The sequence below is a fragment of the Peromyscus maniculatus genome, chromosome 4 (assembly GCF_049852395.1).
Source record: "Peromyscus maniculatus bairdii isolate BWxNUB_F1_BW_parent chromosome 4, HU_Pman_BW_mat_3.1, whole genome shotgun sequence".
Classification (NCBI taxonomy): Eukaryota; Metazoa; Chordata; class Mammalia; order Rodentia; family Cricetidae; genus Peromyscus; species Peromyscus maniculatus.
The window spans coordinates 143,577,522-143,678,564 of NC_134855.1; the positions used below are offsets into that span (position 1 = coordinate 143,577,522).

Here is a 101,043-nt window from a genome sequence, read left to right on the forward strand (position 1 = left end):
TTATGTAAATTAATATAGATCTTAAAAATGGTATTGATCGAACAAAAAGCAATAGAGCAAAATATATAGTAATAGTGATAGTGTATGTGGCGTTTAAAAAATGCCTTTTTGGGGCCTGCAAGATGGGTTAGTGGTCAAGTGGTTACTCTGTAAGTGTGAGAACCTGAGTTCGGTCCCCTGCACACACACGAGAAAAGCCCTGTGTGATGGCGTGTGCCTGCAATCCTGGCACTGGGGGTGGCAGAGAGAGGCTGATTCTGGAGTTCACTAGCCAGCCATCTCTAGCTGAAACAGGTAGCTCTAAGTGCTGGGAGGCCCGGTCTCAAACGTAGGGTGGAGAGCTGGCAAGATGGGCCAGGGGGTAAAAGCACTTGCTACCAAGCCTGACGATTCAAGTTTGATTCCTGGGACCTGCATGGTGGAAGGAGAGGACTGATCCCCACAACTTGTCCTCTGGTCCCTACATGTGCCACGGCATGATGTGCCTGCACTCTCCCAACTACATCATACACAGTGAATAAACAAATGTAAAATTTTCAAAACTTAAAAAATAAGATGGACAGTGATCAAGGAAGACACTCAATGAGGACCTCTGGCCCCCACATGCACACATCAGCACTTACATGTTCTCTCTCTCTCTCTCTCTCTCTCTCTCTCTCTCTCTCTCTCTCTCTCTCTCACACACACACACACACACACACACACACACTGCACACACTTACGTGCCTTTCAAAGTAATATTATATATTGTTTATGGATACACCCGTGTAAATAAAGGTTTTAGACCAGATTGTCTAAATTCACGAATTTAATAGATCAAGAGTGTGTGGGTGTCTCTCAGTAGTGGGGAATGAAAAGTAGCAAGTCATGGCATTACTGATAGAAAAAAAAATAAGTCACAAAGCAACCTGCTAAATTTTGAGAGCAATCATGAGGAATAATGTCATCCGCTCCCAGAGAGAGGGAAGGTTGGTTCACATTAGCAAAGGAAATGCGTCATTACCTATGAAAACCCTTCAATACAGTCATTGAGTTGGCTCCACAGTTGCTCTGCTGTGGTAAGACTATTTTTTAAAATGTTGTTGGGAGAGCAAAAGACTAGAAATAATCTAAGTATTCAACAGTAGTGGGTAACATGAAATTATTCAATAATTTAAAACAGTGACAGGGAGGTATACTTGCTGTGGAAAAAGGTGGATGGTGGAGGGGGGAAGCAAAACAAAACATGGGTCGTGAGACCCTAGTAGGATGCTGTCATTAAATGTGTCCATGGATGCTTGATGGACAAAAGGAAAAGAAAGGTTAGGTGACGGTGGTGGAGAAAATGTGACATTTCCAGCGATGTTCTCTGGGTCATACGATGAAAATGACTTTCTATTTCCCAACTCAGCCATTCTCTTCATCAGATCCCGGGGCTGAGAAGGTAGCAGGGAGGGTAGCGGTGTTCAAGCCATCGTCCTACGCATTGTACACTCCTCCTCCTTCACTCTGTGTGTCCCAAGCAAGGCTCCTAGTCTCAGTGCGACTTCTCCTCAGTGCTCAGCAGTGAATGTATTAGCCACCGCAGACAACAGGCATGACAAAGGGTAATGGGAATAACAGGCATGGGTTAATTGGGAGGATGTGGTGGTTTGAAAGAAAATGGCCCCCAGAGGGAGTGGCACTATTAGGAGGTGTGGCCTTGTTGGAGGAAGTGTGTCACTGTGGGGGCGGGCTTTGAGGTCTCTTTTACTCAAGCTTTCCTCAGTGTGACTGTCAGTTGACTTCCTGTTGCCTACAAGATGTAGGACTCTCAGCTATTCCTCCAGCACTATGTCTGCCTGCATGCTGCCAGGCTCCCTGGCATAATGACACTGGACTGAACCTCTGAAACTGTAAGCGAGCAACCCCGATCAAATGTTTTCCTTATAAGAGTTGCTGTGGTCATAGTGTCTTCTCAAGCAATAGAAACCCTAACTAAAACAGAGGAGGAGAAAGGGTAATACAGGAGGAAAAAAGAGGAGAAATGAATAACACTAAGGATGTTTGAAAAAGCCACAGGGAGACATTGTTTTATAAACTTACCTAAAATGTATATAATACATGCATTTGTGGGCATATATATGTACACAGACATGCACACACACACAAGCATTATGCCACATGGAGTGATGGTGCTTCTCCCTACAACCACGCACAATCTAACAAAACCCCATGTCAAGCATGGAGACCTCTCCTGGAGTGGTAGGTTAGAGGAATGTAAGAGTCTCCCAAAACATTATGGGTGCTGCCATTGCTCTAGGCTGCCTTCTAGAACTTGAAGGTAAGAGCCCATTGCAGAAGACACCACACACATCGGACACAGAACTGGAGAAATCGAGCTGAAATTGACCTGAAAATCTTTTTCCTGAGGAGTGGTTCTCACGGTTTTGGAAGGTGCTATGCAAACTGCCAAGGAAGGGGAGCAGCTGACAGTCCCACCCGGTGCTGCCTGGGCCACTGTGTAACTTGGGGAAGCAGACACAGACCTGGAAGGAGACCAAATAAGACATAATGATCTGTCAGAGCTGGAAGCCTCCAGCAACCATCTTACTCATTCCCTTCTAATACATTGTGAGGTCAAGGTCTGGAGAGAATGGTATCTTCAGGGTCAACCACAGCCTCACCGGGTATCTCGGTTTTGGGGAGTTCTTAAAGGGCAGGTTCAGAAAGATGCATTATGGAGTGAGGGGTATCAAAAGTTCTGGACCCTGGAAAAAAGGTCTGACCTCCTCCACCCAACTGGGGCCTCTCCTGATGCAGCAGAAGAGCAATGGCTTGGGAAGTAACAGACGGAAGGTCTAGGGTCCTAGTCTACTTTCTCACTCCCAGAAGAGAAGTGACACATGTTCCCATCCGTAGAATAATCCCAGATGTCAGCTCTACATGTGCTCCCAGTGCCATCAACTCCTTGTGACATTGCACTTTCCATTACGTAAGTCACAGATAGCAAGAACCTACCATGTACCTCGGCACTTGTACCTTAGTTATTCAGTCATTTCTGACACTGACATCTAGCTGTATGTGCACATGTGTGGTTGTGAGCTGTCCAAAATCTGTGCTGAGAAACAGACTCTGGTCCTCTCGAAGAGCAGTGCCTGCTCTCCACAGCTGAACCATCTGCCCCACAGAAACATTTGTTATGTACTATCTTTGCACAAATGTGCAAGCATGTCTGTAGAAGGCAGCATAAGTTCCTGGAAGATCGCTGTGTTAAATGGTGAACTGCTCAGGTAAGTGGTGTGTAGATTTACGTATTTTGATAAATATTAATAAGTTAGTCTTCAAAGTTATTGGGTGAGTGTTTTGATTTCACTGCTCTTAGTTATACAGCAATTTCTTCTTTCTCAGAATGAAAGAAAAAAAAAAGGAGCAGAGGATCTCTCAGTGGGGAGGGAGGAGCACAAGAGAGTCCAGACAAGAGCTAGCCATCCACGAGTGCTGCTCTCGGCCTTGGTCAGAGAAGTTTCTGCTTGCAGAGGGCAGCCGTTAACGCTCACAAAATACAGAGATTAAATGACATTGAGTACTGAGCCCTACATGGGACATCTCTTTCAGTCCCTCCAAAGCTCGCGGGAGAGTGTGGAAGAGAGGGCGGAAAGAATGGAGCGACTGAGGACAGGGAGGGGGGATCTGAAATGCTGTCAACTGTACATGGCGTGGCCTTTGCACTCATGGACTCCCAGCGGCAGTGGCCAGCTGCGCAAGGCCTGAGCAAGACTGGGCCCATCAACTGTCCATCATGGAGGGTGGAGGGGCTCGGGAGGCCCAGACCCGCTCCCTGAGAAACTATTGGCAGTGAATGGTTGCTGGAGAAGGGGGAATCATTTTCTTCAGTGATGTAGCCACTGGTAAGTTGTCTATGCTCCATCAACACCCAACCCATGCTCAGGTAAGCAATCTTAACCAAACACAGAGGATCACGAAACAGCAGCAACAAAAGACATGAGAGCTGGGGTTCACTGGGAAGAAGGTTAGTTCAGCAGGGGTGGAGGAGGGTGACAGAGGGCATGGGGATGAAATGACCCGAATACATTTCATACATGCATGGAATTGTCAACCAATAGATGTTTTTAAAAAACGTGCCTCACTTTTTTTTTTAATCAACAGACATTTATTGAGCTCCTAGTGTGTGCTAAGCACCAAGGCAGAACACACAGAGATAGTAGATTGGATTGCAGCCCACAAGGAACTTCTAGATGCCCTCAGAAAAGAAGTGGTAGACAGAGTTATCAATCAATCATAGGCCTTCTCCCCTCTGTGGTTTCAGGAAATGGAAGGGTCCAGAAAGAGACACCTTAGATGATATCTAAGACTTAGATTCACATGTTCCATGTGTATAAGACATATGTATAGAACCCACACAACTATAGATGTGTGTATAAGACAAAACTGCATATGTGTTGCACATGCACAGCCTATCATGTGCAGAGTCAGAGTCCATGTGTTCACAGGACACATGGATATGGCACAAGAACTCCATCTGCCCCAGCCACGGCAAAGGGGCAGGGATGGTCTTGGGACAGCAAGGCCCTGTCAAGGCTTGGGCTGGTACTGGCCCTCTGTGGCTGTGAAGAAGTCATCCAGAACACTTCAAAGGTAGTCAAACGTGGGCCGGTCCTGTGGACGCTCCTTCCAGCACAGCATCATGAGGTGGTACAGCTCTTTTGGACAGTTGTCAGGTCTTACCATTCAGTAGCCTCGCTCCAGATTCTGAATCACTTCAGGGTTGGTCATCCCTGGGTAAGGGATTCGGCCATGGGTGACAATCTCTGTCAGCAGGATCCCGAAAGACCACACATCTGACTTGATGGTGAAGGTCCCATAGTTAATGGCTTCTGGTGCTGTCCATTTAATGGGAAATTTGGCCCCCTCCCTGGCTGTGTATTCATTGTCCTTGATGAGGCGAGCTAGGCCAAAGTCCGAAATCTTGCAACTCAGTGTGTCGGATACCAGGATGTTGGCAGCACGCAGGTCACGATGGATGTAATTCTGCTCTTCAATGAATGCCATGCCCTCCGCAATCTGGGCTGCCATGTCCAAAAGTTTGTTGATGTTCAACTTGATGCCCGAGGGAGTCTTGAGAAAATCTACAAGGCTCCTGTTCTCCATGTATTCAGTGATGATGTAGATGGGCTCCTGGGTGACCACTGCATAAAGCCGGACCAGCCGCTGGTGCTGCAGCTGCTTCATGAGGTTAGCTTCAGCCAGGAAGGCATTGGGCGACATGCTCCCCTGCTTCAGGCTCTTCACGGCCACCTTCGTGTGCCGGTTGTAGTATCCTGGAGGTGGGTTGCGGGTGAAGGAGTTGCAGTAATCCTCAACTAAGTCAGCTGCCCTGAATAGGCGCCAGTGTCTCACACCTTGGAGACATCTCCTCTCTTTCCAATCAGTCCTGAGGGCCACGCTCACCCATCCACACTTCGCCAAACTGGCCAGCTCCCAGCCGCTCAACCAACTTCAGTGTCTCCCTGGGAACCTCCCATTCATCCTCCCACCATGGCTTCTGGGGCTTCACTTTTCTTTCTTTCTTTTTTTTTAAATGAACACAGGCATGTCATTAACTGTAATGATAATCAACCTTTTCTAGACCTTTCTTTTTTTTTAAATTAATTTAATTTTATTTTACAGTACCATTCAGTTCTACATAACAGCCACAGATTCCCTTGTTCTCCCCCTTCCTGCCCCCTTCCCCTTCCCCCCAGCCCACCCACCATTCCCACCTCCTCCAGGGCAAGGCCTCCACTGAGGACTGAGATCGACCTGGTAGACTCAGTCCAGGCAGGTCCAGTCCCCTCCTCCCAGAATGAGCCAAGCATCCCTGCATAAGTCCCAGGTTTCAAACAGCCAACTCATGCAATGAGCCCAGGGTCTGGTACCACAGCCTAGATGACTCCCAAACAGATCAAGCCAATCAACTGTCTCACCTATTCAGAGGGCCTGATCCAGTTGGGGGCCCCTCAGTCTTTGGTTCATAGTTCATGTGTTTCCATTCGTTTGGCTGTTTATCCCTGTGCTTTATCTAACCTTGGTTTCAACAAATCTCGCTCATATAAACCCTCCTCTTTCTCACTAATTAGACACCCGGCACTCCACTAGGGGCCGAGCCATGGATGTCTGCATCCAGATTCCTCTGTGCTTGGATGGGGTTTCTGGCACAACTATTAGGGTGTTTGGCCATCCCATCACCAGAGTAGGTCAGTCCGGACTGTCTCTCGACCATTGCCAGCAGTCTATTGTGGGGGTATCTTTGTGGATTTCTGTGGGCCTCAACAGAGAAAAACAATGACATCATAAGGTTTGCAGGCAAATGGATAGACCTTTCTTAATTTCCCAGAGTAAGCAAGAACATTCAAAATTTCTTTCCTTTTCTTTTTTCGAGACAGGATCTCACTCTGTCGACCGGGCTGGCCAGGCTCTGCCTCCCAAGTGCTGGATTAAAGGCGTGTGCCACCACCCCAGCTTCCATTTTTTTTTCTTTATACTTGAGAATTTTCTTTATACTTGAGAATTTCATTCATGTGTTCAAACTCACAGCAGTGAGGGGTATCTTCCCAGTACCTGTACAAGATCAATCTGGTTGAAATTCTGCACAGATGAGGTAGATGATTCATAGGCCCCATCCCTCACTGAAGAGAGACTTGGGGGGAGGGCGTACCTCAGGCTGGTTTTCAAACTCATGCTTCTACTGCCTCAGCCTCTTGAGTGCTAGGATGACAGGTGTGTACCACCACACCTGGTCGCCAAGGCCTTTTAATATTGTTTTGTAAGAGCTGTTTCTATATTAAGAGAATTCAACTTTTTGAGCCACCTCGTGTGGTGATCAGCTCATTCATTATTCCTCCTTATTTCTCTATCCCCACATTTCCATGTTTCCTTATGACTTTTCCTAGGTTGCAAATTTTCTTTTCCAAATTTTTCCATTATTCTCAAAACTTTTATATTTATGAACTCAGTTATTCTTGACACCACAGAATGAGGTCTATGGACATATTGTTCACACAAGGAGACTAAGATTCAGATGAGATGTGACTGAACATAGCCTAAAGGCACACAGGAGTGCATAAAAGGACAGAATCCTCCCCTCTCTGGGCCTAGGCCTTTCCTGCACTTTGCGAGTCTGTGTGGCATAGTTTTGAGGGTGTATGTATGTGTGCGAATGTATGTTTGAGCACATGTGTGCTTCAGTGTCTCTCTCTCTCTCTCTCTCTCTCTCTCTCTCTCTCTCTCTCTCTCTCTCTCTCTCTCTCTCTCGGTTGAAGATAGCCTGAGCACAGTGGCCATCCTTTTTGGGAGGGTTACCAAGTGGAGCTTTGCTTTGTGCATCAGAACCACCAAGTCTGCAGTAAAGTCCGACTCCGTCAGATACAGTGATGAGTCCAGCATTGGAGACCAGAAGCATCTGTGTCCTTGCCTGTGGCTTCTCAGGATGCTGGAGAACAGAGACTGGAAGTGTTAGGAAGGAGGCAGCTGGAGGCTGTGGATGGAGTCCTGTAGTAGAATGGGCCTGGCTTTGTCCATACTCTGCCTGACTGTCTAAATGATTCTAAATGGTCCTTGCCAGTCTGGAGTGCTGTGAGTCTTTCTTTGTTCCATTAACCAGCTCCCAAACCATGACATGAAGACTTATTATTATGAAACCTTGGCCGATAGCTTAGGCTTGTTTCTAACTAGCTCTTGTAATTTAAATTAACATATTTCTATTAATTTACTTTCTGCCTCATGGCTTTATTACCTCATCTCCGTAGTGCCCATCCTGCTCACTCTGCATCTCATGACGTCTGTGCCTTCTTCTTCCCAGCATCCTCTCTGCCCAGAAATCCTGCCTAGCTATTGGCCATTCCTGTTTTTATTAAACCAATCATAGTGACACATCTTCACAGTGTACAAAAAGATTATTGCACTACACTGAGGCTTTGGAGAATCCTCTAGGCTGCTGTGTGGCTGCGTAGCTCTTGATGCATTTGAAAGTGCAGGTGCATCTGGAATCTCCTCAAAGAGGTAGTTATCCAAGGTCACACTGAGGGTGGTGACCTGACCAACTTCTAGCTCAGAGGTGGCATTTAGTGAACTGCTGAAGATTTGCTAAAATGTCCTAACCACAATGACGTGGTAACAATGGTTAGTATAGGGGCTGGGGAAATAGTTTAGCTGGTAAAGCATAATCATGAGGACCTGAGTTCTGATCCCAAGCACCCACATGAAGGGACAGATACAACAGCCTGGCTGCAACCCCAGTACTGGGTGTAGGGTGGAGACAGGCAGATCCTTGAAACTCATTGTCAGCTATCCTAGTCAAATATTTAAGTCAAATTCAAGGAGAGACTGTCTCAAAAACTAAGATGGAGAGTGATCCAAGAAGATGCTGGACATCAGCCTCTGACCTCCACGTGTGCACATACCAACAGGAACATACACAAACATACCAAAAACGTAAATACAGTGAGCACTTACAGGGAGCATACAGCACACTAAGTGTTTCATATGTATTGTCATGTACCCCAGCCCTATCAAATAGCTCTGCCTTTGTTACCCTCATTTTATGTTATTTTATTTTGTGTGTATGAGTGTTTTTATCGTATGTAGGTCTGTACACTACACATGTGCCTCGTGCCCTTGGAGGTCAGAAGAGGGCATCAAATCCCTTAGAACTGGAGTTAAGGGAGATTGTGAACCACTATGTGGGTGTTGGGAATTGAACTGGGTCCTCTGGAGCAAGTGCTCTTAATTGCTAAGCCATTGAGGCACTGAGTTTAGTAATTTACCTGAGAGATAACTACAAAGTAACTAACTGACAGTGTAGTTGGATGGATGGATGCATGGATGGATGGATGGATGAAAAAATAAATTAGCAGATAAGTAGTTAGAATTTGAGTTTATAAAAGTCCTTAGTATCTGCCTTCTAAACATCTTTAAGTTATATTTTAGACATCTTGAAGGCAGATATTTACCCAAGAAAATACAAGTATTCCCTCTCCAGCTATCAGTCTCCATGGTCAAGGTCACATACAACAGCATTCATACATAGTTTAGGATACACTTACATCAACCAGGATGCAGAGAGACAAGAACAGAAATCTTACACTGTACATAAATATAGCCAACCCAGTCAGTTACACCCACACAGACACTGATACACTTAGAGACAGGCAGACATCGAAAAGGACACGCCATCAGGAGACACTCAAGGAGACACAGAACCACACAAAGACCAGGATTTGTAGATGTGCCCTCAGATCCCCCCTTCTCTCTCTCTCTCTCTCTCTCTCTCTCTCTCTCTCTCTCTCTCAATCACACACACACACACACACACACACACACACACACACACACAAGTACGTACAAGTACCAGGGTGTACATTGCATTTAAAGCCAGACTGGACAGGCTCAGCACAAGGGTACAAACCTTGCAAGGACATAGTCAGAGACAAGGTCATTGCTGCACAGATGAGGACATAGGTTTGCACACATAAGCAGCGATCACACACACACACACACACACACACACACACACACACACACACACACACACACACCTCTACCCCAGCAGGCAGAGCAGAGACAAAGTCTGTCTTGTTCGTGCTGACCTAGCTAGCTGCACACAGACCCACGCTGGGCTTAGCTGCCTTGCAGGCCCCTCTCGTTTTCTCTAGCCATTTACTGGATTTTGTGAATCATGTAGAATATAAGGGCTTCTTCCCTCAGCTTAGGGCAAAGGGGCATGAAGAAGAGGGACACCACCCACATGTCCTTTTTGTCTCTGCCCATTCAGAAATTCGGCCATGTCTTCATCCCTTACCTAATTTAATACACCACCTATTTCTGTCTATACAGTCTCCTGGCCTGGGCCCTTGTTGTCTCCCATACAAGTCTTGACTACATCCTTCCATATGGCCCCCCATGTCACCCGTCAGAGGAACATTCTGTCTCAGCTGTCCGCCTTTGTTGAGAAAGCAGAAAACAGCCAATGGCATTTGAGTTCAAACCAAGACTTAGGAGGCCAGCCTGGTCTACAGAGCGAGCTCCAGGACAGCCAGGAGCTACACAGAGAAACCCTGTCTCAAACAAACAAACAAACAAAACAAAACAAAAACAAAAACAGAAAAAAAACCAAGATTTATCTGCTAAGAAGAGGGGAAGGGGCTCCTTCTGCATTCACTCCGATTCAGAGCAGCCCTAGGATCGTTTTAAAATGGAGCAGGCCTGAAGAGATACTCAGTGGTCAAGAGTACTTGTTGCTCTACCAGAGGACCTGGGTTCAGTTCCCAGCGCCCACATGGCAGCTCACAACTGCCTATAACTCCAGTTGCAGGGTATTAAATGCCCTCTTCTAATCTCTTTGGGCACCATGCATGCACGTGGTTCACAGACACACTTGCAAGTGGAACACCCATGCACACAAAAAACTGTAAAGCTGAGGCCACTGACTCTGTTTTCTTTATTTTTGGGGTCCCAAACAGTGCCAGACTACTAGTAGGTAACACCCCCAGATTGAATATCTCTTCTCCAGGGCAGGCTCTTGAACCCTTGTCAAACTTATAGTCTGCCCAGCCCCTAGTTCCCACAATACTATAAAATAGAGATGTGCTATATACCTTTCATCACAGTTGTGATTAAATGCATCACAATCAAACCATTACATAATGTCAGTAATCATTGGCATACTGTAAACCCCACAAAGGCAGAGGCCAGGCCCGTTTTATCACCACTGTATTATGAGCTCTTCATTCTGACTCATATGAATTAGTAACTCAGAACTTCCATTCAGTGAACACTTAGTAAATGTCATGTCTACTCTATACAACTGATTTCGCTCTGGTGTGTGTGTGTGTGTGTGTGTGTGTGTGTGTCTGTGTGTGTGTGTGTGTGTGTCTGTGTGTACATCTGTGTGCACACCTGTATGTGTGTGCTGGTGCATGTGGATGTGGAGGCCAGAGATAGACCTTGGCTGTCTTCTCCAGTTATTCTCCACCTTAGTTTTTGAGACAGGTTCTGTCGATGAACCTGGAGCTCTCCAATCTGGCTAGCCTGACTGGTCAGTGAGCCCCTGAAATCCTCTTGTCTTCGCCGCTCCAGTACCAAGATTATAGGCACATGTCCAGGGATCTGTACCCAGGTTCTCACGCTTGGACGGCGAGCACTTTACCCACCCAGTGGGGCCGTCCCCAGACTCCTTTCTTTATTTCTTAATGGAGAATTCCCAAAGGACTTACCCGAGACTACATATCCAAAGTAAGGAGGGGCACTCAAGTTCACCAGACAATGCTTCTTCAGCTCCATTCCACCCGCCGGGCCTGTGGCATTCTGCATTTTACTGGTCTCAAAGTGGAAGCTTGCCTGTGGTTTCCCATAGTGCTTTTCTCCTGGATCCACACCCACTAGTCCCCATCCACAATCTCAAGACGCCGCCCCTCACTCTCAGACTTGTTCCTCAAACCTCACTCACACTCAGGTCCAAGAGGCCAGTCAATGAGATTTCCCATGGGGAAATGCCATATTTATAAGGGATCAAAGATTTAGGCTTTTAAGCCCAAACCCTATTCCTGGAATATTAGTCATGAGCTAACCCTGAAAGGAGAAATGACACCAAAGACTGACTAGCTTTCTTTTCTTTCAAAAACAAAAACAAACAAACAAACAACCCCATTGGAGTCACATATAATGGCGCACACCTTTAATCCTGGTATTTGAGAGGCAGAGGCAGGTGGATCTCTATGAGTTCAAGGTCAGCCTGGTCTACAGAGCGAGTCCCAGGACAGCCAGAGCTACACAGCGAGACATTGCCTCAAAACACAAAACAAAGATCAATTTGTGCACACGGTCGGGGGAGGGGTGTGTACATCTTGAACTTGTTCTTAGAAACCAAGGATAGGGGCTCTTTTTTACCAGGTGGGTCTCAGGGGTCAAACCCAGATGGTCAGGAGTGGTGGCAGTCACCTTTGCACTCTGAGCCATCTCCATGCCCCCAGACCAGTCCTTCAGAGCTGCCTTTCTTCCTCCCTACAGTCAGCTTCATCTGCGCACCTCACCAGAAGCCCCCAGACTCTTGCCAGCTGACTGAGTGACCTGGATCATGATGAACCAGCACAGGTCCAAGACAAAAGGTCTGCTTTTCAACAGCTCTGCCCACATGTGCTGTATGACACTTTCTGAGGCTCAGTTTCCCTCTCCCCAGGATGAGCCATTTGGTGGTATTTCAGGTCCCCGTTGCTCAGTGTGGTTGGCTCTGACAGGTGGAGCTGTGTGGACCTTGGAGTATAAGCTCACACTTACAGAGCGCATGCTGTATCTAGTGTTTTCAGAGCTCCAGGCTGAGGAACTCACTTAATGGTGATACCCACTTTGTGAGGCACTGTCCCTGTTACGGTTGGAGAGACCAAAGCCCAGATGGGTTAATTCACTTGCTCAAAATCACTGTTCCACTGTGACATAAATATGATCTCTAGACAGACATTTGCTCAGTGGGGCAGCAAATACTCGGTGTCTCTCACTTGGTTGCCAGCAGGTGTCAGCTGTGGCCCCATCAAGCTCCATCCAGGATGGGCCTCAGGATGGCTTTCTCACACGGCCAGTGGTCCAGGCTGTCTGATAGCTGGCAGCTCCTTGGGGCTTTCTTATGACATCTAGCATGGAGTCCTCACATAGCTAGGCATCTCGGGCAGAGGCTGGCTTCTCCCAAGGTGTGGAGCCTGCACAAGCCAGGAAGAAGCAGCAAGACCTTATTGACCTACCTGCAGAAGTTCTATGTGCTGTACACCCCCTCCTCACCCCCCTGGCCCCCCCCCCCCGTTTTCTACTGGTGACAACATAGTCACCGAGCTTCATCTGGATATAAAGGGAGGGGCTTAGACAAACATTGTATACACGCTTTCAAGAGTGGCACAGAAGTCCTGCTGATTAGTGGCGAGGCTCCAAAGGTTAGCTCAGGGTCTGTCTACATGCTTAATTTTCATGCACAGCCTGCTTTCAATATGTAGGCTTGGACATCACTCTTGAGTCTCTGAGATGTCTTCCCTGGTTCCAGGCCAAGTTCTGTGACCTCCCACAGCCCCCTCACATGGGCTTCCCTGAATTAATTTGCCCTGGTGTTAGGAGGCTGACAGAGCACAGGAAAAGACAGACAGTGGAGTCGGGCTGGCCCAGGCTTCAGTCTCATTCTTTTCCTGTGACCTTGGGGACATCAGGTCCTCTCTATAAGTCTCAGTTCTTTGTAAAAGATGGGGACAGAAGTGCTAAGGACACCCCCCTTCATAAGCTGGTATGAGGGTTCATTCATCCAACCTACAATTAATTAAAGGAGAACCACTTTTTGCCAGGTACCCTACTAGTCTCTGGGGTGGGTAGATAGAAAGAATGAGAAAATAAGAAAAACATCCATCCTCCACAGACATGATGGATCAGATGACTACTAGAGGTACACAGGGGGGAAAAAAGGGTAGAGAGAATTTGTCATCTCAGAGAGGTGGCCATGAGAGGAGCCTTTACTGCAGAAGTGATATTTGAATGAATGTCCATGAGAGCAAGCCTTGTGGCTTCCCAGAGAGTGTTTCTGGCAGAGGGAAGAGAAATTCCACTGGGTTTTGAGCCAAGTGAGCCGCAGGGATGTGTGGGGGATGAGGACAGAGAGGTGGCAGAGCACACAAAGTTAGGACCTTGTAGACTCTGGACCAGATGAGAACCATGGAGAAGTAGTCTAGGTATACTTTAGGTGTAGAGGACCAGAGTCACTGATGAAGACAGGCAGAGAGAGAGAGAGAGAGAGAGAGAGAGAGAGAGAGAGAGAGAGAGAGAGAGAGAGAGAGAGAGAGAGAGAACGCTCTAAGATGTATGGTGTCTGAATGCCTAGAAAGAGTGAAGCTCCCATTTACCAAGGCAGAGTGGCTGTATACCGAACACTCTGACTTTTCTATTGTTCTCAAGGTCAGAGTATGATTCCTGGAAAGGGGACAAGGCTTCAGGAGTGCCTTCTTTGTGCCAAGTACTCAGCAAGGTGACAGAATTGGAAGGCTAGTCCAGGGGTCCCCACCTTTTATAATTCCCTTCTGTTTGACTGTGTGTGGAACTAGGAAAAGGCATCACTGCCATGATCAGGTTGTAAGGCAATATAAAGGATGAAGGAGGACTAACTATCCTTTGGGGATAACCCAGGGGGGAGTTAGAAAGAGCAAAGGATGAGAAGGGGTTGGCGTTCCTGTGGTGGTTTTGAAGATGGAGAGCCCATGGAGAGGCCATTTGTAGATGCTGAGCTGCCAGCCGACATGGCCTTCAGTCCTACAGCACCAAGGAACTGAATCCTGCTGGTACCCTGAATAATCATGGAATGAGATTCTTCTCCAGAGCCTTCAGTAACAGCCGGCCACACCTGGCTGATACTTGGCAAGGCTCTAAATAGAGAACCCAGCTAAGCTGCCCAGACTTCCCATCTAGACAGATTGTACATTGATAAAGAGCTGTTGCTTCCACTTGGTTGACTACGAAGCAACAGAAAACAGATACAACCATACAGAATAGAGGGTTCCTGTCGCCGTCACATGGATGAGGAAATAGGTCAGTGAGATGGAGAGGCTTGCCCCTAGGCCTCTTGGAATGAAGGGACCAAGCTGTCTTTCTGAGGTCACCTCAGATGGTTGCTTCAGGGAGAGGGATGGGAGCAGCTGGAAAGGGGAGCCACTTCTGCTGGTAGAGGGAACTTCTTGTCATTCAGGTAGAGAGAACAGCCGGGGTCGCTGATGAGCTTGTCTGTCTATACCCAGGCTCTGGGTATCTGAGCCTGTGGGTGTGATTCCAAGGACTGTGGTCATCAAGATATGTCTGAGAGTGTATGCCAGTGTGAGCCTGCAGCAAGGTCTCAGGATCTTGAGTCTGAGGGTGTCTGCATCAGAATGAATCCATCCCTGTGGGTGACTCAGTCTGTATGGCTGTGTCTGTAGGTATGAATGTTCGGAGGGTGACTGTCCCAGGTTTTGACATATAGGTCATCTCAGGAGGAGGAGTGCTAAGTGTCTGAGGTGGTCTGGGACGATGTTCTCTGTGTGGGAGACTTCCAGGGTGTCTGCACACTTCAAGTGTGGGTCCATGAGGAGGTGTGTGTCTATCTAAACTTCTGTGAGGTTTGTGGGATCTGAGGGTCTCCGCTGTGTGGGAGGACATGTCCTGCCTGTTGTTCCCTGTAACTCTGCAGGTCTCTGTGTACCCTCTGAACTTGCCAGTTGGTGTATCTGCCACTACGTCTCTAGGAGTCTCTGTGTATCTATAGATTGTCTGTTCAGGTGTCTATGAGGGTATGTCTGTCCGGGTGTCCCTCCACTCCCCCAGAGTGTATGAGGGCCTAAGATCTCTCTTGCTGAGTAAATACATCCTTGTGGGTGCTTGTGTATCTGAGGGTCTCCTTGTGAGCTGGAGTCCTAGGGGGATCGGGCAGGATTTTTGGATTTCTTAGACTGTGTCCCTCTGTTCACATCTGGGTCTCTGGGTGAGGCCTGCTTGAATTGGGGTGACTGGCCACCTGCCTCTGGAGTGAGTCTGAGGACTCACAGTCACCGGTCAGAGAGGCCACTGGGGGTTCAACTGCATCAGCCGGGCGCAGACAGCCTTGCGGCGGGCTCCTGCACCTGCCCGGCTAGCAGCGGCGGCGCAGCCCGCACCCTCGCGGCTCCCACGCCCCGCCCGCGGCGCCCCCTCCCCCGGGCCGCGGCGATTGGCTGCGGCGCCCGGCTCCGGCCCGCCCCTCGCGGCAAGCAGGCTGGGGGCGCCGCGGGCCAGAGCGCGCTGCGCCGCCACCGCCGCCGCCACCACCGCCGCCACCGCCACCGCCACCGCCGCGAGCACCGCGCGTCTCCGGCTCCACGCGCCGCCAGCGTCCGGCCCTCTGCGCCCCGTCGCCAGCCCAGCCGCCAGCCCGCGGAGCCCCGGGCCGCCGCCACCACGCCGCGCGCCGTACTCCGCGTCAAGAATGGGGCGGCCAAGCTGCCCAAGCCGCCCGCCGCCGCCGCGGCCGAGGCTCCTGGCGCGGGCGCGGGCATGGAGCGCTCGCAGAGCCGCCTCAGCCTGTCCGCCTCCTTCGAGGCGCTCGCCATCTACTTCCCGTGCATGAACTCCTTCGACGATGAGGACGCAGGTGAGCGCGCTTCGGGCTGCCCACCCTAGGAGGCTGTCCCGGGATACGCATGCCAGGGACCCTCGGGGACCCGGGGCGCCGGGGAGAAGCGGCCACTGTCTCCACTGCACTCCCGGTCCCGCCGGGATAAACATCCAGGGCCCCCTTCCACTCCCTGGGGACCCCAGGGGCTAGGATAAGCTCTGGTCCTGCCCCTCTGCCCCAGGGACCCCTTGATCATCTGCACTCACCCTTCTCGCGCAGGTGGGCCCTTGGGTGGCCTGGACTCAACTCTCCCTATTTTTGTGTACCTGCCCTACAGGACTCCCCCGCGACCCCCGTCTTGTTTCTGGACACGACTTGCCCCCACCTAAGTCTGGTATATGGCCCCTAGTCAGATCTTAGGGTTTAGGCCGCCTCACCCCTTGGCTTCCGACGTGCCTCCCAGAGGTTGGAGGTTGTGCGCAGTCCTTACCTCTCCGAGGTCTTTGTCTTAGCGGCATCCGGAGGCTCCCTGCCCAAGACCCCTGTTCAGAGGCCAAAGCCCTGAGTGCCCCTATTTTTCCTCGTTCCCTTCCCCCACAGGCTGAGGCTCCCGACTCTAATCAGATTGGGGCGGGCCGTGCAGAACTGGCCGGTGTCTGCTGGCCTTTCCTCTTTCCTCCCCTGGGAGGTGTAAGACAGTGTAAGCGCTAACTACACCAGCGCACCCTCCAGTGTGTGCCCCTGACTCAGGTGCTCTTGTCCCTGGGGTGGCCTTTCTGGATGGGCTGAACCCAGCTGCCAAACCGTAGCTCAGACCTTCTGCTTCTAGGCCTGCAAAAAAACCAAAAACCAAAACCAAAACCAAATCAAACCCAAAATCCCAAATGATAGCCAGAGCCCAGGGGTGGGGAGGAAACCCTGGATCCTGGGACCAGGCAGAGGGTACAGAGAGCTGTGAGTTTGGTTTTGGGGTAAAGAAGGGAATCCAACAACAGGTGCGGTACCTATAAGATTTGGAGGAGAGGTCCTCCAAAGAGTGCAGGATGAGGAGCTGGCTTCAGATCCCAGTCTTTATTCCTTTATTCCATAAGCTGTGACCTTGGGCGAGTCATGCCCTCCGGAGCCTCAGTCTCCTCATCTGTGAAATGCGGATGACGCTGCCTCAGATACAAGGCTCCGTGTGGTGGGAGGCTGGAGTGAAATGGTTTTTGAACTGATAATTTGAGAGTATTTGAAGTCAATGAGGGGCGGGGGAGAGGAGTGTGTATGTGTGTAGGAACAAGTGGGTTCAATACTGATTAAAATACAAATTAGCACTCCGAGGGAAAAAAAAGCATATAAGCATTACCCCCAAATTTTACTGCACAGCTTAAGGAATTCAAGAGCTCAGGTTTCAACTCCCTGCCGGCTGGATCTTTCTGCCTAGGTCCTGTTATCAGGTGGAGTGGTGGGTAATGGGTGCCCAAGTACCAGTGACAGATGAGCAAAGGAAAATTCCCCAGGGTCTGTGGGTGGTGAGTGAATGGTAATAGTTGAGGCCAACACCTGATAGAATGTTCTGTTGCCCTGGGGGCAGGAGCTGGAGGTGAAGATGGTTGTTGTACAGACCATGTACTCACCATCTGACACATCGAATACCCGAGGCCCAGGAGCTCAGCTTCTCTCCTCGGATAGCTGAGGAGTGTGGTATTATTATCCTAGACAAGACCAGGTGAGGTGGAACTGGGGAGAGGTCCCTAATGTAGTGGCCTCTACTGCAGCTAACTGAGAGAAGAAACGAGCTGTAGAGATGAGCAGGGTGGGGGGTGGGGATTCTTGGGGCATCTGTGGAGAGAGCAAGTTTCCAGCCCTGAATTGATGTCAGGTTGCTCTCCTAAAGTTCGACAGACCACTTACTTGTGTCTCATGAGTCAAACTGGGCAGGAGCACAGGTGTGTAGGAACATCAGAGGCAGGCACAGTTTGGCTTTTCTCCAAAGTCATGCTGCATGTTGTGGGTCAGGCACCTTGGCTCTTATTGCAAGGTTCATTCTAGTTTCACTCGAGTCAAAGACAGCTTCGTTGAGAATATTAACAGTATTTCTCACCACCAGTCTAGTTGTCCCCACCTCCTCAGTGAGTTTCTTTAAATTCTTGTATTTTACTTGTAAAAGACCTTCTTTGGCCCTCCTAGGCCCCAAATACATGGGTTGGGGGTTGTGTATCTGTGAGAATGAAGCGCTGGTGTGGTGTGTGTGTGTGTGTGTGTGTGTGTGTGTGTGTGTGTGTGTGTGTGTTTGTGTAACCCAAGGTCATCTGGTGTCTCATGCACAAAGCTGAGAGCAGAACCAGGTTTCCGGCTCTCTTCAGAACACCAGTAGCTTCTTTTTCTGGAGGAGGATTTTTAAAAAGCCGGATCTCACAGTGCAGAAAATGGTTCCCAGGTGAGGAGGCCTTGGGGTGTGGTTGGCAGCCCGGGGCTCTGTTTGGGCATCTCAGGCTCCCCACCTGCTCAGCCCTAAGGCTGTCTCCAGCTTGGGAAGGAGGAGGAGAAAGTCTACTTTCATACCTGGAAGAATAATGATGGGCTGGTGAGAGTTGGAAGTAAGAACCGTTGTCCTGATGCTTAATTTCTCTTGATCGTCTCATTCATTCATTTTCTCCCAAAAGAAGAAAATTGGGTTTATTTCCTTTAAAACAGCACTGAACGGAACTGTTTCTAAAGGCAGTTGGAATAGGTTCTGGGGTCCTGGACAGGGATTGGCTTAACCCGAGGAGGCCAACCCAGACTTGGCTCGTCCTGACTTCCTCTCCTCTCCCGCTGGCCCCCTTTACTGCCTCTCTGTCCTTGGTGGTTTCATTTCTGAAGTGTGTCCCTGACAGGCTTCAGGCTCAGCTGAGAGCCTCCCCTTTGTTACTGTTCCCAACCCATGTCGATACATCATTCTCCATCTATTAGATTAGGCCAGAGGCATCTTCAAGGCTCTCATGCTTCTCCAGCTAGCTTCCTGAGTCATAGGCTGAGGATGAGACTTTTCGTTAGCTTTAAGTGGGGCAGAGCACCTCCCTGCTTTGGACTTAGGAGTGTGGGCAAGTAGGGTAAGGGGAAGCTGCCCTCTCTTCCCATGTCTTTCTAGCACCCTTGAGCCTAAGAAGAGGATCACTGCTGGTTGCTACAATGCCCGTCAAGAGGAATCTGCCCTCATTCGTTCTGGATGCATCTCTGATGATGATGCTGTCTTGCCTTGTTCCCAAGGACGCTGGGGCTTTAGAGAGGCAGGCACTCAGGGACAGTGGGTATTTCTACCCATGACTTACTGGCCATGGGTTTGCAACTAGGTTGGGGAGGACATGTGACCCTGTCTCCTCACCTACACAAGGAAGAAAATAATAGTGCTCCCAGTAGACTCCTTTGGGTCAATGTTTTAAAAATTATTACCATATGCTACATATCTTTCTAGGCATTTAAGATGCATTATTTTAATCTTTCCTCATAACATCCCATAAAATTAATATCCTGTATAACATCCCCATTTTCATATAAGAAAACTGAGGTCTAGGCAGAGTAATTCATTCAAGGTCATTTAGCCAGGAAGTGAGGGAGTTAGGGATTAAATCTGGGAGAACGGATTCAAGCATACTTGCTTTTAATTACGCTGCTTGCGATGCAGCGGTACCTGGCATGGAGTGGGTCTCAATACCTATTAGCTCTGGTCTGCCTCCTTGACAAGTGAGAGTTGTCTCTGAGCATGGCCATAAAGAAGACCTCTGTGCATTTGGGCAAAGAAAATCCTGATTTTCAAAATTTTAGCCGTCATCATGTTAACAGATTAATTTTATTGCATTGTAGTTTACGAAGGTAAAACTACTGGGCCAGCTTTTTTTGAAGTACCTAAAAGGTGGGTATTTCAGGGGGCTTGCAAGCCAAATGAAAGTGAAAAGCATTCCGGCTTATCGTTTCCCTCCTCTTTCTAATGAGTTTATTTGTAGCACATCCACAGGCTGGTCCCTTAGGGTATAGTTGGGGATCTGAGGTATATCCCCCTTTGTAGTAGATACCAAAAGAAGTTGTTACGTCAGGGTCTGGACCTGAGGCTAGTGTTCTTGAGCCTGACCAAATAATTTGGTGTCTAGTTCTCCCCCGCCCGCCCAGGAGAAGGGCGGAGAAGCTGGAGGAGCCAGCTCTGATTTGCCCATAGGATGGATGCTTCGATCCAGCTCAGGGAGGAAGTTACCATGGCAACACCAGCCGGCTACCAGTCCCTCTCCTAGCAGTTAAGGCCACATCTCTGGGCTGGAAAGCCCTCCATGGCACCTCCCTCTTCCGCTCAGACCAAATCTTTTCGAGGGGAGCGTGTGGTGGGTGGGACCCACAAACTATTACCACAGCCCTCATCCCCACCCCCGGTTTTGAACAGAGGGGAAATGGAGGTGGTTGTCTGAGTTACTTGGAGGCTGTGAAGCTACCCATTTCCTGCCAGACAGATCTTGGCAGTGGAATTCAGGGTTCCAGTTCCTGCCAGCACCCCCAGGCACCTGGAATGACCACACTGAAATCTCACCCTCCCTCCCAAATGTACAGGATTTGGCGGAGTTTTCGTTCCCAGGCCAAGAGCTAACTTTTGTCCTTGAAATTTGACCCAAGCTTCATCTGGGAAACAAAATGTCCTGCTGCCCCTGCTCCTTCCCCTAGAAATGGTGGGAACAGAGTGAGTCTTTCAGCTCCAGAAGGGGGGCTGGGCTGTGTGCATGATTCAGGGAGCTCTAGTATATCGTATCTTCAGGAGGGGGGGTGCCTTAAAGCATGCATCTAGGCTCTGGAACCTCCTCTCTCCCTCACCCCACCGGATGCCACATTCTGGGTCCCTTTCCTTTTCTGCCCTCTGTTACCCACACCCCAGTTTACCACCTGGAACTGTAATCTCCTTGTTTGTTTTTGAGGAAGGGTCTAACCATTCACTGTGTAGCCCAGGCTTTCCTCAAACATGTGGTCCTCCTGCCTCAGCTTCCTGAGCGCTTGGGTTACGGGTCTGCATCACCACACCCAGCTTTGTCATGTCCTGTAAAATTGGGAGCTGGGCAGAATTCTCCTAGATTTGGAAAACTCAAGCCAAGTGCCTCTACAGTTGAAGGTGAGCATGCAGATCAAGACACTCAAGTCAGATTATCCTGAAGGAATCATCTCAGGAAAGCCAGGTGCAAGGCCACACACAGACAGACAGACGACAGAGACACGCCCACAGCCCTGTACACGCCCACAGCCGTGTACACGCCTTAGGACTGCTGCTAGGGTTTTCTCTGACCCCCAGAGCTCTTTTCTTCAGTCTCTTCCTTGGGTATATCACCTTTCTCCTCATCCAGCTCCAACTTCCTTGGTTTGCAGCTACACCCCCTTACACACACACACACACACACACACACACACACACACACACACACACACACTACTAGGGGAAGGGGAAGGAAAGATCCATCTGCCTTGGTTCCCTTTGGGGGATGAAGCCCCCCTCTCTCTCCTTGCCACTCTCCAGTGCTCAGGCTGGAGGGCAGTTGGGGTGCAGTTGGACTGTGGAAGAAAGTGGAACTGGAAGGCCGCACCCCCACCCCACCCAGCTGCTCTTCTGTCTCTAGCAGTTCTTCTACCCAACAGCCATCGCCAGTATAGCTTTTAAAAACTATCAGGAAAGAACCCCTTCCAGTCTCAAGGTCTGCGCCATTCACTGTCTTTTTATGAAAAGATCCTAGAGCTTGAATTTGATTCCACGGCCTGGAGCCTCAAGCAATCTTTATCTTCCTAAATTCAGGGTTGGGGGAGGGATAATGATCTTGGTTAGAGCATCTCTCAGGGTGGTAAAAACAAACAAACAAACAAACAAACAAGCAAACAAAATGACTGGAGGGCTTCCTTGGTGGTGTCCGCTGCCTTCCATGATCTCATGGATTTCTGTATCAACGGCGGTGCTGGCTGCTGCTTCAGATATGCCCATTTTACAGATGTGGAATCCTAGTCAGCTGAAGCCATCCATGGGTGGTGATCTCAGCCCAACTGTGCTTGCCTGGAGGCTACCTTCCAGCTCTGAAGATGAGTTCCCTTGTGGGAAGGGGCTGTCACAATAGCGAATGACAAGGCCTGGGGCCTGTTTGGCTTATATAAGCACCCCAGGGACTGGCAGCCAGCTACAGACCACCATTCCTGGGTGGTCCCCTTCAGGTGGCCAGCAGCAGCTCTGACTGCATGACCTCCTTGAAGGATCCAGTTGTCTGCCCTGGCCCTGAGGGCCCAGCCATCACCTGCCTCTGCAGAACGATGTAGGCCAGGACTAGATTATATTTAACGCTGTGCTATTTCTACTTGACAGCCCTGGAGCACCACTCCCCTCCTCCTTCCTCCCCCCTCCCCTTCTGATTCACTTGGAAACTGATGTCAGTGCCTTATTCTTAGCCCCCGTAATTGTAACTGCATTGAGCAGTGCGCACTTCATTAACAGTTTCTGCGGTGGGGAGGGAGAGGCCTGGGTGGCTGGGCAGGGACATGCGTGGAGGTGGGGATGGGGTAGGCACTGCCGGGACCCTGGCTAGCTGCCTGCTTTGGATGGACCAAACTGGGTGGGTTCCAGGTCTGGCTTTCTAAGACAGGCTGTCCTGGAAGGACCGTTGGAAAGTAGTGGATGGTCCGTTCTCCTCATTAGGCAAGGAAGGAAACTGAGGCTCAGACGGGCAGAATGGCTTGCCAAGGTCACATGTTCATGGTCCAGAGTTTTGGCTGCTGAGCTTTTCCAGCATTTATTCGTTGAGTTATTCAGTGCCAAACTACATTCTAGGTGCTAGAGATGTGTTGGGGAGCGAGTCAGACGTGGTTTCTGCTTTCATGGAGCTATGCCCTGGCCTGAAGCATATAGACAATAACTATGTAATCAACTAAGAATACACATTTTCAGATTGTGTGAAGTGATGTGAGATGAGATAACATCAAGTAGTCAGGGAAAGCTGAGGCAGTGGCAGCCGAGTTGAGGCCTAAGTGACAAGGAGCCCGGCTTTTCCAGGTAGGTGTTCCAGGACAAAGGGCCTGGGGTCAGTGTGACTTAGGGAACAGAAAGTAGGCAGAAGTAGGTAGAGTCTGGTTAGGAGTCGGATCATCACAGCCTGCTAGGGAATGATCAGGGGCATCTGGTAGGGGAACTGAGGTCGAGCCGGGAAAGAAAAGGCCCCCATGTGAGTAGAGACAGCACAGGACCAAGAACGCCCCCTCACACCCATCTTTGGGTGCAGGTGGCTATGACTTTGAGTGCACAGCATGGCCTCCTCGGTGCTGAAGTTGGGAGGTACTGTGGAGTCGGGCAGGCCTCCTACTGCTCACCCTGCTCTTCCTCTTCCTCACTGGACCCAGCTCCATCGCTTCTCAGGCTGGCAAAACTGACAGGGACCCTGGGGGCTTCCAGGGTGGGGAAGAGAGAGTGAGGCTTGGGGTCTGCAGACCTTGGTTTTTGTCTTACCTCTTTTGACTCTCGTTGTCCTGGGGGACCCTGGGGCAAGTCTTTTTGCCTCTCTGCACTTCATTTCCTCCTCTGTAAGATGGGTCACACTCATAGACGACACCTCAAAGGTGACTGCGAGGGATGAATTATATAATGTACGTCTCCAGAGCTGGACACATAGGGTTGTGGCCTCTGTGATTGCGTGTCCGATGCCCAGTTCACAGCAGGTTTTAGATAGTGCTGACTGCTGTGGTTGTCCCATCAATTTGAACAATGAGCCTCAGGATTACCTAGGTCTGTTCACAGGCAGACTGTAGACATTGCCCCGATCCAGGGTTTCTTGTTCAGTCTGGGATAGTCCTTGAGAGCCTTGCTTTTCACTATCTCTCTCCCTTTCCCTCTCTGTCTCTCTATCTTGGGTCTCTGCCTCTGTTTGTCTGTCTGTGCCCCCTCTCTGTCTCTCTCCTTCTCTGTGTTTTGTGTGTGTGTGTGTGTATGTGTGTATATGTGTGTGTGTGTGTGTGTGTGTGTCTTTGAGAAGCTGCATGTGTACATGTGTATGAATGTGTAGAGGCCAGAGGTCAGTGTTCCTCAGGCACTGTCTATCTTGTTTTTTGAATCAGGGTCTTTCAGTGGCTTGGAACTTACCAATTATGTAGGTTGGCTGGCCCTTAGACCCCAGGAATCCGCCTGTCTCCACTTTCCCAGCCCTTGGATTACAAACATGTCTGCCATGTGTGGCTTTTTAATGTAGGTTCTAGGGTGCAAACTCAGGTTCTCATGCTTTTGTGCCAAGGACTTTACCCACCGAGCATCTCCCCAGCTCAGATGAAGGGCCTTGCCATGTGCCTCCCCTTGTCTCAGCATTGGCTATTGCCTGCGGGTCCTCTCGTTTCTTCATGGTCTCATCCATGTGAGACTCAACAGTGAGCTCCCTGGGTCCTCTGGGAAGCCACATGAACCATAGATGAATGCAGCAATGTGTCTTCGAAGCCGAGGGCTGGACACAGATAGCCCTGGGATCTCAGAGGGCCTAGGTCTAGCACCGTTTTCCAGATGAAACAGGGCACTGCCCTCTCTTGCTCTGATGAAAAGTAGGCAGGGCCATGTGTGCATACACACGGTTCATTTGAGGACAGCGTTGACTGGGAAGAAGTAAGTCAAACTGATCATGGATGTAGAAGCTTACCGCTGAGAAGTACTGTCAAGGGGCTGGCTGAGTCAGGTTATTGAGATGCCTCTGAGACAAGATGGCCAGTTTCTAGGGAAGGTTTAGCAGGAGGTGGACCTTGTGAAGTAATAAATTTCTTATCTGGCCCAAATAAAGCTCAAAATAGGAAGACGAGGCACCTAGAGCTAGTTTCCTGGTGAAGTGTGACCTAAGCAGATGGAGCGCTCTCTTGGAGGGGTGGCTTGGGGTAGCAGTGACCTGGGTCTCCATCGCTGCAGCATGCTAGCCATGAGTCCACTGTTGGTAACTGGTCTGGGCTTCATCCTTGTGTGTTACAAAATGCTGCACAAAATCGAGATCCTGTGAAGATTTGAGGCTGTCTGAACCACATGTGGAGAAACAGGAGCTACTGACTTTCCTGTCATCGTAGACTTTCTGGGATGAGGCGACATGCTTGCATGGGCTGGTTGAAAGGTGGGAGGGTGGGAGCATGCCATAGGCTTGGGTGACAGTGCCTGGGTCTGTCTGGATGATGGTTCACTGTGCGCCCATGGAGCCTGAGAGGCTGCCTTAGGGGCGTGTGTGTGTGTGTGTGTGTATGTGTGTGTGTGTGTGTGTGTGTGTGTGTGTGTGTGTGTTCATGTGGGTGCATGTATATGCATATGTGTTCTGGAAGCTAGAGGACAACCTCAGGTGCTGTTCTTCAGGAACCTTCCATCTTGCATTTTCTCCTTTTAGGTCAGTATCTCTCATTGGCCTGCAGCTTTCCAGTTAGGCGAGGCTGTCCAGACAGTGAGCCTCAAGGACCCCCCTGTACTGGGAAGTACAAGGGATTTCAAGGATGCACCACCACACCCATGATTTTTATCAGTGCACTGAGCCCTCTCCCCAGGTGCCCCCAGGACTCAGTACCCCATCTTCCAATCGAGAGCCTGTTGGGCTTTATTTCTGCACTAGCAGAACCTCCTATAAAGGACCTCAGGTCCCACTTTTTTCCCAAGTTTCTTCATTCAGAGTTCCTCATTAGCTGATCTTTGGTGGATGGGTCATCGAATAATTTTAAAAATAAGCACTCAGGAGGCAGAGGCAGGCAGATCTCTGAACCTAGTCTACAGAATGAGATCCAGGACAGCCAGGGCTACAAAGAAAGACCCTGTTTCAAAAACCAAAACCAAACAAACAATTTAAAAAAAAAAAAGGGTTTTGGACATTAGGGTATGTAGATTCTGAAATTAAATGAATGAAAGATCCGGTGAGAAGCGTGCTGGGCACCCCATCACTGCATCTTCCTACCCCTTTCCATGTGTGTGCACTGGTGCCAGACTTCACGGCCAGGCCCGTTACTGTTGTGGATGAAAACATCTGTGTTGGAACAAGCGGAACAGCACCAAAGGCCGTCAGAGAAACTGTCCGCCCCCCTCCGGCAGGCCCACTCCCATCACCGCCACGGCAGTTTTTCTTTCCTTTATTCGGAGACAGGGCTTCCCAATATAGCCCTGGTCATTCTGGAACTCACTCTGCAGACCAGGCTGGCCTCGAACTCAGAGATTTACCTGCCTCTGCCTCCCCAAGGTGTGCACCACCACACCCAGCTTCTTTAAGGCTTCAGTATCTCCTTACTTCCCTGTTACCGAATTGAGTCAAGTGCCTACGGTGGGGTCCGTATCGGAGCCAGGCACTGTGAAGGCTGGATAGGAGCCGGATAATCCTGGGTAGCTGGAAGAGCAGAGGCAAGGGCAGAAGGTGTGGTTCTGAGGCCTGGCCCTTCTGTGTGTTGACTGAGTGACCATGGTGGAGTTATGTAACCACTCTGAGCCATCTGTAGAATGGGTTTATCAGAGCCCCTTCTCACCGCAAAGGTGCCACGAGGCTTAAATGAGTCAGTATTTGTCAAGTGCTTTATAGAGAGCCTGGTGCACACTAAAAGTGAGGCGTGCTAGCGCTTAGCATTATAGGGTTTTTAAACCCTGAGATTGACTCAGACTCTCTTGGATGAGGACCAGAGAGGCCTTCATTTGTCCACAGTCCCACAGCAGGTGGCTAGGAAAGCCAGAAACACTGCCAGTGTTCCCATACTCATGACTCAGCCTTCCCTGACCCCAGATGTGCCGTGGGCTATGATGGATGGACCCTACTGCCACCTGAGGCTTCAAGTCTGTACCATACATTTTCAGCACTCAGTGTCCCCGGAAAATGCCACTTGCAGTCACCCTGGGACCGGGTGGGAGGATGTGTCACTGAATGGGACCTGCCGTGGAAATTAATCAGTGCCTCAGAACAGGTCTCGAGAAACATCTTTCATGTGCCTGGGCCCAACACCATGCTGGACTAGGAGTCTCTGGGGCCTCTCCAGCCTAGGCTAGGCCATCCTCCAGCCCTCTGGCTCCAGGACGCTGTAACTTCTGGTGGGTATCAGTGTTGGAGAGGAGGGACCTTCAAACTGGGCAGTGAACTGGGAGTCTCTTGCAAGGGAGGATTTAGCACTAGAGGGCACCTAGGATCCTTTGGTTGTTTCCGGTGGAAAGCAGTATGGAGGCAGTGCCAACTCTCCCTCCTGCTTCACGAGTTAGCCTGAGCTTTGGGCTTGGCTGATGACTAGTAGGAATGACAGAGACGGATATGGGACGGGCAAGGAACACAGGAACCACACGGTATTCAGCTGCTTGTGCCAAGGGTGGTAGCATCCTAAACCAGCTTTCTGATCTCCTATGTCAACAGCCCCCCAGCTGGGGAGCAGACCTACCTTCCAGGGCCAGGCAGCTCCCACCAGCCAAAGGGGAGCTTTAAAGACAGGAGAGCCACTTGGGGGGTGGTGAGGGTGATGCTTGGTAAAAGGTATATCCAGGGCACTGATGGGGCCCAGACGTCAGGGATCCTCTGACTGGGGGAAGCAGGTGAGCCCAGCTCTGTCCTGGCCCATGCCTAGGCAATGCCATGGCACCTGTCCATAGTTCTGTAAGGCGGGCCTGATTATCTCAAGAGGCCTATTTATGAAATGAGTCTCTGGCTTGACCCCTGTCTTGGCCAGGGCACTTCATCTCATGAGAGCTAGAGCCTAAGCCTGAACCCAGCCCAGTGGTCTCCTCTGCATTCTGAGCCGCATTTCTAGTTCTTCTAGAACAGATATGTGCATCTGATGCTTCTCAAGGCTTCTTTCCCAGTGCCACCTTGAAGGGCATCTGCGATGACTTCCACTTTGCATCTTCCAGGCACAGAGTACACCATGTTGGAAAAGGATTTCAATCTACTTGATCTCATAGAATCCCATGGAACTCTGGCCTGAACTGGAGAAGTGGGCAGGCTGCCTGAGGGGATGTGACAGCTCCCAGGAACACGGATTTGTCATAGGGCGACCTGGATTTGAGATCTCATTTCTGCCAGTTTGCTGGTTGGATGACCCTGGGGCATGTCGTTCTCCTCTTGAACCTTGGTTCCCTCATTGGCTGAACAAGTGTGTGGTTATAACACAGCAGCTAACCTGTGAGTTCAAGATGCTGTGTGAACCCAGACCTCGGCAGGGCACTTTCTCGCTGGTGGAGAAGCTGAGAAGCAGCAATGGTCCTCATTCTTGTGGAAGAAGCAATGTATGCGTAGGGAATAGTCTCAGTTTAGGGGTCCTCTGCAGAAGGGGCGCAACAACACTTGCCCTGCTGTCCACTGTCCACGTTCGGGTTTCCTCAGATGTAGACTCTGAGATGAGGATTCAAGTTTAAGCAGCAGAGAAGCCTCATGGAGCTGCTGTTTTTTCTGAGTTGAAACTCAAATAGTGATTGTGTATTGTCCATACAGTTTACAGACGTGGTCTGTGATGCCCAGGAGGGGAGTGAGGAAGTGAGGCAGGGAAGAGGCCAGGACACAGCACATCTTTAGGCTGGTGACCTCTGAGTGAGGGAGACCGGAGGTTAGACTTGCTGGAGACTCTGAGGAGACTCCACAGCACAGGGCTACTCTGTGAGAGGACAGACAGAAGATATTTTGGTCTTTTCAGGTCCTGGATCTCTCCTGCAACTTTTCAACCACACAGACTGTATGTAAATGAACAGAGACTGGGTCCTAATAAAACTTTATTGACAGGTGAACTTAGTCTAAGGGTTATAGCTTGAGAACCCCTAGAGTAGAAGGCTGACTCGAATTGTCTACCCAGAACAAAGGAGCTGGGCTGTTTATGTTTCAGCTCCCTCAGTAATGGGAGCTGGGGTGGGTGCCAAGAGTGGATTGTGGCCATCATTTCCAGCATATTGGGGGGCACCCAGAGTGTATCATAGCCACCATTTCCAGCGGACTGGGGGGCACCGAGAGTGTATCATAGCCATCATTTCCAGCGGACTGGGGGGCACCCAGAGTGTATCATAGCCATCATTTCCAGCAGACTGGGGCGTAGCCCTCAGGCAGAGAAATACAGGTGCTGGTAAGAGAAGCCAGGACAGGGGTGTGAATCAAGGGTCTGGCAACAGCTCACTGTAGCTAGGGCGTGGCTTGCTTGACCACTAGAAGGCAGTGTTGGAGAGAAGGCTGAAGGATGAACAGGACAGCAAGTTCAGGGCAGGGGTTATTACTTCATATTTCTGTCTTCAGCAAGTATCTGATGCTCCTTGGCTCAAAATGGCTTCTCTACACCTGATGCTGTCTTGTTGTGTTTCCGCTCTCTGGACGGAACCCAGGACCTCACACGTGTTAAGTGAGTGAGCTGCTTTTCCAGCCCCAACTGATGATGATCCCATTCTAGCTTTTCACCTCTGTGCTCTGCTGGGCTGTCCTCTCCTGGGGTGCCTCTCCCGCTCTGGGAAGCACTGCTGATCCCTCCACATGCACTGCGAGTTCCCATGGTCCTTTGCTTTTCCCTTCTCCAGGGACTTGTGTGATCCTGTGTCCCACCCAGGGCACTGGTTTAGGACAGGCAGTTCTGGCTCCCAAGCCTCTTCCTCCCTCCCCAGCACCTCATTCCTGACTTTCTGTCTCTAGTGGTTGCTGTTGCCAGGCCCTGTTCTGGGGACCCCAGACAAACTCCTCTCATTGTCTTCATGGAGTTTTTGGTCTGGAGCAGGGGAGGGGGCAGCGGTTGATATTGGACAGCCCCAAGACACAATAGATGGTTCCGTCACTCCTGCGGTATGAGGCAACACACCAAAAAAAAAAAAAGGTCATGGCAAGGGAGCTGACCCTGGGGAAGACAGAGGGGACAGCTAAGCTGAGACCCGGGGGGTGGTGGTGTGAGGACAGTTGACCTCCTACACGCAGCAGAGGGTTAGAGTGGCCAAGAGGCCACTCTACTAACCTCCGATAGGCAGCTGTGGGGACACAGGTGGAGTCCTGGATTCTCACAGTCTGGGTGATTTTCTGCCCATCCCAATCTCTCTGTGTCCCTCTGTCTCTCTCAGGCATACACACACATAGAAATAGTAACCTGGGTCTGTCCATGATAGAAGTATGGGCAGAGTCTGCACTCTAGTCCGTGTCTTCCAGGGATTCTCCAATAAGGTGGGGCAATGCTAAAAACTGAGGGCTTCAGAGTCAGGAGCCCCAGTCAGGCTCCCACTGGTAATCGGCATCCTTAACTATGTTATTTGCAACTCAGAGGAGATCCTCTTTCTTGCGGTAGAAGGGGGAAATGCTAACTAGCCCTACTCACCCGGTGCCCATCACCTCGCTAACTCATTGAAGCCCCGTGGCTGTCCTATGGAGAAATCGTGATGCTCCTTACTTTACAGATGTGAAATCTAAGACACAGAGTGGCAACAGAGGCCACCCAAGACCACGGCAGGGGTCAGAGGCAGGACTCCTGTCCAACTGCCTGGCTGCGGAGTCTGAGCTTAGCTTCTTGGCTTTAATGCCATCTCATAGGTCAGGAGAGAGGAGCCTTCACCCAGTGCCTGAAACACAGTGCTCAGGAAATGTTAACTTGTCATTGTCTGCAGCTGTCAAGGGCCCTGAAGTTGGAAATGGACTTGGTCTTTTGAAAGTCCAGAGAAAGGACTATGTGGCTGATGGGGTAGCACATTGGCTCATACTTCATTGTTATCTCTTACGCCTGAACTTAAGGGCAGTTGGAGCCCTTGCTGACTTTTTAGCGGGCATGGGATGTGACACTTAGACTTGGGTTTTGCAAATCTTCAAAGACTTCTTTGGCGTCATGGGGAGGGATGGAGACAGAGGTCAGGGTTGGTCCCCTTTGCACATAGTGATTCTTCTCACATGTGTGGGCCCTCGGCCAGGCCCGTGATGGGCCGTTGTCCAGGCTGCTGCGTGGGCCAGGCCACCAGAGAGGAGGCAAGAGTGTGTCACCAGGCTGGTCTGGTGATGCTCGGAGGCAGGGATGTACCGGCTGGAAGGCAGAAACAAATTACTCTCCCAGAGCCGAGGCCGGGCCAGTTCCTGCCGTGTCACATTATTAAATTTGTAATCTTCGTGCTAATACTTTCCAGCAGTGAATAAGAACCAAATTTGAAATGCCGGCTTTACATTTCTGGAATGGGGTTCTTTGTCAGGAGCTCTTGAAACCCATAATTTCTCTCCAGAGGTGACTGTCAAAGTCTTTTTTAAAAAATTAAAATAATAATAAAAAAAGGAAAACTGTTCTTTAGTTAAAGGTTGAGGCTAGAGGGGTTGACCCCAGCTGTTTGTCTGCAGTCCCAAGAAGGACTCAGAATCAGGCCAGACCTGTGGATGCTCAAGTCTGCCTTAGAATTTGAACTCCCAAATCTGGGCTTTGTGGGGGAAGAGAGTGAGAAAACCTTCAGGCTTGCCTCCCCAACCCCCCAGGAGTTGTCAAATCTCTAGGTTTGTAAAAGAGCCTGGTAAAAACTGAGTCACGGTCTCAAGAGGATCAGCCACTGTTCCCATGACCTGCAGGTGGCTGCTGGTGGCCGAGGTTTGTCACCTCCTTGGTCCCAGTTTTTCACCTGATGTGGGTGGGGTTGCCAGACTTCCTGGTTGCTCTCTGTCTGACCCTCCTCCAGCCAAGCCCTAGCTCATGGGTATGAGGAGCCTGAAAGGGGTCACCCACCTGGCTGTTTCATGCTAGGCCAAGTTCCAGGTTGGGACCCCAGAATGCCCTGCTCACACAGCCATGAACCAGTGGGGCTATCCAGATCCCTTCCCTGTGTTCATCCCAACTGAGAGGGCACTCCACCACCGATGACCAGACCAGTGACCTTGAAGGTGCTCCTTGTGTGAGTGAAGACAGAACACAGGTGTGCAGTGGGGGCTGGGAGTGGAGAGCAGGGGTGGGCTGTGGCTGAAATACAGCACCCTCCTCACTTCACGATCAGCCTCGGGACTCTGTGGATTCTAAAATTGAACCTGCCCCTGCCTTCAAGGTCATTATGAAGACATATTTCTCAGAATAGAAGGAGGGGACATATTTTATTTAGTAGCCCTGATTTATAACTTTTAAATATTTAGAATAAGTATGAGAGCCTCGTTTGTATCCCTGCCAGAGCCCTACATATTAGGGGCCTTTACATCATCCTTTGAACTACGAGTGAGACAGTGCCCTGGGCTCTTCCACTCTTGTGGTCCACATCATGGGCTCAGGGGCAGGAGCCTGGCTTAGGTGACACTTTTGTGCCCTTCAGGAAAAGGTGTACCTTCTCACACCCTGAGAGTCCTCCTCCAGTATGGTGAGTTGGAGAAAGACCCCCTAGGTCCAGTATCTGCAGGACACACTCAGTGACCAGCAATTCTGCCCCTCTGCCGTCACCACCCTCACCTAGACACCTTACCTGTCTGAGAGTTCACAGCTTCCTCTAGACCAGACCCAGGGAGGAGCCACCATCAGGATCCACAGGGAAGGCGCTGACGTTCTGGACTCCTGAGCTGCTCTCAATGTTGAAGGCATCCTTGTCCAAACAGAAGTGTATGCTTGTGTCTGCCAGATACTCCGAGCACTTTTCCTCCATTATCCTATCGAGGCACCAGACTGCGGGGAGAATACAGTGTCACAGCCATTGTATAGATGGAGAAGCCAAGGCACAAAAAAGACAGCCTTGAATTTGGTTCAGGATCGTTCAGTAGTAATTTCAGATTCCCATCTGCCTGGTCCTTGAATCCGCTAGTCTGACCTCTGTCCTGTCCTGCCCTTCATCGTTTAAAAAAGCTTTTGTCTTCTACACTGATTTGTTGATCTTGTGTATAGGAGAAGGGCACGGCACAGTGTACACATGGCAGTCAGAGGACAGCTTACAGGAGTGGGTTCTCTCCTTCTGCCTCGTGGGTTCCAGGGATCACACTCAGGATGTCATGCCAGGCCACCTTTCATTGATGCAGCCAACAGACACAGTCACTTGTTCCTGTGTGCTGTATCCTGAAGGGGTTGCTATGGAGCCAGGACCTTCTACTGCCCAGGGCAAAGACAACAGGCAAAAGGTAACACGTTGTGGGGGAGGGCAACGTGAGTGTAGGATGCTGAGAACCACTGTGGTTCAGAAAAAGGTGCTTACTAGCTGCAAGGTGCCCAGGCCTGGGCACAGGATGGGCTTTCTGAGAACAAAGCAGATATATTATTTATGTCTCCTGGGAGTAAAGTAGGAACAGTAGAAAGTGGACACAGGGAAAGGGATGGTATGGCTGGGTTGGAAAAGGCCCCAGAGCTTTGCTCAGTAACACCCTTCTTGGAGACCAGAATTACATCGTTATTTTCAGATCTTGTTGGTCTGATGAGATGGGTGGGACTTACCCCCCCCCCCCTTCACCATCCTTGTGAAATTCAGAGAACGGGGATGGAGAGGGGAAGAGCCAGTCATTCATACTCCTCTGACTGGTTGGGTTGGACCTTGACTCTGAGCATCTCCGCCTATGATCTTGTTCCAGTACAGGATACCTTTCATTCCCAAGAAAAGCAGAGTTGCCACTCATCGTTTTAACTTTTGCGTGTGTGTGTGTGTGTGTGTGTGTGTGTGTGTGTGTGTGTGTGTGTGTGTGTGTGTGTAGGGGTGTTGCACCCTGTTTCTGAACATAGAGGTCAGAGTTGATGTCAGATGTCTTCTTCAATTGTTCTCCAAACTTCTTGTTTGAGGAAGGGTCTCTCATTGAATCTAGCACTCACTGATTTGACTTTGATGGGTTTGCCAGGAAGCTCCATGAATCATCCGGGGTCCACTTCCCCAGCACTGAGGTTACAAGGTGCACCGTGACATCTGCTTTCTACATGAGTTACTTTACTGGCCGAGTTATCTCTCCAGCTCCACATTGTCATTATTGTTGTTGTTTTGTTTTGTTTTGTTTTGTTTTGTTTTTTCAAGATGGGGTTTCTCTCTGGAGCCCGTCCTGGAACTCCATCTGTAGACCAGGCTGGCCTCGAACTCACAGAGATCCTCCTGCCTTTGCCTCCTGAGAGCTGGATTAAAGGTGTGCACCACCACCGCCCGGCTCCCAGCTCCACATTTTAACTTTGACACGAGTTATAAACACATGTACCATCTCTACTGGCATTTCCTGTGTACGTGCTGCACTATCAGGTGCTGTGCTGAGGTTTCACGTGTGTTTTCTTGTGTGGTTTCTGGTGTTCCCAGTACCCGGGGCCGCACACACAGCAGATAGACACCGGCACTGAATTCCCCTGGTTATTAAATGCTCAGGCAGTGCAGGGTGTGGTCATAGTGGAAACTTGAGGAAAACACAGAAAAAGCAGATAAAGAGAAAATAAAAACAACTCCAGAGCTGATCAGTTTTAGCTCTAGAACCCATCTTGTGGGGGAAGCCAGGCATGGAGGCACATGTATATTATCCTAGTACAGAGGAAGTAGAAACATGCGACTCCTGGGGCTTCGTGGCCAGCCAGCTCAGCCTGCTTAGTGAGTTCCGTTGAGAGACCCTGTCTGAAAACACAAGGGAGGCAGCTCTTGAGGAATAACTCTTGAGATTGACCTCAAGTCTACGCGCGCGCGCGCGCGCGCGCGCACACACACACACACACACACACACACACACACACTACAAAGCGGGGAAATTCTAATCTTTTAGTCCAAAAGCAGAAGAAAGCAGAATGTGCTGGAGCTGTTTTCAGAATAGAGAGAGACAGAGAGAGGACGTGTCCACGTACTCAGGAAGACTTGTTTAAACCAAAGCAGGGTTATACTATGGCGCTGTTTTGTAAGCCGAAGCCACCACCATTCAAAAATCACCTCAAAAGGACCTTCACAGGCAGGTCTCAGTCGGATTTCTAGGATCAGGTCTAGAACTGAATGCTGCGGGCTGTCGGTCACGGGCTTGTCCAGGCTGCACAGGGACAGCACAGAGCAAGCCGCTCAGCCTGATGGGCCGTGGTGCGTATCTATCCCTGCTTTTCCAGTCTTTTTCTTGTAAAACCAATCAGTAAATAAAATTTAAACTGACAGCCCTCCCCAGGATTTTATTCTGTGCCTGGCCCTGCTTTTCTATGCAGAAGCAGAAGGCTTGGGAGCTATAAATAGCCCCAGCCTCTTCTACACAGTGGCAAGAAGCATTTGTAGGTTGTCTCCTCCCAACCTGGTGACCTGGATTACTTCCTCCCTGCAGTGGCTGCGTTCCTTACTGCCTCCTGTCTGTCCTGCATGGAGCAGAGCAGGCCCTGTTAGTGAGTAGTTCCTGAGCATCTACCCAGGGCCACACCCTCTGGGCTGGGTGCACAGGCTTGTGATAATAGTCCCGTCTTAGCCTTCTGAGGCAGGAGGCGGACAGATGTAGACACAGTGGTCCATGGATGAGATTTTTTTTTTTTTGGAGGGGTGTGGAAGCTCAATGAGAGACTTCCTGGCTCTGGGAAGCAGGGGATGCTTCCTGGAGGAGCCTGGGAGGAAGCAGCCTGGGAGAAGGAGCTGGTAGACCAGTAATCATGCTGGATACAGTCCTGTACAGACTCGCTCTTCTCTGTTGCTAAGCAGACTGCACAGAGTAAAGGTGAGCCCTGTGTTCTGTGGGCCCAGGGCTTCCCAAGGCTTCTAGAGTCCAGTAGTCTTAGGTGAGGAGGATGCTGCACTTTTACTGGTCCTCGATTCCATGTTTTTCTGGATTCCCAGCTCAACCTAGACAATCAAGTATCTCCATGAAGCCTGAGAACTCATCGCCTCGTGCATCCCCTGGGGATGCTTGTGTTCAGCTGCACTGGGGATTCAGTATGCTGTCCTGTCTCTGTCTAGGAACCGCAGCTCAGTTCCTGATTTACCTAGTGAATGGGGGCACAGTCTCTCTTGGGGTGCCTCCAATGATAGGAAAGGGGGTTCATAGCCTCTTAGGGTTCCTGCTCACCAACAGGCAGCTTCTTCTTGTAGCCAAAGTCACCTTCATCATCAGCCCTCCCACAGTGATGATATGGATAATTCAGCATACATAGCGGATACTTTTGTTATCCACAAAATAACTGCTTTGGGAAGCAAAAACAGAAACAAAAACATGGATCTCAAATACACTCAGACCTGAGTTCAAATATCTCCCTTCTTTATTATTGTCCTACCCTAAGGCTGTGTCCTTAACCTCTTTGTGTCTCAGTGTCTACATGAGTAAGCTGGGGGACATAATGCTTCTTACAGTCAGGTCCCTGGAAAGACTAAGTGTGTGTGTGTGTGTGTGTGTGTGTGTGTGTGTGAGAGAGAGAGAGAGAGAGAGAGAGAGAGAGAGAGAGAGAGAGAGAGAGAGAGAGAGAGCAAGGCCCAGCACTATCATTACTATTATGGAGCACATTTGAATGGTGAAATCAATATCCAAAAGGTTTTCACTGAGTGCTTAGTGTGTGACTAGCCCTGCCCTGGGTGATGGACACATTTTGGGCAAGTTAACAAATGGCTGTTGTAAGTATCAGCATTGTTAGCCCCACTTGGTCGTGACGGTGGGGTGGGTAGGACAGTGTTCTTGATGAGAAGACACAGGTCAGGTAGCAGCGCACACTGTGGCCCCTGCACTTGGGAAGTGGAGGCAGGAGGACCAAGAGTTCAAGGCCAACTTGGGATACATGAGACCCTGTCTCAACAAAACAAAATAAAGGAGTAAGATGGAGGAAAGAGGAAGATTAGAAAAGCTGGGGTAAGGGGTGGGTTCTAAAATCCACTCAGCTGGTAAGGTGGGAATCATGTCTTCCACATCTTTCTCTCCTTTTCTTTACCTTCACCAGATTTTTCTGACAGTCCCTATGGGAAGGGAAGAAGGAAGGGGGCTGGCAGATCTTTTTGCACTGGACACAGGGACCTCTTCAGCCTCAGCTCCCATCATTTCTCTGTGCTGGGCTGTTCAGGGACAGTTATAGGAACCTTCTTCTCTCTATAAGCAATACCACTGGAGACCTAGTTATGATGCCTTTGGGTGTCTTGCAGGTGAAATGGGTCCTTGGGGCCACATGTACCTAGTTATTCAGTCAGCTTGGCCTCAGATCTGCTCTCTCAGCTGCAGATGTAGCCAAGACCCTCTTCCCTGTACGGAGCCCTCTCTCCACCCTTAGTCACAGCCTGAGCCCAAGTCTAGGTTCTCTCAGATTTCTGAGGCTCAGGACTGGCACTGGCTGGCTTGAATTGTCCCCTGTTGTCAGTGTCCTGCCCCATCCAAGGAAGTGAGAAGTCTGATACTGTGTTCCCTCTTCTAAGGAGGCTGGGCTTTGGACCTGCTCTTTCTCCACGGGACAGAAGCTCCTGGCCAAGAAATCTCAGACAACTCCAAGGAAATGAGAAAAGTGTTGTAGCTTAAAATGTACCTGTGGTCAGACTGCATGCGTGTCCATTGCTGGTGAGGCAGGTCTCAAGTAATGCCACCCTCGCTCTCGTCCTTCTGTTTTCTTTCTCTGCCGTGATCCTGGCTTGGCTGCTCCTGGTCCACTTCATTTGCCAACCTAAGTCCTGACACCTGGGACCCCCGGTGTTTACACACTACTTATTTTCAGTTCATAACCTTGAACCTCACGGAGTTTTGTACAAGTGGCATCGTGTGTGCTTGCCTCTTTTCCCTTGGGGGAAATCAGAATAATTCTCTGGAGGGAAACAACTCTCAATAGGTTTTTCAAGGGAGGCCATGGGATTAAGAACGCTGAAACTTGCGCTCCCGGTTTATATGGAATGGGACTGGATGTGTTGGGGGAATACGGGGACTCAGGTCCCCACTGCTGGTGTTCCTAACCCAACTCTGCAGAATGCAGGCAATGTAAGCCGTGTTGAGCCTCGGCTACCCGGCTATGAAGTAGGACTCGGAGAATGCAGGGTTGCCTTTCCCGGCATCACAGCCAAGGTCATCATCACTGTGTGTCGGGCCTCCTGACTGGAGGTCCTGTCTTCCAAACTGGGCCTTCTGTCACTTTTCCTTTCCTGCATCTTTACAAGTTTACTTCATTTTTTTAATTGTGTGTATGTGTGCATGTCTGTGTGGGGCTCTGTGCACATGTGTACAGGTGCCTGTGTAGACCAGATGAGGGTGTCACATCCCCCGGAATTACAGGCAGTTGTGAGCTGCCTGATGTGGGTACTGGGGACCAACTTAGGTCTTCTGCCAGAACAGGAAGTGCTCTTAACTGCTGAAACATCTCTCCAGCCCTCTTCCTGCATCTTGATCTCGTCTAATACTATTTCCCCTTGATCGCTAAGTCTAAGCCACTCTTGCCAACCTGTGTGTGTGTGTGTACACACGTGTGTGCAGGAATACATGTGCTTGCTCGCACATACAGAGGTCAGAGGCAGCCTTAGCTGTCATTCCTCGGGTGCCATCCACCCGGTTTTTGTTTTGTCTTTAAAGCAGGGTCTCTCGTTGTCTAGTGACTCCCAGGGATCCCCCTGTTACAAGTGCTAGCCGCCACTCTTAGCTGTTTATGTAGGTTCTGGGGATTGAACTCAGATCCTTGTGTTTGCCAGGCAAGCACTTCACTGAATGAGCCATTTCCAACTTGTTCATTGAGCATGCCGTACATAAAGCTGCTGTGGGGTTTTTTTGGTCCCTCTCCTGGATAGATATTCACAAGTTTATTCCTTTTCTCCCTTCAGGTTCCTTTGGTTTTTGTTTTCGGTTTTTGGAGATAGAATTTTGCCATGTAGTTCAGGCTGTTCTTGAACTCCACTGTGTAGTCCAGTTTAGCCTTAAACATGTGACAATCCAGCCGGGCGTTGGTGGCGCACGCCTTTAATCCCAGCACTCGGGAGGCAGAGGCAGGCGGATCTCTGTGAGTTGGAGGCCAGCCTGGGCTACCAAGTGAGCTCCAGGAAAGGCGCAAAGCTACACAAAGAAACCCTGTCTCGAAAAACCAAAAAAAAAAAACAAAAAAACAAAAAAACATATCCTCCTGCCTCAGCCTCCTGAGAGCTGGGATTACAAGTATGTGGTGCCACACGCTGCTTCCTTCCTTAGTTCTTTACCAGCTTCTCATGGTGAGGCTGCCTGACCCTCTGTGGAAGCATCTTCACGTATGAGTCCTCTTGTTGATATCTGTCACGTCTGTTGTGTGCTGACTTTTGTTGCCCAGGTGAGTTCCAGGGCCTAGGATAGTGTTTGTCATATAAAACATGTTAAAAAAAAATACCTCATGATAGATGAACTCATGAATGGCTCTTGTCTGGTCTGAGGTAGGATCCTCTGGTCTCTCACACTCCATAGACATCTGTAATATAGTATTTCAACAAACTGATATTTCCCTGGAGGCTCCCTGTGCCACAGTGAGCCTCAGGTTCCTGGGATAGAGTGTGAGTGTGAACACTTCTGAGGCACTAGGGGCCTGGCAGGTGCCACAGCAGGGCTCCCCTTAAGCACTTCCTGTACTTGTAGCTGGCCCTTCTGACCCATTGGCTGTTTCTTCGACCCAGACTGGAAGGGCCCAGGGACAAGGACTTTGCCTGCCATGCACAGTGCTCTGCCCTGCCCCCACTAGGGTAAGAGCACATGCATGTGCATCTGGTGTGGGAAGAATCGAGGCCAGGTTGGGACCAGCTGACTGACAGGACTTAGATATACCCAGGAGGGGTGACTTGCACTGCCTGGGAAAGTGCAGGATAGAGACATGGGGAGTCTCATGAGAGGTGAGGCCCCTCCTGTCCCTTGGCAGATTGCCTGAGCCTCACTTGGCTACCCAAGTGAGGCAACCTGGGAACCATGGCAGGGTGGTGGCACCCCCTCCCTTGGGAGCTGGCTGGCCCTGTATTTTAGCTTCTACCTGAACCTGTGTCCTTGTAGTTAAAAATAGACAGGGATGGGGGTACAAGGACACCGTGTCCTCTGCCACCAACAGGGACTCTGCTCCCTCTTCTCAAAGAGAAGATCAAGGAAGGCAACAACTTAATAAAAGAGCACCCCTCCCTGTTATCTTAGATGAGGGTCCAAGCCTCTCTCCCCAGTCTCGTATGACCAAGATGAGCTATGGATGTCACCACTGGAAGGCTCTCTGGGGTAGGCAGACATCTGGCAGGAAGTCCCAGAGGCCCTCTAGGCTTAGGACCTTGGCAGACATCACCAGTTAATCAAGGCTTTCTTTCCCAGGACCATGCATGGTAGGCATCACCAATCAATCATGGCACTTTTTTTTTCCCCCCTCAATCCAGACACAGTGTAAGAATTCTTAGCATGGGCTATTTTAGGCAACAGCTACCAGAGAGAGAGAGAGAGAGAGAGAGAGAGAGAGAGAGAGAGAGAGAGAGAGAGAGAGAGAGAGAGAATATGTTGATCATCACCAATCTGCCAGATGGGTCAGAAATTTATATGATGTCACGTGGGAAGTCCACGGTGCAGCTGGGACGAGACCCACATTGTCCGAGTCCTGCTAGGTCCTACCCTTCTCTGCTCCCATGGCTTCCATTTTTCCCATCAGAACTAAGGTTTCTGGGTGCTGAAGGTGCTTTTAACCTACAAATGACAAGCCCTGAAGATTTCTGCAGTGCTTTGTCTGTCTGGAAGGTTCTTTTCTAAGGAAGGAGGGAATAGCATTCATCAGCTCTCAAAGGGGCCCCTTCAAGACCAAGGAGAGTGACGAAATCAGGAAGGAGAGGAGCCTTGCTACTCAGTATGTGGGCCACAAATCAGTAGTGTTGGCCTCACCTAGGAGTGGCCAGAAAGGCAGACATCCAGGGCCCACCCCAAACCTGCAGAGACAGAATCTGCATTTAACAAGATCCCTGGGGGACCATTTATACATTACCACTGAGAGGTACCTGGTTGGAATTCACCGGGCACAGCTTCTGTGTGCAGCACCTGCTGGTTGCCAGCTCTAAGGCAGGCGTGGTCCCTGCCCTCATTTGAGAGCGTGGAAAGAAACAGGTGCCACAGCTGAGCTGGGTCTAGAAGCTCTGGGGGTGTGCTAAGGCCGATTTGAGAGATGCCTTTGTTTCAACTGAAGAGAAGAAACGACCCCAGCCTGCACAGGGAGCTGCTGTCCTGCAGAGCGGTTCCTAGAGGGACTGTCTTGGGACCTAAGGAGCTGAGCAGATCAACAGCAAATATATCACTCATGGCTAGCATCTCTCCCAGCTCCCAGCGCTGAAGGCAGCTCACCCAAGGTGGGACTGCTTTCAAGGGTACTGCTGCTAGGTGCTTTCAGCTGGTTCCAACTGGTTGCTCTCTGGCAAACTCTGAGGAAGTTGGCCATATGTAGTTGAGGAGGGTGGAGGTGGTAAACCTGAAGCAGAGTAGACAAGCCAACTTGCCTTGGTGGCGTTAGGAGGAAGGAATTTGCCCCCCTAGTCCCACCCTCTGCCCCACATCCATGTTCCCCATTGTTGAAGGCTAGGCTGTTCTGGAACTTTCCATGAGGCCCTGATGTATGAAGAAGGAACTTAGTTTCCTATCTAAAATTGGGCACATGCTTGGCAAGGCCAGTAATGGCCTGGGGCCAGGGCCTTGGGGAAGCTGTGGCTCTGTATCCTGAGAACCCAACTCTTCCCCGCAAGGGGCTGTGGTTATCAGGCCCAAGGCGACATGTGCTCAGTCTGTGGAGCACTTGAGATGTCCTGTCTTCCCTGGTGCAGCACTGTTTGGTTAGCTTCCTGCTGACTCCATCCTCTTGTGTGATGGTTTCATTACTGATGCTCCCACTTTTCCTTTCAGGAAGACTGTATATAAGATGCGGCACTTCTTAATAAACTTGTTTGGCATCAAGACAAACCTTGTCTTGTGAAAAACCTCCCAGTCCAAAACTTTCCTGTCCTCTTTATCTTCTGATCCTGTGGTTCTTCCTCCCAGGGACCACCAAAGAACAACCTCCTGGTCCAGGTCACCCATCAGGGTGTTTTCATCCCTAGATCCCAGTTAGTGTTCAAGTGCATTCTGAGATGAAGGCTTACCTGGCCTCCAGCAGGGTTCCCAAGCTAGCCTCTTGTTCAGTTAAAGTACTTCCTGTCCCTGGAAGAGGCCTTCCCCACCCCACGTTACTGTCTCCTTGACTCTGAGGGGCCTGTGTAGAATGGAGTTAAAGTCAGGCCTGGGATATGAGATGATCTGGATGGAGATATAGACAGTACACACACACACACACACACATACACACACACACACACACACACACACACACACCTACCTCTTAGTGGACTATAATCCACATACCATATAGTTCACCTGTTTAGTTTGTATAGGTTAGGGTTCTGTAGGGTTAGTATATCCAGAGACAAGTAACTGCCATCCCAGTCAGTTGTACATCATTTTTGTTACCCACCAAAGATACTTGGTATTCATGACTGGTCAATTCCCATCTCTCCTCACTCCTGCCCTGACAAACTCTAGTCTTTTTGGTTTTTTTGAGACAGGGTTTCTCTATGGAGCTTTGCACCTTTCCTGGAACTCACTTTGTAGCCCAGGCTGGCCTCAAACTCACAGAGATCCGCCTGGCTCTGCCTCCTAAGTGCTGGGATTAAAGGCGTGTGCCACCACTACCCAGCCAAACTCTAGTCTTTTTATCTCAATAGGTTTGCTTCTGCATTTTGTGTAAATCAAGTCAGTGTGTGTGTGTGTGTGTGTGTGTGTGTGTGTGTGTGTGTGTGTGTGTGACTAGCTTCTTTCACTTAGCATAATGTTGTCAATGTTCCTCTGTGTTGTAACATATAACACTACTTCGTTCCTTTTTACAGCTGAATAATAATCTATTGTGTGCATATACAGTCTGCTTAGCTAGTCATGTCCTGTGTGTGTGGCACTTTCTGGATCTCGTAAAGGAACTTGCTGTGGCATGTGTGCTCCACACAGCTGATCTTGCCTCTACTGCTTTCTTGGTGTGGAGCCTTTGGCGAGTTGCTTCAGTTCTCAGAGCTTGTTTCATGAGTTTCTGAGAACTGGGAAGACTGTGTCCATCTCAGCGTCATTGGTAATTGCGGCTGTAATTTACTCTATACCCTGATCTTGCTCTGACAGGACTGTGCATATGTGATGCCATTGAATTCAGCCCCACGAGGGACAGGAGAGACTGTTTCACAGTTAGTGTGGCTCTCTGCTGTGACAAGCTCGCATGCTGCCTTGTCATAATGAATCATTTAGTGACTAGATGAGTTCTTTCCAGTGTGGGTGCCCGAGCTCCCCCATTCTCTGCACCCTTGGCCTTTTCACATTATCAGGACTATCGTATTTCTTTCCTTTCTTTTTCTTTTAGATGATTTTTAAACCTTTGAAATAGACGAAGAGAAAAGTACAGTGACTAAAAACGCTCTCCATAGCTCTCTCTCTCCTACTTCCTTGCCTCGGAAGCGTCATTTCTCACACAGGACTTGCTCCTTCACCCCAGGGTCCAGAGTTATTCCTGGGACAGGGCTCCTGCTGACTCATAAATAATGTTGAATATGAGCAAACTCTAGACCTTTGTTCTGTAAGTTACTGAAGTTTGGAGGCCTTTGTTACTGCACTGTAACCTAGCGAGCGCTGGCTGATAACACTGACTCCTTACAAAAGTATATGGTGGGTTCTGTCATTCTGTCCGGCATACAAGGGAACTGAGGCTCACACATTCGGTAACTTCCTCTAGTTTTCTCAGAAAGTGACGTAGGCTAGGCTGGGGATATATTCCATAGCAGAGCACTTGCCCAGCCTGGACAAAGCCCTGGATTTGGCCTCCAGCACCTCAGAAGGAAGACCAGGAGAAGAGGGCTGCTTCTAAACCCAGTCACACAGCTCCAGAGCCTATGCTGCTGAGACGGAAGTGAGTGGGCTGTCTGGTGAAGGATGAGTAATCGGGTGTAGATGGAGCACCTGGTAAGTGAGTGCATGATGTCAGGCTTTGTAGTATAGGTTTGGGGCAAATCCTGGAAGCCTTGGATGCTGTGTGTTCTGTGAGGCTTCCCAGTGCCAGATGGGGAAATAGACCACACCTTTGTCCACAGCCCACTTCTTTCAAGGCGTTTGTTGGTCCTGAGTGGTAGTAGAAATGGCTTTCTGAGGAAAGGTAGCCATTGGCGGGGACATCCTTTCTGTGCCCGCTGTCTCCTAGTGAGTGTCGCGAGGCGCCTTCTCTGTAAGGTCATTTCATGTTGGCTGGAGCAGAGGGAATGACTGCCTGCCTTGCTCTGTTGAGTGTAGAGCCCCTCCCCTGTTGTATTTACTCTGCATCTAGAACGTTCCAGCCTCCATTGACCTTTCCAGTCCACATTTTTTTCACCTTCTTCCCACATGTCTCCCACTTGTTAACATAACCTTCAGCTATACCAGAACGTAGCATTTGTATGGTCAATGAGATACTATTTTATTTGCAATTAAGTGTAATTCAGCATTGAAATGATTCTGCTTTCAACCCAGACCCCCGCCTCTGCCTCTGGTGTAAGATTAATTCTCTCTCTCTCTGGGTCTCATAATGTTCTGCATACATCTCTGCCCTTGCTCTGCACTGCATTGTAATTATAGCACCTTGTGTTGTAATTGCCCCTTTACTTCTCTGCCTCTTCAGGTAGACAGAGTTTCAGCAAAGTCTGGGTTTCATTCGTCTGTATTGTGAGTCTCGAGCACAGGCTGGGGCACTGAATAGGTAATTAGTAAAGAGATTGTTGGGTGAATGAAAATTACCTGCTGCATCTTCCCGCCCTCTCCCACCTGATAGCCCCTCAGGATGGAGATTGTCCTTCAGAACACCCGCCCCATCCCCACACCAAGAGAAACATGGCATAAGAAATGAGCCCAATAAATAGTTTGTTGGGTAAGTGCAAGTAAAATGTCTTTCTAGGGCAGAAGCAGGTAGATTACAAAGCACAGTTATAAGTGTTGCAGATGTTAGCCTGGGACCCTCTCACAGTCCTCCTTTCCCTCGCTGGGGCTCTCAGATCCTCACCACCCACCTTTGCCTCATTGCTTCCTTGTCTCTCCTCCTTGTGTCTGTGTGGTCTCTCCTTCAGACCCTGTGTGATAAGGCCAGAGGCATTCTCCTCTCCCCACGCCGAGGGCAGAAATGACTGGGTCTGCAGTGAACCAAGATCCTGCTCTGGCTTTAGCTTCCTGCCCACCTTGGGCAGGTACATTAGCTCCAACTGTCCTGTGAAAATGGTCCATACTCAGCATCAGTGGAAGTGTGTGTGTGTGTGTGTGTGGGGGGGGGGGGGTTAACCATGATCACAACTTGGTGATGTGATCGCCTATCAAAGTATAAGTTTTTTTTAATTACTGTTAATGTCTTGTGTGTGTGTTGTATGTCTATGAATTGTGTGTGTGTGTGTGTGTGTGTGTGTGTGTGTGTGTGTGTGTGTGTGTGTGTGTGTGTGTAGGTGCTCATGCCAATGCCTCATGGAGGATGTCAGGTGTCCTGCTCTCTGTTACCCAATTGAGCCAGGGTCTCTCACTGAACCTGGAGCCAGACTGGTGGCCAGCAAGCCACAGTGATCTTCTTGTTTCTGCCTTCCACATCCCTGTGGTTGCAGATGCGTGTGGCCATACCCATATTTTTACATGTGTGCTTGGATCCAGACTCCGGTCCTCATGCGGGCACTCTTACCCTCGGAGCCATTTCTTCAGCCCCCAAGACATGATTCTTCGGGGGCAGCTAGTGGAAAGAAAGTGTGAATTTGAAATACACTAGATGAGATGGGCGTGTCTCCCAGTCTTGAAATCATCTCTTCTGTGAAACCTCCACCCCCAGCTAGCACCCTGACCTCTGTACTTGGCTAGCACCATGGACAGTTCCCATGGTTGTTGGGGCTGCTGCTTGGCTTCTATGCACAGCAGTGTCTCAGGCCTGTAGGAGCCACTCATGACGTGTGTACCACCAAGATGGTCAAATCCTTGCAGAATTTAGCTTCTACATGCCGTTGGTCATCTAGCACCTCGATTCTGGAGATGCTGAAAATGCAGGTCGTAATATCAGTGAAATGATGACTATTAAGTCTGGTATTGGAGAACAGTTGATGGAGGTTAATGATAATATACGAGTTTACTTAATGCCAGATGGTTCCAGACTAGTGTCTACTCCTTCCTCTCTCACCCTGAGTGCTATCCATTCCTTGTACACTTAACAAACCTTCCATTCGGAGAATGCAGATGTGAGCCAAGTTAACATTCATCAACAATCTTTCCACCATTATTTCCCACCAAAGATTCCCTGCACTGAATGCCATTTCTTCAGGATATTGCTTCCTGCTGAAGGGAAATCTGTGTGTTAACCTGCCCAGTCCAGAGCATGCTGCAGGGAGCCTTCTAAATCTGTATCCTATGGCCCAGCATTTCCAGCCTTAGGTTTGTGCCTTGCAGAACTGTGCACAAATGGTCACCAAAAGACACATGCAAGAATAATTTTGGCAGAGCCATTTGTAATATCTCCATATGGAGATTACCCAAGTGCTCACCAATAATAGAATGGATGAGAATTATTTTGATACATTCACACATTGTGCTACAATAAAGAGAGTGAATGAAACCATTAGAATGACAAACCTCATAAGCAGACTTTTGAGTGAAAGAAGCCAGACGGTAAAGAAAAAGCATATTAGGAGGCTCTAGATATCACAGGCTGCGAGGCTGGGGAGACAGTTCACCCAGCAGAGTGCTTGCTATGAGTGGGCACCTGAGAACGATCCCAGCAGGCATGAAAAAAGCAATGGAGCACATCTGTAAGCCCAGCCCTGGGTAGGCAGAGACATGCAGATCTCGGGAGCTCACTGGCAGGCCATTCTAGCCTATCAGTGAGCTCTAGGTTCAGTGAAAGACAGTGTCTCACAAAATAAGATGGAGAGTATTCGAGAAAGACACACAGAACTGACCTCTGGTCTCCATACACCCACACAAACATCACACACACACACACACACACACACACACACACACACACACACACGGCAGGGAGGGGGCACACAATATAATAGATAACACAGTCTGTGCTCTTAGGAATTGCAACAGTTATACTGTTCTTGTGAGGAGGTAGCTAGATGTGGGCAGGGGGAGCTTCTGGGCATTAGGAATGCTCTGTTTCCTCATCTGACAGCTGACACTGTAGACCAGCACACTGTACAATATTCACTAAGCTCTGAGCACCTAAAAACTGTATACTACATAACTGTATACTTTTCTTTGTGTATATTATAATTCAACAAACAGTTGCTTTAAAAACATCTCCCTCCTAGGCCGGTTATGGTGGGGCATACCTTGAATCCCAGCTCTGGGGAAACTGAGTCAGGCGGATCCCTGTGTGTTCAAGGGCAGCCTGGTGTTTGTTTCAAGTTCCAGGCCAGCCAAAGCTGCAAAGACCTTATCTCAAAAGCAAAACAAAGCTCCAACCAGGGAGAAGAGGAGAGGGTCTAAGACCTTTCTGTGCAGGGTGCTGTAAGAAGTTTGGGAGGCGGCTGGCCACATTTGGAAGTATTCCATCTACCAGAATGCAGAGCTCACTGGGGGAAAGGGAAATGGATCAACAGCATGGAGCTGGGGTTGTAAATTAGGACCAGGTTGGAAAAGCAGTGTGTTACAGCCTTTGATGTATTCTGCAAACCGTGGGGTGCCTCAAAAGTTTCTAATCAAAGAAATGGTGCGTTCTTTAGAAAGCTCGTGTAGGCCATAGGGGAGAGCTTGTGGGGAAGGACAGTTTTGTAGTGGACACAACAATTTGCCATAGAAGAGGAAAAATGACAGCCAGATATTTTAAAATCTGTGTGTGTTTCAGCTAGGGTCAAACACGGAGCTTTGTGTGTGTGTTTTAAATGCTCTACTACTGGGCCACATCTCCAGCCCTTTACATTTGTTTTTTTCTTTTTGAGGTAGAATTTCATTGCAACCTGGGTCTCAGGTTGGCCTTGGACTCTGTCTTTTCCTACTTGAGTTCCCAGAGTGCCGGGCTTACAGATGCAAAACACCATGCACAGCTGAGAAGGAGGCTGAAATAGCATGGTGGGGCAATGTACTCAAAATCATGTAGCTAATGATATGATTGGGGCCAGAGTTAAGGACCCAGGCAACCAAGCTCTGAAGACTTCTCCATGACTCATGCTTCAGGCTGCTAGACACCAGAACCTCCTGGAGATGCTGTGGATATCTCAGTGAGCAGCTGTGGACCAAAGGACAGAGAGCCTGAGAGCCATCCATGAGTTCTTGCATTACTAACACAACCACTGATACATGCCCCTCCTGGAACCTCAGTTGTCCTCTGAACAGTGAAGATATTGGTCTGGAGGGTCCTTAAGTTCGCTCCAAATGGAGGCTAATCTGGCTTCAAGAGAAGGCAGATTCTGATCACTCTAGGTTAAGGAGGGGGGGTACGGTAAGGCTCTTCATAGAAGTCACCAGGTTTATGATTCCTCTGCCTGTCCCTGGAGACACAGCCAGAGACGTTGTCAGTTCTCTGAACCCCACGTATGGTTTCAGCCTTCAGTTTTCAGGTGGATTTGAAAGCTCAGTCGAGTAAGGTAGGAGAAACTGAATCCAATAGGAATATCAAGGCCAGGGAGAGGTTGGCCACAGAGGGAGGAGGTAGCAGCCATCAGAAAAAGCAGCAATGTGCCAGGGCATTGGTGTTTCTCTCCACCTGGTTTTAATTAACTGAGTCACCTGGAGCTCTTGCCCTTTGGGATTCATCGGCTGCTATGTGGACCTACAGGCCACACTCAGAGATTTAGACACTCGTTGGGGGACCAGTGGTGGTTAGGGATGGAAGGCCTAGGAACCTGGGACACGTGTCCTGTAACCTCTCTAAGCTTCTGGCTCCTTGTGTGAGAAACAGAGCCAGCAACACTCACCTGCAGTGAGATGCCAAGGTGAGAAGTAACTTGCCACCCTCCATCCTTCCCCCGAGACCTCCAGTGGCTGAGGATGCAGGGTCTGTGGTTCCCACTCTGGTCCTGGCTTCGCACTCGCTCCGGCTTGTCTGATGTATGCCTGGATGTGTTACTGAACTGCTCCAAGCCTGCTTCCTTGCTGTGAAATTAGGCTAGCACGCTTGCCTCTCAAAGGCATTGTGGATTGAATTACGTGTCTAATAGTGCACAAAACAGGGTAACAGCCAAAAATAATTGTGTCTGCTCTCACAGTTTGTCATTATTATTTTCTTGCTCTTTGTAAATGCTCTTGGAAGATGTGTGAAGCCCGTTCCCATTGGGGTATGAGCAACTGAGTAACATTCTCTTGCTGGAGACGTGTGGTTTTCTTGGGGACTTGTCTGTACACCAATCCAGTGAAACACAGGTTTAGTGGGGTGAGCAACTGAGTGGGGTCCTCAGTGTTGATTGGAAGCAAATGAGGGCTGAGATCTCACTGTCAACATGGGGCTGGCACGACCCTGCTCCAACATGCTCCAGTAGAGGCGGAGACCAGGCGTCAACCCAAGGAGCTGGGTAAAAAGTCTCTTTGGAAGAGATGGCTTCGAACTCTGTGATAGAGACTGGTGGATTCGGCTCAGTGGCTCATTAGCATACTGTCTTGGGGGCTGGAGAGATGGCTCCATGGTTAAGAGCACTGGCTGCTCTTCCAGAGGGCCTGGGTTTGGTGTTTAGCACCTGCATGGTGATTCTTTACCATCTGTTAACTCCGGTTCCAGGGGAATCTGATGCCTCTGGCCTCTGCTGACACCTACACTCATGTGCACACCCCACACACACACACATTCACACACCTACACACAATTAAAAAGAGTAGAAATAAATCTGAACTAAAGAAGGAATCTGAATGAGGATACCAGCAGCATGGCTCAGCGAGTGAAGGGCTTGCGACCAAGACCCAGGCCCCATGTGGTGGGAGTAGAGAACTGACTCCTGCTTTCCACGTGTACCGTCACACACACACACACACACACACACACACACACACACACACACACACACACACACAACACCTGGCATGGGAATCAGAAAAACCCGGGTTTGGCTTCAGCTCTGCCCTGAGCAGCTGTGGATTGATGTCTGTGTGTCCTCAGGAAAGTTACTAAGCGAACCACAAATTTGCAGTCTTCTGCCTGCACGCCCCAAGTCTTGGCATTACCACTGTGCACCGCCATACCCAGTGGAAGTCACTTTTTGGTCCCCACTTTCTTCCCGTGTTAAGCGGAGCGGCAGCTAGTCACAGTGAGAATTCCGCAGGTCGATGGCACTGACTTAGTGGTAATAATGCACTGGTGACAGCCACCCTTGTTGCGTGCTGACCTGTGTCATAGATCGTCCAGAGGATAAAACCATAGTACATCATTACATAAACTACTACCTTTATTTTTATCTTTTATTAAATTTGTTCTTTGACAATTTCACACACACACACACACAGTGCATTCTGATTGCTGTTACTTACATTTTCTCCCAACCCCCAACCATCCCTAATATTCCCCCTCCCCACCCAGTCCCTTTCTTACACCCATGTCTTGTATGTGTGTATGTTTGCGTGGGCTACTGAGTTGAACCTGAGCCATCTGTGTGACCATGAGTGTGGAACTGTCCATGGGAGTATGGTAGGCTCTTCCGTGTGGACACAACTGAAGGAATGTGTGCCCCTCTCTCAGAACCCATCAATAGCCAATAGTTCTGCAGGAAGGATCAGGGCACTGTTGGCCTCTTTCCAGTCTACTATTGGCTGTTGGCAATGCCAATCTTGTGCAGATCCATTGCAGGTGGCTCCTGCCCCTGTGAGGCTGTGACGGCATTGGCTGGGTCATACTGCAAACTATGACATTTAAGGCTCACAACCTCTCTAAGAATTTTGTGCTGTTGCTACCGTTCTATGACAAAATGGGATGTAGAGTGCCTGATGTAGGTGTTGTTCAAGGATAGATTCTGGGGGATGGTTAGAAGCTTGATGGTAACGTTGAGGGCGTGGGGAAGAAGAGGAGAGGGAACCAAGATGGGGAAGTTCTGAGGATGGACATGGAGCACGGAGAGCCCATCCAGGCTAAGGAGACAGGGAGAACGGGGAGCTGGGAGGGAATTGGTGCCAGAGGGAGTCAGTGGCGAGTCAGATGCAATGAGTGTATTGAATTTGTCAGGACAGAAAGAGCCATTCTAGGGTTTGGAGTAAGGTCATGCATGGTTAGAGCTGTGATCCAGTTATGAATATATTTGTATTTTACTTTCATTTATAATGTGGACTTAATACATTTAACTATAAAAAAATCCAAATGGCAAATAAGCACACAAAAGAGAAATAAAATCCCCTTCTCAGTGTACTAGATGGAGTCTAAATCGGTGAAGCTATTTGGCAAAGTCAGCTAAAGCGGAACAAATATCCACCTTGTGACCCAGCGGCTCCTCTCTCAGGTACATTTCCAAAAGACACAGGTGCAGATTCGCCCCAAGAGTCTTCTACTAAAATAGCCACAGCGACATTACTCCCCCATGGCCTCAAACTTGATGAAAAGCCAGCAAAAGCCCCCCACCAAAACAGCACGTAAACAAGATGTGTCAAGCGACTCCAAACAGAAACCTGCATGAATCTCAGAGGTGGGGCAAGAAGAAGAAAGCAGCCGCTTCTCCCCAGAGAAGAAGTGCTCCTTATGTAACAGTGAAAACCACGCAGAGTAATTGCTGCCGTTAGAGACCCGCGTGGTGACTGCTCCTGTAAACTACTGGGGAAAGTGCGGGGCTCCTGGGGGTCCTAGGGATGCTTGCTGTTGTTTGTTTTAAGATCTATGCTAATTATACAATCTTATTTAGTTTGTAAAAATTCACCAAGCTCTACACTTCCATTCTGTGCACTTAAACTTAGATGTAGAAGTTATAAAAAAACAATCTTGTACACACTTCTTCTAACAACCCCACCCCATAATTACTCACCATTGACTTTTTAGTTCTTGTCTTCCTAGATTTTTCTGTTCATATGAATAAATATAAGGACGAACTGCTCTCTCTCTCTCTCTCTCTCTCTCTCTCTCTCTCTCTCTCTCTCTCTCTCTCACACACACACACACACACACACACAGCTATCTATAGCTTTACAGAAATGGCACCATCTTTTACATACTGCCTGCAGCCTGCTTTTTTAACTTACCAGTATGCTGAGGGAGCCATTCTGTGGCACTGTGGATGTAGATGAGTCTTTTCAGCAGTTACACGGTCTTTTATTGTGGTGATGTGTCATTTAATTAACTGGTCCTTCATCGATGGGCAGTTAACGCCAGCATCTCATTGATGGGAACAGTACAGTGGGGGACCCCTTGGTGCACAGCTTTGTGTTCTCCTGTGATTGCTTGTGTAGAATGGACTCGTGAGAGTGGGATGCCTTGGTCTGAAGTGGTGTTTTAATCTGTTAATGGCTTGTGGGTGGTGGGTTGGAGGCAGCTCAGAAGCCATTTAGAGTTCAAGCCTGAGGTAGCAGGGGTGCTTGGCTGTGAAGATGGACACGAAGGGGTATCTTATACTTATATACAGTATAAGGGGCAAAGCCTTTGCAAGCCCTGGAACACGATAAATGAGAGAAAAAGCCTCTGTAATCCTGGGGGGTTCTGAGTCTGGGGGCACATGGATTAGAAGCTCATTGGAAGAAGAAAGCCCATAGCAGACTGAGCTTTCTGTAGGTTGAGTCCAGGGACCTGGTTCTCTTCCCTATGGTGATGGAATGCAGTAGCAATAAACACAGGCTTAGGGGCTGTGACTAGTGTAGGGCTCATTTGCATAGGGTGGCTCTGAGAGGGAGAGAGGGAAGGAGGGAGGGAGGGAGGGAGGGAGGGAGGGAGGGATGGAGGGAGGGAGGGTGGGAGACCCCCCCAAGGATGCATGGATGGTAAGGGCCTAATGTGTGTAGAAGCCAGTGGGACTGTGAACAACAAAAGCCATGGCCAGAGGCAGGTGGAGATCCAGTAGAATTCACTATCAAAGATGCCAAAGAAAGACGATGGAGTCCGTAACTCCGGCTCAGTAGGTAAAGGAATCAGTGTCCTAAGTTAGTCCCCATCCCTGCCGACCACCATGGGTGTGCCGCTACATCTAACGCTGGCTCTTCCCAGCACTTAGCTTACCTGCGATTAATCACTGATCATCTACTTGCCAGCTTCCCCTCTCAACAGCGAGGCCACAGAGCCAGGGACCATGCCACCTCAGCTCCATCCTCTAGTCCTTGGTCACTGCTGCCTCCTGTCCCCTTCCCTGTCTCCTTCTCCCCTCCCTCTAATAAATTGGAAAAGGGGGGGACTTAGGACCCTGTGGGAGAAAGTGCAAACTATACAATTGGAATTTGGGGTACAGCAAAGCTGAGTGCCTGTGAAAAATGGGAGTCCATGTTGTTTATTATACAACAGGGTGGCCCGCCTTTGAGGGTAGCCGGTTGCACTTTTGGTACCCTGGGTCCATAGAACACAAACTCTAAGCTCCACAATGGCAATTGTGCAGGAATTGTGTGTGGAAACAGTCCTTTCCCAGTGTTCACCACCCCTGAAAGCCTCCTCCATGCTTAATCTACCAGATAGTAGCACTTGTCCCCGTTATCTATGGAGGGGATGGTGGCCCCTGAATCCATAGTGACTGTGTTCATGCTTTCCCAACTCTCCTGCCCTATGTCCTACCTGTCCTGATGTGATCTTTCTCAGGATGAGGCTGGACGATGTCTCTTCTGTGTTTTGATCTTCCTCACTCCCAGAGGAGGGACATCTTCCCCCTAGGCAATAAGAGCCTGAGACAGCACCAGCAAGAGATTAACAGAAGAGTTGAGTAGCTGAGGTTAGATGGTGAGCATTCTTGGAGTGCTTGCACAGAGCGTCTCCAGGTGATGAGACAAGACAGCATGTTTATGAAAATGTCAGCAAGACAGTTGGAGAGGGTGAACTGAGGAGTGTCATGAGGTCATTCTTTCTCTGTAATGACTGTAGCCACTTCTGAGTAGCATCCACTGTGTGCCAGGTGTGGTGGCAAACATCCCATCATTAACCCCTTACAAGCTCCATGAGTGAGCAGTCTGATCTTCATGGCCATGGCCCGGGCCATCCTCCTTAAGAGCCGGACTCCCTGTTTCCTGCATCCAGCTGGCATGAGGCCCAGGAGCCTGCGTGTGAGGTTCCTTGAGGGCTACAGGCTGTCACAGACATGAAATACATCCTGGCCTCCTCGGCGCTGGGGATTGAGCTCTCTGTCACGCGTGACTCTGTGTCTGTCCGTGACAGTGACATGGAGGCGGGGCACAGGGCTGGGGGGGGGTCCAGATGCCTGGGAAGGTGTCTGAAGCATGTCTGCAGGTGCTGGTTGTGGGTCTGAGGCCTCAGGGAGGGATTGTTTGTCCCAGTACATTACTGCACTTGTCTCCATGTGTTTGTGTGTAGAGGGACGCTTCTCTTACCTGGGTGTTTCTGGGTCTGTCCATAACTCCGTACCCGTTGAACGCAGAAGTGGGAATGGAGATGCCTGGTTAGAGAGAAGCAGGTTAGAGAAAATAAATGCAGGCAGACAGAACACACTTCCATCACGTGTTCAGAGACACTGGGTGACACACAGAGAAATACGTACTGCTGCCTCTTTGGTGTGCTTTCTCCAGTGGGTGGGCGTGGACCTTTGAAGGATGCACATCTGGTGTACCCAGTTACCCTCAGACACACATTGAACAGTGGCTAGGGACCCATGGAAACACACACAGACAGTCGGTTGACACAGATACACACCACCTAGTTGCCCTCAGACAGACAGCAGCTAGCTACAGGCAGAAACACACATGTATAGACATTTAGATTCCTTGCATCTTTGCGTGTGTATTCATATGTGTTTCTCTGAGTATACAGACACTTCTGTATCAGTACACCAGGGGTGCATGTAGGGGACAGGAACATGTAAGCACACACTTGGGCAAACATATACATATACATATAGTCATATACACATATATGACATATACATATAGCTTTGATAGCTCTCTACAAGGGTATCTGAGACTCTGAGAGTCGCGAAGCCATGATGCCATTATAGTGCTGGGAAGAGGCCAGAAGAGAAGGCTGGAGGTGGCCCACCTGGCAGCCACATGAGGGTTCACATGGCCACACTCCCCAGTGGGTCAGTCAGTGAGTACTCACCGATGAAGCCTTTGAGGTCCCCAGGCTATCTCTAGATTCTAGGATGCTATAAGAAAGGTCTCATTAAGAATTTACCCCATCCGCCAGGCGGCAGTGGAACACACCTTTAATCCCAGCACTCGGGAGGCAGTACCAGGTGGATCTCTGTGAGTTCGAGGCCAGCCTGGTGTACAGAGTGAGATCCAGGAACAGGCACCAAAACTATGCGGAGAAACCCTATCTCAAAAAACAAACAAACAAAACAACAACAACAAAAAAAGAGAATCTACCCCATCCATAGTGAGCCATAGTCCCCATGGGACAGGTAAGGCTTACCATGAATTATCAGGCCATGGGGCTCTGAGGGATACCTTCTGGGAAGGGGCATATTGCTGCTCCTCCTCACTGGCTCTGTGAACCAGTCCATGACGTGTTCCATTGTCCTCCACACTGAAGCAGGGAGACTAGGAACCTCAGCTTTATGGACTCCTTGGGGCACCGTGGCTTACCCAGCAGTCACCAATTGGACGTCCACAGTGGGCTCAGAGGCTCCCATTGGTGAACACACCTATGTGGAAGCTGGCCAATAAAACGCCAACACATAACCACGCTGCACAGTCAACACCAGGAAACACCAAACACAGGCTCTTAGGCAGAGGGGCTGGCGGTGGAGGGGCTGGGCTGACATGAGCCTTTAGAGAGAGGGGGTTGTATCATAAGATGGAGACAGAGGAGTGAGTGGCTGATAAAGAAAAGCATGATGGGAAGGAATGCCAACCACAAAGGCCATTTTGTTTCATTATTACCTTGCAGCTCTCCCATTTTACAGATAAGCAAATGGAAACCCAGGGAAGCTGGTGAATTCTTCGTGCACTCTCTAGCCAATGAGAAAGGCATTCAGGACTTGAGTCCTGCCATGTGGCTACAAAGCCAGAGATCTTAGTGGTCCTCAGTGAGGGTGAATTTGTTCTCTAGAGAATAGTTGGTAATGTATGGATACATTTTGGTTGGCACGGCTGGACTGGGATGCTCCTAGCATCCAGTGTCGAGGGTTAGGGACACTGTTAGGGATTCCACAGTGAACAAGACAGCACCAACAACATGGCAGGATGCTACCACACAGTCAGTCACTCTGGCATTGAGAAGCCCTGGCCTGACCTTGCAGAGCACCCGAAAGAGTATGACCCATAGTAGGTGTTTAAGATGGTATCCGTAGACAACAAGGGGGAGATTGGAGAAGATTGCAGGGGGAAAAGTATGCAAATAAGCCTATTCCTTAACAAAGCTTGAGAGGGTGTTGGATGCTGGGTAGCTATGAAGGGCAAGCACCCTGTGCCCCAGGGGTGTGGGTGCGGGCAAGCCAGCGGGATCAAGGACATTGGTGGGCTGGGTTAGGGCTGAAGCTTGGCTGCCGTCAGCTGCTGAAACACTAACCAGACAACTTCTTTCTCTGTCCCTCTCCCTCCCCATGTCTCTCCCCATCTCTCTTGGCCCCTGTGCCCAACAGCAGACAGCCGGAGGCTGAAGGGTGCCATTCAGAGGAGCACAGAGACAGGACTGGCCGTGGAGATGCCCAGCCGGACACTGCGCCAAGCCAGCCATGAGTCCATCGAGGACAGCATGAATAGCTATGGCTCGGAGGGCAAGTGAGTGTGGGGCCTGCACCTCCCTGCAGCCCTCCTGCTCCCAGTCTTCTCGGTGGGGGAGGGATTAAGCAAGCCTCTCAAGAACCCTTAGTTCTTGGGCCAGTGGGATGTTGACTAAGCCTTTTGGGCCTTCAGATGAAATCGGTAAGGTGCAGAGCCTAGGTTTTATGCTTGATCCCAGCTCTACCACTTTGGAGCTGTGTGACCTTCAAGAGGTCACATCCTTGAAGCTCTGTTTCCTTGTCTGTAAAATGAGGCAAGAGCATCAAACACCTTGGGATTGTGATGGTTAATGTTAGCTGCAATTTTATAGGCTATAGGATCAACCACTTTGGGATTGTGATGGTTAATGTTAGCTGTCAATTTTATAGGCTATAGGATCACCTAGGCCTCCAGGCACATCTGGAAGGAATTATTTAGTCTCTGGCCATGCCTGTGAGGGTTATGTTGGTTTAATGGAGTTGGGAAGACCCCCACTCAAAGTGGACAGCACCATTCCTTGGGTGTGGGTTCTTGGGTGTGTGCTTCCCATCTGACCAGCTGCTTCCAGTTCAGCTGCCTCGACTTCCTGCTGTGATGGTCTGTACCCTAAACTGTGAGCTGAAACCTACCCTTCCTCCCTTCAGCCACTAGCCTCACAGTGTTTCATCACAGCAGCAGGAGAAAAGAAGAGACACAGATGTTGTGAGGATTAAGTGTTCACAATCGTTGTAATCCTGAGTTAATATGTATAAAGAACATAGGACAGTGCTTGGCACCTACTGTATACCAGTATTGGAAGATAAACCAGAGAAAGGAGTCACTGGGGTTCAGTAATATATCATTATTGTTTCCTTTTTCTTTAGTTTTTAAAATCCCAGTTGGGTTTTAAAAATACAAACTAGGGCTTGACAAAGACTCATGTATGTCAAGTCTTGAGAAGGTTGTGCTGCCTGGCTTCTCGCCAGAGTTTCCTTCGGGGCTGCAGACCAGGATCTGGGTGCGTGTTACAAATGCAGATGACAGGGCTGTGTCCCAGCCACTCGGTCAGTGTGTCTGGGAGGGAGCCCAGGAAGTCAGCTTTTCAGCCTTCTGGAGGAACCCATCTAGACTAGGGGCTCACCTTCATGGGGCCCTTGGAAGACTAGAGGAAGTTTGAGGTTTGCCTCCCCTGATGAGCACACCTGCACACACACACACACACACACACACACACACACACACACACACACACACTCAGACACTCGCACACATACTCACAGAGTCACACAAACCTATTCTTTTCTGTTTCCCTTCATGCCCATCCATAAGTTCCTGGCTAAGAATTTTAGATTCAAAATAACTCCATACTGTACAGACAGCCCAGCACTCAGAGGGGGTTGGGGGTTCGCCCAAGGCCACACAGCCACTAATATATGGAACTCAGAGTCCTGACCCCCAGCTGGAGCTTACTCTACACGACCACATTGCTTCGTTTTTCCAGTTGTCGTTTGAGGCGAGGAAGGGACCTGGTGCCACGTTCCCTGTCGTCACACACGAGGGAACTGAGACTTGGGGAAGGTCTCTGCCACCTATCTGTGCAGGTGTCTGCTGCACGTGACTATATAACTGTAAATGGACTGGAATGAAACAAACCGCCATGCTCCTCTGTCAGGCTAACTCCATTCAGGTCCCCGTGGCTGCACGTAGTTCACGGCAGTTGCATTGGATAAGGCAAGAAACAGAACATTTTGTCTTCATTGTCTTCATGGGGGTTTTGCAGGATTGCGCTGGCTGAGTGAGTGGCTTACCCCCTCACAGCTGGCGACTGGGTGCAGACTCCAGCCAGCTTGGGGTGGGAAGGGCTCAGCCTCTGACTCCCGTGCTGGCTAAAAGCCTTGTCCCCGACCCCCCACCCCCATCCCCCCTCACACACACTCTACCCTCACCCGTCCCACACTGGGTGTCTCTGGCCTTATGAATGGCCTGGACCTGGCAGAGCTGCTGGTCCACCCACCTCAAGGGAGACTTTCCTGTGGGAGGGAAGAGGGGTGGACAGCGGAAGGGAGAGGAGGAGGAAGAGGAGGGGGAGAAGGAGGGCAACGGCCGGCATTTTGTGTAACCTAAGACACTTGGCAGGGCAGCTAAGCTTGGAAGAAGTTATCCAGGCACCCAGGGAGTAGCGAGTGCCTTCCTACTCACAGGTACCAGTCTGATTCAGGAGGCCTGAGGCCCAGTCTTGTCCCTGCTACTGGCACGTTGGGTACCTCTGTGATCTCTGGAAGACATCATGTTGGCCTTGAGAGATGAAAAGAACCGGGTCCCGGGGAAGCAGTGTGGTGCCCGAGGTGGCAGCTGACGTATCGAAGCTGCAGTCCTACGTCACGGAAAAGAAAAGACAGGCTCAGGCCATCACAGAGCTGCAGTCCTCCATCATGGAGAAGAAAAGACAGGCTCAGGCCATCACAGAGCTGCAGTCCTCCATCATGGAGAAGAAAAGACAGGCTCAGACCATCACAGGACTCCCGCAGGGGAAGCACAGTAGGAGGGTATCACGAGGAAGAAAAGATGCTTGTGGGTAGAAAGTGGCTCTGGGTAGCATTTGCTGACGTGTGCTTACAGGGACCAGAGAGTTCAACTAACTGCATTACAGACAGGGTCAAAATAGGCTCAGCAGTCGGGCAGCCCTGGCCTGAGGTTCGTGCTTCTTAGTAGCCATGCTGCTTTGGGGAAGGCTCTGAGCCATTTGTCCATTGTAGAAAGGGGGCAGTAATAGAGGGAGCTGCCCAGAGAGCAGTGGTGAGGGGGAGTCTACATATGGGAAGCACCTAGAAGAGTGAGCAGCACAGGGCTGACAGTGATGATGGTCACTGTCAGTGTTGCTTAGTGTTAATTCAGCCACTGTGAGCTGTGTGGTTTGGGTCAATTGCTAACAGATAGGGTGAGCCATCCCTCATACAAATGAGTCCACAGAGTGCAAATGAGCACCGAGCAGGTACTGGCTGTAGTGGCCATTAAATGTTTTGGGAAACTGAGGGAGGATGAAAGGTCTGGAAGATACTGCTTCCAGCAGTGGGGACAGACGATAATAAATACATGACAACTTCATATGCCGTGTGCCAAGTCTGGAAAGAGAAAGGTGGAAGGACTTTATGTCCTTGGTGGCATCACCAGCCTACGAAGCCACCCCAGAATTATCAAGCCCAAGAAATCTAGAAAGGATTGAATCTTGTTGGAGGCCAGCCAGGTTCTGCCACCTCACCCAGCCCCTGGGTGAGGAAGGGACAGGGAGTGTTCATCTGTGGCCATCCCCTTCTGTTCCTTAGGTATTTGGAGAGCTGGTCAGACCCAGCTGCCAGGCTCTGGAACAGGAAGGGGTGGGAGTGCCCTCCCCTGTCCCCACCTCTTGGGTTCTTGCCAGCCCAGCAGATGCTCACAGGGAGCCGACCTCGAGTGAGGAGAGTCCCACAAGGCCACCATCCCTGGCATTCCTGGATTGGGCTACTGAGCACCCAGCTACCAGGCATGTAAAGGCACTGGGGCTTTCCACATGAGTTTCCATATTCCATATCAACACATGTGATTGGTCACCTGTATTATGCCAGATAGCTGGGTTGGCGATCGTGGAAATTATGTCCTCAGGAACTTCCACTGTAGGGCACTGGCCAATCATCCAGAAACTGATACAAAAGGCAGGTATGAAGATGGTGGCCAAGCTGTGATCCCAGCCAGGTTTCCAGGCAGAGAAATACATGCAGCTTAGACCTCTGTCAGTGAATTTCCTGTAGGCTCTAGGGTAGTAGTGACTTCACCCCTTCCTGTTGAAAAGTGTGGACCATATTTCAGCAACAACAGCACCCCCTGGGTGCCTGTTAGAAATACAAATCTCAGCCCTATCCACACCCATTGGGTCAGAATCCATATGACACCAAGATCCCCAGCTGGTGGGTCAAGACACCCTTCTTAATGGCCACATCAGCCATGTAAATGCTGTAGAAAGCATTGTGCAGACACTGTGCCAAGGGCTCTGACCTATGTTGACTCATTTAATCCCCATAACAGCTGGATGGTGGTGTGAATGCTAATAGCCCCATTGTAGAAGAGGAAATGCTAGGGGGTGATTTGCCCAAGGTCACAGGGCAAGGAAGCAACTGAGCTGGGATTCATATCCAGGCTTCTGCCCAATTACACTCAACCCCTTCTCCTGTTTAATTGTTGTATCAATGCACATTTCTGGAGCAGAGAACACAAAGTCCCTCCATCTTCCTCCTCTGCAGGACTCATGTGGCTTGTGTATTGTCTTTTGGAGCTTGGAAAGAACTTCCTTTTCTGGAACCTCTTTCTACCTCATCCCAGATTGGAGTTTTATTTGTGAAGGACAGAGGGGCTAGAATCAGAGTAGGTCATCTCACTAAGAGAAAGGGTACAGGCTAGAGTTCAAGCCTGAGAAAGAGTCCTGAGGATGCTGACACACACCAACTACACACTACACACAGAACAACACCCACCCCCACCCACCCCCACACACATACCTAGACACATATACCTATATCACACACACATATCTATATACACACCTCTACCACATACACACACAACTTACATACACACGCACCTAGATGAATATACCTATATCACATACATACACACACATCTATACATACACCTATACCATATACACATACCCCACACACATACCTACACATACACACCTGTACATACAGACACACACACACATACCTAGAAGCATATACCTATATCACATACACACACACAAACACACACATACCTACACATACCCCTACATATACATATCTATATGCATACTTATGCATACACCTATACACACACCACATATACATAGTCCACATACCACACACACACCAAACTCTCAAGTTTACATACATCACATACATATGCCACACACTACACATATTCCCCCATATACACATACCACACCCCACACATATACGCATACCTAAATATACACATTTCTACAAACATACCATACTTTACACACAAACACCTGAAATGCTTCCAGTCAGACCTCACATGTATATTCAATTGGAAGAGGTTTACTTGGAAGGGCATTCTGAGAAATATTGTGAGAGACTGGGCAGGGGAGGCGTTTAATGGGTGTGCTGTATGGCGCCAGCTTCCTCTGTGGGCAGCTCAGTCTAGAGGGGGAGCCTGGCAGCCAGCAAGGAGCAGGCTCCTGAGTGCAGCCTCTCAGCAGGTAACTGCTACTTGCTGTGGCCACTCCCATTTCGGTCTCTTGCTCCTTCTGTAGTACCGTGGTCGAGGGACTAGAGAAACTCTTCAGGGTCCAGAGAGACATGGACGAGGCACAAGGGGGGATGGCCATCGAGTGGCAGGTAGATCAGCAAAGCCCATCACACCGAGTGCACAGGACCCCCAACCTCCCAGCCCCCCCGACCAGAACGCCCTAGACTACCCCCTCTCTTGTATTCCTTCCCTGACCTGCAGTGATGTGCCCATTTTAAATGTCTCTTGAATCATCCATTTCTCCCATGCCCGTCCCCAAGGGCCCTAGCTGAGGGGCCCATTGCTCTTACCCAGACACCTGCAAGTCTCCTTTTGGCTGCAGACTCCATAGTCTCTCATCCTGCACTCAGTGATGCTGACCTCTCCCAGCCTCTCTCTGTCCACCTCCCCCAACCTTCTGCTCGCCACCGCCTTGCCTCATGTCTCAGCATCCGTGGTCCCTCCACGTGCACTCCTGTCCCTACCCCTTCGTCACCCTCTGACTCACTCCTCCGGACCTCGGTGAAGGACTAGCACATTGCTTCAGTTGGTGTGCCAAGGCCAGTTAAACTGTAGTGACTCCCAGGAGTGCTGTGCTGAGGAGGAGGATGGAGCCAAAGTCAGGCCTGGTCAGGGTGCTGAAGCTCATTAACCATGTCTGCTCTGGGCATAGCGGGAGCAATGGAATGGCTCACAAGTCTGCCATTTCTCTGACTGGATCCGCAGCTTGCACACCCTGGCCTCCCCAGCCATAGCACTCGCCACTGTCTGTCCCACTAGACACTGATTTCAGTGCTTAGCTGGTTCACAGTTGGTATTCTCGGATGTTGATGACTAGCTAGGTACAACAGAAGCATGTCCACATTCCACTCCTTCGGTCCTCTCTGTCTCCTTCATCTCACAAAAGCCAGGGACCTAACATCCTCTCTTTCAGCCCAGCAACTCCCACAGCTGGCTTCCAGGACCCAGCTGCCTCTTCCTTCTGTCTGTTGTTGTCCGGAGGTGTCTGGGTCACTCTGCCACAGCCTAGGGAAGTAGCAAGTGAGCTCATGACAGGGTCATGGCAACCCAGGCTCAGGGTTGCATGATCACCAAAGAAAGGCCCAGGAGATTAGCAGATAGCAAGAACACCCCACCCCCACCCCCCCCCACACACCTTGTGCTGTTAGCAGAGGCATTGTGACTAGAGGAGGGTGTGACCTTGGGCCAGGAGGAAAGGAGTTATTTTTCTTGTTTTATAACACTAGGCTTTGCTGAGCATTTGACCATGTCTGACTCTGCCCTGAAGAATCTAACCCATTTAATGCTCAGGGTTACTTCCTGTTTTACTAGAAAGAAAATCAAGGCCTGGAAAAGTGAACCATGGATCTCCATGGTTAGTGAGTAATGGGGACAGGATGTGACCCCAGGCCTGCCTGACCCCAGAGCTTGAACTGCAAATCCTCAGGCTCTGCTAATGGAGACATGGAGACAGTACTGTTGACCTTCCCTATCTGGATCCTTCACATCCATGGCTTCAGACAATCATAGAGAAAATGTTTGGATGGAATATTGTCTGTGCTGAACATGTGCAGCATGCATGCATTTCTTCTTGTCATTTCCTCCTAACCTGGATAGTGAGACCAGGTATTTGCATAGAATTTATGTAGCATTAGACATTCGTAATCCAGACAAGACTTAAAGTCTACAGGAGACTGCTACAGGAGAATGCTCCTAGCTAGTATGCAAATACACCATCTTCTTTAAGGGAGTTGAGCATCCATGAGGTTTGATACCCAGGAGAAATCTGAGAATCAATACTCTGGGCATAATAGGGGTCAACTGTGTCTTCTAAGGGTTAAAAAGTTGGACTCTGGGGCCAGACACCTGGATTTCAAATCTCAGATCAGCCACTTTTTAGCCAAGTAGTCTTGGTTGGATTACTGTTACTCCAGTGTCTTGCTTTACCCTATTTCTCTAAAGTAGACATTGATGATAAGTTTTATTAAGATTTATAAAGGTGTTGGAGTAAATGAGTTAACATTGATCAGTTAATAGTATCAGGCTTGGCTCATGACAAGTTATTGATAAATGAAAAGCAAATCCTTGGCTCTGTGTAGAAACTCCACTCTCAGGGAGGGGACAAAGCTTGGAAAAGCTTTGACTACTCGAGAGTTGCAGTCTAGATCATGTGATCCAGTGTCTCTTAGCCCACGGTCAATTCTGCGGCCCTGCTTGTTTTGAAAACTGGGATTTGTTGCAACACGATTGAAGTATTAGGGAACAGTTTGAGCTTCACACAGACTCCACATTTGCTCAGTCAGGCGGGGTTTCGTCTATCAACAACAGGATGTGAATGCAGAAAGCTGCTTTCACCTAGGAACTCACACATTCCCAGTGACTGAGGCACCCTCGGTCTAGCAGGTGTTAGGATCTGCTGTGGTACAATGCCCCTCCTGGCTTCAGCCAGCCCTCTCGACTGCTTCACAACAAATCACAGAGGGCAGCCCTTTGCATGCTGTCAGTCATCTTCAGCTCGTCAAGGTAATGCACCATATTTATTGTAATACTTAAGCACTTCTGGACCATTTAATGTGTATTAAACTCTATACTGTATTTACCAGGTGTGTCCGTGTCCCGTGCCCCCACCCCCTCCACCACACACACACACCTTTTTATGTGACTCTGACCCATTTTCTTCATAACCTGTGATCTTCACTGCGGGATTTTTTTCACTCCTCAGACATTTATAGGACGGCACATTTTGACTTGTACCAGATTGTTGTACGAAGTGAATCTGTGTATGTGTGTGTGGGGGGGTGACTGGATAGATGGACATGCATGGAGTAGGCAGCGAGTAGTGGATAAATGGGCAAGAGAATGGACTTCCAGAATCTTTTAGAACCATAGCCTGTAATCACCATGAGGGCTGTACAGCCTTTTAATTTCTGATGCCATTAAGTCGGGTGATCCAACTGGAAAAGAGAATAGAGTCAAACCTGTAAATTACCCAATTACTTCTTTAACCACCAAGAACACAGGGTCCAAGCAAAGCTCAAAGGTTAATAATAAAAGACAAATGGATTGTGCTCCACAAACAAAACTAATAGGATCTGAGTTGCAGGAAATCTCATTTCACCATTAAAACAAAATAAAAGGCCAGTGGAACAATGGTAAAATCCGGTTTTAAGGCTCTGCCTCTGCCTGTGTGGCACTGGCCCCCAGAGGAACTGGCTCGAGCAGGCTTCCCGCCACTCCCATGGCCTGTGCCTGGTCCCAGGCATCCAGATGCTGCTATGCCGGAACGGGAAGGACCATGAAAATGCCAAGTAGAAGGAAGGAGACTGTGCCAGGCTGGGCAGCAGGGACCGGCAGCCATGATGTCTTGCTATGATTGGTTCAGGAGCAGCTCTGTGTGCACCTGCATTATCCTACCCATGTTCCCCAGTAATTCAGCTCAATAGGAACTCCTCATTTTCACTTGATATGTTAGGAAACTGTAGCCCAGAGAGGTAAAACCCCCCAAGGGCTGGAAAAATAGCTCAATGGGTCAAGTCACTTGTTGCCAAGTCTGACAACCTGAGTTCAGTTCCAGGGCTCCCATGTAAAGGGCCTGTTCCTGCAAGCTGTCCTCTCATTGACACACACTGTGGTACCATGTGTGAATGCACACTTGAGTGTGCATATACTCATACACACACACACACACACACACACACACACACACACGCACACGCACACGCACACACACACAAATAAATGCAATTAAAAACATTTTTAAATCTCACCCATGTTGCCCAGCACTGGAACAGAAGGTGTATATCACGCCACAAATCTTAATTGTTATCTTTTATTCTGCTAGTCTGGGAGTTTGTCAGGGAACATTTACTGAGCTCCTGTTGCATACAAGGACTATTCTATGTAATAGCATGTGTGAAGCATGTTACAGTCAGCAAGCTCTTTCATGTCCCTTTGCTAACAGATCTGCGCAGAGCCTGGAAACGTATACAACGGATATAGCACAGGCTCGCTGTGCACTAAGCGGAGTGATCTTGTTAACAGATTAAGATCACCAACGGAAGTGCCGTGACAGCAGTGACTTGCTGGAAGTCACTCGACAAGCAGGTGGCCAGTGAGGCATACAGAGAACCACATCGGATTTATTAGACTGCTTTCCCCCACACCTCCAGAGGAAAATCCCAAGGCGGAGTACGGCCTTTTGGTGGAGTTGGTCCTCTGGCCCGCAGGAGCAAGGCACACTGTGCCTCTTGCTCCATGGCTGTTGTTTTTGCTAGCTCAGGGTGGCAGCTTGGTGCCTTGGCAGCCAGTGAGGCACCCTGGGATGGGAAATCAGGCAGCCGCCCAGATATTAGAAACAATTACCGCTAATTACCAGGCCTGCCGATTCCCCATTGTCTGCCTGCACTCCACCAGGAATCAAGGAGCAGGCGACGAGGATGTTGGAGGAAGCTTTCAGTTTTGGCTTGCAGAACGCCTGGTGCTGTCTGGGGGCTGGGCTCCTTCCTGCCTCGAAACCCACAAGGCCCCAATACCTTTCTGTCTCTCTCAGTTTCAGAACGCACGTCCTCCTTACAGAATAATAGATCTCGGATCCTCCAGAGTGTTGGGAAGGTGGGGTGGAGGGACCCAGGGCCATAAAGCAAAACCCACATCTCAGCTGTGAGTCAAGTGTCGATCTCAGTGCGAGTCACTAAGGGTCTTTGGTTTTATAAATGTGGTGAGTACACACTTTAATCTCCAAACACTTAAGTGGGTGTTTATTTTGTACTTTCTCTATAAAAATATACTGCTGGTGAATGAAGATAATAGCCACAGGGGTTTACCTGTGTGGCTCCAGTACCAGACGCCTCTTTCTGAAGCTGAACCAAAGACTTGAGAGGAATAGGAGGCCACCCCAGAAATCAACACTGGGAGCAAGAAGAAATCTGATAGGAAGGGAGGGGCTCATATAGGCAGAGGTCATGCCTATGACCCCATCCCCCAGTAGGTAGCCAAAGCTTGAAGAGGCTGTGGAAGATGTGCAATCAAGTTATCCATTACCCCAGCTGCCGGCCACTCCCAGCTGTCATCAGTTGGATGTTGTTTCTGGGGTGAGGTGGGAGGGGTTAACCCTTAGGGGCTTCCTCTCTGCCCTGCCTCTAAGCAGAAAGAATTGTCACACCAGAAGAGAGGCCCCTCCGACTGTGTGGCCCATGTGAGAAAGGGCAGCTGAGTGCAGAGATGCATGCTGGGAGGACAGGGTGAGCCAGACACTACCTGCCTGGCTTAAGTAGTTACTACTCTACCGCTGATCTGTAAAATGGGTCCACAAATAGTATGGACCAAGGGCCTTTAAGGCCCAAATGAATTAATATGTGTAGAGAATGCCCTTTGACCTTTGGCAGCCCGCAGTAAGGGTTGTTCTTTTGCTGTTACAGATCTCTTAGTCAAGGTTCCATTTTTCTGGTTTGTTGAAGCTTAATCTCAGGTGGTTCGGGATGGTCCAGAGGGTTAGATCTATGTCCTAAACATAGAGCCCATGTAGAGAGAATCCATGTAAACTGCCAAAACAGGCCCAGGGGGAACAGCCAAAGTATGTCTGCCCTTGGTATCTGTGAGTTGCTTCTGTGGACTGAACTAGCTTTGACTCAAAAAAATAATCGAAAAAACACTCTAGAAAGTTCCAAAAGCAAAATTTGGACTTGCTGCGTGCCTACCACTGTAACGAAGACACACCGATGGAATGGTGTACAAATGCACATTGCTGCAGTGCCTGCCATCTCTCGGGCCCTCCATCCACTGTACGAGTACCGTTTGCCTCTGTTCATGTTGTCCATTAGGTAGATCTGCAACGGTCATATCTGTACGGCACATGACGAAGTTACCACGTCATTTTTCCTAAACGCATAACAACTATTTACATTATCATGTGCAGTGGCATTGTGGGAAGTGTCTTATGTAATCTGCCCATGATTTAAAGTTCATGAGGGGGACTGGAGAGATGGCTCAGCGGTTAAGAGCACTGACTGCCCTTCCAGAGGACCTGGGTTCAATTCCCACACATGGCAGATCACCACTGTCTGTAATTGCAACTCCAGGAGTTCCAACACCTTCACACAGACACACAGACAGGCAAAACCACCAATGTACATAAAATTAAACTCAAAAAACTTTTAAAAAGAAGTACGTGAGGGCACCTGCATAGGTCTATGCAAACACTATCGATACATTCATCTTATAGGAAGGACTTGAGCGTCTGTGGATTTTGGTGTCTCTAGGGGTTCTGGAACTGGAATCAGTCTGTCATGGGTACCAAGGGACAGCCGGTCTAATAGGATGGAGAAAGCACAGACACTGAACACATTGTTTAGTTTGTGGCAAGAATCCCACGTGCTCCAGTGCCCTCTTTCTTCCCATAGTGTTTGCCACCTTCTCTCATGGTATATAATTGATATTATTATAGATATGTTTATTTACTTGTGTGTATTCATGTTTCATCTGAACAAATGTGTGTAACCATGTGTGTGTCTGGTGCCCACAGAGGTCAGAAGAGGGCGTCAGATCCCCAGGAACTGGAGTGACAGGCAGTTGTGAGCCACCGTGCGGTGCTGGGAATGGAACCCGAGTCCTTGCAAGAGCTGCCAGTGCTCTTAACCACTGAGCCATCTCCCAGCCCACTGATAGTGCTTCTTGCTGTGTGCCTGTGAGGACAGAAATCACCGTCTGCTTTGTTCCCTGATGTGGTCTATGTTCAGAACAGTGCCAGAGATGTGCTAAAAAAAAAAATACGGTGAATGAATGAGTCACGTAGAGGCTGGCTGAAATGCCTGTATCCTTGCAGGGTTATCAGTGCTGGGTAGTGTTGGTATTGTCAACTGTTATCACTGTGCTGCTGGTTCCACGGAGGAAGGATGTGTGGTCCATAGGCATCAGCCATCATTCCAGTGTCTTCCGGCTGGTGACCGTTGCCACCTGCTCCTTAGTCATTGTTTCTCTGGTCTCAGCCACAGTCCTTCAGCAGACCATCAGCCTCCATGGGTCTTTTTCTCAAGTGCACATGTGACTTTTGTATCTGGGGTGTGGAGGGAAACTGGGGCCTCAGAGATTGTCCCAGGGTCACTTGAGAAGACACCCAGGCTGCTATTTCTACAGAGCATTGTGCCCTTTCCTTGGCTCTACTTTCTCAGAATTATAGTGCGAGCCCCACTGCTTTCAGATCCCTGTAGACTATCTGGGGTTTTCTGTGATCCTTCAGCATCACCAGCTCACCTGGGGACCATAGATCTCAGCTCACTCCAGCCTCACCAGACTCCCTCTGCTCTCTAGGCTGGGGGCTTTCTGTTTTTTGTTTCTTTTCCGGGCAGCACTATCCCATTTTTGTTCCTATTTTTATTTCCCTTTTTTGTTTTTTGTTTTGTTTTTTGTTTTTTTGAGACAGGGTTTCTCTGTGTAGCTTTGGAGCCTGTCCTGGAACTTGCTTTGTAGACCAGGCTGGCCTTGAATTCACAGAGATCCGCCTGCCTCTGCCTCCCAAGTGCTGGGATTAAAGGCGTGCGCTACCACCACCCGGCTTGTTCCTATCTTTCTAAGTCTGTTTCTTAGATTTGCAATTTAAAAGTATGAAACTGAGTCTCTGTGCATCCTTCTAGGCTACCCCTCTTCTAAAGCAACCGTCTGACACCCTGTTACTGGTGTGCGGAGGACCCAGGGGGCAGTAGGGAACTATGGTAATGGGTGTGGAGTCCTGTGCCTGCTGTGGCTCTGCCCATTACGTTCACGGGAAGGGAATGGGTTGACTGAGCAGTTTACCTGACATGGTGGAGGGTAGACCTGAGCAGCCGTGATCTGGGAGCTAGTAGAGTCCGAAGGCTTTGTGAGGGCATCTGTCACTGGTCTAGTCCTCTGGGGCACTCCTTTTAACTACCAGAGTTATTGAGTGACCAGGCTCAGCTCAGGCATCTGACTCTGGATGCATCAGCTCTGCCCAAGAATTGGGGTCACCCTTTTTGCTGGGCAAATGTGTTTCTCATCTGAATAATGGTGGAAAGGGTTGGTTTGTGGTTTTTTGTTTGTTTGTTAAGAAACAGTCAACCTCCTGTGGTTGTGGTGGGGATGAGAGGAGAGAAAGCTGCAGGCGGCTTGTTCCTGTAGACAGAGCTCTGTCAGGCAGAGCCCATCCCTCCTTCTCACTCAGTACTGCAAGGGACCCTGGAGAGGGGAGCAGAGGGTTGCCATTCCAGGTTAGATGAGGAAAGGGAAACTTAGAGGTAGAGCAGGGAGGGAAACTAGCTAAAGCTGGTTTAACCAAAGTAATAACAGTAACTGTTACTGACTTATGAATTCAAAAGGAGGTAACTTCGTTAGGCAAAGCTTGATCCAGAAGCCTACATAATACCTCCAGTCTGATAATTGTAGTGGGTAGCCATTCCAGCTTTGATCTGGAAGTTCCAACCCCCACTGAGGCTTCGGCAACTGTCACGCCTACAAGGCGGGGCCAAGGGAGGCGCCGAGAGCCCCAAGATCTGGATGGGCCAGTGCGCTCTCTGTTCCAGGACCCTAGATGGTGGAGGTTGACTGAGCAGAGCTCCAAAGAACATCGCTGGACTTCGAAGATTTATTTAGTGGGTAACTTACAAAAAAGGGAAAGGTAGGTCATGGGGTCTGGGGAAGGTATATCGAAGTCCAGCGGTGTTCTCTGAAAGCTGGTCCTCCCTGCTACAATCACATGCCTTGGAGAAGTGGGGTCCCTAAAGAAAATAGGAGGTTCTATTACCAAAGAAGGAAAAGTAGATATCTGGAAGCCAAACAGCAGCAGCAGAACCTGTCGGGTCCAAGACTGATGTGCAGGGCACTGAGCATCTGGACCTTTCTCATTAAACTGCTGATTCTGGTCTAGCAGCTGGGCTGAAGCGTCACATGTGATGGGATCCTAACCAGCTCCAGATGTACCTGCTGCTGCTGATCTCTGCACCACACTTGGAGTATCAAGGCATTAAGCCTTTTGTGCCAGCACCTGCCAGAACCATCTCCCACGATCTCTATAGCCCTGCTGGCCAGTTAAATCAGCATCCGTGGCACAGCCAGTGGTGGATATGGATGGAGATCACCATGGAGCCTGGGCAGTGGTACACACACCTTTAACCCCAGTACTCAGGAGGCAGAGGCAGGCAGATCTCTGAGTTTGAGGCCAGCCTGGTCTACAGAATGAGTTCCAGGTTTGCCATGGGTACACAGAGAAATCTTATCTCAGTACACAAAACAAACAAACAAACATAAAGATCACCATGGAATGAGGAACATTTTGGATTTGTGCACCGATCCCAAAGCACATCTTTTTCTTCTTGCAGTCTTAACTATGGAGGTGTTTGCCTGGCTTCAGATGCCCAGTTCAGTGACTTCTTGGGGAGCATGGGACCAGCACAGTTTGTGGGCCGCCAGACCCTGGCTACCACACCCATGGGTAAGTGTTCGAAGCCCTGTGCCCCTCCCTCCTTGCCCTGGCCTGAGATGGCTTCATGCTCTGAGCACCTGGGCTACATAGTCCAGCCGTCCGTGGTGCCTATTTCTGAAGTGGCCAAGCTGTAGCTTTAGGACTTAGTCTGCTCTTGTTTGGGGTGGGAGTGGGTGCAGAGGGATAGCAAGTCCCCACTGGAGCCTCTCAGCCACTTTCTAGTGTCATTTCTTGTAGGGGACGTGGAGATTGGCTTGCAAGAGCGGAATGGCCAGCTGGAGGTGGACATCATCCAGGCCCGGGGACTGACTGCCAAGCCAGGCTCCAAGACACTGCCAGGTATGGGGACATCTGAGAGCTATATGTGGTGTGGTCCACCGGACTAAACTTGGAGAGAGAGAGGCATCTTTCTTGTTTGTCATTGTACCCTGTTACCTAGTATATACTAGTATACCTAGTATACTTGGCACTCAGCGGGGCTCAGAAAGCATTTGTGGAGAGGTTGGCAAATGAATGTGTAAGGATGGCATGGTGGGCAAGTCGTGGACTGAGGGAAGAAACAACTAAGCAAGGGAAGGAGGAGGTAATGAGGGTCACTAGAAGGAAAGCAGGCCCACCCAGACGTGACCTCACATGATGCCCACCCAGACGTGACCTCACATGATACCCACCCAGATGTGACCTCACATGCTACCCACCCAGACGTGACCTCACATGCTGCCCACCCAGATGTGACCTCACATGCTGCCCACCCAGATATGACCTCACATGCTGCCCACCCAGACGTGACCTCACATGCTGCCCACCCAGATATGACCTCACATGATAACCCCCAGATATGGCTGCCCATGATGCCCACCTTACACCCGTCTGTCCAATGGCCCTTTCCCATACTCCTGGGGGTTCTCTGGTCCCCAGAAGTATGTGGGTGAGCCCTCTCTGTTGCACCTATTAATTTGAGGGAGCAGCCTAGAACCCTGCCTTCTGCCCTCTGTTCCCAGCTGCCTATATCAAGGCCTATCTGCTGGAGAACGGTGTCTGCATTGCCAAGAAGAAGACCAAAGTGGCCCGCAAGTCACTGGACCCGCTGTACAACCAGGTGCTGCTGTTTCCTGAGAGTCCCCAGGGCAAAGTCCTGCAGGTAAGGGGTGTGTGTGTGTGTGTGTGTGTGTGTGTGTGTGTGTGTGTGTGTGTGTTATTTGGGGACAGGGTCTCTTCAGGGCCTTACCCAGGGGAGTTGAAGCCCTGAGCCTGACTTGTACCCACAACTTCCTGTGTCACTATGAATTTAGTCCCTCAGGAGTCTTGGCTGTTTCATCCCTGGAAAACATGCAAGAAGGAATGAACTAACTCCTAAAAGTTGTCCTCTGACCTCCTTATGGATGTCATTTCATGAACACTCCATGCATGCATGCATGCACACATTTGTGAACATGCACACACAAACTAACAATAACAACAAAATATATGTATATGTACACACACACATATGTGGGCTAGAGAGTTATCTCCGTAGTTAAAAGTGATTACTGCTCTTCCAGAGGACCCAAGTTCAATTTCAAGAGCCCACATTAGATAGCTCACAACCACCTATAACTCCAACTACAAGGATCCAATGCCTTCTTCTGGCCCCTGTAGGCAGCAGTACACACATACACATACACATACACACACACACACACACACACACACACACACACACACACACACGCCCATGCATCTGGACATATACCATACATAAAACAAAAAACAATTTTCTAAAAAGATTAAAAAACAAAAACCAAGCAGACAGTAAGTGACAGTCTTGTGCGACTGAGGACTGTCCCTTAAGCCTGTTTTCTGCTAACGCTGCGACCCTTTAATACAGTTTCTCATTTGTGGTGGCCCCCAACCATAAAATTATTGTGTTGCTACTTCATAACTGTGATTTTTGCTCCTATTATGAATCATAATATAAATATCTGATATGCAGGATATCTGATATGTGAACCTTGTTCAACTCGCAAGGGGGGGTCGTGACCCACAGGTTGAGAGCTACTGCTCTAGGCTTAGCTGAGCATGGCTGAGTTAGCCCACCCTCACTCAGGAGGACAGAACTAAAAGATGGGGTGCAGGACAGCAAATGGGGGTCCTGCAGCCGCAGATCCAGACCCACAGGCCAGCTCCAAGAGGGTGCTGACCAAGAGACCAGGAAGGTACTTCAGAGAAAGATCAGTTGGAACAAGAAAGGAGGCTACCAGAGACTGCAACATCCACTTGGTGAACATGCTTCATGTGGGGTTCTGAGGCTCCCCGTGGGGGCAGCAGGGAGGGGGACCGTGTTGCAGATGTTGGGCTATCCTTCAAGGCCTTCCTTCATTCGAGGGTGGGGCCATGTGGAGGGCAGAGCAGAGAGGGCGAGCGAGAGGAAGGAAGCCAAGGTGTAGGATGGCGTAATAGGGACACTAGAGCCACAAAACCACGGTCAGATGGGTGACTTTTATTGTCTTTTATTTGAAGCTGGGGGCACACATGCCACAGCGTGCGTGCAGAGGTCAAATGATAACTTGTGGAAGTCCATTCTCCCTTCCTACTGGTGAGCTATGTGTGCTCCGGCGTTGACCTTAGGTCATCAAGCTCGGCAGCAGGTGTCTGTCCCTGCTGAGCTATCTTGCTGGGCCCCCTTGCATGATTTTCAAAGAGGTAGACTCTGCAGGGCTTAGTGGCATTGGCCTGAGGGACCCCAGGCCTATGAATGACTGTGACAGGCTTTTTTTTTTTTTTTTTAACTTTTATTGTGTGGATGTTTTGCCTGCATGTATGTCTGTGTACTGCTCATGGTCCTGGTGCCTGTGTGATGCCAGGAATCAAACCCAGAGCCTTGTGCATGCTGGGTAAGCACTCTACCAGCAAAACAACCTGCCCAGCTCTCAGTTGCAAGATGGGATCAGTCATGTTTTCTTGTCCCGCAGGTGATTGTGTGGGGGAACTACGGGAGGATGGAGCGGAAGCAGTTCATGGGTGTGGCCCGAGTGCTGCTGGAGGAACTGGACTTGACCACCCTGGCTGTGGGCTGGTACAAGCTCTTCCCCACCTCCTCCATGGTGGACCCAGCCACAGGTCCTCTGCTCCGGCAGGCATCCCAGCTGTCCCTTGAGAGCACCGTGGGGCCCTGTGGCGAGCGATCTTAATGCCAGGAATGGGGAGGGGCTCCCCGAGATGGCCTGGAGACCACCCAGCCCTGACCTGGGACCCCAGGCCCAGGGCCACATTGGACATTGGAGGATGGGGTGCTTCCCCACAGTGGGGAAGCAGAATGGGGAGACCTGCCCCCCTTGGGCCCCTCCTCACTCCTTCACCTCCTACCCCTGAGACCTTCCCTCTCCCAGTGGGTTGGCTACACTTTTGACTTGGCCGGTTTTGACCTGGTGGATGCGGCTACAGTCAGAGAAGGACTGAGGTGGCGGAGCTAACTACTCTCCCGCACCCGCCCCCACCCCACCTATCACCCCTTTTGCCTCCTTGGAAGCTCGCTGCCCAGAGCCAAGTCCAGAACCAAGCCGGCCATCTCCATGGTGCCAATTACCAGCAAGTGTCTTTCCTGCGGCACCGGGTTCAGGCAGCTACTCTTGCCCCAGAGCTGACGGGGCAGTTTGCAAGGATCCGGAGCCAGCTCCCGGGGGGCCAGAGCTCCCCACTTAAAGGGGAGTGTGGGTCTCCCTCTGCCTGCCCGTGGAAGGAGCTTTGCCGCAGCCTGTCTGAGTCCATCCATCCATCCCTCCTGCCTGCCCCTCTGCTGTAAGCTCTAGGAATTGGGGGCCAGCAGAGATCTGAGGAAAGGAGGAGGTGCCCGAGGCCCGGCACAGATCCCCAGGGGCCCTTGCTCCGTGGGATTGCATCAAGCTGGTCTGGAGCTCTTGGTGGACTGGAAAGGACATAGTCATCTGTGAGATGGTGGAGGACTGTGGGGACCTGAGTTTCCAGAGTCCTGCGCACAGGGCTCTCTTCGTATGCAGGGGTAGTGGGAGCCGAGCTTTGAAGAAAGCTGGATTAAGTTTAATGGCACCAAGGTAAGGGTTTCCCAAACAGGAGAACCCCTCCTTGTTGGATGAGATCAAAGGTCATCTTGTTTCCTTCTGCCTCTGGTCTAGGGTCTTGGGGAGGCATTAGAACCCCTCCCATTTTAGTCTTTTTAAATAAACCATCCTGTATGAAGGGCAGAAGCCACTGCCCCGGCCTCATCGCCACCCACGGCTCCAGGAGGTCCAGCGGGAGGGATGCAGAGCTAGCGTGTAAGAATTTGAGGCTCCGATGAGGCCTGGGTAGCTGCCTTCCTGTGGCCCTCCCTAGGGCCTGCAGGAGCCCTTTTGCATGCTGAGGGAGGACACAGTCTGGTCCCTGTAGAAGCACATTTCTATCACTCTCCTGGGAGCCGCCCAGCAGCTCCTCACCTCGCCTCTGCTGTGTAGGGTGTAGTCCGGGTTAGCTGGGTAGTTAGTGTTCACCCGAGGCTGCTCTTAGCTCAGATGTAGTCTTTTTTCAAGCCCCAGGCTGGGGGTAGAGGGGAGACCCCAGTTACATTCCAGAAGATTGAAGCCTCTCTCTCTAGCCTGGGCTGGGTGGGCTGCCTGGCTCCCCAAAGACCAGCCCTCCCACCTTCTCCTCCCTGCCTTCCTCTCTCCTCCCGAACAGGGTTGTAGCCCTAACTGTCCAGTATACTCGGCATTCGAGGGAAATACCCTTGGTATTGACTTTCTTTAGGATGCACACCTGAGGATTGCTGGGCCTTGTAGAGGGGCCTGGACTCCATTAGAGGGTGCCATTTTCCACTGAGGATGCCAGGGCTCTGTTGAATCCCACCTTGTTCCTGGTTCCTCTGCCAGGGATTCCTACCCCTTAGAAATTCTCCCCATTCCCTGACTGGCTAAGCTCTGAGCGCCCTTAGGGTTCTGGTCCAGTTTATCACGTCCATATGGAGCTGTTGACACTGCACAGGGAGAGAAGGGGCTGGACACAGGCCCCTCTTCTGCAATTGGTCTTCAGGGTGTCCTTGGGACCGCGGAGGGGCAGGCCCTCGGAACAAGGGAGCAGGGCTCTGGATGGGCTCCCATTTGAGGCCCACAGTTAGCCATCACCCCATTTTTTTCAACCAGTGTGATATCTCTGCAGTTAGGTTATTACTCACTGTTTGGAATATTTTGAGCCAGGAGAGCATCTTCTCTCTCCAGCTGTCACTGCTGTGGTTGTTCAAGATGGGACAGAGCCTGGCTGTCAGAACCAGAGGAGGAAGGGCTCAGTTCTGGTTTGTCTGAGAGAGAGAGAGAGAGAGAGAGAGAGAGAGAGAGAGAGAGAGAGAGAGAACACGCACAGGAGCACAAAGCCCCAAAGCAATAACAACACCCGGGGCGGTCAGTGAGGCCCCCCAGGGATTTTCTTGTTTGTTCCGTGACATCCCACTCACCTCCTGGAGGGGTGGAGTGGGGGGCTGGAGCCCCTATTTCTTTGTGTCATTGTAAGCGTGTGCCCCACTTCCAAGGGACTGTGACCACTGGGTGTGGAGACCATATTTGTCCTCACCGAGGACTGGACGGGCTTTGGGGAGGGAGAGGGATCTTCATCCTTAGCTTTAGGGATTATCCAGCCCCGCCTGTCCCCACTGCTGTCTGTCCCTGGTCAACTCGAATCTACCACCTGAAGAGGAGTAAGAGGGTGGAGTTGGGGGGCCTCTCTGGTGCTGGGTCTCTAGGGGTGTTTCTTTATTTCTCTGAACAGAGGCCACGCATAGGACAGCCCTGTAAAGGGCCATCTCCATTTTCCTTTCCCAGAATGCCTCTGCATTCTGAAGGGCCTGTGGATCTTTAGTCCATTTGCATTTTGCAAAAAGAAGATAAAAAGATACCAAGGCCCTGCCTGAGGAGAGTCATCCTGGGGCCATTGATATGCCCAGCGGCCCTTCTACCTAGATCTCCTCTTCATATCTCGTGCTGAGCTGGAGCCAGGGCAGGATGAAGGGGGACTGCTGAGTCTCATCCTTTTTACTTTTCTTTGGAGCCTGCCTCCTGGTGGCTCCAAATTATGGCAGGACAAGCTGTAGCCAATCCGAGAGGTTAGGAAACCCAGGCCCCAGCAGGAAGTCATTTGGTTAAGGCCTCTCAGCAATATGCATGGGGGGCGGGGGGACGACAGAGCTGGGAGCTACAGCAGCGGACCGGACCAGCGCTTGCTCTGGGGACAGGTCGTCAGCCACCATCATCATTTCAAGCTTCTAAGCACAGGTGGCACTGCCCTCTTGACTCTCTCTCTCTCTCTTCTGGGCTAGCACCTTTTTCTAAGCTTGAATTGGGAGAAGAGGAGGTGCCAGGGTGGCTGGGATCCCCTGGGCAGTCTCCCCAGTGATCCTGAGCTGAAAGATTTGCCCTAGGCCTTTTGTTCTGTGGGTCCAGCTGGCAGTGGGTGGCAAACACAAGCTCCCACCTGGGTGTATAGAGTGGGAACTCCGGGGGAAGGTCCCACCTTCAGAAGAAATAGCACCCTTCTCATAGCACTTCCCAGTGTGTCCCCAGTGACTTTACTCTGCCCCTCACAAGAGCCCCCGATAGTGAGTGGAGGGAGGCTTATGTTGTCAGCCCCATTTTCAGGAGGGGGAGAGGGAGGACCCGAGAGGGAAGTGCCGACTTTGACAGCGGCTGAGCACCTGCTCATTCTCCGGTGGTCCACAGCACAGGCGTGCAAAGCACATAGTTGAGGTAGTTAAAGCTTTTCACAAGCGATTCACCACTGGGTTCCTTAAGGCAGGAGATTCTGGAGCAGTTTGAGGTTCAGAAACAGCACAGCACCCCACACTCTCCCAAGGCACAGCTGTTGCACCAGGCAAGGTCACCTGCATTTATTTATTGAGCAACAGCACTACTCTGGGCCCAGAGCCTTGAACCCCCTTCCTGTCCCTTGCGATGGCTCTCTTGGCCCTCCAAGAGGGCCTGGGTCTGTGGAACAGGCCCTTGGTGGATGGAGAGTTTCTACAAGCTTTCCTGGCAAGCTCCAAGGGTGTTTCATCTCAGCAAGAGAGCCTGTGTGGGCTAGGTGGAGGCTGGGAGCAGACGGAGGTGTTTCCTCTGAGCCCCTTGTGTCCTCCCCACAAGGTGGCAGGAAGGTGGGACCCCAGAGTCCGTGGGCTGGGAGCCTCCCTCCATCTACCCACCTCTCCCTGTGTCCTCTTGGAGGGCGGGTTTGGGGGGCCTCTGAGTTGGAGTGGGTCACGTTGCATTGTGTTCATGACCACATAGCTCATGTTGGAAATTAAAGTTTTTGCTTTTCTACCCTGGCTCTGCTCTTGTCTTGCGTCAAGACAGTTCTATCTGGGAAGAGAAGGGACACGTGTTTTAAGGGGTGAGCGCTCTAGGATGCCAAGGCCCCTCGCCGTGGGCTTATAAACATCCCCTATGAGCAGAAGCTTGCCTCAGGAAGCTCTCCCACAGGTGCCCCTGTGAAGCGGGGTCTGCACAGGAACTCTTACGGATGGAGAAGCTGGGGTCCAGGGAAGTGACATGTTGCTGGTGATGGGTGGGTCCCAGAATGAAATGTATCACACGCCACTGAGCTGCCTATAGATAGTAATGGGGGGGGGGGAAGACACGACTATTCCCTTCATCCAAAAGGGACTAGCCAGGGACAAGGCTTTTGCTTAACAGTAAGGGCAACCATTTACATGGGCTAATTCTACTCTTCACACAGAGCAAAGGGGATGCTGTCATCGATGGAGAAACTGCCCACTGAGCCATAAACTGCCTTCAGTCTGTCCCTATCTCATGCTTCTAGCATGAGCATCCAGTCTCAGTGTTTAAAATTATGCCCTTCCCCTCAAAGATATCGTGTGTCCTCTTCAGAGCAGAAGCTACCACTCGTCATCCTTTGAAGGGGTGACCTGGTGTCACCCCTCCTCGGAGCTGAAGGCCACATTTTCCTACAAGTTTAGACTAAACAGTTTACACCTCCAGGGTAACTGTAGAGTCGGCTTGTGCATTTAGTGTAGCATTCATGTATTTCTAGAAGGGATGATCCACAGTTGGTAATGGGAGCCTCAACCCCCTCCAAGCCAGAGGAAGGGTGGGTTTGCTAACAGGCGGGGCTAGACATTGACCAGGGAAGGACTGTCAGATGGACTTCCTCCGTGCTCGGCGGCTGGCTGAGCTGCTGTGGCAGTGGTGCAGGGCTTCTGGACTCAAGGGAGGCGAGAAGGCTGGGTTGTCACAGGCCCAGGTCTCCAGCTGATGGATGCGGTGAGAGATGCAGGTGGAGGACGCAGCACGGACGCGGCTCTCGAGCGCCCCCTTGCGGAATGCGCTGGCGCGGCGGGCTGAGCGCTCGGGGGCGTCGGCGCTGGCGAGGAAGCGCAGGACCACCAGGTTGAGGAAAGCACCGATGACCGTGAGCCCCAGCAGGATGTAGAGGAAGCTGAAGGCCACGTAGGGCGGCTTCCTCTGCAGCGCCTCATCTCTCTGCAGCGCCACGAAGTCGCCGAAGCCGATGGTGGTGAGGGTGATGAAGCAGTAGTAGTAGGCGTGGAAGAAGGTCCAGCCCTCGAAGTGCGCAAAGGCCGCGGCGCCGAGGGCCAGGGTGGCTGCGCACAGCAGCAGCCCGGCCACCACCATGTTCTCTGCGGACACGTGCGGCCGCTGCAGACCCAGGCAGCGTTTGGCCGCCAGCAGCAGGCACCTCACCAGCGCGTTTAGACGCTCGCCCAGGCTCTGGAAGGTGACCAGCGTCAGGGGGATGCCCAGGAGTGCATAGAACATGCAGAAGACCTTTCCGGAGTCTGTGCCTGGCGCGGCATGGCCATACCCTGTGCGGGGAGAGAGATGGGATGCTGACAGCCCAGCCTGCCTCAAGATGCTCCCACCCCAGGCCTGCCTGTCCTCAGCAGCTCTAAGCCCTGGTTAGGTCGCCCCCACATTCTAAACACCCATGTGACTATTCACATCCCAGGTGTCTACCCACCCTCCCCGCGGAGGTGGATAATCGACCTATAGTCTTTCAGAACCACAGAATTCTGTTGGGGCATCTTCTGTTCCCAGCAGTAGCCAAGGATGGATTTTAAATGTATGTTACCCAGTGGAGGAAGCCCAGTCCCACAGCATGGACCCAGTTGACAGGATGCTCTGGAAACAACAGCTGGAGAGACAGAACAGCTCTGTGGCTGGCTAATCTAGGCTTGAAGGACTACCCAAGGGCTTAGAGTTGGGGCTGTACAACAGGGGTCCTGTGGCTTGGTCTGCACATATTTGCTAGCTGCTCTGACAACCTACGGTGTCTAGAAAATGTGAATTTTAGCAAATTATGCCTTGGTCAGAAGGGACAGGAAACAGGTCTTCTGTGGTTTCTTAGTATCCACAGGGTAAAGTCCCAGTTCTCACAAGGATCCCCCAGCTCCCCCCCACTTCCAAGCCTCACCCCTCCACTCACCTCCTTCCTCCCCAGCCTCACCCCTCTCTGCTCACCTCCCCACTCCCCAGACACACCCCTCCTCTCTCCTCTCCACTCCCCAGCCTCACCCCTCCCCTCAAATCCCCAGTCTCCACACTCACCCCTTTTACACCCACACTCTCCAGGTACACCCTGTTGTTCCCCTGCTGGGAAGTCATTTCCACACTTCTTTCATATTTTCCTCCCCTCGGACTGCCTTGTCTCCCCTTCCTATCCCCTGCTCCCCTCAGATTCCTCCTCGTCTTCTGCCACCCTGTTGGCCTTCACTAAACATCCATTGGTTCTGGGAGTCTCTGGTTCAAGCACTGTTCACTGGTTCCCTTGTGGGATCTAAGCATGGGTGGGCTTCCTTGAGTCATGGGTCCCCTGCCATGTTGTGGAATGTGTGGATGTGTCTCTCTCTGGGGAGAGCAACAATAGCTTACATGGGCCCATAACCAGGGAGAAGTGAGGGGGTCCATCTCCCAAAGAGAATATCCTCCAGCAGACTGACCCTGTCTGCCCAGAGGTAAAACATACAGACCCCTAGACATGTCCAGTTCTATATGGTAGCCTCCAGTACATACAGATGTGTGAAATGGTGAGCCACTGTGGCCACAGCAAAAGTTAGAACCGAGCACACACCCATCAGTAGTGGCCTGGTTAGGTTCATCTCAGCATCATTCAAACAGTAGAACACTACACCAGACCACAGTGCCCATATCACCATGCAAGCATCTGGCAACACCTAAGGAAGTTCTTGGTTGTCTCTACTAAGGGCCGGGAATGGGGTAGCTGTGTGTTACTGGCATCCAGAGGCAGAGGCTGGGGATGCTTCCAGCAACTGACAGAGCACAGGACAGGCCCCCAAACACAATTAACCAGGGCAAGATGTCAGTGCTTCCAAGGTTGAGAAGCCCTGCTATTCAGCCTGAAAAAAAATGACGTGGCTCTTTAGGGTTGATTAAAAAAGCATTGAGACATTCTAAACTAGGGCCTGGGATACAGCTCAATTGATAGAGTGATTGACTAGCATGCCTGGTGTCCCAGGTTCAATTCCTAGTACCATATAAAAGGCAATCATGGTGGCACACATCTATAAATCTCCAGCACCTGAAAGGCTGAGGCAGGAAGACCAGAAGTTCTTGGTCATTAACAGATACGTAGTGATTTTGAAGCCAGTCCAGAGTACATGAGGCCCTGTCTCAAAAAAAAAAAAAAAAAAAGAATGTACTAAATGAAAAGAGCAGGAATAGGCAGAATAGTGCATATAATGTATTCTCCATACAATGTGTGTGGTGTTTAAAGGGACGTGTACACAGAGCATGTAGCTGGAGTATTCAAGAGACGAGTGAGATGTCTGTGAACTAGGAGATGAATGAATGGGTTAAGAGATAGGACAGAGACTCAGAAAGACAAAGGTGACATGTTCCCTCTTTCATGTGGAATCTAGATTGTAACAAGGGGGGGAGGATATGAAAGCTAGGAGAGGGACCACTTGGGAAGAGGACCAGAGGAAGGAGGACAAGAGAAAGTGAGGGAGGGGTGAATATAATCGGAGTGCCCGATAGATGTGTGTGAAAATGTCCCAGTGAAACCCATTGTTCTGTACAACTAATACACATGAATAAAAAAGACCAAAGAGCTTCCAGGAAAGGGGGGAGAAATTCCTTTTCATTCTGCACCCCTTGGTACCTGTGAAATGCACAGTGTGAACATATATAATATTCAGAGACTTGGTGTAATGTAAGCATTTAAAGCCCCATGGTTGGCTGCCCTTTCACTACGTGGGCCCGTGGGCCCGCCTCCCTTTGGTACCAGGGAGGGCACACACTGCCCATCACTACTTTGAATCCGTGAGGGCAGGAACCATGGTAGCCGCTTCTGTACATCCTGAGTCACCCATGCTCTGCACAGACACACAGACAATAGGTCCATGGAAAGTTAACGGACTCAAACCAACCGGGAGGAAAGGGAAGCTAGAGGGAGTCTCGGCCCTCCTGAGGACTAACAGGCCAGGAGATGCTGTTTTCATCTTCTGGAGCTACACCAGGCTTGAGCAGGGTGAAGTGAGTATTAACAACACACACCAGGAACTCTCCACGGATTCTCTCATCAGGCCCAGGGTTAACAAACAGTGTTACAACCCCTGTTTTGTGATAAAGAAAGCAGGCTCAGGGGAACCGAACTGTGCAAAGGTCCTAGAGCCTGAGTTGTTAGCCCCAGGTCCTCCATGCTTCTTGGTGCCTTTCTTTCAATAAAGCAGAACGGAAACTCTGGACTCTTGGGGCCTGGCTTCCTGCAAGGATTTTTGTTTGTTTGTTTTTTTGTTTTTGTTTTTGGTTTGTTTTTTGTTTTTTTTAACACGGCACAACAAAGGAAGTGGTGCGCCCCCAAGTGGCCAGAAAAGCCGAAACATTTACCGTTTCTACACCTTTTTTTTTGTTGTTTGGTGTTGGTTTCCCTGCCGCCGCCCCCTCAAACCCCTACCCCTACCCCACCCCCTCACCCCCCACCCCCGCGTATCTTTCTCTACCTTGGGTTTCAGGTTAGTGAGGGAGGAGGCCAAATCTGACCCGAAAGCGAAAACGGGAAAGGGCAGAGGCTTCAGAAATGGCACACCCTCTGTAGGCACGGCAAATGGGAGTGTCTGGAGAATGGGGCTTGTAGACAAGAGAGGGCAGAAGCATTGAACGGAGCTGGGTTTACAGTTGGCAAATAATAAGTTATTACTACCGATAGTGACTGCGCAGGCTATGGCACCATATGCTGGGCCGTTTATACTCCTGGCCTCACTTTAAAGCTGGCATTTGCCCGGCAAGGTAGAACATTTGCTTTTTGCCTTTGACAAAAACAGGTGGGGGGGGGGGCACAGTCGCTTGCCTGAGAAAGCAGGTGGCTGGAGGGGCCCAGAACTCAGCCTTCAGGCTTGCAAGTGTGCTTAAACCCATGGCTACTGTGCAAGTGCATTCTTCCAGATGTAGGCTTCTGGTCTGCTCCTGGAAGGCCACCGGGACACCTGGCAACCACAGCTGGAGCCTGGTACCAAGGGGTGAGCTAACACAGGTCTGAAGCCCTGGAAAACCGCTTCTCTCCTTGAGGTGCCCCAGGCTTCGCCCCTCAGGTCCTGGCCAGGTGTGGTTATGGCAACAGCTGGAGTCCAAATAGTGTATATAGCGGCTCCTCTGGCTGCCCCAATGTGAGCCAAAGCTTTGGTAATCTGCCATTCCCTTAACAAGTGGTTGGACTCCTATTAGTCTCTAGGACACTAGCCACACAGCAGTCACAAGGCAAATGAGAGCTGTTATACGGGGCTAATAGAATAATTGTCATATTAATAAAAGGGCAATCTTATTCCCACGGTGTTTTCTGTGGGTCAGGTCCTGTGCTAAAACGATCTGCACATAACAATCTCCACCACAGCTGGCCTTTCTCCCTTCCCCTTGCAAGACATGTTAGGACTCCTAGTTTTCAAAGGAGAACCCGGTAGCTCAGAGAAGTCAAGAAACTTATCCAAGGCTACACAGCTGATACAGCGGGACAGGGAAGCCCTACTTCTGTTCCCCAAGACCCTGGGGTTTCCTCTAGTCACCCCTGTGTCAGCCTCGTGACAAACCCACTGACTGCCCCCATTCCGCCCAGTGAGGCAAATGAGCCTCAGAAAGCTAGCATGCTCCTTCCAAAGACAGGGACGGGGTGGGACTGCACCCGAGGAGAGATCGAGACTGAGCGGGACAGGGGAGGCTCCCAGGGCTCACCGATGGTGGTGATGACTGTGATGGCGAAGTAGAAGGAGCCTGCGAAGCGCCACTGGCGGCCGGCGCGGTGCGGCTCTGCCTGCAGCGCCAAGCGCTCCAGCTCTCGGTAGTCGTCGGCAGAGAAGCCGTACTTTCTGCGGAACTCGCTGCGCTTCCGGGCCAGCAGCCGCTGCCGGTTGCGCTCGGCCTCGGACTCCAGCGCATCGAAGACTGCGGCGCCCACCAGCAGGTAGGACAGAATGCACAGGATGAGCGCGGCCGTGCGCGCGCTCTGCTTCCTCATCGCGTCTCGGGGGCTCCGGGTTTCCGTGCGCCCCGACGGTGCCAGCTCCATCCCTCCGCGTCCCGCGTACAGCAAAGGGCGGGCTCTGAGCTCTCCCGCCGCTTCCCCGCCCTAGCTCACGCAGGTCCCCGCAGGGACATCTGGTGCAGAGGCCCAGCCCAGGTGTGCAGAGGGCCCGCCTCCATCCCGAGCTCGCCCTAGGACTTGGTGCTTGTCACCCTTTCCTTCCTCCCGTCTATCACCTAGGAAATGTTTGCCAAGCGCCCTCTGGTGCCCACCCTTCTCGGTGGGAGTAGAACAAATGTGCCAGCAAGTAGGGAGGGATGATAAATGAGCAAAAAGATAAGGTAAGACAGGTGTGATAAAGGAGAAAAATAGCGCTTGAAGAGGCGCGTGCCAAGCCATCCAGGAGTGACCAGGGAGACAAAATCCAGGCCACAAGTGTAGGTTCCTCGCCAAATCAGAAGGGAGGTGACTTGGTGCAGGAGACAGGAGGAAACAGTAGTGAGGCTGGTGTGGCTGGAGCCAAGAGAATTGGGTTGCAGGCTGGAGAGAGAGAGAGGAGGAACCGTGAGAACTGACTTTTTCCCCCTTATTTTTATTTTATATGCATTGGTGTTTTGCCTGCATGTATATCTGCGTGAGGGTTCTGAATCCCCTGGAACTTGAGCCACAGACAGTTGTGAGCTGCCATGTGGGTGCTGGGAACTGAACCAGGGTCTTCTGGAAGAGCAGCCAGTGTTCTTAACCACTGAGCCATCTCTCCAGCCCCAAGAAGTGACTTCTATAAATCCATTTTTAATTTCATTTTTATTTTATATTTGCCTGCATACCACTTGCACAGGGCCCGTGGAGACCAGAAGAGGGTGTAGGTTCTCCTGGAACTGGAGTTGCGGTTTCCAGTTGTGAGCCACCATGGAGGTGCTGGGAATTGAACTGTAGGTCCTCTAGAACAACTGCTGAGCCACCTTGCCAGATCCCAGGCTGAATCTTCAGGACAACTGAAAACCATGGGAAAGCAGTAAGCAGAAACACACGCAGTTCCACCATAATCTGGTTTTTTTGTTTGTTTGTTTTGTTCTGTTTTGTTTTTTAAAAAGACCAGGCATGGCAGTCCACACTTGTAATCTCAGCGGTTGGGAGCTGGAGGCAGGTAGATCAGGAGTTCAAGTCCTGACTGGGCTGCTTGGCACCATGTCTCACCACCACACCTCAGAAAATGCGAGGGACTGCCATGTGGAAAAGAAAAGGTGGCAGAGAGTGAAGACCCCTCAAGAGGATGGTGTCACCCAGATACATGCTACGGGGGCTAGCCTAAGGTAACAGAAGAAGGGAAGCAGATGGCCCTGGGATACATTAGAGAGCTGGACACAGAGCAAGCCCTGCTGTGTGAGCTCCCTGGCATCAACAGGCTTCACCAGTCCAAGCTTTAGCCAGTATATCCTCGCAGAAACGACACATGCTGCTCCGAGGCCTGAGCTCTAAAGCCCTGCCCCCACCCCACCCCACCCCTTCCCCTCACCTGCAGGCTGAACATAGCACCCCCAAAGAGCACAGGAAGTCTGTGTGCCTCCTTGTGATCCATTATGTCAGGGTCTGATTGGGGGGGGGTCCATCTGTCACTGAAGGTGATACACTTTAATTCACTGGACAAGAGTCACTAGTGGATTGGGTGTAGAGGTAAAGGGAAGGACTCAGGATGGCCCCGAGCAGCTACATGTTTGGGAAACCTTCCATTGACCCCTCTTCTCAAGGAGCACACTCCTGTCTCCAAGCACCAAAATGGTACCTTCTTCAGAGTCCTACCTGTGGGCCTGTATGGAGACTTCTGGTACAGCACCAGTTACCCTCACCTGAAGCTGTTGGGGACAACTGGCCCTCCCAGGTATCTGCTGCAGCATGGCACGCATTGCTATCATCGTGCCTAGTCAGGCCTGTCTCCCCATAGCCTCTCACCCTTGCTTGCTTGGCTCATTACAGCCTTCTCCCCATCCCACTCAGCCAACATCTATTGCCTCCCTGCCAGGGGCCAGGAAGCAGCAGAAGTGCCATACAGGTATGGAGGTGCTTAATCACCCCAGCTCAGCTGGCTCACACCCTGGCCACTCTGCCACTGTCAGCACAGTTGGATGTGTTTCCCCAGGGGGTCTCCTCTGAGCCCCTAGAGGCCTCTGAGCGCCCGCCATCAGTATAACCCTCGCCTTCCACACATGCATCCCCCACCCGCAAGGATCATCCTCGGGTCTCCAGCACCCAGACCTGCTGTGCAGCACACACCTAGTGGCAGTTTGAGGTCAAATGAGAACTTTCTTTTTTTTTTTTTTTTTTGGTTTTTCGAGACAGGGTTTCTCTGTGTAGCTTTGCGCCTTTCCTGGAACTCACTTGGTAGCCCAGGCTGGCCTCGAACTCACAAAGATCCGCCTGGCTCTGCCTCCCGAGTGCTGGGATTAAAGGCGTGCGCCACCACCGCCCGGCTTCAAATGAGAACTTTCATGTGCAAGTCAGGAACAACTCACTTGCATTGCTCCCGGAGCTTGGGATGGTTCAATTTCACCACCCTCAGAACATTGGGTTTGTGTGCTTGTTTGTTGTGTTTGTTTTTGTTTTTCGAGACAAACTTTCTCTGTATAATAGCTCTGGCTGTCCTGGAACTCGTTTTGTAGACCAGGCTGGCATGGAACCCACAGAGATCGCCTGTCTCTGTCTCCCAAGTGCTGGGATTAAAGGTGCGGGCCACCACCGCCTGGCTTAGAATGGTTTTTGTCTTTCATTCTTTTCTGTCTCATAAGGAACTGCAGTGGTATATGAATGGCCCCCAGGGATGCCCAGGCCTCATCCCTGGGATCTGTGAATACATCTGGCTGCCTGGCAAAGGGAAGCTGAGGACGCTGATGGCACAGGTTGCCAATCACCTCAACATGGGGGACGATCTCAAACCTCCGGGTGAGTCCACATCACCACAAGGGTCCCTATACTCGGAGATGGCGGCAGGAGAGACACACAGCGATGGCAGCATTAGGAACTCAGCCTGCTCCCTGGAGGAAGGGTAAAGCAGGTGACATTCAGGAGCTGGAAGTGGGAAGAAGACGGGTTCCTGCTTTGTCTAGAGAAAGGAATGTGGACACACAGGCACCTTTATTCGAGCCCAGGGAGGCCCGTGTCAAGAGAACGAGAAAGTTCTTCTTTTTGGGGGGCAGGGGTGGATGTAAATGTGCAAGTACACATGTGGGGGTGATATGCATGCACATGTGTGTGCATACGTGTAGAGGCCAGGCATCAACTTTGAATGTCACTCCTCAGGAGCTATCCACCTTGTTATTTTCTTGGAACAAGATCTCTCATTAGGATTCAGGGCTCTCCAATTCAGGCAACTGGCTAGCCGGACTGCCCCAGAGATCCTTTGACCTGACCCCCTCAGGTGGGATTACAACACATGCCACCATACCTGACTTAAAAATGGGTTCGATTGGGGGATTGATCCCAGGTTCTCATGGTTGTTAAGCAAGCACTTTACCGGCTGAACTCTCTCTCCTCAGTCCCAGAAAATTTGGAGGGGAGTGGGAGGTGGGGGTAAGTCTCCATGTTTGTGATGATTGACAGCTGCCATAGGGTAAATGGAGAAGGCCGGGGAGCCCCACCTTGCCAACAGGATTACCCTAGGGGCATTTAGCCACTGTTACTATCACAGTGAGTGGACCCTGGCCTGTAAGACCTCAGTTCTGGTGTGGAGTTGGGGCTCAGTGCCTATAGAAAAAGATTTGCACACCCTCACCCCCAGAGAGTCAGGATGTCAGCCAAGTGGCCCAGAAGCAGGTTGCTGACGCGAAGAGCTAACACAGTTGCTGAGACTTTATTTTTAGTAAGGGCATCAGCAAGTTTGTTTTTCTGATTCTTCTCCGCACAAAGAGGCAGAAACCTGGGCAGAAGCCTTGGGGTGGGGGCAGGGCGCCAGGCCCTTCCACTCAAGAAGGGTTGGAGAAGAGCCTGTGGGGGACAAGCAAGCTTGGGGAGAAGCTTGGTCATGGGGAGCGGGGGAAGAGAGTTCACGAGGATGATCCTGAGCACAGCTGAGGTTCACAAAGACTTGAGTTCAAATTCCTACTCCTCCACTTTCTACTTGCAAGTCCAAAGACAGAACATCTCCACCTTTTTGTGCTTCGATCTTCCCATGTGAGAACCCAGATACCAACGCTCCCCACGGAGGACTGTTACAGACACTGGGGTGTGCTGCTTCCCAGGTACCCTGAGCTGGTAGTCTTGTTTCCTCCCTTTTCAAAACTGCCTGTCTACAGATGCCAGGAATTCTGTTTTCAGAAACAGAGGAGAGGCTGGCTAGAGGTGCTGGAGCCCTGTGTGTGCTGAGCATTGCCACAGCGTCACCTCTACGGGTCAGGAAAGAGAAGGTGCCGATCTACCAAGTCCCCGTGGTCATGGCTGAGACAGGACTCGAACATGGGGCTGCCTGAATCCCAAGGGCACCACTCTTCTTAGGCTAGGCACTGCTGGCCAAGTCACTCTTCCATCGGCCCTGGGCACCATGCTTTCCTCATCTGTGAGATGGCTGCAAGAGCCTCGGTAGACGAAGCTGTCCCGCCACTGTGAGGATCCCGTGACATAGAGCTGAGGGTGACTCGTCAGATGTGCCCACTGGGGTGGGTATAATTGGGGCCATGGAGGCACTGTCTGGCCCTGCCAGGCAGGTGACTCTGCCCTGTGCTTGGCATTTTTGGTTCAGCAGTGCTATTTTAAGCCGGAGGAGGCTAGAGTTTGTGTATGTGTGTTTCTCGGCTTGGAAAGTCATCAGCTGAGCAGACACCAAAAACAGAACTCCCTAAGGCACTCCTTTCAGCTCCCCTCCTCCCCATGCTTGGGGACCTGAGGGCACCTAGTGATTTTCCTTTGTCCCCTGGTGCTAGCGTTATACCCATGGCCTTTCAGGGTGGCCTGGGGGCTCCTCAAAAGCTGGCAGCCTTTGCCACTCACACACTGGGGAGAGGAAGCTGAGGCCCAGCACAAGAGAGGGGACTCATCTAAGGCCACACAAGATCAGCTGGTGAACAAGGGACCAGGATGGAGTAGATAGTTATCTGGGACCTTGGGTCCCGTCGTAGGCATGTGACTTCACCTCTCTGAGCCCCAGTTTGCCCTCATCTCTGCCTCAGCAGGTGGGTAGGAATATCTGCCTGACAGGATTCCTGCGAGGATCCAATAAATGTGCTAAATACAGGGTCTCACCAGCAGATGACAGCGCCCCTCCACCACACCGGTTTCCCCCCAGCCCCTTCCATGTTGCTCATTCTGAAGGGCTTGAGGGATCACAAGAAATTGATTTTTACAGTTAGAACGAAGTTCAGTGATTTCCAGAAAGCCAACAGGCTCAGCCATTTTTCTTGATAAGATCCCTATGTGTCCCTCTTAACAGAACTGACTGTTTTCACCCCAGGGGACATCATTGGGAGCTCCTTAGAGAACAGCTGTGGCTTGTCAGCAGCCTGACTGTCACTCAGGGATCTGGGCTGCAGGACATAAAAAGCTGTGTCTCACTAACCAAAGAATGCTGAGGAAGGATCGGGCAAGGGATGTCCCAGAATGTTCTGGCCACTGGAAGACAAACATATTTTGGGAGAATCAGAGAGAGAGAAAACCATACTCGCATCCACACTAGAGGGTACCACTGTTCCCAGGAAGGCAAGGATGTTATCTGGGAGACAACTGTGTGAGTATGATCCCTGTCTGGCTTGTGGTCTCAACCAGGGCTGCAGTTTTGACACTTGTCTGTGACCATTTTTCTTAGGGCCACTGAGACTTCTTTTCAGCTGCATGAGAGTGATACTGTAAGGTTAATGGAGACAGTAAAACTTCCATTATTCACTAACACATTTTTACTCTGTTAACAGTTCATAATAAAAGTCTGCCATAGGCCAGGTACATGCTTTTAATCCCAGCAGAGGCAGGTGGGTCTCTGGACATTTGAGGCCAGCCTTGTCTACAGAGTAAGTTCAGCACAGCCAGGACTACACAGTAGACCCTGTCTTAAAAGAAAAAAAAAAAAGCAAAACAAACAAATAAAATATGTCAAAGGAATATTGAGATTTTTTTTCAAATAATTCTCTCTAATTCCATGTGCATTTCAGAATTTTCACAGTAAGCAGTTTTTAAAATTTGTTTCTCTCTGGGGTAGTTTAGATGAGAATGTTCCCCATCGACTCAGATATTTAATACTGGTTCCCAGTTGGTGGTGCTGTTTGGGTAGATTTAGGAGGTGTGGCTTGGTTAGAAGAGGTGTGTCACTGGGGGTTGGGGGATGGGCTTTGAGGATTCAAAGACACCGCCATTCCCAGTTCATGATATTTTCTGTTTGTGGTTCAAGATGTGAGCTCTCTCTGGAATCACACGCTCACATAAACCTGCAATATGATGCCTCTGTCATGGTGTTTGGTCACAGCAACAGCTAAGTAACTCATACATTCTCTGCCCACTCCCTTACATTGTTTCCTATTGTATCTTTGGTCTGAGTTGGAGGATCATTCTGAGTAATGAGAACTTCCTTGGGTTTTTTTTTTGTTTTTTTTTTGTCCTTGTTTTGTTTGTTTTTAAAGATTTCTTGTGGGGTGAGCAGTGGTGGTGCCCAACTTTTGTCCCAGCACTCAGGAGGCAGAGGCAGGTTGAGATCTATGAGTTCGAGTCCAGCCTGGTCTACAGAGAGAATTCCAGAACAGCTAAGGCTACACAGAGAAACCCTGTCTCAGAAAAAAACAAAAAACAAAAACAAACATGTAGTTGGCTGTCTTGGAACACTAGCCCCCAAATCATGACATGGAGACTTATTAATTAGGATTGCTCAGCTTAGCTTAGGCTTGTTTCTAGCTATGTTTTTTTAACTTAAATGAACTCATTTCTATTAATCTGTGTGCTGCCCCAAGGCTCATTTACCTCATCTACATACTGTCCATCCTGCTTTCCTGCTTCCTCCTGCTTCCTCTGGCTAGCTGGCTGTTGGCTGGTTCCCCTTTTCTCTCTGCTTACCAGCCCTGTGTATCCCTCCAATCAGGTGCCTTAGGCAGGCAAGGCGAAACAGCAACACATCTTTACATAGTTAAACAAGTACATCGTAAACAAAAGCAACATACCTTTACATAATTAAATAATTTAACTAGGCAAATACAACACATCTTTGCCTAGTTAAATATTCCACAACACACACACACACACACACACACACACACACACACACACACACACACATCTCTCTATGTGGTACAGAAGCTCACACTTCTCTCACCTCAGTCTCCTGAGTGCTGAGAATACAGGCATGTGCCCTCAGGCCTGGATTTTAGCATTCTTAGGATCCCCAGGCATGCGTCACAGAAGGGCATGGGTTAGGCTCTTTGATTCCACCCTAAAGAAGAGGAATCTCAGGCTTACAAGGACACATGATTAAAGTCACCAAGCCAAGAGACATGCATAGGAAGGCCACCTGCTGTGAGCTTTTTCTGGCCACAGCCACACTTCCCTGTAGGGAGGAGTTTACCAGGCAATGGTGCGGGTGACCCTGGCTGCCACGTGGCAGTCGGAGCTCAGCTGCTGACGAGCCCCCACCCTCTCTTCTGCAGTGAAATCTACTCTGTTGAAATCAAGGGTGTCTGAGTCATGGGTTCAGGGCTTATCTGGAAGGCATCATGGCCTAGAGATGGTCAGAAGATAGGGAAACACTGGACAAGAAAGTCACGGGCTGGGGGCTGGGAAGATAGTTCAGTAGGCAGTTCGCTTGCCATGAAAGTGTAAGGATCCGAGTTTAAGCCCCAGTCCCTGTGTTAAAAGCCAGGCATGGCAGACAGCATTGCCTGTGATTGCAGCTTCGGGGAAGTGGAGACAGAGGGATCCCTGGAGCATGCTGGCCAGCCAACATGGATATAGTCAACTTGGATGAGTTACAAGGTGAGTGTACCTGCATGCATATGTACCTGCACACATGTGCACCCACATTAATACACACACATACACACATACACACACACACACACACACACACACAGAGAGAGAGAGAGAGAGAGAGAGAGAGAGAGAGAGAGAGAGAGAGAGAGAGAGAGCCATGTGTTTAAGGTTGTGCATCATGGAGCAATACCTCTGTGCTTTATCCACTGGTCGTATGTGTCCACTTACATTCAAATTTGTTGTAATTATGGCATGCTTAGAAATCCAGTTCTAAATCATGGGGCTGGAGAGATGGCTCACTAGTTACAAGTGCTCATTCACTGCTTCTGTGAACTCTGGTTCAGTTCTCAGCACCCACATGGTGCTCACAGCCAGCTGTAACTCCAGTTCCAGGGGAGCTGATGACTCCTTCTGACCTCCTTGGGCACCAGGCATGTTCATGCATACATGCATGGAAAATACCCATACACTCAAGATAAGTAAATCGAAAAAGTTTTGTTTCAAAAATTCAGGTCAGGCTTGGTGGTACATGCCTTTAATCCCAGTCCTTGGGAGGCACAGGCAGGGGGATCTCTGTGAGTTCAACTCAGCCTGGTCTACAAAGAGAGTTCTAGGCCAGCCAGGGTTACACAGTAAGACCCTGTCTCAAAAGAAAAATAAATAAATAACTTAGTTTGTAAGGGGAGAGGGGATAGTGGAGCCTGGGTTAACCAAAACTAAAGACTTAATGAAAAACCAGTATGGAAATCTACTGCTTCATAAGCTAATTACAAATTGTAATTAAAATATAGAACGAGTTTGAACACAGATACCCTGCATGTGTGGTCAATACTTCCACCAGACCACTTGGGTTATTGAAGAAAAATACCAGTGCCAGGCATAGGTTATTGATCAGGAAGGCCCCTGAAATCCCCAGAACAACACAGACTATTGCGTTGCTCCTGATGGCCAGCCAGAGCTGGATGTTAAGGCTCTGCTACAGAAGACACGGGACATTTCGGCTGCAGGACACAGAGAAATGAAGCTGGAACTGACATGAAACCTTCCTCCATGCTGTGTCTGTTTAGTGACAGAGGATGCTACGCAGGCTTTCTGGGGAGAAAAGTTGTCCGTGTCAGCTCTGCCGACAACCCTGCATCCCGCCACGCTGACTTGCCAGGCAAGATGTGCCCACTTTGGTGGTGTGAGAGTCATGGCGGTCGGTCACCATCTGCTTTGGGGTTGGATTTGAGGCCTGAGCCACAGGAAGAAAGTCGTGCCTGGTACTGTAAACCTGCTCTAAGGCATGGCTTGAGAGGCTCTAGGGGAGAACATACTACTGTTGTTTTGGTACCCGACACATTGCCAAACCACCTTCTAAATATTTATGCTAATTCCCATAGATTAGTGCTGTTCTCAGCCTTGGCTAGAGAAGCTTCTCTTTGCGGTAGCCAGTAGTTAATGTGGAGACTCGTGACTGATGAAAGTGCAGAGAATAAATGACAATTGATGCTCAGCATGGACTGGGACCATCTATATAGACACACACACACACACACACACACACACACAGAGAGAGAGAGAGAGAGAGAGAGAGACTCAGACAGCATCACAGAGGAGGAGAGGAGGGAGGGAGCAGAAACAATGTAAGAGCTGGAGGAAGGACAGGAGGGCTGTGAAATGTTGTCTTCTGGAAATGGCAGGGCCATGGCACTCATGAACCCACTGCAGCCATGGTTACCTGCCCAAGGTCCAGCCAGCAAGCTGGGGAGGACAAGGGCAAAAAAGCAGCCAACATGTCACAAGAAGAGTCTCTGTGCCACTTGCTAATATTCTTCTCCTCAGGAACTTCTTGAGCCCAGCTGTCACATGCTGTGGGATGTCTTGCTGTATGCTGTGAGGATGTGTTCCTCCCATTGGCTAATAAATAAAGCTGCACTGGCCTATGGCAGGGCAGGATGGAGCCAGGCAGGAAAATCCAAGAGAGATAGTGAGAGGAGAAAGGAGAGTCGGGGGAGACGCCAGCTGCCGCCCCAGGGGCAGCAAGATGCCAGCAGACCAGTCATGCCACGGCCACATGGCAATTTACAGATGAATAGAAATGGGTTAAGTTGAAAGAGCCAGCTAGCGAGAGGCCTGTCATAGGCCATACAGTTGGCCATTAATATAAGCCTCTGAGTGATTATTTTATAAGCGGCTATGAATCACAGGTGAGAGATTTGTCCCGACCTCGGGGCGGGCAGGACACAGGAAATCTTCCGGCTATCATCACAGTTCACATCTCCCGCAGCACCATTGTCCACGCTCCTGCTTGGATGGACCATTAAGGCCCACTTAAAATGTTCAACCACTTTTCTAGTACAACGTCCTCCAACAAGCAGCCTGGTCCAGCCTGTCACGTCAATGCCCCGGTCCCTGGTACTAAGTCCTGTCTCAGGCCTGTTCTACTGCTCTGAAGAGACCCGGTGACCAAAGTAAACCTTAGGAAAGGAAGCATTTACCTGGGGGCTCGCTTTCAGTTTCAGAGGCTCAGTCCATCATCATCCCAGCAGGGAGCCTGGTGCCAGGCCTGGTGCTGGAGAAGGAGCTGAGCTCTCTGCTCCATCCTGGTCCACAGGCCGGAGGAGAAAACTACACTGGGCCTGGCCTGGGCTTCTGAAACCTCGAAGCCCACCCCGCAGTGACACACTTCCTCCAACAAGGCCACACCTCCTAACCCTGACCCTTTCAAACAGCGCCCCTCCCTGGTGACTAAGCATTCAGATAGATGAGCCTGTGGGGCCGTTCTCATGCAAACCACCACAGTGTGTTATCAAGAGAGGAAAGGATAAAAGAGGGGAGTGGGATGTGTTGGGGTGTCTAGGGAAGGGGGAAGGGGGAGTTGAGGGTCCTAGAGGGGGGTGGGCATGCAGGAAGCAGGTAATCGTGATCCATTATCTACAGATATGAACCTGTCAAAGAACCAATAGAACAAGTTCTGAAAGAATCCAGTGCCTTCCTTGCAGTGGACATGTCAAGTTTGGCCACGACCGTGACATGATGGAGAACAGAGCACCCGCCTCACCACGGAACAGTCCATCGGACAGCACTGGCAAAGCGCACAGATTTGGCAACCAGACTGGCTGGATTTGAGTGCTGGTTCCAATCTTCAGGTATCCTGGGCCTCTGTTTACCCACCTGTGAAATGGGGATAATGATCCAGTAAAAGCCCACATATGTGGGAGCCCACAAAGGTTTCCTAGTGAGATCTGAGCTTGCTTAACACAGCAGGGCTGCCTTAGGGGATGGCTGGGCCATGTGCATGGTCACCAGGTGTCTGGGATGGTCTGCACTTGTGCTGGGGGAGGTCTTTTGCTCCACCCCTCAGCATTCCTTTAAAAGCCCTTTAGTAGAGACAGAAGGGGCTGGTGGGTTTTGACCCAGGCCCTCCCAAGCTGTCCTGTGTTTTCTGTCTGTCTCTCTCTATATATCCTTCTATCCACATTTTCCTATTTCTCCCTGCTCAAGAGTACCCTGGGGTAGTAAGAGGGAGCTGGTCTTCCTCACACACAGCCATCGCACCTGGGACTAGAGGTTAGTAAGCTGCTCAAAGCAGCAAGGGATTGTTTTTGTGTTTGACGTGCTGGAAGTTGAGCCCTGAGCCTCACCCTCACTCACACTGGACAAGCTCCCCCACCAATGAGGGCATTTCTAGCCCTCTGTTTTGTTTTGAGACAGGATCTTGCTAAATTGCTGAGGAGGCTGGCCTTTGAGTTCACTGTGCGTACAAACTGGCTTCCCAAGTAGCTGGGACTATAGGTGTGTACTGTCACACCCAGCTTGTGTGGCTTAAATGACATGCTAGGAATAGAACCCTGGACCCTGAGCACTTTAGACAAGCGATCTAACACAGAAATCCACTCCCTACCCCAGGACATCCTTTTAAATAGAAGATTTCTATTTGTTTGTGGGGTTTGTTTGTTTGTTCAAGACAGAGTTTCTCTATGTACCCTTGACTGTCTTAGAACTTGCTCTGTAGACCAGGCTGCCTCTGTCTCCTGAGCGCTGGGATGAAAGGCATGTACCACCACTGCCTGGCACACCTGGAAGATTTTATTCAATTAAAAACAAACATTTGTTTTCTGTCCAATCTATTCCTTGAGTTTAGCCCTGTTCATGAGCTTCACACATTGTCCCCATATGTGAAGGACACCCAGGACAGGCAGGCAGCTAATGGAATAACAGGAGTACAGAATTCTCTACACTTGGGGTTCTTTCTTTTTAAAATTATTTTTATTATTATTGTTGTTGTTGTTTGTTTGTTTTTTGAGACAGGGTTTCTCTGTGTAGTTTTGGAATCTGTCCTGGATCTTGCTCTGTAGACCAGGCTGGCCTTGAACTCACAGAGATCCGCCTGGCTCTGCCTCCCAAGTGCTGGGAATAAAGGCATGTGTCACCACCACCCGGCTATTTTTATTAATTTAATTGTGTGTGTATGTGTGTGCACATGTGTACGTGTGTGTGTGTGTGTGTGTGTGTGTGTGTGAGAGAGAGAGAGAGAGAGAGAGAGAGAGAGAGAGAGAGAGAGAGAGAGAGCATGTGCATGTGCATGTGCCTTTAAAGACATCGGACCCCCTGGAACTGGAGTTCAGGCAGTTGTGAGCCACTTGATGTAGAGCTAGGACGCAAACCCGGGACCTCTTAAGAACAGTGCGTGCTCTTAACGGCTGAGCTGTCACTCCGGCTGCCTCCTGGGTGTTTCTCTCCAGATCTTTTGGAGTTGTTTCTTCCATGCCCAATTTAAAGTAGTTTATAAACCACAAGTCTTTATTGAGCTTTCATAAAAAACAAATCTCTTCCCTTTGTGCTCATATTTCACCAGCTTATGGGATCCCTAATTCAATTGCCTCTTTACAAAAACCAGTGTGGCTGGTGCAGACCAGTTTGGAAACAAACCCAATAGACTCTTGGCAAGCATGCAATTTGATGGCAGAAAGCCAGAGGGGACAAGGGTGGCAGAGAGTGGCCTGCTGGCCACTCAGCAGGCGTGTGGCAGGAGTGTCCCATTCAAACAGCCTGGAGAGCTCCGTTAGCCGGGGAAGCTGTTTAAACAGATTGCTAACAGGAATTTTGTTCTCACCCTCATTCTAGCAAAGACTCCATAGTGTGGTGTTGACTTTGGGAGACATCTGCACAGCAAGACAATTCATTTGCCAGCCTGCCTTACAGCCACAAGTGATCATGGGATGAGCGTCACCAGTGGAGTGCAAGTTAGAGTGTGGGTTCCAGATGTGGCCTCTAGGGAACAGGGCAACGTCTCCATCTCTGTCTGCAATATAGAGGCAGAGGACCCTGTGCCCTGGGAAATGGTGGGTCACCGTGTAAGCAGCCGGGAACATCGCGTGAAGGAAAGGCGTCATCCCGTCAGAATGCTTGCCTGGTTTATTAAGACAGCTAGCATCACCTAATGGACACACTTACCATGTGAGCTGTGATAGTCAAATTAGGTGATACATAGACTCCTAAGTGGGACTTCCTATTGTTTCAGGTTCCCAGATGAAGTCTGCTTTACAGCTGAGGTCAAACAGAAGGTACCGAGAACGCCTATATCCCAGAAAGCTCCAAGACTCACCTGCAGGCCCTTCTTAGAAACGCTCTACTGGCTTCCTCCTCCAAGTCTAGCCCCCTCCAGCTAAGTAGTGAAGTCAAGGGCAAGTTTCTAGGACCAGAGAGCAGGTTTAGATCCTGGGCCTACAATACACCAACTGTGAGACCCTGGTAAAATTGTGTCAGCTCTCTGGGTGGCCTTGATGATAATATCTGCCACCTCATTGCCCTATAAATCCCCAGAAACAGAGGCTGTGAGGTCAGCTTGAGTCCTGGCTGCATGTTCTATTCCACTTTCCCTCTGACCCCTTCTTCCTCCCTCTCCCTGACTGCTGAACTCTGTCAATCACTACATGGGTCTCTTCTTTATCTAGTTGGAAGCCAGAAGAGTTCAGCCTCAGAGAAAAATGAGACTGAGTCACAAGGAATAACAAGAGCCATCCAGGTCAGAGCAAGCAGCCTGAGGAAAGGCCTAGAAGGGAGAATGTGGCCAAGAGGGGATGCCACACCCATGGGGTGTCTCAGCACAGAGCCTGCCACAGCCATACAGTTTGTAAGCAATATAAGTCTCTGTGTTTACTTGGTTGGGTCTGAGCGGCTGTGGGACTGGCGGGTGACAAAGATTTGTCCTGACTGTGGGCAAGGCAGGAAAACTCTAGCTACAAGACTAGACACAAGACACAAGAGGCCTGAGAGTCATGGATCTGGTCCAGTCAGTGGAGGTTTATCTCAGGGTCCCAGAGGGTTTTAAGCAGATTGACTTAGCCATGGTTGTGCTTACAACGGTCGTTCTGGCTATGCGGTGTGGCCAACGGGAGAAGGCACTCACAGTGGGTCATCCAGTGGACAGACAAGGTACCCTGCCTCGGGGCCTGGTGATTAAATAATATATTCAGCACAAATGGAAAAGCAACAAAATACCCTCCCCCAAACAGGGGCTGGGGGAGAACTAACTATCTTTATCACCACCTCATCCTGAAGCTTGGGACATGGTCCCCAAATAGGCTGCACTTTTACATCTGGGCAACAGGGGGCAGCAGTGACCTCTAGTTCCAGGACTTGGATCAGCTGGCAGCCTCTCCACTATTCAAGCTTACAAATATCACTAGGGGGCAGCACCATGTTACTGTTTCCTCCACCAAAGCCTGTTGGAAACCGCTAATAACACACAGATTTTAGCGAAGTGGGCACTCAGGGTGGGCTGGGAGCAGTGGACTCAGGAAATGCAAGATCCTGCTCAGACCAGATGCTGGTGCGGGGGGAGGGGAGGGTGTTGTTCGGGGGTTGTTCTTGAACAGTCGACAAGTGACCACATGTGATCTGGATACTTGATAATGTTGTTCAGTTGAAGTTAAGAAAAGGAAGGGAAGGGAAAAGACAAAATGGGAGGAAAGGAGAAGGGAGAGAAGGGGTAGATTAAAAACAGAGGAGAGAAAAGAAGGGGAAGGATAGGAGAGAAAGGAGAAAATGGGTGGGGTTGGGGAGACAGAGCACACAGGCCTTGGGTTCAGCTGGTTCTGAGTCTCCTAGCCCTGATAGTAGCTATAATTTTACATCTCCATCTTCAGTTTCTCCTCTGTAGGTCAGGAATTCCTTCAAGTACCTCACATTTCAAAAGTCATGGACAGGGGCACCAGGACACAGTAAATACTCACTAGGTGATGGCACTGTCCGCTGCCTGGCACTATCCTGGTGCTAAGCCCAGAGCAAGGTCTAGAGGGCCAGATTCTCTAGAGCTGGCACCAGTTAGGACAGGGAGGGTGCTGGGCATCTTGGCAGGCCTGGGATCTCTCTCTGTCTTCCACTGAGGGAGCCCTGTCTTCATGATCTCCCTCAACATGCAGGAAGATGGGGTGCCCCAGTCCACAGTCTGGCTCCGTGCTGGGCGATTCAGCTATTGCTGACAGAGAAGGAGTTTCCAGAGAGCAACAGGTCAGTGACACAGCCCCCCTGCCGCTCCAACCCAGCACTAAGGAAGTGAGTGCAGACACTTTCCTGGGGTTCAACCAGTGGGACCCAGGTAGCTCAGTTAGGAAAGCCTGACCGAGGAAGAAGGTCAGAAGGTCTTCATCTCTTCACACAGGGAGGGCTCCTGTCCCAGCCCGCCATCATTCTACCACACAAAGGTGGTGACTCTGGGAGACGGGCAGCCCTACATTGTGAGGTTCCTTCTCCTCTTGCCTCCAGGCCAGCTTTGGGCTTGGCCACCTTGCCCCACCCGTGGGAGGCCGCTCTCACTTCCAGGTGTGGTGCTGGACTTCGTTCTCTAGTTGGCTGCTCAGACGGACTCAGCACCCACACTGAATGTTTCTCCTTTTTTAAAAATATTCTGTCAAATAGGACAAGTCAGTCACTGAAGAGTGTCTGGCTTTGAAGGCACAAAGCTCAAGGACAGGCAAAATCACACCTGTGGAGATGGAAATCAGGCAGGACAGGGCTCATGTAATCACCAGAAGGGAACCACAGGAGGAGCAGGACTTTCCTGAGGTGATGGGAACATTATATAGCTGGACAGAGGTATTGGTTACATGGGTGCACAGTCATAAAGACGAGACAGGTTTGTGGCTTGTGCATTTAACTGTGCGAATTACACACATCTCAATAAAGTTTCATAAGGGAAAATCCCTCTTTCAGCACAGAGACTATTGTCCTTTGTTTAGTTCTTGGTTTTTGAACAGGATCTCACTGTGTAGCTCTGGCTAGCCTGGAACCCAGTATGTAGACCAGGCTGGCCTCGAACTCACAGAGCTCCATTTACCTGCCTCTTCTTTGGAGTTCTGGGACTA

The 101,043-nt window shown here is 50.2% G+C and overlaps 3 protein-coding genes across 4 annotated transcripts; 1 reads left to right on the forward strand and 2 right to left on the reverse strand.

The window, feature by feature from the left end:
• Nucleotides 1–4,121: 4,121 nt before the first annotated feature.
• LOC102922306 (proto-oncogene tyrosine-protein kinase LCK-like) lies at nt 4,122–5,528 on the reverse strand. Its single transcript, XM_076571193.1, has 2 exons — nt 5,431–5,528; nt 4,122–5,300 (listed from the first exon to the last, which is right to left on the reverse strand). Exons 1-2 carry the CDS (start codon nt 5,432–5,434, stop codon nt 4,711–4,713), a joined length of 594 nt encoding a protein of 197 aa, XP_076427308.1. The 5' UTR covers nt 5,435–5,528; the 3' UTR covers nt 4,122–4,710.
• Nucleotides 5,529–15,842: 10,314 nt separating this feature from the next.
• On the forward strand, nt 15,843–78,573 carry Rims4 (regulating synaptic membrane exocytosis 4). Of its 2 annotated transcripts, none has more exons than XM_042276766.2 (6): nt 15,843–16,135; nt 56,487–56,625; nt 71,175–71,287; nt 71,516–71,617; nt 72,280–72,419; nt 74,230–78,573. In XM_042276766.2, the coding sequence occupies exons 1-6, from the start codon at nt 16,039–16,041 to the stop codon at nt 74,446–74,448; spliced, it is 810 nt and encodes a 269-aa protein (XP_042132700.1). In that variant the 5' UTR covers nt 15,843–16,038; the 3' UTR covers nt 74,449–78,573. The 2 variants fall into 2 exon arrangements, with proteins under 2 accessions (XP_042132700.1, XP_042132701.1); XM_042276767.2 differs by having other exon boundaries at nt 15,932–16,135; nt 56,490–56,625.
• A 698-nt stretch (nt 78,574–79,271) lies between these two features.
• Kcnk15 (potassium two pore domain channel subfamily K member 15) lies at nt 79,272–84,880 on the reverse strand. The gene is made up of 2 exons (XM_006971014.3): nt 84,475–84,880; nt 79,272–80,096 (listed from the first exon to the last, which is right to left on the reverse strand). The coding sequence occupies exons 1-2, from the start codon at nt 84,806–84,808 to the stop codon at nt 79,408–79,410; spliced, it is 1,023 nt and encodes a 340-aa protein (XP_006971076.2). The 5' UTR covers nt 84,809–84,880; the 3' UTR covers nt 79,272–79,407.
• Nucleotides 84,881–101,043: the final 16,163 nt, after the last annotated feature.

What these genes read in the sequence shown, in the direction of transcription:
- Kcnk15 (XM_006971014.3), bottom strand. Translation starts at nt 84,808, where the DNA reads ATGGAGCTGGCACCGTCGGGGCGCACGGAAACCCGGAGCCCCCGAGAC. An exon ending in CACAGTCATCACCACCATCG is followed by an intron (nt 80,097 to 84,474) that starts GTGAGCCCTGGG and finishes CTCCCCGCACAG; the next exon opens with GGTATGGCCATGCCGCGCCA.
- Rims4 (XM_042276766.2), top strand. Translation starts at nt 16,039, where the DNA reads ATGGAGCGCTCGCAGAGCCGCCTCAGCCTGTCCGCCTCCTTCGAGGCG. An exon ending in CTTCGACGATGAGGACGCAG is followed by an intron (nt 16,136 to 56,486) that starts GTGAGCGCGCTT and finishes TGTGCCCAACAG; the next exon opens with CAGACAGCCGGAGGCTGAAG. An exon ending in AGGCTCCAAGACACTGCCAG is followed by an intron (nt 71,618 to 72,279) that starts GTATGGGGACAT and finishes CTCTGTTCCCAG; the next exon opens with CTGCCTATATCAAGGCCTAT.